The sequence below is a fragment of the Anopheles coluzzii genome, chromosome 2, assembly GCF_943734685.1.
Source record: "Anopheles coluzzii chromosome 2, AcolN3, whole genome shotgun sequence".
In the NCBI taxonomy this organism is placed as follows: Eukaryota; Metazoa; Arthropoda; class Insecta; order Diptera; family Culicidae; genus Anopheles; species Anopheles coluzzii.
In genome coordinates this window covers 31,421,565-31,565,743 of record NC_064670.1, presented here as the reverse complement: position 1 = coordinate 31,565,743, position 144,179 = coordinate 31,421,565, and the positions used below count along the sequence as shown (strand labels likewise).

General features: G+C 45.1%; 1 protein-coding gene across 1 annotated transcript; it reads right to left on the bottom strand.

Annotated features, from left to right (window-relative positions):
* Window positions 1–37,154: 37,154 nt before the first annotated feature.
* On the bottom strand, window positions 37,155–142,236 carry LOC120961555 (headcase protein-like). Its single transcript, XM_040385339.2, has 6 exons — window positions 138,373–142,236; window positions 116,549–116,645; window positions 38,850–39,038; window positions 38,037–38,125; window positions 37,416–37,515; window positions 37,155–37,330 (listed from the first exon to the last, which is right to left on the bottom strand). The coding sequence occupies exons 1-6, from the start codon at window positions 139,686–139,688 to the stop codon at window positions 37,157–37,159; spliced, it is 1,965 nt and encodes a 654-aa protein (XP_040241273.2). The 5' UTR covers window positions 139,689–142,236; the 3' UTR covers window positions 37,155–37,156.
* Between the last annotated feature and the right edge of the window lie 1,943 nt (window positions 142,237–144,179).

Here is a 144,179-nt window from a genome sequence, read left to right as displayed (position 1 = left end):
CCACTGTTGTCACGTAAATGTTAGTGCACAGGAACGCACAGGACAAGAACTGTTGGCATCAACGCACGTGTGCGCTATCGTGACGGACGTATTCCGTTCGGCTTTAGCATCAAGCTACGTTCTGTTTCGTGTGGTTGTATGTGTTTTCCCTCCCTTTCTCCCTTTCGACCTCTTACGCAACCAACTTCAGGATTTTAAGGGTTGGTTTTCATGAGATTCCTGTGGTTGTTTGTTCATTTGTGCCTTAGGCTGCTCGTCATTGCGGGAGTAAATTTTTGTCGAGTACACTGTTCATTGTTTAAGGTGTTACTGAGACGGTATTCAGATAAACATTAAAACAAAACCCCATAAACTAAAGGGCTTAACAGTTAGCTATGATAACACCGGGTTACGAGAGGCCGTCTTTAGATAGAAAACTAGAGCGGGATTAATGAGGTCCTGAACATTAATGTGAAGCAGACCTATAATAGCGAACATATTAAACCTCATCGGCCGGATTTGTGTATGAAGTCTCCTACTCTAAAACTTCTTACATCATTGTGAACTCATTAAACTGTTACCATTATCTTCGAAACATTAAGGTAGAAACCTCGTTGTAGTTGGTTCATCATTATTGTACTTGTGTATAACAAATGACATTTAATTTGTTTAAATGAGGTTTCAAATGTTTAAAGCTCTTGCAATTTCTAAAATTGTTTCAAATAAAAACGTGTTTCTAGTCCTTATCCTCATTCTCAACATTCCGAAAGACAAAATATGACAATGAAAACAAAACTGACATGAAGCATAAAGGAAAACCCCCGATGAACGAGATATTTTGTTTAATTCTTTTAGATGTCTACCGTACTGGTTATAAAGCGATTTTTTTTTTTCATCTTTAGGATTCAGCAAGTTTATACTTTTAATAACAATGGTTTGAATATTATTATTGGATTATATACATAATAAAAATTACAACCACGTTATAGCATGTACGCCAACTAACCGATTTCTTACTATCAAAATCCATCATTACTAATGGCAGACATTTATCATCGATCGATTCAGATCATCGATAGTGGACGCGTCATTTGTCACACAAACCAAAAAAAAAATCCCCTTTTTAACGTTCCCTACAAACGCCAGCCTCTTGTCAAAACATTTCGCACAATATAAGACCGTGCAGAATTATGACATCGTTGTCGTCTATAACAAAACTATAAAAAAAACATGGAACTTGTGATGGGAAGAAGAGCACAAAAAACGTCTTCAACCGAAATAAAACCGTAAACTGAACAGCAAATCGTAACCTCCCGAAAAGAAGAACAACAAAAAAGTGCCGGACACTTGTAATAAAACCGAAGACGAGCAGCAATGTGGACGTTGGGCAGTGATCCCAAACCAAAGGAACCAAGCGCGGGCGGTGGTGATGAAATATTCACCATAAACAATCAAGACAAATGAACAAGATCATCTCCGCTGCGAATGGACGCACTGACGAAAACTATTGCACATTTTCAATCACACTCAAAAGCAACTGACCCCCAACGAGGCGCACACATCGGATCATCGGACCGTCGGTGAGTGAAATGGCTCATTTCCTTGGATGGAAGAAAGGCGACACAACGGTACAGGCCAAACGGGGATTTGCGGAGACGGAGACCAAATCAGTGTCATCAATCAAATCAACCGAAAGGACATTCAACGAGAAAGGTTGCCGTTTGCCGGAACGAGCTGTGGCTGTGCTTTGGTATGAATTATTTATGACACTGGCTTACGAGCCGTTGGCAATGGTTTGGACCAAGCGCTGTTTTGGGCCAGCGACGAGTGTCACTCCCGTGCTGGTGTCTGCATGATGACTGCAAGCGTTCAAGTGTTGCAAGTGTCGCAGTTGTACGTATCAGACCTCAATTGAGCAATTCACTAGCCAAGTAAATTTTATTTACAACCCAAAGAGCCTCTCCTTTACAAATCCACATTTATAATAACCACGGATGGAGTTTCTAATTATTTGTCCAAAACATCCGCTTCGTTGCATTTAAAAGCGCATCAAACCGTCTTCCAAATTCTAAAATTACAACATTTTGATCAAAGACCCACACTTATGATTGTTAGGTTATCTTTCTATCACTATAACAGGTTAATTTATTTGTTTTACAGCTCCATCATTATCAAACTTTACATTTCTATATCACAGCCCCTCGCCGTACCCATACGTGATTGGGTAGGCATACGCGAGGCAGCCATAAATTAGCCCTAATCACCATCGTGTGTCCTAAGCAAACATGCCAAAAGCCAGACGACCCATGGCAACCATAAATAGCAGGATCACGTCAATTGACGCCATCCGCAAGCTGCCCGAAAGCCTAGATGCTCCATCACCGTGTACTCCTCGCGGAAGGCTCAAGGGATCTTGGCTCAAGGCATAATCGACAGAGCCTTGGCTGCAATTGCTCATTCGCGTTCGATACGCTACGCGTCAGAGCGAAAAATCTCCCCTTTTGGGCGTCATGTCATGTGCTACACACTGGAAAATACGCTTTTCCATTTGGTTCCGATTGTCGCCTTTCCTTCCAGATAAAAATTTGCTCCTCACGAGGGGAAAGAAGGGTCGCCACAACATCGCCTGAAGGCGTGTAACGGCTCCCTGGACGAGAGGAAAACACGCAAGGAACAAAAAAAAAAGACATCACCTTCTAATCGTTTATTCACGTTCGCCCAGGCTTGTTGTTCAAAGTGTTTCCATTTTTAACGATTTATGTTCGTTGGAGGCACTCCACCCACCTCCAACCCGTCAAAGAGCAAACATTTGTGCACGCCCGCCCGTAAACCATTTTTATGACGAAGCATCGAAATCGTTTCTCAGCATCCGCGTAACAACCGGAGGCGGCGTGCGGCGGCGGTGACGGCTGTTGAGAAGCAAGAGAGTTCTCCCTACCGGACAGGAGCCAAGGCGACGACATGTTTTTTACATAAAATCGAAATAAATTGATGATAATCGAATGCGCAACGCACTGGCCACATTTTACAAGCGCCAGAAACATGACGGAAAACCTACCACGATTTTTTAAGTTCTTTTGTGGTTCTTTTTATATTTTGGTTTTTTTTTGTTTTCTGACCCGAGGGAGGGTATTATTTGCCGAAACAATTTAAATTTTGTAGGTGCAGTCAACCCACTTTGGCAGTTTGGGTTTATGTGGTATCGGATAAGGGTTGATTTTGACGTTGTCGTATTTTTTAGAATAATAATTCTGTCACACACATTGCCATGTGTCTCGAAAATGGCAAACATACTAACCCAATTGTTGAATAATTTAGCATAATGTAAGCCTAAAATACAACCACAATGTTGTCTGTGAATATCCTACTGGTTAGCTTATTTAATCTATATGCATAAATTTAAGATTTTTTTAAAAAATTAAGCTAGGCTTATGTTAGTAGTAAAAAAATATTTTAAATAAGCTGCTAAGTAGCACTTTGCTATAAAACATAGCAACGAGAACATTTAAAATATTGTTAAATGTTTTAAAATACAACAGTAAAGGCAAAACGTTACATTGCAAATACGAGAACAGGCTACAACTACCGGACGCTTGTTTGCGTACGATGATTGGCTTCATATTTGGTCAGATTATTTGTCCACCTGCCAGGACAGGTCGATTAAAAACCGAACAAATTACTCCTCGATTAAACAACAAGGTCCTGCATGGAAAATGCTGGCATTCGGTTGACTAAAAATCAAGCCCCACTCATCTGTGTGCATATGTGTTTGCCCTACGTAAACCCTGTGCACAATTAGCTTTTCCTTTCGGTTCACGTGGCCACCTGTGTGTGTGTGTGTGTGTGTGTGTGTGTGTGTGTGTGAGTGTTGTGGCTGCGTCATCCTTCCTTTTGCTCAGGCTTACCCGCGCTGCGACAGCATTAATTTCTGTCCATGCTTTATCCGTCGCCGGCCCGGATCGGCAGCAAAATGATTGCAATTTATCCTTCCACCAGCCAAATACACCGCCCATCATGCCCTTCAAGTACCGCTACCGCTCCCCATTTGAGCCAGGAAAATTGGTAAGCGAACACACACACAGAGATATTGCCGCCGTGAGGGACAGTTTTAATAAACATAATCGAAAGTGAAACCGTATGCTTCGCTCCGCTATCCACCGGGCGTAGAGAGGGCCAGCGAAATGGAACTAACCGGAACCGTTACCTCTGACCGCAACAAATGGCTGTACCATGTTCGGCTGTTGGAGAGTCCGGGGCATGTGGAATGCATGTTCTAAAGGACGGCCGTGTTTCCAGCTAGGCAGCCGACCAGCAAGCGGCGATGTGCGAAATACCGGGAAATGAGGACGAGCGCCAATGAACGCAATTTTCTCTATTTCCATTTTTCTTCCCATACCGAGTACCGAGGAAGTACCTACAGGGAAAGAGAGTGTAAGTTGAGAGAGGGGGGTAGGGGGTAGCGAAAACCTGGCAAATGGCCTGTCCGCAGCGAAATTGGGAATATTTATCTGACTACCTTTCTGTGTTCGGCAGCGCTCACGGCCTTACTCCGGCACGGCACACAGTACGACACATTTATCCCGGTCCCGTGTGCTGTCACGGGGCAAGGGGTGGTGACAACCGGAGGCATGAGTTTCTGTCATACATTCCAGTGCGAAGGCAGCAACTATTATGCTCGGCACTATACAACCCGTGCTCCCCCGGAACAACTAATCGCCCGGCACAAGGTGATAGTGACAGCGCCCGTGCCCGTGCTGTGTATTGTAGATTAATAAAATCTTATGAAATAATAATAATTACAATTTTCTCGCTCGGTCGGTCGATTCCCTCACTAACTAGGAAACTAGCCCCTAGCTGACTTTGCCGTTCCCTCTTCTTCCCCGTGTAAAACCACGCTCATGCTCCAACACGTTAATGGCGCGCTGATACCCGTCCGTTTAGCGCAAACGACCTTCTCCTTAGTTTTGGGACGGATTTTTCCCTTCACGGAAAGTATCTAGCGGAGAGGGCACACCCACCCTCTCTACCAGCCAACGGTTACCTAGCACCACAAAGGAAGAGGAGTGTAAACGAAAAGGGGATGGTTATTTAAGCATACAAATACACGCACCTCGCATATGTGACCACCATCTCCCGCAGTCGTCTCCTCCATTCACACAATTAAAATCGAAAGGAACGCGAGCAACGCTGGAATGGCAAAATTGGAACCAACCAAAAAAGCAATTAAAATTATGCTAAATGAGCTCAGCCCCATCATACACCTTCCCACTGCGCCTGACGACTGCTACGAGCGTCCTTTGCTACGGGCGCACGTATGCGGAAGGTGAATTATGAGACTTGCTCGCCACGCCACGGGCATCTTAATTATCATAAAAGCACACACTTAAAAGGGATAAATTCCTTTGAAATATCGTCTGGCCGGGGTGTGCTCCAAGCAGCACACTTTACTGCTGCGTGCGTTTTCTAATATTATGCTCCATGTGTCGTTTCACAACGTGCTACCAAACGCCCGTTGTTTTGCATGCATTTTCATTATCTACCGTGTATCGATGGCTTCCATCGATATATGCAGGCGATCCTTGACACGTCTGTGAGCTTTGTCCTCGTGTCTGCGAGCTGCATGCATCGTTTAATGGTGGTCTCCTTCCAAGTACCAGTTTGCCCCATTTACCCATCGCAAAAATAAGCTCGTCCAGTGGGTGCCCCATCAGGTGAAAAGTCTTTGTTTGACGTTTCAAATTAGTGCTTTAATGAAGATGTTATCCCTGTTGGCGGGATTGGAGTGATGCACCTACGATTGTATCGAGTGCACATGAGTTCAGCATCGTATGTTTTCCTGTTTTAATACATGATTGCTTACAGAAGATAGTTCTCGGTGGCTAACAGACGATAATACACCTCATCATCGTTTGATAGAGTGGCTTATCAGTTACCTGTACTGTACTTTTGTACTGATTGGAAACAGCCACAAGCATTATTGCTGTTGCATTAACTATAACGGCATTTTATTGCAAAATACTTGTCTAGTTCCACCAATCCAATCAAACTAATCAAACCATTGATTAGTTACATAAACGAAACCATCAAACTTGAAGTCATTGGTTAGTGTTCATAAGCAGCAAAAAACCTTAGACCTTGCAGTTTTCATACATACTTACTTACTTACTTATCCGGCGCTACAACCGCTTTGCGGTCTTTGCCTGCCTCAGGAGTGCCCGAAACCGCTCACGGTCTCGCGCCTTCGTCTGCCAGTCCGTTATCCCGACCTTAATGGCGGACGCCTCCACGCCATCTTGCCACTTCAATTTGGGCCTACCACGCCTTTTCTGTCCTTGTGGACGGCCTAAAAAGACTTTACGGGCTGGGTTGTCCGTTTCCATGCGTACAACATGGCCAGCCCACCGGAGCCTGGCGAGCTTGATACGTTGTACGACAGTGAGATCTGATCTTTTCGTCAGATTTGGACAGTGTTCATGTCTCAGAGGCGTATGTGAGTACCGGTATAGGTACTATATAGTCCCAGCTTCGTCCGTCGCGACAGGTTCTTTGAGGTGAACTGCTTTTTCAGGCTGTAGAATGACCGGTTGGCAGCCAGCATCCTTGCGCGCAACTCAGCTTCCATACTGTTGTCGTTGCTGACCTTTGACCCCAGATAGGTGAATTGTGGGACGGCTTCAAAAGTGCGTTTACCTATCTGTACGTCACGTTTTCATACATAAAAAATAATGAAAGATCAGTACATGGGTTGGAATAAGTATGAAATCAAGCAATGAAAAGCAATCTAAACATAAAAAGACTCTAAAAAAGGCTAAAATTGTTAGACAAAACTAAGCTGTTAGATCCTTAGAAGTTATCTTATAGTAATAATTGAATGAAGTATCACCAGCATTATTCAGTGAGTAACTGTAAATCGACAACCAAGTTAAGAATAGTTGTCCGTTTGAATTTTAAACCATAGTCACCTCTCTTTGCTTACAACTCCGCACGACTTCGTATTTGTTTTCCTTTATAATTTTGACCAGTTGTGTGCAGTCAAGTGTAAATTGATTTCCCAGCTGCTTCCTAGCAAATAATGTCCCTTCCCCAATACACACACATACGCGCTCTAGTGTAGATTAAAACTTTAAACTCAACTCACCCACTGACGGGCGGATGAAAGTGGATTAAAAACGGGACAGTGCAAATCTCGTCACGCAAATACCATTTGACAGGCCCGCTGCCACCGAGTCACACTAGAAAGTTTGACATTTACACTTTCTGCCCATCGTCAAACTTCACTACCGTCAAACCCCTGACACAAGAGGGCAGGGGGAGCGGTTCAAAACTGTTTGCAAACCTCACATTCGCAGCACAATTACGCCTATGTGGCACACATGTGGCCGTGTTTCACGCCTCACCGAATCGGTCAACTCGGGTGAGGGCGCTTCTACACGCTCTCCTCCCAGCAGGGAATCTTCACGGTGATTTTCATTGTGACACCCCCCACGGTGGTGCAGAGTCGCTCGGGTCCTGCTGCCCCGTCGAAAAAGAATTCAACCTTGCATTAATAATTCACTTAAAACGAGCGAACCATTCCACTCCCATCCCATCCCGCCCTTCGCCTGAGGCCGAACAACACACGCAAGAAGCAGCGGCCAAATGTGTGATAACGGTTGAAGTTTTGCTTTGAAGTTGAAAGCCAGGGTCCAGGGGTTTTCGTGTGGTGGATTACTGTAGACGCTGCGTGCCAAACAGGTTCCGGTTCCGATTCTAATTGTTCGTTATAAATTTTTGATTGACCTGCAGCCTGCGTCCATCGGTCAGTCAGCAGGCCAGTGGGTTGGGGCGTGTGTTTGAAGTGGTCAAGCAATCAGCCCGATTAGCCGGGAGGGAGGATTGTAAAACTTCCGAGAGCCGTACCCGCCACACGCTCCTCTGTTTACGATACAAAAGGCTACGGTAATTTAAGTTTGACGATTATTACGATGCAAGGATTAGGCCGGATATTGCTGAGCAGAATATTAGGCAAGAGAGTGGTGCAGGACGAGAAGATGAGATGTTAATTACTTTATTCCAGAATGTTGAGGATTAGCAGCGTTTTGGCGTGGAACCTTTTTGAAGCACACGCTGAAGAAGGATACAACGGCAACCATTTCCAATCGTTGGTATCCCAATTGAATGCATCTCAAACATATACGCTGCTACTTAAAGTAACAAACAAACATTCGCTACATGATTTACGGCCAAACCATGCCAAGCACGGTACGGGGGTTTGTGTTTGTGAAATAAATTCAATTATAAATGACAGTTCTTTTCACATCATCCAGCTAACTGCCGGAACGTCCTACAATCCTACCTATCTGGCCCTTATACGGCCCCCGTCACCAAGCAACACACAACATCAACGCGAAAATGAAACACAATTGGGCGATGACATCAAACAAAGCCAACAAGGAGGACCAACCCGGAGATTAAGGAAGCACGCAGAAGGACACTGTTTACGGTAAACAACAATGTTCACCACCCCCTCCCGAGCGAGCGTATTGACCGGAAATGAAGCCACATGTGCACGTACAACACACAGAGCATCGAAATAGGGCACGAAGCGGGAGGAAAATTGGAAAACACTCTAAACAACGGACGGAATGGGGATGAGGTGGTGATGATGGTGGACAAATGCTTCATCACCTTTTTCTTCAGCTATTTTCACCCTGTTTGTTTCTTCGCACACACACACACACACACACTCACATTTAAGGGTTTTAAAGGCGTTGAAGCGAACAGAAGCCCTGCTAGGATGAACCCGGCCGCAAACCGAGCACAAAACGCAGAGCAAAGATCAAAGGACTGCGGGGAACGTGTCGGATTTTGAAAATATTTTCCAAACAACACCCAATTTGTGTCCGGCTGACCGCTACTCGTTTGTCGGGGTGGCGGCGACAAACGACGGAAGGTCGCAGGACAAGGATTGCCTTCGGTTACTGATACTTGACCTAATGAGGTGCGTGTCGACTCCGTCGGAAGCGTCTGTGTGACTGTCAACGTGTGTGAAGATACGCTTTTTTGTTTAATAAAAGTCTTTTTTTCATGGTTTAACTGTTTCCGAAAATTTCACAAAATCGATTAAATGTTTTTCTGCAGATCACAATACATCGCAATATTCGTTGGCCGATTATACATGAAATGTACCAGAAGAAGTATTAAAACTTCTATTAAACCAGCTCATATTACGCAATAACAGTGAAATTATGCAAACGGATCAGATTATCTGTGAATGTTTATGAAATGATCAAAGATACGAAAAAGACAATATCTCTATTGACCATTTTGTACACCAACAACAGCTAATAGTATAGATTTGATTATTCATCGTGCTTGTCTGTCATGAGGTGAATAAAGATGGAAACATTACCCGCACACAGCGATACACAGGACCTGAACCGAGTGCAATGTTTTCAATTAAACTCCCAAACAAAAGAACATTAGCACCAGAGCTCGACCTGCTCACCGTACATGTGCTGTTCATTTTTCTTGGATAGCTTTCCACGACCATTTGCGTTTACTGTTGGAAGAGGAAACAACAATTTTCCAAAGGAAAACCAACGAACAGAAAGGCAGCACACAGCATCGCAAAAATAGCGTACGTGTATGTGTGTATGTGAACGTGTGCTGCGAAAACATAAAACGGGCCGTTACCAGAGACATTCGTTACACAGCCATCCGAAACAAACTCATCCAGCATTTCTCACCCGCCGCGCCCTGTCGAGGAATCTTGCTGACCCCGTCCTGTGTCCAGTTGTTACTCTGGGCGACCACAAAGAAACCTCACAACAATCGAGACGACGACCGGTAAGGAGTTCTCGCATCCTCGTCCGTTTTGGGGTGTTCTGCACTGGCTTCCCTCAGTTTTGTCAGTTTGTCACAGGCAATAATCTGTCCGTTCGGGACTTCTGCAGAACTTGTACCTTGGCAAGACACAGTCACACCGTCACCTACACCACCAGACCAGTTGGTAAGGCTCTATGGGACGGGTGTATGTGAGCTGCCGGATTCTGATTATTTATTTATGCAGTCATTCACTCGCTAAATACTGGCCAGCCATTAAGAGGACAACCGAAATCGGGAGGCAACCGGGACAACCCGAGCAACGACAATACCGCTACCGGGGCTTCACTCTTGTGCAGCAGTGGTGGAAATTTTATTTACGACTTGTCACGCTTCACTTGCCTCTGGCTGCGGAGTACGGGGCAGGAAAGGAATCATTCGGCGAAAATGTCCAGCGTACTTACACACCACCCCATCTGGTTCGTTTCTTTCAAACTAATAAGTTAATTGTGTGCTCAGTGTATACACGGGACACGGCGAGCTATCCGGCTTGATCTTGCTTTGTTACTGCAAGACCATATCCTACTGCCCTTCCGACATTAATTTGTCTGGAACTGTGTAGAGCTCGAGTTCTTTCCGAAGCCGCGCCATACACACATCCTCCATTCTTCTACGCTGTTCCGGGGGTTGGGGATCATTGCAAACAAAGAGACCACACACGTGTGCAATTATTGCAGCAACTAACCCGCAACGAATGATTATTAAAAGATTCTTGCAGAAGTCTTCCAGCCGAACATTGCTGTTGGGGGAAGACGATAAAGTCCTCTGTACCTGAAAGCAGAGGTACGGTTAAATCAAAGAACGTTTGCCGTCACGTTGCTTTGGTGCAAAGCTTTGGGGGCGAAATTGGGAAGCTATAGTGCCAGCGGTTAGATATTAATTGTAACCCGGCGGGTGTTTATCATCTTGCATATGGATACGGAGCTGGACTGTCAAACAAAGGCTAGAAACTAAGCTGGACATAATTGTATTCGACCGAACATTGCATCCAGAAGCGTCTCGGCAGCCGGGAAAAATAATTTGATTTTGAAGCTCACCTCAAGTGGACGCGGGGAGAAGTGTGCTAGTATAAGTATATATACGGTCATTTTACTGTGGGGAAGAGAAGTTTAAGGAAAATAGATAGATTATTCCGAAAAAACGGGGAAAATTATGCTATCATAAGCAAGATAACGGGGAAAATTCCAATTGGAACATGAGATATGTATCGACATTGTTAAATTTATAGACAATACAAAATTAGGTACCTTATCAATACTCGACTTACAAACATTTCAACAAAAATATAAAAAAATGTCTCATTACCAACAAATTGTGTTTAACACACTCCAATAATTTGAGCATTACGGTGCTACCAGACATACAGAGACAATTTCACGCCAAGTACACATAATAGCCACAATAAATATGGCTAACACATTTCACGCCTGAATGGAAGAAATGGCAAAATTTTCACGCAACCCACACATGGCGTGAAAATATTCGCCGTGAGCCTGATTGTTTTTGTATGAACCTGTCATCGAATATCATCAAATGTCATCAAATTTGGCTTCACGCTTCACGGGGCACCTCGATTATCAATATTCAAACATCTCTAATCTTCTTTTACTTCGTATTCAAAGGCGGGAAGGATATAGATATTTTAATATTCTACTAAGCAAGCGAGAAGCACGACTGATCCTGTGGCTGACACTAATTGTGATAAATATGGAAGCTTTCATCGGTGGTCTCTTTCTCGCTATTGTACTTTGCTACTAATCAAATGGATGCTGTGACCGATAAAGTGTAGGTGACCTAGAAAACAATACATGTTTCGTTCCTCTCTTTCTATCGATTTTTCTAATCGATCCTGTTTATCCGTTTGTGACGCTGTCGCTAGTGTTAGAAGATTTTAGCTTTCTCTCTCTCACTCTCTCTCTCTCTCTCTCTCTTTCTCTCTCTCTTTCTCTCTTTCTCTGTCTCTCTTTCTCTCTCTCTATCTCTCTCTTATTGGGCGCTTAGCACATGCTCTTACAGGGTTTCCCACGATAGATTGGTTGGTTCCCACGATTTATTGGTGCGTTCCCACGATTTTTTGGTCATTTCCCATAATTTTTTGGTAGCAACCCACGATTTATTGGTCGGTTCCCAAATATTATTGGTCGGTTCCCAAATATTATTGGTCGTTTCCCAAATATTATTGGTCGGTTCCCAAATATAATATAATATAATACCGACCAATAATATTTGGGAAACGACCAATAATATTTGGGAACCGACCAATAATATTTGGGAACCGACCAATAAATCGTGGGTTGCTACCAAAAAATTATGGGAAATGACCAAAAAATCGTGGGAACGCACCAATAAATCGTGGGAACCAACCAATCTATCGTGGGAAACCCTGTATCATAAGAGCGAAAAGGTGACAAGGATAGTGAGTACCATTTCTCTCTCTCCTTCCGCTAGCTTGCAGGGATGCTGCGACCAATCGAAACGCTACCAGCGCGGACCCAAATACCAGGCATCGTAACAGGAGATCATCGAAACCAGGAGGTAGTTCTATCGATCCACACTCTCACCATGTCTCGCTCTCGCTAGTGTGATAAGATCTAATGCTCCTCTCTCTTATTGGGCGCTTATCACATGCTCTTATCATAGGAGCGGAAAGGTGGCGAGGATAGTGAGTATCCTTTCTCTCTCTCCTTCCGCTAGCTTGTAGGGATGCTGCGACCAATCGAAACGCTACCAGCGCGGACCCAAATACCAGGCATCGTAACACGAGATCATCCAAATCAGGAGGTAGTTCTATCGATCCACACTCTCACCATGTCTCGCTCTCGCTAGTGTGATAAGATCTAATGCTCCTCTCTCTTATTGGGCGCTTATCACATGCTCTTATCATAGGAGCGGAAAGGTGACGAGGATAGTGAGTATCCTTTCTCTCTCTCCTTCCGCTACCTTTGAGGGATGCTGCGACCAATCGAAACGCTACCAGCGCGGACCCAAATACCAGGCATCGTAACAGGAGATCATCGAAACCAGGAGGTAGTTCTATCGATCCACACTCTCACCATGTCTCGCTCTCGCTAGTGTGATAAGATCTAATGCTCCTCTCTCTTATTGGGCGCTTACCACATGCTCTTATGATAGGAGCGGAAAGGTGGCGAGGATAGTGAGTATCCTTTCTCTCTCTCCTTCCGCTAGCTTGCAGGGATGCTGCGACCAATCGAAACGCTACCAGCGCGGACCCAAATACCAGGCATCGTAACAGGAGATCATCGAAACCAGGAGGTAGTTCTATCGATCCACACTCTCACCATGTCTCGCTCTCGCTAGTGTGAGAAGATCGGAAGCTCCTCTCTCTTATTGGGCGCTTATCACATGCTCTTATCATAAGAGCGAAAAGGTGACAAGGATAGTGAGTACCATTTCTCTCTCTCCTTCCGCTAGCTTGCAGGGATGCTGCGACCAATCGAAACGCTACCAGCGCGGACCCAAATACCAGGCATCGTAACAGGAGATCATCGAAACCAGGAGGTAGTTCTATCGATCCACACTCTCACCATGTCTCGCTCTCGCTAGTGTGATAAGATCTAATGCTCCTCTCTCTTATTGGGCGCTTACCACATGCTCTTATGATAGGAGCGGAAAGGTGGCGAGGATAGTGAGTATCCTTTCTCTCTCTCCTTCCGCTAGCTTGCAGGGATGCTGCGACCAATCGAAACGCTACCAGCGCGGACCCAAATACCAGGCATCGTAACAGGAGATCATCGAAACCAGGAGGTAGTTCTATCGATCCACACTCTCACCATGTCTCGCTCTCGCTAGTGTGAGAAGATCGTAAGCTCCTCTCTCTTATTGGGCGCTTATCACATGCTCTTATCATAGGAGCGGAAAGGTGACGAGAATAGTGAGTATCCTTTCTCTCTCTCCTTCCGCTACCTTTGAGGGATGCTGCGAACAATCGAAACGCTACCCGCGCGGACCAAAATACCAGACAACGTAACAGGAGATCATCGAAACCAGGAGGTAGTTCTATCGATCCACACTCTCACCATGTCTCGCTCTCGCTAGTGTGAGAAGATCTAATGCTCCTCTCTCTTATTGGGCGCTTATCACATGCTCTTATCATAAGAGCGAAAAGGTGACAAGGATAGTGAGTACCATTTCTCTCTCTCCTTCCGCTAGCTTGCAGGGATGCTGCGACCAATCGAAACGCTACCAGCGCGGACCCAAATACCAGGCATCGTAACAGGAGATCATCGAAACCAGGAGGTAGTTCTATCGATCCACACTCTCACCATGTCTCGCTCTCGCTAGTGTGATAAGATCTAATGCTCCTCTCTCTTATTGGGCGCTTATCACATGCTCTTATCATAGGAGCGGAAAGGTGGCGAGGATAGTGAGTATCCTTTCTCTCTCTCCTTCCGCTAGCTTGTAGGGATGCTGCGACCAATCGAAACGCTACCAGCGCGGACCCAAATACCAGGCATCGTAACACGAGATCATCCAAATCAGGAGGTAGTTCTATCGATCCACACTCTCACCATGTCTCGCTCTCGCTAGTGTGATAAGATCTAATGCTCCTCTCTCTTATTGGGCGCTTATCACATGCTCTTATCATAGGAGCGGAAAGGTGACGAGGATAGTGAGTATCCTTTCTCTCTCTCCTTCCGCTACCTTTGAGGGATGCTGCGACCAATCGAAACGCTACCAGCGCGGACCCAAATACCAGGCATCGTAACAGGAGATCATCGAAACCAGGAGGTAGTTCTATCGATCCACACTCTCACCATGTCTCGCTCTCGCTAGTGTGATAAGATCTAATGCTCCTCTCTCTTATTGGGCGCTTACCACATGCTCTTATGATAGGAGCGGAAAGGTGGCGAGGATAGTGAGTATCCTTTCTCTCTCTCCTTCCGCTAGCTTGCAGGGATGCTGCGACCAATCGAAACGCTACCAGCGCGGACCAAAATACCAGGCATCGTAACAGGAGATCATCCAAATCAGGAGGTAGCTCTATCGATCCACACTCTCACCATGTCTCGCTCTCGCTAGTGTGAGAAGATCGTAAGCTCCTCTCTCTTATTGGGCGCTTATCACATGCTCTTATCATAGGAGCGGAAAGGTGACGAGAATAGTGAGTATCCTTTCTCTCTCTCCTTCCGCTACCTTTGAGGGATGCTGCGAACAATCGAAACGCTACCCGCGCGGACCAAAATACCAGACAACGTAACAGGAGATCATCGAAACCAGGAGGTAGTTCTATCGATCCACACTCTCACCATGTCTCGCTCTCGCTAGTGTGAGAAGATCTAATGCTCCTCTCTCTTATTGGGCGCTTATCACATGCTCTTATCATAGGAGCGGAAAGGTGGCGAGGATAGTGAGTACCATTTCTCTCTCTTCTTCCGCTAGCTTGCAGGGATGCTGCGACCAATCGAAACGCTACCAGCGCGGACCCAAATACCAGGCATCGTAACAGGAGATCATCCAAATCAGGAGGTAGCTCTATCGATCCACACTCTCACCATATCACTTGAGGAGTAAAATCAAAAATATCGTAAGGCGTCATCCATCACTTATGGAACGCAAAAAATTCAAATTTACGACCCGCATCCCCATTATTACAACAAACTGTAACGTTGGAAGAAACCGACGTTGGTATGAAACGGTGTTGGTTTGTAACATTGATATGGCCCGGCCGCCTAGCAATGATGTACTGTTCGGTGATGTGGTACATAAAAAGTAGCGAAATCCGTCGTAGGCTAGTTGTTGAGCGAAGATTGTTGAGTAAAGAAGAAACAAATGCGTATAAATATTAACCATTTGTTATTCGAATAAAAAACATCAAACAATTTATTTTGCGATACTTAACAAATGTTAAACTACCCCTCTCCATCAGGTAACAAATCGAAACGCTTGACGACACTCTCTTCACCACCCTATAAGCGTTACGTAATTGATTGATGACGCCTAAGCAATATTCTACTAAGCGAGCGAGGAGCGCGACTGATCCTGTAGCTGATACTGAACGGGAGGAATGTAGAGAAGCTTACGTCTGTGGTTTCTTTTACGCTGATGTTCTAAGCGATTAGAACAGATATCTCGGCGATACAGATATTCTCCGAGGAATTGCTTAAAGCACAATGCTACTAAAATCCATTTCATTTTTTATTTGTATGTTTGATATTTGAAGAAAGAAGCATCGTTTATACAATCGAATAAATTTACAATGGAACTTTTGTAAAGCAAAATGTGGTATTTAAAACCTTTTTTATATTTATATTTATTATAAAACAGAAGAGAAGAGAAGAAAACTTCGAGATGTTTTACTAATATTGTAATGATTAGGCAAATTCTCAATATTGTCGTTTACTTACCTCATCTTTCTGTGATTAGAATTTATTTGATTCAGTATAGTCACCAATCAATTAAAACAAAATCATTTTATTATTATTTTCCAGTGTTTTATTCATATAATCATCCTGCAAACCGAGAACTTGACATCGATAGGTAGCACACTGTGTGGCGCTTTTGTTAATTCTAACATTTTTTATTCTTCTTATTTATGTATTTTCTTGTTGTTCTTTTTATTCCGAGCCATGTGCTTTATATTTTCTTCTTCTTTAAGTTGGTGTGGGTGCGTTTCTTTTTGCTGTCATTGTGTGTCATTTTAATTTAGTTCGGACACCAGGTTTGCTGTGCTGTGCTGTTGCACTAGACTTGCATATTCACTAGGACCTTTCTTTAGTATGCTTAGTATGCTAGTGATTCTGTTCCGGGTATATTTTAAGCAGTTACACTGAGTCTTACTCGTATGACACCATAGAGAGCTCACACCTTTGCATTTGTCTGTTAGACACGTGCATTTCCAGTTGTTAATTGTTTTTTATTCGTACTCTGACTTTGACAGCATTTACCTGTGCAACTTTATTTCAAACCCACAGTGTGCAAAGATCTTCTTGCCATCACACCATCTTAACTAGTACACAAGTGGAAAATTGGATTTGCTTCAGAAGAAGTGTGGTTTTGCGCTTCTTACATGGCTGTTTTTTGTGGTTTTTTAAGTTTAATTTTAGCATTAATAAGATTTTGTGTTGTCGTATATATCGTATATATTTTGTAGAATTAACATTCATGTGTTCCTCACTCGCCCTTCCAGGACCATCTTCCCATTTTTGTCACACACACACACTCACACAAATACGTCTGTGTACTCTTGTTTTTGTTCCACATCACGCCCTTATACTCAATATAAAAAAGCCTTCTTTGTTTGGTTAGTTCTCAAAGGACAAATAACATCCTACACATTGTTTCATTTTCTGTGTTTTTTCGTGTGCCTCCATCCTCATGTATCTGTTCATCTTTCACCTTCGGCTTTCAGTCGGTTCCGATAGTTTGCTTGTATGCATACTTTAAAATAAGTAAAGTATTTGATAGTGGTAAAGAGGGGTATAAGAATTTATTATTTTCTTCGTTCGTTTTCCTGCCACACTTGCACTTTTTGTCTCTCCTTTTACCATTTTTACTTTCTGACTTGTTGCATGAGTTTGCTTCTTGTGAGGAAATAGATTTTGTATTTGTTTATGTTCTGTTATTGTGTTTGCTAATTATTTTACCTCACTACCGTTGCCGTATTATTATTATTATTTAAAAAAACAAACAAAGAAACATTTTTTCTATGTTGTACACTTGTGTTTGGTTTTTCACTTATTTCTTGTCGTGAGAGTTTTCTTTGTTTTTGAAGTTTGTTTTCTGTTCCATTCTCAGTTTTGTTTCATTAACACACTTGCATATGTACTTGCAATTTATTGGCAAACATATTCGGTTCAGTTACGTTGATCAATGTATGAAGGTGCGCATGGTGGTGCGCGTTAAACTATCGAATTTCACTCAGACTGGTACTTGCAACTAGCGAAACATTTAGAGGAAAGAAAATCGTAAGAAAAAAACGGAAAACGTTTCCTTGTTTCCCATAGCTAACTATTACCCACTGCTACGCCCTTGGCACGCATGTCTACAACACATACGTTACGCTCCAAGAAAATCCAATCCACGCGTGATTGGAAGTTCAGTTGAGATTGGGATGATAACTCGAACCGAGAAAGTGTCTTCAGTGTCGAAATGTTTATGATAGAAGGGTGGTGATGATTGATGAGTGATGAGTTTTTACCAATAGTGACCAATTGTGATTAGCTTTAAAAACAAAAAAACAGCACATAAATCAAACGCAATCAACAAAAACCAATGCAACCACTACACATACCAACACAGTGAGGAAAACAACTCGCTTCTTTCTTCCACTCTACCACCCACCCACCCACCCATCTTCTGCTCCCGCTGCTGGCCCTGCTTTATGTGTTCCCGCATTTGTTCACAATTTGTCAACAGTGAATAAACTTTGTCCTGTGCATTTCTCCCATTCCCTGCCGTCTTCCTTGCTTGCAAACGACCATCTACCCCCGCCACCCGTCCATATCTTCTCCCGCACCTAGTTGTACCGTTGGTTGAGTTTGTTTGTATTTCTGCTTCCATTTTTGGCCTGACTGCTACATCTCCTGACACTGTTCACTTAAAAAATCCACGTTTCACAACAAATTACACTGCACTCTAATATAGCATTCTTTAAACCTGCTTTCTCTCTCTCTCTCTCTCTGTACCGTCCACCAATACCGTAATACATAAACTGTTTCTCTCACTGTGAAACATAATGCTGCATAGGTTTTGTTTTGTGTAAGTGTGCGACATCTAATAAACCCTACCCACACACACTCACACACGCACAACGTCAAGATGTTTGATGCTGCATGCAGTTTTGTATCTTGCTTTCTTTTTGGTTTAAATATAATATATTGGTTTCCCACAGCGAAACTGTTTGTATGTTTGTGTGTATGTATGTGTGTGTGTGTGTGTGTGTGGGGAAAAGGAATGAGAAGCTCTCTATATTAGCAAGCAAAAACAGATTGGGAGAGAAAAACATCGATAAATCTACTTAAATTCTTTTTTCCATGGTCAATTATATGTATGTTTGTTTGTATTAAGTGTTGCGTTTGTTTGTTTGTTTGTTTGTATGTTTGTTTCATTTTCTTAAATTATTCGAGATTGTGGTGTACGTACCAACAACTTTCACTCAAAAACCATACCGTTTGCCTTAGCAAACTCATCCATCTCTCTCTCTCTCTATGTCCATCGTTCTCTCCTTTGATGCTAATAGTAGTAGTTGTGGTAGTATTAGTAGTAGTAGTAGTATAAGTAGTTGTGTAGTGTAGTAGTTTTAAAACTCGATCTGCGCCTTCAAACCGGCTCAACATGTGTCTATTCGTTTAGCAAAAAGGTACAAAGTATTCTCCTTTTATTACATTTTCCTCCTCTCATTTAGTTGGCTGAACATCAATTCAACAGAAAACAAAACAAAACAAAAATACCAAAAAACCATTCTTTCCTACTACACGGTGTGCCCCCTTTGGTTGTGCCAAAATGTGGTTAATGAAAATGCAAACACAAACACTCTTAACGGAACCGTGCTCTAAATAGCTTTACTCTTCTCCATAACTTTATGCTAGCGTGCGAGGAGCAGCCCCAGCAGCTAGGGTTTAACGAACAAAAATTGATAGTAGTAAATGAGCTATAATAAAAACGCTAAATGTTCATGCTTAACACACGGGCGATAATAGGGATGACGGTTAAGTAAAACTCTGCTGAGAGTTTATCACTTGTTTCCATCACTTGTTCCCTGCTCATCCCTACTCACTCATGTATAAGCGCGTGTTCGTTTTAAGTGTTAGCGCGCATACTAAGCGCGCTTTCCAAGGTACGTGACGTGTGTGCGTAGGGAGAACGCTCTACAGCGAAATGAAGAGACAAACAAGGAGATTAAATATAATTCACTAAAACGTTTACTATTGGGGGGGGTTTGCCTTCTGTTCACACGATACGACGACACAAACGACTGCCGTTTTTTTTTTACTAATATTACCAACTGCGGTCCTTCACCTGCCATTATGTGTAGTGTTCACCATGTATAGTAAAAGCATTCAGGTATGCTCGAATAAAGATTAATGTTTACTTACGTAGCTAGTGTAATACGCTCGCAAAGAGACAAGCGAAACGACAAACAAAAGTTTCTAGAAAACGTGAGCTACGGGAAAAAAATTAAAATTAAAAACAGTAACCGTTCTTGCTAAGCTGGTAAGGGGAAACGGCGAAGGTTGGAGGTTTTTCTTCTAAGGTTTATATATCTTCGCCTATGCAGCCACGTGCACAATAATTGTTCCCCGTCGCCCCGTTCGAGTGGGTAAGGAAATAAAGTGACGCATTAAAATTACACTTACAAACAAATCGTCAAATAACGCTTGAACCGTACACATAGACACACACACGGCTAGTTACATTTGCATCAAATAAACAACGTATGCAAAGAGATGCGCATGTTGATTGTGGTTTACAGAAAAAAAACGAATAGGAAACATAAGTTATGCTTATGCAAAGCTCTACATCCACAAACATACATGAAAAACATGCCGCAATCGCATCCTTCCCTTACACTCTCAAGTCCGCGTTTAACCTTCTCGGCCACACTGGGGCCTCCTAGCCTTAAATTGTATAGTGTAGTTTACTTTCGGTAGTTTAAAGATTCGATTATATCTCGGTAATTAATAATAATCAATAGAATTAATAATTTGCGATAATGATAATAATTAGAATAATTAGTAAAGTAATAAAAAAACAATTTGTACTTTCAATCAAAGAATGATACACATTCCTTCATCTTTCTTCGCTCGTCTCACGGGTTACCACCACCATCTCTTGCCCCCTCCTAAGCTGTCCTTTTTCTTCCGTTCCCATCTCCTCTTCGACACTTCTTGACTACTTCTACGCATCTACGCTCCCTCCGCCATGTATGTGACACGCTCGCCCATAGTATACACGTCTGAAATTCCGCGCGCTTCCATCGAATCAAACTGCAAACAGTGTGAATTCTTACTGAACTTTACACTCAATTTGGAACTGTACTTGTTAAACCCAAGGACACATTTGTGTAAGAAACATGGAATCGTCCCTGAAGCAACATAAAATTCCACTTAAACAAACATCCAACTAGAACAAGGAAAAGGAAAACAGTGCGCGTCACTACTAGCCAGCGACAAATAAAACAAAATGGGATTTTAAGTTGGTGATGGGATTGATGTGTGTGCTGCCAGGAATTTTGGGTGGGTGGTAGGGTAGAGTTATGTAATGGCAATGGCATGCATGAACGATGGTACAGTAAAACACAAAATAATCCTTTATGTATTCATTACGCACGTTCATGTTTGTCATAACAGGAACATATTAGAATCATTTGTTTCGGTAAAATTCTTCCCACCAACATAAAACATGACTACCCCCCTTTCCCTACTCACGTCGACAAACTGACACTATGAAACATGCAACAACATTTAATAAAATTTTGATAAATCAATGACAGAAATAGAGGACAAACGTATAGGGACGGTATGTGATTCTGTGTGACTTGCCAGGGTTGTGTAGTAATGCAACTCACATGCTCTCTGATATTTTGTTTTGTACAAATCGTAAAGGTTGTTGCGCTTTGTTCCTCACTGCCCTTGCTTGATTATTTGTATTGATCTGTCAGCAACTGCATTTGTTTTGAATTGTTTTTCTTTTTTTCTATACATAAATTAAACAATAAAACGATTAACAAAAATTTGCTAATGAGGTAATTCTGGTAGTTTCGTTTAATCGTTTTATTCTCCATCCGTTTGTGTACTCTGTGCATGCTATGTTTGTATGTTTAAAAAACCAAATCAAATTTTCGAAGAAAAATTAGATCAGCTTTACATGAACTGAAAATGGTATTGAAAATGGCAAAAGAAAATAAAAGAAATACAAAACTTTGGCATTACAATATAGTATCCGTTAGTGCAAATGTTACCAAAAATATTTCCTTGAAGATGTTCTTGTACTATCCACCTTCTCATTTTCCGTACTCTCCCGCTCCTTGCTTTCGAATAATAGTTTTTTTTATTGTGTTGTGCGTTGCTTTTATCGAGAGCAACTCCATTTCGGAAGGCCATCGTTGGATGTTTTGTATTGTATTTTTTTACGCACGAAAAGTTCTGATCATCTGCCATTTATGCAGCAAATGTCAAAATCACTTCCGCGCGAAGGGAAATCCATACTGAATGCAACCCGAAGGGGATCGACTCTCTTTGAGAGTGCGTAATCGCCCGCGCATTCGTATCCAGATTATTATTCACAGTGACGAGCATGAGAAGTATGTTTTTGTTATACAATTACAATCACCACAAAATTTTGATGTGTGTTGTTTTTTACGAATGATCATCTTAAATACTATGGGAGCAAAACGCACTACTAAAAAACCAACTACGAACACGAACAACCAACAGAAGAAACAAATCGTTTCTTAGTGCTTAATTTTTATCAAATAGGTACTGCTTTCTCTCATATATGTCTCACGTCTAGAACACTCACACAAACAAATATTAAAAAGAGTAATTATGTAGAACGTTCAAAAACGGACATGTGTAAGCCTAAACAAACTTATCTGCAAGTAGCAGAGGTTTGACAGTTTCACAAACGTTCATACTAACGTTTGGAATGGTTAATGTTAAATACTAGCCTAAAATGACACATTAATTATGAAGAAAACATTAAATCTAAATTTTGAATTTTGAAAGAATTTTGGATATCGGAATAATTTTAATTCTTAAGGATTCAAACTCTCACACAATTTTTTTTGTTGTAACCACTTAAACACGTTACAAAGATTTTTTTTCTTATAAGATAAAAGGATCAAAGTTGCCGAAAATTACACGCCAATTATTAAAAAGGAATAAAAAGAATCGAATTGCCCGCTGTTGGTTCGCGTTCGTCATTGGTAGGTCCGCAGAGGTTTGCATCGGATTCACAGAGTGCAAGAGTTCCAGATTGAAATGAACGCGTTAGAGCACAAACAGCCCTACGCCCATTGGATCACAAACTGGGAAAAGATCACAACGAGTTGAAGAGGAAAGGGAGAATTTGATTTTATTCGATGATTATTAGCTTTGCTTGATGCGCCATCGAAACGGTCACAGAATTTGCGCGGAAATGAAACTTCTCCTAGTGAAGCATATGCATTCCTTGATCACAATATGAATTACAGAGAAGTAATTGCTCACAGAGAAGTAGTTGCTCACAGAGAAGTAGTTGCTCACAGAGAAGTAGTTGCTCACAGAGAAGTAGTTGCTCACAGAGAAGTAGTTGCTCACAGGGAAGTAGTTGCAGGAGGTTTGATTTGAAAGATTGATCACAAGAGATGGAGTTCCGAAAAGGGTTTGTTTTAAAATCCCACCGTGGAAAAGGAAGGATCGATCACGCATTCTGTGTTATTATCACACTCTTACAATCACTGCTTCGGTTACGGGATCACTGGGGTGGATTTTCTTGGAAATGAATCACACAATACACGACGACGTGCGCGCTGTTGCTATGCACGAAATTTTGATTTTGTTTGCCGCTTCAGAAGCAAGCATATATCCTTTTAAGGAAGTGTTGTTTTGTTGGTTATTTTTTTGGTATTCCGAAACCCGATCACACACTGTTATGTCATCACATCGATTAATGCTTTGCTTCAAAGCTCTCCCCTGCACCAGGGGTAGAGATATTGAAATTGATCAATGCCTTTCAAAAGCGCTTACTGGAGTGGGCACCTCAGCAGCTTGAGCACAAGTGCAATCGGCACTATCTCTCTGCAAATCTGCAAGGCAACTAACGCAAGTAAAGCATTTGAAAGGATCATTGATCGATCATCACAACTGTGCTTTGCTTAGCTTTTTTGTTGTTGGTGGTGGTTTAAATTTACATCCAATTTTGGATAATCACAACGATTGATAGTGTGTGCTATCGGGGTGGTGGTGCTTGTTTAGATTCGCTCGGAAGATGGCGACATTGCGTCACAGTTGGTACATTTCTCACAACTCTACAGAAATTCGAAGCAAGTGCGAGGAGGTGGTGGTACGAGAATGCCACATTTGACATATTTTTGGTAACATTTGCCTTACACATACAGATGGTTTTTGCCCTTTATGATGCAGCTGTTTTGAAGGAGTAACACACGAACATAGTTAGGATAGTACAATAATCATTAGAAAATAAAACCAAATTGTAAATAAAAAGCTGTTCAAGGAGAGGTCCATTGAATTCATGTGCTGAAGGAAGGTTCGATGCAAGCGTTCTGCGAAACAATCTTTAGACATCTTTACGCTCATTCGTCCATTAGTGGTACAGGGTGTGTGTGTGTTGATTGTAGTAAAAATATGGATTATTTTTAGTATAAGTTTGCAATGATGGATACTCCGCCCGCCACTGGGCAAATGATTTTGTTCATTGCTTTGCGTTGCAATTATTAGTAGTATCAAGCTATCGCAAGCTATCGAAACGTATTGCTAGTTATACTCCACACTTTACATGTAAACGTAAACTTCCATACAAACACATAATGATTTGTTATAGTGGAAAGGTGGTAATTGAACATGTAAAAATGCGTTGCAATCGAGAGCAGGAGAACGGGTAAAAGTAGTTCGCTTCTGCTCTGCGTGCTGAATATTAAACGATGCAGTTTACCAACACATATATAACTTCTTTTTTTGGGTTTTTTTTTTCTTATTTTTTTTAATGACTTAAATATGTATAGCATGCGTGTGTATCGACGACGTGTCGTTTAGGTTTAGTGATAAGGTGCATTCGGACTAAGATCTACGAATAAAAAAATGGTACTACAATTGAATACATGTGCTAGTGTTTGTAGGAATATTTGTTCGTGCCTTTTTCAACCTTCCCAAAGAGGGGAACTTTCGCCCTCTTCGCCTATGCCTAACCGCTAACTTCTAGGTACGTGTGGTTGTGTGTATTTAAACATCTCGCTATCCTATTCTTAAACAAACGAAAATGGAGTAAAAACAAACGAAAACTAATCATGTACACATCTATAACATATCTTAAATCTAGAGAAAAACGTTTCTCCCAGAACGTCAGATGCTGTATAAATTATGGCATACAACAGTGGTGGTTATGGATAAATATTGTTGATTTAATTGAAGTAAGATTTTGTTTAGGAAACGGATCAGTCCCCCAACACGGAGGACACACAGTGCATACCAGAGGCTAACATAAGTGGCAACATGAAATGGTTTTACTCAAAAAAAAAAAAATGCCAACAGAAAACACCAATAAATAAATACCTTCAGGGCAAGTGATGACCAGTCGCAAACTTAAAAACATGTGTGAGTGCTGAACGTTCGTGTTTGTGTAACTTAGTAGTGAATATGTGGTTCATATGCGGTGATCATGATCTTAATGACGGATGAATAATGATAAAGAAAATTATCATCTACCAACGAGGGTGATGATGTGATCGTGATGATGATGAAGATTGTGATGATGATGATTATATGAACAGGATGTAATGTGATGATCTCTCTATTGATTTTTGTTGCGTGTTGTTGACAGGCGTGCCCACGCTCACTACCTATAATCTCACTCTCCAGTTGTGCTTTTGCTGTGTCACTTCTTCCGTACACAGTGTTGTGTATTAATGTTATTGTTACTACCCTTTGCCAAAAACTATCTCCATTTTATACATTCGTATCATGCAATGATGAAATTCAAAGATTCGAAAAACAAAGACTTATTAAATTCGTTCCTTTCATATTTCTTTTTTTTTTCGTTGCCGCATAAACAAACAAAAACGAAGGACTTCATATATTGCTTTCCAAAACACACTTATTACAAAACATTGCAACGCTTGGAACTGTCCAGTCTTTCGCTGATTACGTCTTTTGTTTCACAATTTTCATCTATTTTCCTGCTATTTCTCTGTGTGTTTTGAACTAATTACATCATTTATTGCATTTATGTTTGTCTGTTAGTTATTCAATAGTTACGCACTGCAACTTTGGAGCGTTGTGGTTCTATACTCATGCGCTGCGTGGTTTCACCCTGAAATATTCACCTGATTGGTATTGGTTTGATTGATTACTTGTTTTTATCATATACTACTCAAACCGTTCTGTGTTATTTAGCAATAGTACAAGATTCCTGATTTTTTTCTTCTATTTAATTATGTAGCTCCATATCCCGCCACACCTCCACAATGAGAATGTGAAGGCGGATGAGGGGTGTGCTTTGTTAGCTTGACCCAAACACGCCTATTCCTACATGCTATGGTATTTTGAATGTCACATAGATTTCTAATGGTACATACATTTGTCAGCAATTTGTGTCTATAGTATATGGTATTTATTATCAATAAATATTTTCAAATCACTTTCGTCTGCGCTTCCCTCGCTCTCAGCAGAAATGCATACCACAACACATACGCCCCGTTTGTACGCTCTCTTCGCTGTACCTATTTTGATGATTACCTTTTATCATATTTTGTTGTCACATTGGTTGAAGTCCTTTCGTTACTTCTAATACCTAGCAGTATTTGTTTCAAGTCTCTTTGCATCAGTTCTTTGCCATACCGATTAGATTTAGGGGGGGATAAGTAAATGCTCCACTTAGTGTGTTAATTTTGTAGGTAGTATTGGTATTTGTGTGTATGTGTGTTTGTATATTTGACGTTTCGCAACTTTTAACATTGTTGAGTGTTTTTGCATTCCCTTATAATTTGATCGGTTTTGAAATGTGTGTATTTGAAGTAGATCTTCCATTCTGCCAATATAAAGTGTACTCAACGACATGAGCTTGGTTCTGATTACTGTTTGAACAGTGAACAGATCGTGTATTTAGTGTGTATTTCTGTCTAATTTGTCGGTATGTGTCATGGGGTATTAGTGAAAGACGAAAACTCTACTGACATTTATCAAATTCAATGTATATATTTTAGTTAAACTACTATCAGCAGCTGGTTGGATTTTGGAGTGAAGAAAATAGAGAATGTCACTCGAAAGTGTTGATCACATCATCACACTAATAAGACGATCGCCCCTCAATGTTTCGCACTCGTGATCAGTGGGGCGGTGTGAATCAAAATAGTGTTGCTATTCTTTTAATCAATATCTCTTTCACGTGCCACTATTTAAAAACGACAAGCTTAGAACATGTGATTAGTCTGCAAAGTATATATCACCTTTTCGCTTGCTTAATGTCGGGATTGGGGGAGTTTTTTTCATCACACGTGAAAATCTGTCTTAATTTGGATTCTCATCTTTTCCTACTGAAAAGATTTATTCTAACGGATCTCATAATATTAAGTCTTTTTGACGAACACTTCATCGATTAGCAAGTAAAATGAAAATGATTAGTGTTCGATGCATTTTTGCTCTGGGTTGCCATACTAGTGGAATACATTTACATCATTAGTCCACATTCATGGGTGAGGTGAGGGGGTGAAAAAGGATCCAGTCTTCTGTATTTCCGTTGTTGTTCCTAAATATTTTTTTTTGTTCAATGCTATACCGAATTTCGTGTTGTAGTACGCGTGTCTGTCTAAATTTCTCGATTGATTTACCTTTGCAATGATTCATCCATATCTATTACTGCATTTTAAGTATTTTTTACGATTTGAATTTTTCGTTACGTTTTTTTTTTCTTCTCTTCTATATCGCGCGTTTGCTTTAATCAATTGCATCTTCACTATTGGGTGCTGAGAAAAGTTTCGCATCCAAAACGAACCGCGTCGTGTCCGCTTCTCCGGACGTTTTGCATTGGAATCCCTTTCTAAATTGTATATTTCATTTAATTACACACCTCCTTACAATAGAAAAGCATTCGCACACAAAAGTTCCTTACACAAGCATATATGGATGTGAACTTCCGATCGAGGGAGTACAATTAGTAGAGGGGGATCGAACAGGGCAGGATAATCAAAATGCACTTAAACAGTACAACAATGTGAGACGGACCAGGAGACAAACAAAGAGGTACATAATATTTATACTTAGTTTTAGGTATGCGTTTTGTTTGGAAGCATTCATGTTCCAAGGAGGGCATTTCTCTGCTGGTATGCTCCAACAGCATTGGAAAGTGTAATTTGAGAGATTGATGCGCATTATTGTAGGAAGTAGAAGCAGATTTTCACTCAATTTGGTCCGCTTACCAGCTCTATGTTTCGCACACACACACACGCTTCACCTTCGTCATTCAATCTTGCGCCATATTACTTTTTCATGTTGCTTGCTTGTCGACAGTATCAGTCGTTCATCAATGCACTTTACTCAACCATTGGACCATAGGTAATCGTGTTTTACCTTCAATTTTTTTTAAATGCAAAACGGTACATAGAAGAGAGGTTTGTTGATTGAGAGTTCAGTAAGTAAAGTAATTATTATTACAAGCATTTTTGGATAGGAATGAAGGAATGAAACAGATGCATCAATTTAGTTTCTGTGTAATAGGGGCGTAATTTTGCTCATCTGCGTAATTTTGCTTCTCCTAATTTGAAACACATTTCGACAAAAGTTTCGCACCTTAATCAAAGAGCGAAGGAGTGTTTTTGTTAGCGTTGAAAACGGGATTATTGCAAAACTTTGTTGCATGTGATGTTTTCGTATCTCTAAAATTGAATATCAATTATTCTAGCGATAATATTTATTATACCTGTTCGTTTCTCATCATCATCACACCACGTCATATCGTCACGTCAAAAAATGGCAGTAGTTTAAGATTTTGCTTTGACTTTTTGCGCGTTTGGGTTGGTATTGCGTTCTATTCGACCGTCCGGAAATATCCTTCAGTGTATCTCTATCACACCCATCATCAAAACAAGATCATGATCGCTTATAGCTACACACCAACGAACGTTCGAACATAATCAGCACACATTTCAGCACACTGTGTAGCAGCGTACTGGTTTTTCGAACTCTGGTATACCACCACCACACGTGCGAGTCCTTTTGTTTTGCAGAAGAACCTTAAGTATCACAATTTAAATAATAACGCACATCACACGCCTCACAGAATTGATTCCATAAAGTAGTTTTAGGAAGGTCGTGAGATTTACTTTTTTTGTATTCACCTCCCCCACCACTACTACGATGAAGTTAAGTCCTTATGTCTGATTTTAGAAGCTTTATGAACCCTTAATGGCTTGGGCAGGGAGGTTTGCTTCACCAATTTTACGCATTTATTTTCCCCCTTTACATTTCTCTCCGAATAAAAATGCCGATTAGAACATTGAATCATTGCCGTTGTTGAACAAAGGAGTGTGTTTTGTTGAAATAGATATTTTTTAATTACCTCCGGTTAATTTTAACGGTGCGCGGCGTATGTTTCTGAAGCGATTAGTTTTCAATATATCTCTCCTCCAGTCGACATAAACTAGTGATCAATAACCAATCTCCTCGCAGGAAATGTATACCTTGAACTGCTGCTTGAGGTAATGGATACATCCCCATTTAAAAAACAAAATGTCACACACATCATTCCTCATTACTCTAGTGGTAAAACTGATTGTGCGAAATAATTTTACATAGCAGAAAAACAAATGGCATCTGTACCAAAACCGAAAAATAGTTTAAACGGGGAGTGCATATTCCCCTTCTTCTATTAACGAGAGCAAAAAACAAAAGCACAATGGACTAAGAACAAATAGTGCTAGTTTATATTTGATTTAATTTGTACTTCAAGCATGTATGTGTGTGTCTGTCTTATTAGTTTCACTTGCATTTTGTTTCTCTCTATCAGGCAAAAACTGATTTCCTTCTACTCGGCTTACTCTTCTTCCGTGGCAGAGAGGAGCAAGTACAGGGCAAAATACAAAACAATAGCAACATACATGCAACTATGCGCAAAGATGCTTTTTGCTTCATACCCCCCTACAAAAAACCAGCTAACTTCCAAAACATTGACCCGTTAGCTCCAAACACGCACGGTGGTGTGCGCGTTGTTCTGGTCTTTCATTTTCGGTGTTGTTACCGTCCGTGGAGAGTAAACGGAAATGCCAAAAAACGCCCTTGGATAACGGAAAACATATTTCTTCTAGCAAAAAGCTGAGTGACTCAACTCTTTCCGACCGCTCCTCCCCTACTACGCATGTTTGTACACATATTACTCTATCGAAAGCAAATTTATCGAAAAAAAATGCACAAACAATCGTAAGAATACACGATATTTTGTCCGGTATACTGCTAAAAACAAAATCCTTTCGTAAACGACGCGCTCGTCGTTCCGCATAGCAGATCTCATATATAGGGAGAGGTTCTCACAATTTACTAATATTACCTGAGCTATGTTTGTATTTTCCTTCCTGTTCAACAACTATTGCCCTAGCGGGTTTTGTAAATGGTGTTGAATTATTTTTTTTTATTTTTGTTGCCGAAGCATATAATGGCGCAGCAGATAGATTTTGTTGTCATAGAAAAGAAATCTTTCCGCAAAATACCACACAGAAACACACGCAACTCGAGTTCAAGTGTTGAGAGCGTGTGTAGCGCGTGCACTGTCCATTTGCTTTCGGAGTGAGTGTATTATGATTTCAGTTGCAAAAGAATGTATAACATTTTTTCTTATCAGTTTGTTGAGTGGGGTGTTCTTTTATCCTTTAAACAACTCCCTATGGTCTGCACTTCGTCGAACTATTTACTCGTGTAGATTTGCTTCGTCTTGAGGTATATTGGTGGCATGTTTGTTTGTTTTTATTTTGTTTTGTTTCGTTTTTGTTTGTAAATTGGTTGTTGTTTTCTTCATGCAAGCAAAACTTCCTACAAGCAGGCTAGAGGTTTTAATCGGCTTCATATGTTGCAATGTATGCGCTAGAACCAGGAGTAAAGGGTTCTGTGTGTTTTTTTGTTTTGTTTTTACTTCGTTTGTTTTAGTTCGGCTGTATTGCTACAATCACCCACTTTTAGTTTGTACAAAATTTGAGGTTCAATGTGTTTTCCATGTTCAGTTTGTTGATTTACTCTTCCCCTTCTCTGACGGTATTCAGCGGTTATTGGTAAGTTGGGGCTTCGTACGTTACATATAACTACTACTTTAAATTTTTCTAAACGGCTTACACTTCAGAAAGAAAACGAGTCAATTCTGGGGTTGAATGTTTGACTAGTGTATGATCATTCGATTCGAAGCATGATGGAAGTATATCCAATGCTACATTGCTTCTTTTCGAATCAAATGTACAAACCGCGCATCGCAAACAACACACGAGACACGCGCGCCCCGCGTGCCAATATTCGTGATTAAGCCTTTCATAGTCCCTCCGCTGCGCTTCCACTGCCATTGTTATGCAGCGAAGGGGGGAAGGGGAAACAAAGTTACAAAACCTATGACTGTGACTCAATCAAATCTCGTCTTCCAATATATGGTTAGCACTAAACAAAACACTGAAGTAGTAACGAAAACTATATTAAACTAAAACGACCCACACACAGATCGTGCCACCGGCGTGTCGCATATCTATCTATGGTTTACTAATTAATTGAAAATATGAGATGAAAAATAACAGAAACAGCATTCGTAAAAAGACAGTATGCAACATCACACACCGTAAACTGGGATTTGATTCTACACTTTAGGATAGATTTTCTAGTAAATGTATTAAGTGTGTATTAGTATGCTCTGCGCTTATGTTGTATTTACCGGAACTAGCATCTACATGCAGAGAATTGGTGCGAACGTTTCATTCAGACACACGCCCGCCCAATGATTATATGCACTTCCGATCAATACTGCGAGGATACGACAAGAAAGCGAAACTTAAGGTTCGAGACAAACTAGTCAAACAGTTATGAAGTATGTAATCATTCCATCTTTTTTTATATAGATAACGTGTCTTAATTGTATCTGCTTCTTACTAGAAGCAAAAACACCCTCCCTATTGTGCCCATTCGCCTTCAGTGGGTCGGTCGAGCAGCCGTATTTGTACGTGTTGCCATCAGATGATCTGAGTTGTAGTAAGAAAAGCGATCCCTCTAGTAGTAATATGTTCACCACATTTTACACACGAATTTCGTGCGATTTGCGTGTGAAGCGAGGGAAATTCGCTTTGTTTTTTGTTTATATTCATTATTTAAAACATTTTAAAACATAAAATTAACACATTTGATATTAATTTATGCATTCTAGCTGCGTGCAGCCCGACCCACTGAATACGCGGCACATATGGGTGTGATTCTTACGGTGGCAATGAGTGAACGGCTGACACTACCTCTTCATAGCGCCTCCTCGAACACAATTTGCCACTGCACGACGAGAGAGCATGATTTAGAGCTAATTTAACTACATATACCACACACCGTTCCGTCGGACGAGCGGTGGTAGGTAAGATGAATGGTTGTTGGGGCTGTGTGTTTTGTTCCTGTGATTTCATTTAAGTTTAATTAGACACGATGCAAAAAGGAATTATTTCTCTTACTTTAGTTAATCCTGGTACTTTTGTTTTAATTTTTTTCTTGCATTAAGAAACTATGCTTTTAACGTACTTAACAAGGATATGTTCCAACAAATCGCTTTCGACCGAATCAATAGAATAGTGCACGCGCGTTTGGCAGAAAAGCTTCACTAGGGTGAAACTTGCGCTGAAATCGCCTATTCTATTCCACTTACATTCTAGGTCCTTGTTAAACAACCAAGACTTGTGTGTCTGCTTAGAATCAATTCGCCTCAGCAATTCTAAACGTTATTTACAGGCAAATTTGAAACAGAACCAAAACAGGAAACTATGTGGAAGAACTTAACTCTCCGTTATTGTTATAGCCGTTTAACAAAAGCCCAGGCAAAAAAAAAATACTGATCGCATGAACCTTCTTTATAGCTGTTTGTTAGACTTACGCATTCACCCATACCTTTACACACTTTGGTACTATGTAACATCCAAATTTTGTTTTCGCTTCGTGGAGGGGGGGTCAATTGAAACTGAATTTTGAAACATCCAATTAGTGCTCGGAAAAATGTTAAGGGACTGATGACAGTTTTCGTGTTTCCAGTCGGCATTTTTTATTCGTTCGAGAAATTTAAAGTTAGATCGTCTAATCTAAAGCGTGGGGTTTCACACTATCGTACATTCAAAACAAACAGAAAGTGTCATACAATGACAAACTATCGTGACGCATCTGAAATTTATATTTGTTGTAGAGCATGATGTAAGTAAGTGAGGTGAAGGTGATAGTACTCTTATGCTTAGGTAAATTACGAGTCTAAAACTGATCGCTTTATCACTATAAATTCCGATTCTTTTCGAAAGTTGTACAAAACAATGTTATGTATGATTGTTGCCAAATAGATCTCAATGTAATGTTAACTGCCTTCTTGGCTGATGATGATAGAGCAACTACAAGCCAATCTATTTTGAAGAGAGAGAGAGATTGTAAACGGGATATTATTACACGGGGATCAATCAGTCCTTTCGATTCGCTGCGTATTTCATTGGGCTTTTATATTTCTTTTATTTTTGGCATTTTTTCCGAGCATTTTCCGAGTTGGCCACAAATAGGGCCTAATTTTGATTTTACGATCTAATCCAATTTTTTATTCCGCATCCGCCTTCTAATAATCATTATTGACGACACACAGTACCACAATGTATGTTATTTTTCTTGTATATATTCCCATCCCAAAATATCTCAAAAACGCAAGTAAACCAGGTTCGTCCATTCATCTCCAACTATTCCCACTCATCCCCAACCCATCTACACACGTCTGGTTTGCCGTCAAAAAAGAACAACACAAAAAAATACCAAGTTTTAAAAACTCGCCTCTAAAATGCATCGAAAAAGGAACATCGTCCAAACGTAATCACCGCTAAAAGGTCATAGCATTCGATCACTGGTGGGACACACCGGCCCGAGATTCCGGGCGAGATTGTCTGAATCCACCATCGTCATATCGGTTTTCCTTACTATCAAAAATGTACACCAGTGTAGTGTGCTCACACCACACCACACACCGTCCCTGTCCTCTGATTATTTGTTTTCCCTTGATCACAAGATGCTTATTTTTTGTCATTTGATGCCGTAAGTTCGTCCAAACCCATCCCCAAATTTTCGCTTTGATTTTTGTTTTTAATTCTATGGCGTTTCAGTTCGATCTCTCGCACACATACACAATTACACATAGCCGATGTGTCTTACTATCAAAGGAAGAGATGAAAATGGTTCCACGTACAACACAAAACGGTAAGTAAGCAATGCAAAATGCAAAACCCACACAAACATTCTCACACACATATTAAATTGCCACAACTACTGGCGACTCCATTCACACCCTAGCCGTTCGGGGAGCTACACCTCTCAGCAGTAGCTCTCTCGTGGCTCGCGAATCATACGAACAAGGGAAATTTCTCTTGCGAGGAAACTTTCCGAGCGCTTTCATACATATTGCTTTCTAATCGTGCACTGAATTCGTACGCTATTTACAAGTAAAAATGTACTCCAATCGATAAGAATGTTATATTACGCCTGGTTCACCACTACGGTACACTCTCTCTTTAAGGGCGAGAATAATACTCCTAAACGTTACCTTATCTGCTACACCTTACACGCTAAAGCATTTCGCTTCAGCACACGGAGGACACGTTACTACGCACTCAAGACAAGGAGTGGTTTTGGTGTGTTGTGCTGAAGCGTAATGTTAACCTGACATTTTAGTTTCGTTTTTAAACTTATTGCTAAACCGTTCATTGCTTTTCATCGTCCATTTGTTTCCCTCTTTAACAAACACTACGGCATGCAGTGCTCTTCCTGGCGGCGCCAGGGCGGAGGTACAATATGTACAAGCGCCTTGAGAGGAGAAACAACCGCTCCCGAGGTACGCTATACACATTCACACAGTTTGACGGTATATGGTATTATTAGTAATTACACGTAGCTCTTCTCTCACCGTCTTCCTTCGCCGCAATGAGTTACCACCCTTCAATGATTGTGTGCATTTGTCGAAACGCAATTCCTAACCTCGTCGTGTAGACCAACAGAAAAAAGTCCGACACACTTCTGGTAGGTGCGCTTGTGTGGTGCGTGGCTTACTAAGAAAGCTTGCCGTTTTCCCTCGCACCACCGCAACACCGTAGCCGAGAAGCCTGTCGGACGAGATATATAGTCCCTGAGGTTACGAAGTACAATAAAACTAAAAACAATAAAAAACGTTGTTTTGGTTTTCCCTTATTTTTCACGATTGTATTGCTAACATGTTGCGAGCGAGAACAAGCAATACAATTTTAATCCTAAAACCTTTTTTTGTTTGTTTGCTTACGCTAAATGTATATTGTGTGTGTGCAGCGGTGGTAGATGTCGCTTAAAAGTACTGTTACAAGACACATAAACATTTAGATTTGCTTATGCATTTTTTTACGGAACCTAACTGTTAGCCACTGTTTGTTCGGTTTACTTATCCAAAACCGGAGGAGTTACAGAGATGATTTACACCTTTTACATCTTACGACTAAAAACGATCAATTTGCGAGATAGTTGTTGAGATGATAAATGCTTACAAACTAAAGGAAGAAACGATATTGTGGGAAACAATATTACTTAAACTTTTCGTTTGCTTTTCTCTCTTAACCATCTACTATAATAGGATAACTATGTAATATATGGTATATAAACATGGTGAACGACGGCTTTCGTTTGAGATAAGTTGTACTAAGTAAACAAAAAAAGTGTAAATAGTTTTTTTTTTTCAACAACAGAATTACACGTCTCCAAAAAGAACTATCGAAAAAATAATTAAAAAAATAAACAAACAAAAAATTAAACAATCTAACGAACAACTCTAGGCGATTCTTTACTATATTGAAGAATGGAAAGAAGATACTTTGAAACAAAAACCATAAAATAGAACTAAATAACAAAAATTGCTCTATGAATGAATTTCACCTACGCATTCGCAAAAATTCAAGCAAAAAACTGGACAGACAGCAAACAATAAAAAGGAGACCAGTCAAAAGAAACAAAAAACAAATTGTCTAATTAAATATACTGAGATAGTTCATGACATCTTCCGAACCCGCGGGCAGGAAAGAATTGGTGGACACTTCAGTGTTTTCTCCCGGTCGCGCGTTCGATTCCAAACCCTTGACGACGATGTTGCCGGCCTCGCTGCTGCTGCTCGGGACGTTGGTGGTGGAGCAAGCGGACCCGCCCATACGTAGCGATCGTAGGACACTTATATTGCTACCACTGTTCGCTGCACTATCGACAGCGTTCGACCATGGTCCCGGTGTCCAGAGAGAACTAAGCTTTGGTGTAGTGTCAATCGCATCACCCGTACCACCGGGCAGTCTACCAGCAATTTTCGATTCGTCTGCTCGCAAGAATTGAGATCCAATCGCATACGGATCTCGGGCAGCGGACGGAACATCGGATCGCCAAGCATTTGGACCACCATTTGGTACGGCATCACCACCCCGCTGCTGCTGCTGCTCGCAGCCTGTCAAGCCACCGATCATGCTGGCGGCTGCTGCTGCCGCTGACGAAGGTTCCGGTGCCGACCAGATAGACTCTAATGGCTCCAGACTTTGCTGAGGGCCACTGACCAGCCCGAGCTTACTTTCCCAAATATTCGTACTAAGATTGCCGGTCGAAAAGATGGAGGAGGAGGATGAGGGGGAGGTAGTTTTGGGAAGGAGTGCGTGATCATTATTCTGCTTGGGTGTGATGGAGGGTGGCAGTAGTGATGGCTGCATTTGTGACGGCACCATCGTTGATGGTGTCACACTGGCAGTGGATGTTGTCCAGGGCGTGTACAATTCTTTACTTAAGCTAGCATACAACGCGTTCGAGGTAGGGTTTGTTGTAACTGCACTAGAAAGAACCGATTGCGGTTTTATAGATGCTGCTGCTGCTCCTGCTACTACTGCTGGCAGTGTCACTAACGCAGATGGTACCGTTGCTACCGACGGTGAAGGAGGCGGTGCCGGACCCCACAGTGATTTGTTGCCCCAGATGATGCTGGACATTGCCGAATTATTGGCGCAATCAAGTTTCGGTAACGTACCTGTCGGTTTGCAGTTTGGCTGTGGTTGGTGCGAATTCATCGCACTGCTGCTTGGCTGTATCTGCATGTTGCTGTTGTTGTTGCTGAGGTTGGTGGCAGCGGCCCGGCCACTGCCGACGTTGGAATCGCCACAGTAAGAAGTCGAAACGCCCGAATCGTTGCTCGTGCAGCTGATGTTGCTGATGGTGCTGCTGTTGCTGAGATGGCGCAGCTCCTGGATGAACGAGCTCATCGCGGCAGAGTCCGCGGATGCCTTGTCAGCAAGGGCGCTCGTCGACGCAGAGCACGAGGCGGACGATCCGCTGAACGGTGACTGTTGCTCCTGGCGCCCGGTCGCGTCCGCCAGCGAGCCACTGTTCACACTCGACTTCGGCGATTCCAACGTGGCCTCATGTTATGGCCACTGCTGGAAGTACTGCATGGGCTGCTTGGTGTAGCAGTAGGACAGCGGCTTCACGAAGTGGTTGTCCTGCGCCGAACAGTACGGACACGACACACTGTGGCTGTAGTCGCTGTAGAAGTTCAGCCGCTGGTGCGGCGACAGCATCAGTTTGAAGCAGTTGTTGCACTGTTGGGAAAGGGAGAGAGAGACACGCAAATGCAAATTGTCAATCGTCATGTCAATTTTGACTCGCAGAACACGCTTCACCTACCTTCAATCGTTCCGTGCAGCATGGCATCGCGGCAAAGATATCGTAGGAATACATGGTGCCCAAAACAAGCGACGAACCGTCCCATTTGTTTACGCAAAATCTGTTTTTTTTTTTTTAAATAGCGGAGAAAATCAAATTAAATATAATTCCAATTCCAACAGCATGCAGAGTGCGCACGAGGAGAAAACTGACGAGATGTGTAATTAAAAATTAGTTTCGCCATTCTATTTGCCACCAGCATGCGCTGCTCACAGCGAACGAAACTACCAATTGGAAAAGCCATCAATCATCCAGCATCGGCGAAACAACCAAGCAACGAGTTAACAACGCTGCTACACAGAAAAAGCGGAGACTAACGGCAATGGCTCATGAATATTCGGGTTAATTGACCGTTCAGAACAAGAATTTCCATGAAATTAATTCGCTGATAATCCATCGCCTGCCGAGTGCGACGTTCGTTCGTTGGCATGATGCAATTTGATCGTTTTTCGTTTATTTTATCCACCCTATCCCCCCCTACTGCTCACAGCCAGCGCGTCATCTTCTCGATTAATTCACATCTCATCAGAGCCCTCGAGCCATCCAGTGAACGACGCTAAAACGGAAAAGTTTTATATTTACCTGCACCGTACGATACGGTTTGGCTCGACGCCTTCCAGGCACGCCATGCAGACGGATGTCAGATATTGGACACGATTCTCGTACTTCACCTGTGTGCAGACAAGAAAGAAAACCAATACAGTCAAAACATGTCCTCCTGCTGCTGCTGGTGTGTTATGTAAAACGATCTAATAAAGAGAAGGTTCAGAGTGTGGTACGAGCGTTTCGTACCGTTTGGCGTAAAGCATTTGCATAACTTTCAGGGGCAACACTTCCTTGCCGGCAGGTGGCCTTGCTGGCGGGTGGGACGGACCGTTACGTTTAATCGTTTATTAATTCATCGTATGGCAACATACATACATACATACATACTACTGGCCAACCCCACCCTCCAGCAGTCGCAGGTCAATCGTCTGGTCTTTGTCTCCTTCTTTGTTCATGTTTCAGCTACACCTGTCTTCCGCCCCCGAGGAGACGGGGCGGAAGCATTAGTAAATCATATACTGCCATCATAATCAGCTCATGGCTCACCTCATACCTTACAATTTTCTCAAACTACGATGGTAACGACGCGATATAGCTCTATTTGGTCATTATTTGGTGGCGTTATGTACGTTTCAATGGAGGATTGTCAAATTTGGGTCACCGGTGACAATGACATTTTCGTCTAGGACTATTAGAAGTCAATCGTCTGCCTCCTCGTAAGTCATCGTGTTACTTTTGCTGGTAGAAGGAATGTTAGCCTTTTCGTTAGCTCATGCTTACGACGACACCGCCAGCCAATCTCGATTGATCTAGGAGTAGTCATTCTCGGTGTTGAAATGGGGCACTTACCTCAATGCATCCTTTATTGTGCTGCTTCGGGCTGAGGAAGAACGTTCCATCGACCAGAGGGTAGCGGTCAAAGACTAGCATCGGTTCCTCGCAAAGTACACAGGCGACGCGACTCTTGTGCTGGGCAGCTAGCGACGACAGAATGAACAGACGCGTTTCATCGTTTCCGTGATTGCCTTCATCTTCAATCTGGAGTAGAGATAAAGAGAATAAAATGTAAAGCAAACATTAATAAGAAATAATCACTTATAAAGCGTTGGTTATGTGGTTTAAGAACACGTAGCTATTTTTTTGTTGCGAGTTGTTGTGACATAAAAACCAATAATGGAATTATTACTTTAAAAACCATCTTTAAGGCAAAGTCTACAAAACGTTACGACATAATCCTACCGTATCACGTGTTGTTACCGTTCTACTCTAGCAGGAGAAATGTCAACACAGCAGAATGGCAAAACCATCCTACGAATTTACCATTTCTGGATGCATTTTTGCTGGAACCAAGCGATGGGTCCGTCTGGCCTGTCAAGTGCGAGGCAAAGGGCAAGGAACGATTTGGCCGATGGAAAATCTGTTTCCGCTTGCGAAACAAACACGACTAGTCCAGAAGAAATGGCAACTAGACAAAGTTTTTCTACCGTTAACAAACTCGGAGCAGTCAATTTTCATTAACAACTTCTCTCTCTTTCTCTCTTTTAAGTGCCGTTCCGTTCCACATTGAACTCCTTTCTGCATTTCAACGACCGGATATGGACCGGCGACAAGAAAAAAGATACACGACTGCTCCCACAACATTTCATAAAAGAAGGAAAAACACTTTCAAGTATTTTCCATTACTTTTAATGCTTTCCTCCTCCCCCGCACCAGTTTTCCTTCCTTGTGTCCGTTACTTGTGTTGACGCCGGCGGTCGATTCCTTCCGGCAAGGAAACTTGCTGCATTGAAGGGAACACTATTCGAAAGGAAATTGAAATATCTCATTAAAATGCGTTTCCGTACAGAAGCGTTAAGCTGCTTTTCGAGCAATGGCACCGGGCATTAAACGTTCGGAACGGTTCATTGGCACACCGACAGGTGCCTCCTCTCGTAGCGTTCAAGATGTCTTGGTTGATGAACGGGACATGAAACTCTGCCTTCTGGAATGGCGAGGCTGCCCCGTCTGCACAGAACAAAGGCGCGCGCCACTAGGCGCTAAAAGTCGAGACAGTCAGATTAAAATAAACTGCTTCAGAACAAACGCCAGCTCGATGGAAGGGACGAGCGTTTAGGGACTTTCGCAATGCGCGGAATGTTAACCCAGAAAAGAAAAAGACGCGAAATCGAATCGTGCAAACTTCCTATGACTTCAAATCAGTTTGACTGTTCGAATGTGGAGCTTTTCCTCTCGCAGCTGCATTGTCACGCCATACCGTCATTAAGGTTAAGAGATACCCTGTGTAAGACATGGAGGCAACGCTATCTTGCTGCCCTTTCTTTGTTACTTTTAGCGAAGGTTCGTTTGCGATACTTCGATCAAGAATGTGGTTATTATTAAAATAATAAATATCGGAATATTTCTCCGTAGCACTCCTTATGGCTTATGACAAAGAATAGATGGATTATTAATTACGTCGAATGTCCTGAAAAACGACAACCAAATACAGACGTTTATGTTACGCATAACGAACTATGTCTTGTTTGTGACTTTAACTCGGAGGAGATGTCGCAACATCAAAAGCGAGATGTAACCACTATTTAAACATAGGAAGACGATTAAATTCTGCTTTAATGTTCTATCAATGAAAATGTTTGATGTTCTTTATGCTATTACATTTCCTTCAACACGCTCTTGATTGGGACAAAACATCGATGGCACTAACCCTGCAAAGCGGGCAGGAAACTACCCAATAGCAAATTGGATCTGGAAAACTGTCACCTTCAGCGGAATGCACACCACCAGTGTCTTTTTTATGTGTCTGGAACGCTTCATCCCTTTCGATCACAAGTCGCTTCCCACACGCGCGCGCACACAGCAACACAAACACCTTTATGCTTCACAAAAATGCAACAGACAGAAATAAAACTCTATCGGAAGAGCAGCAGCAAAGCATAGCACAACTGCACAAAGGTTTTTTAAGGAAGAAGAGCCAAACGACAGATGTACACCAGACGCAGAGAGCACAACATACTGACTTCCGTTACTGTTCGCAGGTCGATCGGTACGTACACACACTCGAAACGAAGAGCATCGTTCGCTTTCATTTTCTTTATAAGTTAGTTTATGCTGCTTCTATTGCAATCCATTCGCCGCTCTCAAAAACCGATCCGGAAAATGACTCAGCCAAAATAATGGACGCAATTCCTTGAGTGTGTGCTGCTTGAAGGAGGGAATGGAACTCTGAAGTAATACCATTGGCACAACACAACAAACACACGATAGCATCCTTTTTCCCCCATCAGGCAGCTTTCGTGTGAAGATGCGCCAGAGAAAATGCTTACGTGTATAAATAAGAGCTAACAAAGGATGCAATTTCAATTTATTTCTGCAGAATCAACTGCAAAAGATAATATGTGTGCAATGTGTAAAGAAAATATATTCTGCAGCATCGCATTTTAAACGAAATAGAGACATTGAGCAGCAAAGAAAATCCATTTTTGTCTAATTCTATCAAGGGCATTGCTGTTTAATCCCACCGAACTCTTACCAGCGACAAGCAACAGTGCTGTGCCCCTGAAGCATAATCGTCACAAAGCACAACACAAGAAAATCATTACAGACAACGTAGTAGTAGTAGCAGTTCGATACAACCGAAAGCAAAACAAACGACAAACTACAAGTGTGTACACTTAAGCTCGTACAAAGCGAATGGCCAAACGAGGCGAACGGCACAACCAGCACAGCAAAACGGTGGGTTAATTTTTCGCTAAGCTCAAAATTAAACGATTTCGAAATCTGATTACGGTTGCACCGTTACGGTAGGATAAAAAGGACATTCGAGCTGAGGGGAGTGTGGGTTGGCCCGTAAATAAATGGTGCTTGGGGCGCATCTTATTTTGTTCATTTCACTACAAGCACGCCCTGCAGGTAAATGAGTGTACAACCAACCACCACAACACCACCATTCGCTGCTTCCCAGTGCAAAATGGCAGCAAAAGCTTTCCCTGTATCTTTGCAGCAATGATTTTTCCTCTTTTTATGCATTCCTTCTTTCCCAAAAACCGAAAGCGCTTTCGTCCGTCCGCAGTAGGTACACAACACACAGGTTTTGTGAACCCTACTTGAGAAGTTGTTTGCTCGTCCAGCGCACACCTTCATTTTCCCACCAACAAAGAAAGGAATGGCACCACGAAGCTGCAGAACAGTATTCTTGTGCAGTTCGCCAAAACCACCCCGGCACAAACGGAAATGGAAATCAAGCAAAGAAAGGACTTGGTGGTATGGATACTCTGTGCTGCTGCTCCAGCGAAGAAAACAAGCGGAAAGGAATGGATAAATATTATTTTAAATTCTCGTCGAGCGCATTAAGCACCTGATCTTTTGCTTTTGTCACTCAGGCACCATCACGCCATCCCCCCAAGCCAACCAACCAACCAGCTACCTAGCTTCCGGCTGCTGCAACTCAAGTCAACAACGGAGAAGCGTCGCACCGCTTTCAACTCCGCCAAACCATCTTTACCGAAGGATGGAAAAGGATGTTGGCTGTACGGTGTTTTTCCTTTTTGCGATGCAAACCAGACAATATTATTTTTCTGTTCTTCTTCCTTTGCGACAGAGTCCGAAGAAATGGGAGAAAATCGTAAAGAAAATCTCATTCCACCTGGCATTTTAGGTGCATTTTGCAAGCAAGCGGAGTGGGGGTGGGAGGAGGGTCTGAGTGTGACCTGAAATGGAAACCCGAAAGCAATCGGCAGAAGGTGTAAATGCTGTAGCAGCTATTTAAATATTTTAAACTCATGCTATGCATTTTTAACGAGGTCTTTTAAAACACCCGCTCACTTTTCCTAACTTCCACACCATTTCTTCATCCTTTCCACGAGGCTGGTAGTAAACTCATACCATCGGTTTTTATGTTCGCCTAAGCATTGAGAATACGAGACCCGCTTGGTCGTTGTCTTCCGTCCGAAACGAACCATCAAATGGCAGAGGGAAATGCACCAAAACCCAACCAAACCAAGAGTCCCGGCTTTACTGTGTGTGGTGGTGGTGACTGCTGTAGTAATTCTGGTGCGGTTATCGGATTTTTCGGGGAGCAACGAAACCGATAAAATCGTTTACCCCGTTTGCAGGTTTTAGTTTCTTTTTGGTAGTATAAACCAAGCTTCCACAATCGAAAGGAGCTACTTTGCCGCGCATTGCATCGACACACACACACTGAGAAACAGCAACCAAACAAACCAGGCACCACAACCATCCTTCCCCAACACACAGTTTAGCCACCGACAGCAATGTGTTCGACGAAAATGGGAAATTAAGTATCGTATCATTCTTTATTCGAATGCTGGCGCTTATTTTCTGCTTTTCAATAAGGGTGGAATAGCAAATGAAAACTTTTATGTTGGGCTTTAAAGCTTCCCACACATACGATTCAATATAGAACGGAATGAAGGTATTTCAACCAATTAAACCCCAGAGAACCAACCAGACCTAGGGATCAGCACAGAAAGTGTCCGATTTTTTCATCATAATTTTCCCACCGGAAGAAAAACTGAACAATTCATCAACTACGATTCCACCACGCGTAACTGGGTTAGAGCACTGTTGAGAGAGAAAAGCATGAAAATGAATATGTTATGTGCCATAAAAATCATCATCAATGTCGTTTTGGAAAAAAGGAATCCTGTTGCTTCCAGAACGTGTGAAGAACTTACCACTGCACTTGCACTGGGGATAGACAAGATGTTCCCGCAATCTTCAAACTCTACCAGCGCACACTTCTCTTAGAAGGCATCGCACACCGCGAGAGACTCGATGCTACCGAAGGCACACAGACACACTGTAGGAGACACATTTTTCACTCTCCAACCAGAATACAATCTCCGTCTCCTGCCCTTATCATCATGCTTCTCTTAAGGTTCTTCTTCAAAAAGTTAACACTCTGCCCAACCATGTTGCGTGAGGTGCGCACACACACACTTACACACCAAAGCACCATATTGTCACAATGGCAGCTTTCGAGAGCCGATTTTCTTTTATGAAATGTGAGCTCCAACTTCTGTGTGCCAACCATTGTGACGACACGTGGAGCCAAACCCCGTATGATTGGCAACGAGAGTACAGAGCACGCCGCCAAGACGAGAATAGCAGAGAGCGAGAGCAAAAAAGAAGCTGCAACAGCAAACTAACACGAAAATGATAGTCATCATCGTGAGTTTTAGTGCCATCTTTCACTCCCCGTTATGGTGCGGCGCGCCAAAGGGAACTAGACAAGACAGCGGGTGGTGTTGAGAAGTGCACAGGAAGCCGCAGAAGAACGTAACCGAAAACTAACCACAGTGTAAAATAGCGATTCCGCGCGCTGAGCGCGTGCATTTCACTTGTGGCTGCTGGGGAAAGTTTTATCTCACAGAGAGGGGGGCGACGAAGAACACAGCAGACGCAACGAATCTATGCGGACTAGGACTTGTTGCAGAAGGATGTGCCCCGGGACACACAGTTAGAACGAACTACTGGGTTCGTTTGCCGTTCGTCAATGGTAACACGCCCCCCGTTACGCTTTTCCAAGCAAGCTGCTTTCATTCTGCAGCTTCTTCACATTGGAGCAACTTCTTATTTTTTGTGCTCTCTGCTCACAAAACGATTCTAATGCAGTAAAGAAACTCTCGAGATTTCTCTATACCTCACGATGATCCTATGATCGACCATTTCTCGTTCAATCTCATCATTTTCACTCCTCGTTGATTTCGATTAGAATAAAGCTGAGTGAAAGGAGTGTTACCCCTCCCCGGACATCAGTCGCAACAGACGGCAAGACGTGCTGCGAAACGGGAAGATGCTGACTGTAAAACCAGCTTGGGATTTGTGGCGTGAGAGTGTTGGAGCAAACTGGAGCAGAAGGCGAACCATTTTCACACGATAAAACCAGTCAGAGGGAAAGTGTAACGTGTTGCCTTCGATGGGATGCTACGACGCCACACAGTGGCATCAGATTTTCTGTGCCTTGGAGCAAGGAGAGTGTCCCTGTGGATGGTTCAGAATGAAGCGGAACTCTTCCAGGAATAGAGAATGCCATACACACACATATGCTCGACTACACATTATATAAGATAACCACGCTTGAGAAAGTAGTTGATTAATAAAATCAGTTCAATGCACACAAAGAAACAAACCAGGAAGAGACGACTTCCAGGAAGTAAACATTTTAGTTCGTCGACACCATTTCGTCTTCTCCCAATTCTAGATACGGCAAAACGAAAGTTCGCCAACACTACTGCTGCACACGTTTCCACAACAACAGGAAACGGTAGAAGTCATTGAATAAGCTTAAAATGCAATCAAGAGTAGTGTGTTATTGTTTGAGCGACGCCCGTCCAGATTATCGTCTGACGATGTTAACGGACGATAGCTTTGAATGGCAGCTATCGGAATAAACATCCTTAACCGTTCATTCGTTGCAGGCACTACAACAAAATTCTGTTCTGCCATCCAAGCGATCTTTCCTAGCATTTACTCGCTTCAATTGGTGTGTGTTCAGTTGATCCGGAGTGCAGAAACTGCCTGAGCAGGAAAAAGTTTTATAGTTGAAAATCACTTCCAACGGACTTCGCCTGTTACCGGTATGGCTAGATTTGATAACGAAAGATGCACACAAATCGAAAGCGACTGCACGTCACGAAACGAAGAGAGCGTATCCCCTGTTCAGCATGATTGAAATAAGATTACTAAGCTTTTTCTATGTACCGATTTGTGCTGTGCTCAAGCAGGCTTGTGTTAGTTTTTATCCTGGTACTCTTGCAGGAAGCAACTGAACACGCGTATTGGGTGTCGAGACACACAGTGACTCTTCACGACAGACAAGAAGCGTCTGACAGACAGATGTGTATTGAAGTGCAGGAGAGTTGGCATTTGCTGCTACTGCTACTACTGCAGTTTCCTGTGTCAACGACGTGAGTCATGACAATTCGACGAGCGAACGAGTTTCAAAAACATGATGCATTTGCAAACATCACACATTCTTCAATAAACAACGAGGCAAAACACAAAAAAAAACCCATCACAGCCAGAAAGATGTCTGCGTGTTCAAAAAGTGCCTCTTTTAGAGTTGGAAAGCACACGTTACTTGTTGTCGCTTGTTGAATTCGATGACAACAGATCACAAGCTATTGTTGATATTCAGAGCTTCAAGTTTGTGCAGACAGTAAAAACGCCTCGAAACGAGGGAGTTAAGTATATGGGGTTTCAAGCGTTGCGTGATCGTTTAAGGATAAAACAGTTAAAACCCCTAGTACACAGCGCACGCAGACAACACCAGAGCACAAATCATTCACGCAAATCCACTTGAAACAAGTTTCTCATGAAACCAACCGTTCGTCCGTCCACCCGGGTGTGCGGAGAGGCGACGACATGCGAAGTCTTCACATCAACTGTAAGCCGCCGCCACCACCCAGAAGATAGTAACAGAAAAAAATGTAAACGAGTTATAACAAAACCACACAAAAAAAACGAGAACTTGGTCCTGTGCCTGTCGTATTCCTCCTTTTGCATCCTCCTCCTCTGCCCATGTTTGCGTGAAAGCGCGTGAGCAAAATTTTTAAAACATAAACCATCACACACAAAATGCGACACAAACAGACGACCCTCTGTGTTTGCTGGGATATGAGGTCGTCGTAAAAGGACAGCGAGGTGCAACGTCAGTGTGACATGCGGCAGGGTTGGGCTGTGTGTGTTGGGTTTAGTTTTCGTGGGTCTGTCTCGCGGAAAAAAATGCCGACCACCGAAAAGAATCGCTGCAAAGGATGAGGAAAGCATAACTTCATAAATATATTAAACTTTGTCTTGGGTGCCGGGTCGACGCAGCGACTGCCGACAAAGCCTCACTATAAACCACGTCGTCGCTGACAAACCAGAAATATCAACTTTCGAGTCCCCAACGCTTCGCCGCCCGCTGACGAAACCGGGCGCGCTAAAGACGTATGACACACGATGATCGTGTTCTTTTCGGTTTCAACGAGCCTGTTTCAACGAGTTTTTGAGTAGGAGGGGAAAAATATAATCTTGACAGAAAGGAGTAACCCCCCTGGCTTCGGTACGGTTTGTTGATGGAAGAAGCGTCGGCAGGGCAGGACCAAGGAGGTGACAGTACAGGGACAGTTTAAAAAGTGGCTTTGCATCTTTTTTACTGTTTGTATTACTCTGCCTTTGCTGCAGCACTGCAACAGATACTTCGGTAACGAAGGGCGTTGTTCTGTTGCAACAGGGTAGAGAGCAGAATAATCAACCATGAACGCATAAGCGGTGAAGTGCATGTAATGAGGTTTTGTAACTTTGTGGTATTGTATGGATGTGTTAAACACAACATAATATGATTCGTTCCGGACAAAATTATGTTACGTTAAATGGTAATCGATTCGACAGCTTTTTTCTCCCCTTTTCTATGTTGAACCACAACTAAAAATCACTATAAAGTAAAATGATTCTTCGTATCTCGCTTTTCATGTGGATAATCTGTGCTTTTGCCCACTATCAACACGAACACTGGAACTACACGGGAAGCAAAACAAAGCACTGCGCAGCGCAGCAGGCGAATGTAAATGGTTTCATTTTAATGTGCATTTAATTTGATGGCACCGTCACAAAACGTGGTCGTGTACCGAGACACGATCGTGCACTTCACGGATGGATGTGTGTTCACCACCATCGCCGTCAAAATCGTTTGTCCGTTTGCGGTTTATCCGATGGGGACAAAAATGCTCGTAGAGAGTACACATTTCCCGTTTGATTTCCCCGTCCCCCAAACGACGACGCATCATCGGCATGTAACTTTCTCCCACCACACGCGCAATATCGCCTTTATCTCTCTCGGTCGTGTCTCCGGGTGGGGATCCTGGTGTGCATTTAAACGAGCAACATTATCCCTTCCACCGGTATACTACCGCAACACCCCCCATCAGATCGGTGGTATTAGTGGCTGCAGAGCTATACCACTATCTTTACAGGACGACATTTTCATACCACAATTGTGAGCTCTTTAACCTCGGTAAGCGGAGGAAAACAGCATCCATCCTCTTTTCCTATCTCTCTACCCCTCTCTCTCTCTCTTTTCTCCTTGGGAATAGGAAAAAAAACAAGGCAAAGATTAAAAAAGGTTTACATTTTTCTGCATCGATGGAGACTGGAACCAGCAGCCCGGCGAGAAGTGACGAAAAGCAAGGCAAAAAGGAGACGCCCGGTGATTCAGTTGATGAATTCAAATGGCACTGTTTAAGGGGAGCACGTTTGCTGCACACTCACACGCAAACACTCACACCCACCCAGCTCGTTCCGCGGCGACATCATACAGCAAAAACTATTGCCGGGTAAACGTAATTTGTTCCACCTTCACTCTCTTGGTGCCTCTGCCCCGGCTGCCTGCTGGGTTGCATTAACTTCGCCCCGCAGCTTCTCTCCGCCCAGCGATAGGAGGCGGACTCTCTGGCACGAACGCGCACGAGATGAGGTGACGATTGAATAATATTTAAATCAAAATGCAAATGGGCAGTGCGCGCCACACCGCACAACTACACACCCCATCATCAGGCTCATGCTGCCACAGATATGAACAGCGCGCGCGCGCCAGTGCGGTTTTGCAAAACTGAAGAAGCGCATTCATTATCATACACACAAAACTGAAACGACGTTGCACCGGGGAATGGAGGAAGCGAGAATGAAAATATTACCGCGCCAAAGAGCAAGTGCATTCACTCTTTTACTGTAATTTCACCCCTCAATGTGAGTTTTTCTCCACCGTGTCTTGTGCATATAATTGAATGGAAGAGAGAAATTGTTCACTATCCTAACGTAATCATCAATTATGACAGAAAGTTCATTGTAGCCGTTCCCATGCGCTTTCTCTATTTATAGTACGTACACTAAAGCACAAGGAAGATGGCCCCCAGGGAAGGGCCGCGGCGAATGAAATTGAATCAGGGAAGGAAACTTCACACTATGCTGGCGTTTCTGTCAATATTGACACCGCTGCTGGCTGGCTGGCTCTACCAGCAGCAGGTTCTTTGGCGAGGGAAGCGAATGTCCCTTTCTGACGGCACTCTCTCTTCCACCCAATCCACACCCTGGAGTTCTATAATCGATCAAAGAGCTTCGACTTTCCATTGTTTCGCTTTGTCAATCGCCCCAATCGATGGCATAGGGGAGAAGCCGTTACCGATTAAAAGTAAACATACTTCACCCGAGGAGTAGCTTTAATTATTTTCCCGCCGGCCCTATTTACGTCGTATTTCAGCTACCAATCTATCCTCTACACACTCCTCCTCCCCGCTTGGTGTCAAATTCTTCGATCCCATTCCCATTCGATACCCGTTACAATCTCGGGACGGTTTGTTTAGTTACTTCTTCCCCTGCGCGGTATTTGAGAGTACAGACCCGGGGTCCGATAATGGTGTCGATAATTTATTACAAACCGCTCTCTCTCTCTCTGTTAAAGACAATATATCACTATTGCCGGGCTTCGTATGTTTTCCAAACCTCCCAGCAGCTCCGTATACTCCCGCGGCGCGACCAGGCATTTTCTTCGCCTTTCCCCCACAACAAGCTGTCCTTGAGAAGCGCGCCTGAGATGACGACCGGGTGGAAAGGGAGCCACAGTAAATTAAATCTCGACTGGCACCATCAAAGTATCGCCACGTTTGCTCCCTCTTTTCCAATTGATCTCGGGCTCAGGGAACGTGCTGGACCGATGGTTCCGTGCTAAAGCTATAACACGCTTGCCCCGGGATCGTGGAAAGGCAGAAGAAAATTGAACACGAACAGCACACAACAACTTCCTTTCATTGAAACAAATTGTGTACAACTACCAGAGCACCACCACCACCCACAGCATCGAGTGAGTCTTTCTGACGCAGCGCGCAGAAAAGGGAAGATGAGTTGATTTTGCCGTATTATCTTTATTACTTTCGCCTCACTCCACCACTTCTCCCCCGACACACTGATCACACCACCCACCGGAGTTTCTACTGGCGGCACAAACGACTTCGGTAAACATACCTGACAGTCGTGGCGCGCGGTGGTAGAAGACAGGATGACGTCTTCTCTCCTTCGCTCTCTGGAGCTCTGACACCTGAACACACCGGGCAATCCTTAGCTTTAAGCGAATTTCGGTAGCTTCGTTTCAATGGATAGGTAAACAAACGTGGCTCCTACCGCCGCCGACGCCCAACCACAAAAACCACACAATATCCCCATGGCTCTGGTCGGTGTCTTGGTGGGGTGTATTCTAATCAGGGGGGCAAAGACCCATTCCATTCCAGAGGGGGAGCGAAAACACACTCCCCCTTCACCACGGTTCGAATACGGTATAAGGGCGAACGCTGATGAGCGCAAAATCAACAATCTAAATCCCAATCCGGCTCCTCTCCCCCTTCGCTATATTCCATCAACCTCGTCCCCCCGCAGTGACGACACAATCGATCGGAAACGAGGAAAATTTCAGCCACGTCCACATTCCAATCGAATACGTGTCTCTTCTGCTGTAGCTTCAATATCAACCCGAGAGGGGAGGGATGGACTAGTAGAAGGAAACATGAAATACAAATGCAAATACGCCCGGCCACAGGACAATGTTCTTATTAGCATGATTATTTTCCGCGTGGCGTTTCACAATATCGTTGACTTTCTTTTCAAATAGCAGGGCGGAGAAAAGGTGTGCCAGCAGCAAGACACGACTCCCACTTGCCGGTCGCATAATGTACATTATTCAAGTGCATTCGATCGTGTACCGATAACGAGTGGATGATGATGGTGATACGCGCAAACGTAGTGTTTGATTAGCATGATGAGAGGGGAAAAGGAATTTTGATTATTGTACGTGCACAGCAGAGAGAAGTGGAATGTTTCTTACGTTTTTTTTTTTTGCAACAGGTACAACAATTTGGTGTTGGATCGGCAAACAACGAAAAATGGCATCTAAAAATAACGAAAGTTATTTTTATCCTCAAAACAATCGAAATCAACTAACAGTGTCAACAACTAAATGAAAATTGAAACCTTAATTCAACATCATTTACTATAAACGACAAGTTCATCCGCCCGCGTTAATATGTTGTTCATTATTAGCGCCCGTTGGAAATGCTCTATCCTCCCAACAGGCGCTAAATTCTTTAAAAATATTCATCACATCCACAACATGCCCAAAACACATGTGGCGCACAGCAGAATGCAAAGTACCATCATCCTATCAACACCAATGGCGAGAAGGTAACAACAGTTCTTTTTCCAATCGTGTTCCAAACGCACTTGCTACGCTTCCGTAATATACAAAATCTCAGTCAACAGCCGAAACACCGCGGTCGTGCGGACCGAAACTCTTGCTTAAATATTCATAACCGCATGGGCGAGTGAAAAATCCACACAACGTTGTCAAGAATCGGGTTAGTCGCTTTTGCTTTGGCAACCGTACACGCTTCATCACACATACACACCACACACACACGGAGCGCTCTCCGCATAAAGCTCTTTTTTGGCACGAGTTTTCCATGCCCAGCATCGAAGAACCGCACAGAACCACCACCACCACCAGAGCCACAGGTTCCCGGGGAAGAAGACCGCGCGGGAAAACGTAAAAGGTATAAATTTATTTTATTTGCGTACGACGCTCAATAACTCAAAAAATGCATGATTCAAAAACGTGAAACTTCTCCTCGTCCCAACCACGTGGACAAGGGAAAGCAGAGGCTCGAGAGAGAGAGACAAAAAGGATATCTACGGTCAAGCCCCGTCGGGTCTTCGTCTGCTGGTAAATGAGAATGTCATAAAACTCGGGGTGCGCTTTCGATAAGCAGCAGCGGGACAAGCACTTTTACACAACTCCGAGGAGGGCGCGCGCTGTCTCTCCCTTTTCCTGTCAAAAGATCATTTCCACAGGTATCATAAACTAAACCTCGCCTCGCTGGCTCGCTGCAGGATTTGTGGTGCAATCATTTGCACTTCATTGAAATTCGCGACGCAGACACACACTCGGAGAAGCCCGACCGGAATGCAACGTGACACACACCCCGCCACAGAGCCAGGTTGTAAAATTTACAACCGCACGGAATTGGGCACCGACTCAGGGGATGATTGGGGAATGTGATTTGTACGACATATCGATTGAGACTTTTTTGTGTGCTCTCCATTATAATTCTTACCAGCTTAAAACGTGCCAGAAGAAAGAAGAAAAATGTTTAAAATGCGTTCAAAAATTAAAAATTCTAAACCAAACCTGGTTGAAAACTTTTCAAATAGACGCTTAACCTTTTACGCCACGGGACGTTCAACACACTATATACCGCACATATCACATTAAGGCGATGGTCCCACCCATGAATACATTAATAAATGAAAACTGGCGTTCGTTCCTACGGCGCTGTGGGGTTCAAACTAAATCGATTCTACAAAATTTTACCACCCAACACGTCACGTGGCTCACTGCTGAAGCGTAAAACATTTAATAATACATTCACCCCCTATCGTATCACGTGATAATATCGTAGTGTGCTAATTAAATTTGATTTTCCACTAACGAGGCACCACACATAGCAGCCGAGCCGCCATCATCCAAGCCGCTATTTCTAGTGGTAGTTGAAACAGCACACGCTCAATGACGAGAGATGCACCTTCATTAGCTACAACTTTCCACACAGCAATTGCATACCTTGCAGGCGCATACCACCATTACGGATCGTGAACGAACGCGCGCGCCCACATTCACCTTTGCATTTCACAGATACATTAGGACAGAGTGCAACTGCAACAGCAGCAGTTTGGGGCGAAATTTATCGCACCCGAGCGGATCTCACATCCCACACACATTTCAGCCGCCTCTCACTCCAAAGCGAAACAGAGCGCGCACAGGAAAGACAAGTTCAGGAACTCTCCTTAAAAAGATTAAATTTATCTATCTTGCATCATATCTAGCACAGCCAGCACCACGAGGCAAAATGCAACGCTATAAAAAAGAGAGAGGAAGTAGTCAAGCATCCAGAAGAGAAGATCCTACACTTAATGTCTTACAATATTTCGACGTTTATGAGCGGTTGTCATGCCATTGCGCTTGGTGCTGGTGGTTGTTCCACTCTTGTTCCTGGGTGTTGGACGACTACTATACTTCAGAGGGTACTCGCCTCAACAAGGAGGGACGAGACCAGATGAACGAAGACAGCAGCGTGCTGGGTGGGTAGAGATGAATTGTTGGTTGACGTTATTAAAATGTGATAACAAACTACTTTTACCCTCGACGTGGTACTCCACACACCGTTGAATGTTTTAACCAAGCGCAGCGTTGCTCCTTTGTCTTTGGAAAGCTTAAAGGATCCGCCGGGCCGCACACGCGCTCATCCTCCTTTTTCCCGTTGTACGGCATTTTATATAGCCCACGATAACAAGTCCAAACTTCAACTGTGAGTGAAGCCAGTGCGCACTGGGGATAGAAGAAATCGGTGTTGATGCTTTCTCCCCCCTTCAGTCGATGCTGCTGCTGGTGTACACAAAACAGTGCTACAAACGCCTCACTCAGTTTGGTAAGAGGTGAGTGAAGTGTTTCTCTGCCGGTCCTAGAGCACACCCATGGAGCAAATATCTCACCAGCATAATGCACCCCCTTTCTGCCTTCCTTCCCATTTGCTCCACACCTCCATTCTTGCCAGCACGGCGGTGAAGCACACTCGAGAAGTTAGCATCCTTTTGGGAGTGTTTTACCGCTTCACTTTCCAGTTCATTTTCATTATCACAACGCAAAGGCATGCCGCCGCTGCGCTACCGCACGTCCTCGTTGCACGCGCAGCAAGAACAGCCTCACACAGCCGGCACCGGTGTCCCTGTGCGGAGTACAAAGCGCGTCGTTGTCCTCTTACCTCCAATTTTCTGTGCGGTGTTGGTGTTTTTTTGATGGTGTCCCTACCGCTCTCTAACGCTGAGTTTTGCAACAAGCGTAATTCGTGTGAGCAAAGAAGAAAAAAAAGCACACAAAACCTGAATTTGCAAACGAGGAGTGCCGGGTACGGTTCATTTAAAGGAAAGGCCACTACACGATAACCGCAAAAAAGCTCACACAGGATACAAGGGGCAGGGCACGCATTTCCCCCATCTTCTGGAATACTCCCTCTCCTCAAGCTGCAGCAGAAGACGGAAGGTAAAGTGTGATGTGGTATTATTTATGAGACTTTTCGCCGGCGTGCTGTTGAAAAAAGGGTTGGAGAAGTTGCGGCCGTTACACCCGCGCGCGACTCACCGGCGGGGAAAAGTTTATCCTTCTCTGCCAGCTTCCGCGTCCTCCTGTGCATCGGGTCGGCTCTCGCTTTTTGCCATTCTGGCCGACGGGCGCAAGTTCGAAGGGTAATGGCACTTCTCTGTTTCTCTCTCTATCGCCGTAGCAGTTGGTTGTGGTAAGAGTACCGAAACATTCCAAAATACCACACAACACTGCTCTTGAACGCTCCCAGACAAACACGCACACACGTTTCTGCCATTCATTCTAAATACCTGCCCCCTTGACACTTGGCTTTCCATTGGCGGCTTGGCTTCTGTCCGCGCGGTTCATTTCATGGCGCTCACAATGCTTTGGGCAAGAGTGCGTTGTTTAATGGGAAAAATATGAAGGAAAAGGTAAACCGTGGAATCGAATCTAGAAAAACCGAGTAAAGAGTGGGCAAATACCATTTAAGTTAAGCACAAAGTGCATTTTCTCATATAAATGCCTTTTCCCATGCCGTGAATAAGCGAGTGATCCTTCCAAACCAGTCCAAATGGAAAGTTTTGGAATTTTTCATCGATAGTTGGGTACCCTTCCTTCTTCGTGTTTCTTTTTCTTTTTCGTAACGGCGTATCCTGTCATATAGGACCGCGTAATCTATCACCTTCGGGTTTCGAAGTCGCTAATAGAACACTGAAGTACTCCGCTAAGAGCGCCGTCGTTTAATCCTTTTTAGCTCCTACGTTCGAAAGTCTTCGTTGCACGTGAACAAGATTTTAAAATCATTTATCGTTTGATGTACCATACCAATGATATAAGTAGCTTCCTTCTACTTTCGCTTTATTATCAACTAGCTTCTTGAGAAACATATGAAGATGGATATATAAGAACACACATTCCGAAGTGATGTGATAACTACGTCTTTCTTTCAAACGTGCAGATGTTCCTCCGAAACGCCACACATGTACCATCATAATTTCCGCTACCAATCATCTAACCAAGCGCAATATTCCTTCTGTCGATGTACGCATAAAAATAGCGTAACAAACAAACACATACCAAAAGAGAGAAAAATGCCAATAATATCCTAGGAGACAAACATCACTTTCCATAACAAATAGATATGATACGAGACGACGATGGTGTTACGTCGCCCCAGACGAAACGACGAGAGATCGAAACACGTACATCCTCTCCGACAACTCACAGCCAGCCAGCCTCTGCCCGAGACGCATGTTCCAAGAATTGAGTGCGATCAGGCACCATAAAGGATCAACAGTCCGATAACGACACACGGTAGTAGCGTGGATATGGCAGGACAGGTGTAACAGTGCTCACCACACAGCACACACACACGACGCGTACCGAGGAGTTTAATAGTAATAACAAAGATGGAAGGATATAACACCTCCCGGTACGAGGAAGGTACTTCCTTCTTGGCGTACATCGGAAGCCAAAAACCTGGTCTTGACGTCGTCGATGGGGAATTTATCGCCACGCGTGCCCGTCGGACAAAGAGCGGCAGAGGGCAGGTATAGCAAGAGGGATTTTGTTGAATGATTTTCGCATGGCACTATACCAATGATCAAGGATTTCCTTTCTCTTTTTGGGACCAAATATCCCAAACCTAAAAGGACGTGTCGATCCAACACTGTCGCACACACCAACCACGAACCAACGAACGACATCCGGTGAAGACAATAACGATTATTGAGTACGGTGTGTGTGGGGAGTGTGCTGATGACGATGTTATTGAAAGTAAAGTTTCCTATACCGTGTCTTCGCTATTACACCGATCACCATCATGGCAGGTGTGAGATGGTTGTCGTTCATACTGCGGACACAGGGAGCTTCCTATATAAAACGAACACAGGCGGACATTCGCTTTGTTTGCGCACAGGTTTCCTTTGACATGAGGGGAGGAGATCCTTGTAAGGTGCATGAAAGGGGGCTAGACTTAGTAAGAGAGTCTTCGCAATGCATGCCAAGTTTAGGTTGTATCATAAATATTTGGCTAGATGATTGTACGAATTTTGTTGAACCCGATAGATGAAGTAATAAGAGCATTAAGTATTAAGAAGGGAACTCGACATCTAAATAATTTCACTCTGTTCAAAATTACATACAATCTCCTCTAGCATGAGACAGACGAAAACATAGTCTAGTCTATGATCACTGCAAGAAAGTGGTACTGTTTTCAATACTAATGACTGGCATATTTCAATTTCATGCTATTGCTTTTTGCATGACAGATCAGATTTGTTATTTCACGGCAAAGCATTGACCTGCTAGGACCTAACAGCAGCTAACCAAATATGCTCCAGCTGCACGTCCTCTGTCCCCCACAGGCTTCCTCTCTCCTGTCCATCGCATACGGCGACATATATGACACTGAAACAATCTAATAAACTAAATTCTTATGAGGCACCGTAATTACAAATGGCATCTGACAGCTAGTAGCGCGCGACGTCCTTGTTCGCTCCCGAGGCGACTTTGGGGTAGTTCCTGGTGCGGTGGTGATGGTGCACACCATCTCCCGCATTACACCTTCTAAAATTCCCAGCGCCAATGCAAAAGCTTCTGTTTTCCCTTTTTTGTCGGTTCCATTTATTACCCCTCAAACCACCGGAACGCTGGAAGAGAGGAAAAGCGTCACAACCAGCTGTGGCCCACAAAGGACTTTGCCCAGCGTCTGGGACGCTTGCAGAGAGCAGAGAGTTTGCCTCCATTGCGCTCCCACCCCGCCTTCGTGAGACCCGCGTCTTTGTCGCTTCGCCTCGGCACTCTGCAATGATGAATGACAGAACGGCAGCGAACACCTACAGCTTTCGGAAAAACCAACCAGACACCGCTCAGACGAACCCGTCTCGTGTCCCTTCCCGTCTCCTTGCCCGCGCCGCCTCAACCGGAAGCGGAAGAGTGAAACCATTCCGCACACCGAAGAAGAGAAAGAGTTCCGGGTTTTTGTTCCCCGCGTACGATTTTCCCAAGCGGTACTGGCCGAGTGAGAGAAGAGCGCTCTCACCAAATGGCGCTCCACTCTCTCTCTCTCTGGCTGAGAGCGCTGAAGGATCCCGCTCCCGCTGCCTGCACAAGGAACAAATGTGAAACGAGGTCAAAAACCTTCCTATAACGTTATTAGGAACGGAGCGCGCACAAACGAGTCTTCTTCGTTCCTTGTTCCGGGGTCGGTAAATAGTGTGTGGCTGCGGATAGAGTGAACCTTCTTCTTCCGGCTACGAGACGTTTGCGTCCCCCCATCGGTATCGTGTGAGTGTGCGTCCGTGGTGTATGTCGTTGCCCGCGTGGGGCTGCCCAACGCAGGTCTAGAACGAGAAAGAGAGCGCAACACACCGAAGCGATTTCCATCCCCTTCAAGCGTACAGATCAGACTGTCTCTCGTGTGGGAGGATTGCAGAAAAATCGCATTTAGTGGAAAACTCTCGTGGGGAAGGCAGGAAGAAAGCTTGCTACACTTTTCCAAGCGTGGTACTGTGGCCCTGTGTGTTAGTGTGTGTCTTTGTGCTTCGTCATCGTCTACCGAAAGCCAACGAGCCGTATTTTTTCCTACTCCGTATGGCATGTACACACGGGGGAGAACTATTGCTGCTTGTTTTGTATGCTATTGCTTTATCCATGTCCAAAATGAAGCTTTTTCACGTGTGCATTTTTTCCCATCCCTTTCCTGTTCCGGTTGTAGTCTTGATCAAGCTAAACGCCACGAAGAATCTACCCGTATCTCTGATTGAGGTACCCATGCAGAGGGAATGGGAAAATCTTTGCAAAACCTCTAGAATTGGTCCTCATCCGACATATCCCCTATTGAATGACAATTACGAAATGGATAATCCATCGCAATAGAGGGCTTTACACAAAAAGTAGAAGTGCATATCAAGATAGTGGATATTAAACACTAAGTCAAACGAATGACTTCTTTATCTAATGCATTTCATCGATGAGTTTGCCTGCTTGTTTTAGTTTCGAACTACTTCATCCAAGGTATTGCAGTATTGAAATTATTTATATTTATTTATAGAACATGTATTAATCCTATCAGTCGTTCTGTGCTACACCGTCTGGTGTGCTCAGTAAGAATTCATCGAAAAAGCAGGAGGACCTGATGACCAATGGGACAAGTAATTCCATTAACTCACTTATCGGAATTGCGAAAGGGAATTGGAAATAAATCCAGGATCTTGCGCAGGACCGAATCGAAACAGGAAAAAAATCCAACAGCACGTGTATCATGGTACTGTGCTTTCCTTCCAATGCATTAACGATCTCAACATTCGCTCACTTGAAGTACGAGTGAAGAGAGTCGATATCAATTATTATCTTACCCTTAGTACCAGTTGAAAATGTTACCAGTTAGGCGAATCAGAAACCAGTCGTACCTGTAAAGAGAGAAAAAGAAGCCAACGCGTCTATTAGTTACGGTGTGCTATACGATTCTATTAGTTAAGGTTCTTCATGCTTTAAAACAATAATTACAATTCAGCACAGATATAATTTTTCCACTTCATACACAATAGCGCCGCGACGGCACTGCAGAAATCATTCCCATTCTTTGCCACGCACGAACAAACCCATCTGCCTCGAGTGTACCGGGCTCATTCTGGGTTCTTGTTCCTCGCATTTGCAATTTAAATTAACCAAAACCCAGAAACTCTACACCCCAGAAAGGAAAAGGAGAAGGAAGGCGCTATTCTGCCAACGTTTGCAAAGTCTGGAAAAGAAACTTTATCGTCCTTTTTTCCCGTCTTGCCTGTCGAGACACACACACAGACACAGGCACGCGAAAACAAAAGCTAACCGAATAAGAAAAACGGAAATCCATTAAAGTTGTGATTGATTAAATTCATTACGAAGGTCGCGTCCTTTACAGCTCCCGGCCCGAGGAGAGTCCGTCTCCGCACGTCTTCGTACAAGAACCTTCAGACAAATGAAAACCTTACTCTGCCCGTGTCTGTCGCTTCCCTCTCTCCCGTTGGAAGATAGAGAAAACATTGCGCGCTAAACGTAATTAAACAAAACGTCAACCCGAAAGAACACCTCCAACCCATAGAGCCTCACCACCACCTACGCACACTGTGTACAACGGGGAGAGGCAACAACAAGCACAAGAAAATTGAGTTGTAACGGCGGCTTCTGGTTGTCGTTAGAACAGACGGGAAGCTTTCCCCCCTTCCGTTCTGCAAAGCTCCGAAAAGAGGAACGGAGCGTTCTGGGCAGAAGCGAGGCCGTGTTATCGCTTAATCCGCACCGCAAGACGCGAATGAAAAGCTTCTCATCTCATCGCGGTCAATTCGAGAGGTTGGCCACAATACACCAAACCGACAAAAACGGCACCGGAGGGAAGAGATACCAATAAAACTCTCGCTGGGCGCTGCTCTGACATTGACATTGCCACCTTTCGTAACTTGATAGGCCGCCTCCAACACTGTTCACACCGACAGCACCACCACCACCACCACCCACACTCTTTGCTGGCAGGCGCGAGGTGGCTTTCTGTGGGTGGCTCTGGTGGTGGCTTATCGCGAACCTTCATCCATCCAACACCGCAAAAATGAGGTTGTGGCTGACTGTTGTGACTGGCTGATGGTTGGAAAGTGCCAAATCTAGCATGAGAGAGCCCTCTGCTGGGGGGTGGGTGTTGATGTGGCATGCTGCCCGTGGCGACGCAAAGGACAGACGAAAGAAAAACAGCTGTTTTGTTTACTTTTCATTAAAACCGATTTACGCGGTCGAAGCGCATTTCAATCATGACAGGGGAAGTGGTAAAGGAAATGATGGGGAGATTGTAGAATGGAGCACAACAAACACCCACGTAGACACCGGTGCAGAGACGTGGCGTCGTGTCAGAGAAAGAGCTGCGCGGTGTGTGTGCAGCATGACGGTTCTACATCCAACTTGGAGTGAGAAGAAATTAGTTTCCACTCGAGCGAAAAAGCGCGTCCAGAGCTGGAAGCAGGAAAGACCAACTTTTTTGCTTTGTTTACTAAGCCTGTGCTGCGCTGTCGGTCGTCTGACAGAACGGCATTAAAATAAGGAAAGCTCAATTCGTAGAACATTGTTCAACAGAGTTCAACAATCAATTAGAAAGCACTCGAAAAACATCGAATTATTTTAGCAATACGTTTCGAGCAATGAGAGCAAATCTTCAACTCTTTACAATAAAATCATGGCCATTGTGAGAGGGCAGTAATAGTAACAAGACAAAAAAGTTACATCCAAAACCACCCATCTTTCTGTATGTCGAGTGAAACGCTATACAATCCGTTGGGTGCTCAAACACTCCACACACAATCGGTGATTCTAAAATTACACCGCGCAAACGATGCCGGATTCAATTAAAAGTTATAAATTTTTATTGTGTTCAACAACTTTTACGACATCGTCAGGGCTCCAAGCTTCTGGTTGAGGGGTTACTACTATGGCGGGATGAAGTCGGAAGGGAAAGACGACAGATTTGTTTAATGAACTTCGAACTATGGCCAATTTGCAATTCCCTCAGGTTAAGGGCTATTGATCGACCCGTAGAATCGGTCGCCGTCGCTGTAAGGACAGAGAGAGCATCAGCTTTTGGGTGCTTTCTTTTCAATGCTTTCGTTTTTTACTTGCGACACAACCAAAAAAAGAAAAGGACAACCACCACACCGTTGCTCAAATTAACCAATCTAGAAAGGGCACACGATCAGCTGATGGCGAAGTGTAGGGGAAAAAAGGAAGACGCTAACAGTACGCCTGAAGTTGAAGAAGCGGTGAGCTTCTCGCTTTTCTTTCCCTGCGTTATCTTCTCTGCCGGGGAAAAGTTTTTCCTGTGCCCTGAGCGAAGTGTTCCGTTCATGGCGGTGGTGGTGCTGGTGCCAAACGCTAAACGGATTTGCTTAATCAAGTATTAATGAGCTGTAAAATATGCTGCTGATAAATGCACTGCGCTGAGAACGCTCAGGGAGAAGAGGTTGAGGGTGTGCAGCATCCGCCACGAAATATAACGAGCGCTGGCGGCCATTGATAAAAAGTCGGGAAAAAGAGATTAAACTAAAACCAAAATCTATAATGTGGGAGAGCAAATAAAAACAACTTCAACAAAGTCTTATTGATGAGCTGCTATTTATGTTAATGCTACCGGTAATATTCACCCCACTGCATTGCCGGAAGCAGTCATTGCAACTAAAAACATTAAAATCAATGTTGGCAAAAATGCTTAATAAAGCTAACAAATCTCAAATACGAGTATTATTTTAATCATTTTGAGCTTCGTAGATCAGATATATATAGTAAATTGTAAGGAGTGTATAACAAAACTGCAACATTTCAAATCGATTCCATCAAATTAATCACTACCAGTTGCAACAAACCATTTACTGCTCTCGCGTTTGAGACAATTTATCGTTCGCTTGTTTCGTCTTATTTTCGCTAACTACACACAATTAGCCATTTTCATGGTCTGCTCTCCTCGTCGATACTGTTACGATCTTTTTCGCGCGCTCTCTCTCTCTCTCCCCTGCACTAATGATGATATAATTTCTAAAACATTAACCTTCCCGAACCGTTTTCCAACACGCTATCGATGTAGACGACTCGGAAAGCGCCGCTAGCATTAAGGGAAACACGCGGAAAAAGGAAGAAAGCCATTGGGAGGGGGTCTTCTTTTTTTCCTCTTTCAAACGTGATAAAGGTGTCTGGCAAACGACCCCATCATTTCCATCTGCCGGCAAGCAAACCAGAAGTCTCTACACACCCCCACTCACACATACACGCACAGCAAACTTTTGGATTGCTTTTTTGGAAGAAGAGGTCCTTGACGCGCTTCCTTCTCGCTATGGCGCAAAACTCTCCCGCAATGAAAATAGCACACCCAACGCATTTCTCCCCTTTCTTTGTGCAACACAGCAACACAGCTTTATGTTGATCCGGGACGGCCAGTTTCCACACATTTAGAAGGAAGCACACCATCGTTTTCATCACTCGACCTCACCCATAAATATGAAACTCTAAACCCCCGCGCGCCGGTTTCTGTTTATAGGAAGAAGGAGCTCATATGCGGACAAAAGGCAAAATAAAAAGGTGAAGCACAAATGGCCGCTGGTTTGCAAGCATCTAAAACCGTACACGTTGAAGGGGTTTAAACACTCATCCCAGCATCAGTCTCTATGGTTGCTTAGGGGACGATTGTACACACTCACCACCGTCGCCACCGTCACAACAACACACACCTTTTTGGGGCGAATGATGCGCCGCTGCTTGTCATTAATAAATCCTTTATCATATTTTCCTTCGGGTGGTGGTGGTGGTGATTGTGCCTCACCGAGCGCCCGGGAGGAACAACTCTTTCAAACTTTCATCGCTGTCGAACCGATGCCGTGTGCTCAAGTTGGAAGGATTATGTTGCCCCACAGCAGCACACGAGAAACAGACACACCACCACTCCATTTCAACCCATAGTTCGTTTCGCCTGCCCCATATCCGATCGTTAAAAGGTGGAACACAAGATGGTGAGCGCCTCCTGCTGCTGCTACTACTGCTCCATCTTTCTAGCGAGAGACGATCTCATTTAGACTGTAATCACGAAAGTATAAATCACCGATTCGAGCCATACCCTGGATACCCGGCCGCCAGCACAACCCCGTTTCATTCCACACCCTGTACTGTGTTCGTCCACTCGATCTCAGGGAAGAGAGCTTTTTGTGTGGGGCTTCGTTTTTCCGGAAGAGAAGCAAAAAATATCCAGTCCGGAAAAAGGTGTCTGGCCGGGGAAGGAAGGGAGAAGGCACCGTCGAGGAACATCTGAAACTGAAACCGAAATTTGCCATTGCCACAGCTGTGCCACACGGCGCGCGCACGTCCTGACGATGCCGGGGCAATAAATTTTCAACACCCCATTAATCCATCGGAATGGTGCACCAGAAGCAGCGCCCGTAAGAGGTAGCAAATCTAGGGGCGGTACCCGGCAGTATCCCTCACCCAACACACGACTATGTCCCGAGGGTCTATGTGTGTAAGTGTGTTTCTTATTCAGACGTAAAAATCTACCAAATTCCATGGTCAGCGATGGAGGCGGACAACACACCAAGCGGCAAAGAAGGCACACAGCAGCCCAGACTTCTTCCCCCGATTGAACCCGGCGCACTGGAAAAATGGATGGAAAATTCAGCCAAAACGATCATTAACCGACCCTGGCAACACTCATGGACGGCTGCCCCCCTCGGACAGTTCACCATCATAAAGCTTTCACACATCTGCCTGCTTCAAGCCGCTTGCTGGCCGCGTTTCCCTTAACGCGTGTCCTCTCTCTTCCCAAGTGTTGGGAAAACATTGGGACCGACCCATGCTGGAGCGCAGGCGGCAATGACATGATATGGCATTTTCTTTTTTCCGGGTGTGGCGCTTCCATCGCAAAGGCAAATGACCTCCACACTAGTCGTTGTATCGCTGCAATTAAACCGATAAAGGAATGCGTTTGTGTGTGTGCGCGGGCATTTCAATAACACACAAACGCCGCAGTTATCGTTTAGGCAAGAAATGGGAAGAAAACAATTGAAATGCATTAAATGCAGACGACGATTTGGAGGGGAATGAACATTGTGTCACCTGCTGCTCAACCTCATTCTCACATCACTGCCCTCTCTTGCTACCCTCCCCTATTAAAGACTTCTCATTTCTTTGGCATGCAACCGCCATCAGGCTGTCCTGGCACAATCAAATAAGGAAATCAATTAGCTATGAATAAATTGTACCCAGCCGGGGAGCGAGAGGTGGTGGTAATATTCAAAAAGTCAAATCAAACGAATCTTGAACTTGCATAACGTCAGCCCCACACACTACACCTTAAGAACACAACCCGCCCACCAACGACCAGCGGAAATGTAAACCTCGTCACCTCGATGAAGAAAACAAACACAACCGCCCCACTACTACGTGTATCTCACCTTTAGAAGAGGGGCGCAATGTTGGAGAATTAGCGTCCATTAACAGCTTCTCTCCCCCCAACGGTAATGGCGCACACGGTCGTAACAATTGACTTGATGTAATTGTCATCCATTTCGTCATGGGCAGTAAAAACAATTTGGGAATGCTTTTAGCCACCCAAATGACACATATTAGAGCGGAGCCGACCGATTTAATTATCCATCCCACTACGACCAGCTGCAGTAGGGGAGGAGAGTGGGTCCCGAAGCTTTTGTGCTACGATGGTTTGCACTAACTGCACACAGTGATATCCTGCATGCACGCCAAAGAGCTTAGGTTCTACAAACACTACCAAAAGCAGACAAATTTGAACCATTTTCACGAGTTTTACGACCGTCAGACAGGGAGCAGCAGGTGGGGTAACGATTACCCAGGTTGCGACAGGCGGATAACCCTGGCCAGGTTGGGAGAAAATTAAAATCGTTATTTTTACTGCATCCTGCTGACAACCACCACATCTGCGCTGAACCAAGCACGGACGCTCTCTACCTCACAAGCTGCTAATCTTTATCCCGAGAATTCTTCAGCCCCGAACTCTCCGGATCATTTTAGTCAATTGCATTCGAGAAAAGTGAGGCTGTGGTGTTAATCTGCCTCTCTCTCACTCTCGTTTCACGTAGAATGCACGAATTCTAAGCATAATTGAATTTATTCACCCGGAACTAACGATATCCAATCCAACGCGGAGGGATGGAGGATCGATTTGGCACCAGCAAACCACACACAAAACGCTCAGGAAGTTAATGCTTGCGTGTGGAAAATGGAAAAAGATTTTCGGGCGCAAAATGGCAGTTGCTGAAAAACTACCCGTGGATAATTCCCATTTTTACAATTACAATTATCACTGGAATGAAACCATCAGTTTTGAGTTTTGGAATGTGTGCTTAAGCACTTCCCCCTGCTCCTTTCCGGAAGACCGATCGAAGGTAGACGCGTTAGAAATAACACAGTGCACAGTACAGTACAAAACAAAAACAAGGCTCTAAAACACACCGACCGACCTTTTCGAAACAGAAAGTGCGCTCATGAAAATGCGATATGCACACGGAAAAACCCATCAAGAAATACATTTTCCAACATCGGGTCGCGGGTGAGGACCATCCAGGGAAGCAAGGTTGTTAGCAGTTACCTCAACACACACAAAAAAACCTCTCCTCTCTCAAGGTCCTCCCATCCTCTTAGAATGGGTTTGAATATTAAATTTCACAATATGACGCCCGTTAACGTTCTCGTCTGCACCTTCGCAGTACGGGTGAGATTACCGGTAGTGTCGGGGGGGTCAGATGAAGAGGCTGGGTGACGCACAACATTATTGCCATTATTATTGGCTAGAAGAGATGATGCCAACAAAACAACACACAAAAAAAATGGGAAGCGACGACCCGAACCGCATAAAAGCCCGTAGAGTATATGGCTGCCGGCGCCACACCAAGAACAGATTATCCTGTCCAGACACCGGTACGCGGCGGGGTACATAACACCTCCTCTTCTTCCTCGGAGCAGCATTTGGGGGAGAGGGGGTAGTAGCGCCGCGGCTGGATGGTGTCATCAAGTTTAATTCCTCCCGCAGGCCAGAGAAAAGGGTCCAACAATATGGCTGTGCGCACTCGTCTCTCGTCCCAACTGGTGCGGTGGTGGAGCGCATTCTCACAGTACAATGCCATTCATCAAGGAAGGAAATCAATATCACGGATGGAAAAGGAAAACTGGCGCTTGCCAGCAACGCGCTTACAACAACATCAACAACAACTGCTTTTTAAAACGATGATAGTGAATGCCTTTAATGCAGGATATTTTTCAATCAAGAGATTCTTTTAGAATGTGAAAGGATATTTTAATTCATTCAACCTTTCCTGCACTGTTAAATGCAGTATTTAGGGGTGTAAAAACCTCATTGCAGTACATTAATATAAGCACACAAGAAAAATCGTACCAACTGTTGATTTCCACAGCGAAGATTGACCTCAGACAACTGAAAACGAATGCCAATCTTGGATCCTCCTTGGCCAATCGGATAACTTCATTCCGATGCCATCAGCCCGAGGATGGAAAAGCTATGGTTGCACCACCCCCTTCATCATATCAAAGGACAATCGCCCAATCGATTTCGCACAGTCACATATACCAATTTAACTCGCACGACGCGCACCACGCCAACCGTTTCCTAACAAACTGAAGAAGGATTTTCTTTGTGGCCAGTCACGCGTGAACGGACCTCCCAAACGCATTACACTAAGCAGTCAAAAAAAAAACTGAGAAAGCATATTCACCCTGTGTTCCTAAGGGTAAGCAAAAAAAAAGCAAAACAAAAGCTTCGATGAGTATAAATAAATAACCAGCAGTGACCGATGGCTAACAGTATGTTTGTTTGCGGAGAAAATGAAGTCTTCGGCTAGAGCTAGCCGGTCCTCCTCTCCGCGTATTTGACGGTTGGAAAATTCACTTTCACACATGGAAAAAGGGGACACGCTAGCCGATTGTACCATCCGTGCGTGTGTGAAAGAGCTTTTGGATTCGTCTTTAGAATAACAAACAAGCTCTCTCTGCTTAGGCAACCCGAATCAACAGAATTCAACCAACCGAGCAGAACGAACGCATCCTTTGCTACGAGGACTTCCAGTTGGATGGTTGGAAATCGTTGACCACATATCTCATACAAAACAAGCACCTCCTTTTCTTCGGGAAGCGCGCTGTTCCGTTTTTTTTTGGATTGTATTGCTAAGGAAACCTTTTTATTTAATATCCAGAAAACCCCTGACCCTGATATAGATTATCTTTACGTTCCCCAGCGATGCCATATAACGCCGTAACGCGCACAACACATTCATATTAATTTATTTTCATCTCTTATTGACTTGCTTGTTGATTCTATTGCTAAAGGAAGAGGACTTCTCCACATTCGTTTTAATAGTAAATGTATAAAAATCAACAACACAAAATGTATTCAACGAGATCGAACCGGCAGCCGTATCCATCGGCGAGATTTAATTAATTGATATGAAAATTGATTTCCATCATCGCACGACCATTGATACTTCCTCCTCCCATCCACCACACGTGTAAATATTATTCCGCTTCCGTACAAAACGTTTCCTCTGTCAATCGGCTTTAACGCTGAAGGAAATTTAGGCCGAAACGCTCTTCCGCAGCACCGGGGATTAAGGCAGGATAAAAATCAGTAACCTTTTGACGTGTAATCGACCCTCTCTGCCTCTCATCGTTTCGAGTCCACATGCGTCCAGCTCACAGACTGATCATGCCACAAAACGGAAACCACACTAAACACACAATAGCTGCAAAAGACTCACCGGAAAAGAAGCGAATCTAATGTGCCCCTATTGCCGCTTTTTGCACACAACGCACGCCCATTAGCTTTTCTGTTTGTAGCAGTTTTGCGGAGCTTCGGTAGAAAAGGGAGCAACATAAGCAGGATTACACGCCCAACTCGGCACGAGACACACGACAGTACCACTGCTCCTGATGACAAATCCGATCGTCCGGAAGCACAAAAGGCATGGGAATGTATGATTGACAGTTAGCTACTTCCGCTACGACGTTCGATTATCGATGCGCTTGTCATTCAATCATCATCAAGCATTGGTTCAGCTGTGTATTTTTTGTTTCCTCTTTCTGTTGGTGCATATTTTTGTCAAGCGAAAATCTTTTTGCTGACAAAAATTGCAAAAATTTTTATCAAAAATTGTTTTTGTCTAAATCTTTATTGTTTTCGATATATGCTGAGATTAAAAAAAAAACAAATTGAGCCGAAGAAAATGAGTTCAAAATGAAGGAAATTTATGAAGATCTCTTATATTTCTTTTTTTTAAATATCTCAATCCAATATATCTCAATCCCTCTACCTCAACGGCAGCAATCTCCATTCCACGACATCAAAACGCCACACGCCACACGATAGAATGCCACGAATTGTCCCCCCAAGTCCTGAGCCTCGTCAGGAGTGCAATGAATCGAAACCGAATCAACAACTCAGCGCGCTGACACGATTATGACGGACGGCAAAGAGATCGAATGTTCGCGCGCTGCCCTCGCAGACATCACCATTTGTGTCCTGTCAATTCGTCACCTGAAGGCGAATCCAACTCCGGCAGACGACGACAACAGCAGCAGCAGCGCGACGGAGACCATCATCAATAAAAATCAAGCCCTTTACTTTACAGGCAAAAGGATACATTGTAGCATACCACCATCGGCATATCTCTCCGATCTGAAAACATAAAACAAGTGAACGTGGAGAGTAGAGGACACACATAGTCAGGACCTTACACACACACCACCAGGTTGCTGTGCTGCGGCAGCAGTTGAGCATTGGCATGGAGGGGATGAGAACACATGGAGGGGATGAGGAACACTTACAACACGGCGCAGTGGTGCGCGCTTGACAAATTGGAAGCGACCACATGGCAAAAAATATCGACACAGCGAAGAATCAATATCCGCGTCATGCGGCGAAAAACCTGACAATCCGAGAGGACTTTGGCCCCGACAAAAGTTGGCGGCGTCGTCGGGGTCGGACTCGAGATGCCCGGTCCCGTCGGAGGTGTGGTGTATGTGTGTGTGTATGTTAGGCAACAAGAGCATAACCGAATGATCTTTGCGTTTTCCTCTTCCACTGGGAGTCGGGGAGCATCGGAATGACTGAAAACCAAATTGGATTCGATTAGACGAGTTTTTTGTTCGTTTTTATTTCACTCGTACCATATCACTCAAACTCTTAACTTTTGCCTCCGGAAAACAAGCGAGCAAAACGCAGCAGCAGCAGCCCCGCGTCCGCAACGACAGGAAACATGGTCACAAAAGGTCGTAAAATTCAATATCGATTTACGAATGGGACTCCCCCATCGTAGGGTCAGAAAAAACAAATGGTGGCGCAATAGTAGGCAAGCAGCAAGTTTCTCCATTATGTTTGAAAGAGCGTGCATTTTCTTGTCCAAAAACCAGACAGCCAAAAACAACCGATCCAGCCTTTTCAAATACTTCGACGAAAAACCGAAAAAGGATTTATGTTGTTGCGAGATTAAAAAGGTATACAACAACTCACACACAAAAGCCCTTTTTAAGTGCTCTCTGCTCCCTCTGTATTGGTCGTTTTTCGAAGGAGGGCAATTATCGCCAACTGCTGGGAATATATATCCCCAAGACCTTGATCTCTAATCTTATGCCACTTAGCAGCAGCTTTCATGCAGGATCACCACCATCAAGCAAAAGAGAGCTTCAGTATGTTTTGCTCCAAAACTGACATTTACCATTGACAGAATCACACACAAAGACCCTCTCCCCCGAGGGGAGAAAAATAGTTCTTGTCACCAATGAAAGCTAAGTGCTCGGAAACGAACGAGGATCTCCTATTTATCCTTCAATGGCTATTGTGTAGCAGTTCGGTTTGGAAATGAGATCCGAAGCAGCATACCACACTGTGCTCGGATGATGCTGGCAACACTACCAGCCAAGGAACCAAGAAGCAAGCAAAGCTCTGCGGCTGTTGGCAATCAATTTTGCTAACGACCACAATAATCTAGCCTCAACGCTGAGACTCTATCGGTGTGTGACTCTGTGTGCAGCTGAGGGTGGTCGTTTTTTCCGTTCTTCACATTTCATCACATCGCGCGTGTAAGGGTGTTTTGTGTAAGAAAATTGTCGAATTGCGCATACCAACACACAGAACACCACACTGCTAGACGCCGGTCGGACACACATGAATTAGCCCCCAAAACCCACGCGACACACAGGACCCACACCCTTCTTTTCCCTACAGAAACGAGCCAAAGTAATGGCAGCATCTCCACAACATTAACATGTTATCAGCTGAAAAGATAATCGTTCTTCATCCTCCGCTTCTCTGGCACACATACAGCTCATACCGCAAAGCGACGTGCGAATGCGCATAGAGCATGTAACCACGCAAGGAACCAAAACCACGACGAATTCCACCACGCGTGCTTGCCGATAAATTCTTGCTCCATAATGCACCAACAAGGGCAAAGAGGACGAAAAGGGGGAAGGATTTATCTTCTTGAGCTAACGGTCTAAAAACAACAACAAACAAACTCAACAACACCGTGCCACACCGACCACGCCAAAAGCGATTTTTGGTACGCCGCTCGAGAAAAAAATTACTTTTTTTCGTGCACAATATAAAGCATAAAGCTCATATTTACGGGAGCACATGCTCAAACAGGCACAAAAATGCACACACCTAAAAAATCCGTGTACGATAATTTACATTCTTCGCATTTTCCATTCCATCCACGAAAAAGTGATAGCAACGCACAAAAACACTAAGCTCCCGGCGGCACAGTTCGCGTTCGCGTTACAACGACTAAAAGTTTGTCCGTTGGCGTTGAAAATACAAACACGAAGGTGACGACGAACAACCCTTACCGGCCGCACTTGCCAACACAGCTCGGAAAAACCAAACCCGGGGAAAACCGAAGTAGAAAAGCCTTGGCATAGGCCTACAAATATCCACCATGCCGGAGAAAACGAGAGAGAGAGAGCCTACCGCCGGCATTGCGCTCAACACACATGCCAGCGTCTGGCAGAAGCGTACACACACACCGTCGCACGGGTGTTGTTTTCCGGCTTTTCCTTTCGCTTGGCCTTGAATGAGAAAACGGCAGGCCTACACTGTCTCCGGCCTGTCCAGACAAAGTCGTCTGGCTGGGCTGTTGTTGTTGTTTGTACATCGAGAGAGCAGCGAGAGACGAACGAACCCGAAACCTGGTCGGAAAAGCGCCCGCTTTTTCCTCTCAGATTCAAGCCAATGTTCACTCAAACGCTCCCCGGTCGTGTTGCTGCTGTTTGGTTGGGGGCTTTTGGGTCACGCCAACAACACTAAAAGAGGCCTCTACCGAGCAAAGTGATGACTCGCGTATGTGCGCTGTGGCGTGTGCTGAAACGTTCGACCACCACCCCAGACACAAACGGTGTGACATGTTTAACGCGATTTTTACGATCGATAATATTAAAGCGGAAGTACTGCAAGCGGATGTAAGGCGTATGAATAAGGATTAGCGCGCAGAGTAGTTAGAAGCATAACCAGAGCTAATGAATCCATTAATCTGTGTAATTCAACATTTCAAAGGCCGTGTGGTTTAAAAGGCACAAATTAGGCGCATGTTGAAAGTGTCATAATATTAAACTCTTTAACGCGCGCCGATGGTGAGAACAACACCTAAGAAGGTGTTCTGAGCTCTGCTCCTGATGTTATGGAAATAAATTATCCCAACTCATTTCACGCCGGCCGCTTATGGAGTTTGTTTAACTTAATATCATAAGCGTATGAATATTCTCCCATTTAACCACCCACCGCCTTTTAAAGCTCTCTCTCTCCTCGCTTTGCGACACGAGGCAGAATTGTAGAACGAACTTTTTACACCTGGCCGCTACCAATCCTTTCCCTTTCGAGCCCCTTCAAACATGTGGAATGCAATGAATAATTAATAAATTCCCCGATTTCATGCTTTAGCGTTGAACCTCGCACGGCACTGGCAGTACACTACTGTGCGAGGTTCTTGCTCGCTCGCGGCAATTTAAAACGACTCCTTGCGAGGCGCTGTTCGATTTAAAGGTAATAATATGTACAATTTACAGACCTAAACCAACATAAACGATGGTTCTACCGGTATCCAATGGTATAGGTAGGAATTGTCGTTGGAGTGTTGTGAAGCTGCCATTTTAAGCATTGCGTTAAACCTTCATGTGTTTAAAGCATTCAAGGCATAGCACCGCAACACAAGAAGATTGTGATGCAAACTCCCATGCTAAATAATTCAAGCTTTCACAAGTCCCAGTCGCGCTACCGCCACCACAATGAAACAACCTGTTGCAAAGAAAGTATTACTTCCAACTTCGGATATTTTCAAGTTCAGATAACTTGAAGCCTTGGTTTAGGGAACATGTACTCGTAAGTAATTTAAACTCCAACAAGAGCTATTTTTGGCCGTTCGTCAACCCACCTTCGCATAGGATTAACGTACTCGACTCGGGAGGCGATTGCTCCCGGAATCAACTTCCTACACCGTACATCACTCTAATGGATTTGCATATTTTATCATCGATCCCTCTCGTCCTGGCCCCTAACCCCCCCACAGCCGTACCATCATTTCCGGCGAATAAAACGAAACGACACAATGTGTGTGCGCACACAATATTATTTCGTATTCCGGGATCACTCATCCTTTCTCAAAGCCGCTCTCTCTCTCCTCCAAGGTAGGACACCAACCGCAGAGGACACAGAGACTTGACGTGTGTACGGGGACGTCCACAGCACTTTGTTTTGCACAGCCTGGGTTTCTTTTTTTTATTTCTCCGAATTCCCACGGTCTCTAATCCTCTTGGTCGGATGTTGTCTACACACAGCGTCTACCAAACGTCTCCACATACCTGCCCCCCCCCCCACCCTCTGTGCCGAAGCTGTCCGCAGCATTCGATGCGAATGGCATTTAGAGGCTAAACGCATAAGCAAATGGACATTTAAATTCTTGGCATTGCCTTGACTTCTCGGGAAGGAAGAGGAAGAGGTCAAACACATCTAATGTCAGTGACACTTTGGAGCTTACCAAAAAAACCGCTCAGAAATTAAAACCCAGCCGAGCAGAGGACTGTTGTCGCTTTCCACCACCTTCGCTTTCATTTAAAGGGTCTCTTCTTCGCCGCCGGGGCTAGTGGAGGGTATATGGTGAATAATTCAACTTCACATTATTCCGCTATCGGTGCCGTTGACCGAAAACGGAAAGCCCATGCCTTCAAGGGATATCAACATTAGTCCGGGGGTTTGGGTTTCTCTCTTGGCGGCTGGGAATAGAATTGCATATCTTTCGTACCACCGTCGTGCAGGGGAGGGGGGCTCATACTTACTTTTCAGACGGTATGCAAACATTCCCTAAGCAGAAAACTTCCGCTTCATAGTTGACGAAGGTTAACTTTCTTTAAAGTGTGTGTGTGTTGGTTAGAATTCTTCAATTTCCGAGACGTAAATCGAGGTTCTTACATCCAACATATTTTTTTTAAATCAATGCACAGGAATGTATTCAAAGCTCAACAAAAATGCGTCAGGAGAGGAGCGATTCAAACTACGCCGCAGACACATCGCATCCTGACGCGCGCTTGACGAATTCTAAGTTCACTTTACATGTTGCGCCCCTTTAAAAGATCCACATCTCCTCACCATCTCCCATCACTACTCGCATATCGCGCCCCAGCCGAAGAGGTGTTTATGCAATTCAAATGGATGTGCTGAACGCTGGAATTCGCTGATGGACGTACGCCGCGCGCGGCCGATAGCGTAAGCGTAATATGCTGGGGCCGAGATTGCGGCCGACGAATTGAAATTCGCTCACCTTGGCCGCCGGAGACAGTGGAATGACCGCAGTCGCGTTTGCAAGAGGACGTTAATGTACGCGAATGCGCGTCTACTACGAAAGGCCCCGACGACGTCGCCGCCGTCTTCGTCGTCACTGAGCAAATTATGCACCGCCAACAATGAAATGCAATGCGCGCCCTAAAGTATGTCATCTCCGTTGAAACGAATGACCAGAGTTGTTGTTGTGCAACAATCGTCCTGCCAACTTTTATCTCTCACCCGGTCACTTACGGGCGCGGGGACAAGCTCTGTCAAAACTCACAAAAAAGGGCGTGTGACGGATGCTTCTCTTCATTCGGTGATGCAATAACGGAGGGGGGGAACAAGGAGGGACCTTTTGTGAGTCATAAAAGCAACTCCGCACATCGTCACAAACAGACGATTATTTAACAACTCTCCCTCTCTCCTCCATAAAACTTCCACTCTCGGTTTCTTATCAAGCACAATTGCATGATGTTCTTGTGTCTTCGTCTTCTTCCTTCCTTGCACCGCGTGTAACCCACTAAAGATTCGCATGCGTTTCACGCAGGCATACAACATATGAGGGCGCGCGCGTTTGCATCTATGTAAGGCTACCCCCTTTCGTAACCGCTGCTGCGCCTTGCGTCGGGGTTCAGCTGAGAGGTTATCGCTAGCGAACGAGTGATGCCTACGCCCAACCATGCGCGATTATGCACCAGCGACGACAGCCATCATCATCATGCTTCTCTCAACAATCGCTGCCAAAATGCCAAACTTTTGTGCAAACCGGCCCTACTCTGAACAACACACGCTTGACACACAGCGAAGGTTTGATAAGAAAAAGACGGACACAAATCAAAATGTGCTCGTTGCCAAACTGGAGCAACAGCAGTTTGATGGGAAAGCTGCACAACAAGCACCGCAGCAAACCAAAAGGATCAACAAGTTCAACACCTTGATTAGATTAAAGGTTCGAAATATTGTTTGTGTTGCTGTATCGATGATCTGGAAACAGTCACGGGTTGCAGTCACGCTCTTGGAGAGCTGTCACAGAGTGAGAAACGTTGTTCTGATTCTGTCTGATTAATTATATCCCTCCCGAACTCCCCCCTCTGTCTCCATACCGCGCGCTACTGCATAATTTCAATCTCCCTGAAGGTACCTGAGAGAAGCATACAGCTCAACCTCGCATCTACGTACCTCTTATTCTCACCTGTCTCGCCTTATGGCCTGAAGTTGTGGGTTACTACACTCGCCCATTGGCTTCGAGAGCTCCAAGAGACAAATCGTGCTCACACACAGATTGCATATCGAATGAGATAATATTTTAATCCGGCTCCCGTTCACAACCCGCCACTCCAGGGGAATGGTGGCTCACAGGACGACTTACTTGGAGGAGAGGTCCGGATCTGTAATTCTTCAGTTTTGCAGCGCCAATGCATTATATGCACACGAGAGTCGGGGCAAACAAATGTACCTTGCTGCTACATCAACAAGGGCACCCCCGTTGCCTCACACCAGCCCATCCCGCCAATTCCCACTTTCTTGTCCACGGGATACGGGGTACACAGAAAGGGTGGACACAAACTCTACGCGAAAAGAGTTGCATACCTTGACTTTTCGATCGATTTGGAGCATTCGGCTGGACGCGGATAAACAAACAGCAGCAATAACTTTTGCAATGCGAGCAAACACACTGATACGTATCTTAGCACAGTCACACACATATACATTCACGTCAAAGCTGTCGCTGTCAAAAAGGTACAGAAAACTCAATAAATCGTGAGATCGTTCCCATTGCTTGTCGTGTGGCACTGACAACAGTTTTCACGAGTGGAATGGGGGAGGTGAGCTGCTGTGGCAAGGGAAAATATTCTAATGTGTACATTTAAATACGTATGATTAAGCTAACCAGGCTGAAGGGTGTGTTCTAATGCATGTGAGAGATTGACCTAGAAAAGCGTCTTGTTTTGTTTTGTCGCCGTGCATTCGCGGTTAATAACCAGCCCGCTGTCTCGCTCTCTCTCTCTCCCTTGACTTCAAACTTCAACTGCTGTAAAGTACATACCCCATCATCGTTACAGCAGCCTCTCCACACAACTTCCACACACCGCACGGTCAAGTGATTAGCCTCCTCTCCTCGTGTGATTGCGTTCTTCGCACAAATATCAAGAGAGCCTCACCCAGGACTGGTGGTGGCGGTTGTTACATGTCATCTGGTGCACGATTTATGTAATACAGCGCACAGAACTCTCCTCCTACGGATACATCACCACCACCGCGGCGCTGCTATACTCACGGGCAGTTCACGGACGTACATCGTACATCACACGTATTGAGGTCGGTTTCGGATTTCTAAGACCTTCTGCACCTCCTCCTCCACGCCCCTTCTGCGTTTTGTCTAATAGAAACGGTTCAGAGTATGCCCAGCCGGGGGCAGCCCAGCAGCAGCAGCGGCATCGGGCAGGAGAAGCTTAGGCCTTTTACCTTGAGCGCGGCCAATGCCCTCCCTGGGGGGTTTATGCCGCGCGTATAGGCCCGGCTGCTGCACCAAAGTGCAGAGGACCTGTGCAACTCACCCCCCATTGCAGCAGCAAAACAAGGGGTGGTGGTGACCGAGAATAGTTTGCAAACGACACACAACGACACACAACAACAACAACTAGCCATACTGGCGCTTGACCGACTACTAATGGTAGCCGGCGGAATGACGCTTTTGCGCATAGCAGTGCCGGTTCAAGTGCTTGGTTGGAAAAGGAGTGTGTGTGCGGGGGAAAGGGAAGTCGACCTACTGAACATTTTACTAATAAATTTCAATAGTAATATCATTTTTACGATCAGTTAAGCTTTCCGAGCGGGACTACGACGACTTCAGGCCACTCATATGGCCCGACAGTTCTCTCAATGGTGACTGTGTGGGCAGATCGGGAGAAATCTATAAGGAACTGAACACCTTTTTGTCTAGCGGTGTTTGCCGTCTATCTGGAATGTGTGCCTCATGCTTGACGTGCAGTGCACAATCGGTAGTTGTTTCGCTAATTAATCGTCCATTAAGGATAATTCTTTATTGCCAGCTAATTGCAGTTGAACGGTATGAATAAAAAAAAAGTCACCAACCCCCACCCAAAAACATAAGCGCATGGAAATGCACTATGCATAGAGAATATAATGGTGACACTGACTTTCAGGGTGCAAGTCACACACATAAATTTACCTGCGCCGGATAAAATGTTACTCGCGCAAAGCTAACGCACCAACAAAGTTCACGCAGGTCTATACTCCATACATTACATATTACACCCCCCCCCCCCCTCCTCCTCGAATGGGACGAAAAACTCCTGCAGGCCAATGCACTCTCATCACATAGGGTCGTGACTTTTCCTTTTCCCCCTCCTTGCATGCGCTTCTCGCTACTTTACGCAACGCAGTGATGACACACATACAACACACGGTACACACCGGCACTGTCAATATCTTTTTCGCACACCGTTTGGCGTTAGACGTTTGATGATGATGATGGGGACACGGAGGATGACAGGGCGGGCAAACAAGAAAACAAATTGCATCGATACAAATAGCACCATTTCGGGGTGAGCGCGGGAGACGCATCAAAACGGAAGTGCGCGGTCGGTGGAAGCTATTTGTCTTAGCCCACTTTGCAACGGCCCATCCTATGGAAAGGTGAAGAAGAGCGACACAACGCGGCAACATAGCCGGGGTATATACTTGTACAACCGTCGCATCGACAGCTGACAGCTTCACCGCCGCCCCACGGATGTTCCCCGATTGGCAATGATGATGTCATCATTAGCGTGGCGACGACACCCCGGTTTTAGCCGCACTGCTCCCCCGATATGCAGTTTTATTTTCATTACACTGTCTCGCTGGCGTGAGTGAATGGTAAATATTGAATTATACCATCACACACCAGGAACAGAAGTGGTTGCAAATATTGGGGAGGTTTAAAAGATCAATTTGAAGGAAAAGGCACTTTTTTGTGAAAGACGAGCTGCAGTCGACGAACACACGCTTTAAGTCACAACATCACCTCATTAATGAAATGATGTTTTTTTTTTATCACGCACAATTCCTTTGCTGCATACAAGAAACAGGAGAAAAAAAACACACTGAAACCATAAGTACCATGTCATGCGAAATTGAACAACGCTTCAATTAAAAATAAAACCCATCTGCTGCATCCAACAAGCACGAATTGCCCCCACAACAGCAGCCGCATCTCCAAAATTGCCTATTTTTAACGCTGTCAGTCAGTTTTAATGATCACTCTATTCGCGCAACCGGATCTTAACGTTTAACATGCGCTTAACCCCCTCCAAACACGGCAAACCAGACACTTGAACGCGAAAACAATAAACAAACAGACGACAGGCAGCAGCAAACAAACAAAAAAAAACAGCACTCCCAAATACAAGAATCGCTCATCAATCGAAGGGTGACAAGCGAGCGAAATCTTCTGCAGGAAGATTAGACAGAAGTAAAAAAATGTAAAATAAAACTCTCCTGTTCAATTGGGAGTGTATTGTAAATGGGCAAAAAACAAATGCAATCACGACACTCGTTTTTTGCTACATTCTTCGTCCACAACCACACACGGAATACCCAGTACCCCCTCCTCCCCGCTGTACTCTTCTTTTGACTCCGACGAGAGATACATTGTAATCAGCTGTGTTTGTGTGTGCGGCATCGATCGCGTCTTAGAATTGGATTCCAAATTAGCGTCGTCCATGTGTGCTCTCTTTCTACGCGGAATTTCGCGCCGTCAAACACTGCAGAGTAGAGGCTAATGGCCTCCTGCCGGTGTGCAAAAATAAAAACAACAAATCCAGAAGCCGCTAGCAGTTCGATTTAGAGTGTGTGTCAAAAATCTAGCAAAAAGAAAGCAAGTCATTAACCAAACCGACTCCTAGATGACTCCTGGTGGCTGCTCTGCAAATCTTTCTGCAATTCTTTCTCGTTACATGCCCCCTCCCAGCCCGATGTTGTAACGATGTTTCGCCGGAATGATGCCACTGCTGCCGGCGCTTCATCCAAAGATCACGGGGAGAGATGATATCGTTAACCTGAAGTAGTACGGTGTGTATGAGTGGGGAAGGTTTGATTGCGTCTGGCACCGATCATCAATCATTTGCGAAACGATACAGCACCCGGCCACACAAAAATATAAAATAATAAAGCTTACCATGACCTGGGTGGGGTCATAGGGACTTACGCCTCTTGTTCAGGGAAGTGGTGACTTGAATGTTTCGTTACTAATCGGTACCAACCGTCCTAACCAACGACATTTTTCCCACGAAGACTGTGGGGTAAGCAGTAAATGTAATCGATAATGTTTATTGAGCAGCAGTGATTATCCTCACACACGCCCCAGCAAAGTGGATTTGGGAGAGAGAAAGAGCTGGTTGGAAGGTCCTGCTATGGAGGTCAGTGATTCTTCCTACCGACCAGCAATGCTCACTCGACACTTAGAGAGAAATGGAATAAAATTACTTCATCAGCGCTAATTAAGAAAGCGCAGAACAGTACCCAACACGCTTGCCATGCCTTTGGGAAGCGTACCTCGGCCGAGTCCTACCGCGCTAGTGTGTTGCATTCAATTACTGCCGGCACCACACACCCTGCTCGTTGACATACGCACTCCATCCTGAACCGAAGTATGTTGTGCAAATTGGGAAACGGAAAAAAAGGAAACATCAAATTCTGCAGCTGCACTTTTGGGGCCAGTCACGTACTTGGGTGGTGGTGCACACATTTAAGCCACACATCCATCGGCGAACGTTTTCAGCTCTCTCTCTCTGTTCTTCCTCCCTTGCCCGTCTGTCCTGTTTCTTCTTGTACACAGGCACGATGTCAATTTTGCAAATATTTAAAAACGAAAAATGACACAACTCAAAAATGTGGCCGCCGGCAAAGACGCGCCGCAGCAGCAAGCGCACACACTTCAATGTCTGCCTGAATCGTTTATTCATCTCACTCGCGTACCGCTTGTCTTAACAAAGGGGGTTACACGGGCAGGGAATGGGTAAGAGATGATGAAACACTGGCGCGGTTACACAAACACACTCCACACACAGCCTTTCTTTACCCACAAATCCTTCGACAAACACAAAAGTACCACAGCAAAAAAAAAAAAGACAACAAAAAAACTTGTATCCTCGCAATTCCTTTGCATATGTGCGCGACCAACTCTGGGGACGAGAGCAAAAGGGGGGAGTGTTTATTTTACAAACAAATGAACCACCCAAATGCATCATTTTAATAACAATGCACATATACTACACCCCATGTCCCCCTCGGCTCCCGTCCCGTTTGACAAGCTCCTCTCCTCTTCTTCCCTCTTCTATGGTACACACCTGCTCCTTACAACACTCTCTATGTGCGAGTGTCCTTCCCTTTCCAGCCCGAATCGTGCGCGTCTCGTTGAATTTCAATGCATATGCAATATCCCACCAACAGTGCGCGCACTGCACGCACAGTAAAAGCAGCAGTCTTTGGGTAACCGTAGGCTGGGTGGGAGGCAACCACATCACCAAACAGCGTTGACAAGCCGAAATGGAACATAGCGGACCATATTTTTATGCTTTTTTTTTCTTGAATATAAAAATACGAAACCACACGCATAAACCACAAAAAGGGGGGGAGCAGCAGTGACAGTACGTTGCTACGACACTAGGTGAAAAGAATCAAGAAAGCACCGGATGATATGAGACCGCGTACCAGCAGACTCCTGTCCTCCTCCTTCTTCACCGTTGAATGTTTTTGACAATGATTTTGAGTCGTTTGCGCTGTCTCGTTATTACATCTGTTATTACCGTGCTCGACTAGAATTGTCATTACTTTACGTTAACCAAAAAAAAAACTGTGGACAATGAAATAGGGGAAGGTGGGTGTTGATGCATTGTGGAGTATACATACTACCTTGTATGGTTCACGCTGGGGGAGCTCGTATTCCATATTCCAATAAAATGTTGATGACATGTACAGGGGGAGGAGAAGAAACCACAGCTTGCAATTCGCACACACACACACATACAAATGTACAGCTATGAGTCGGGTTGTCCAGAGCTAGTCCTTTCCGCCCTCCAATGGATCCAAGTAACAAAAAAAGCCCCCACTCATCTGCATGTCCTATAATCTCGTTGTTCATATTTGTGCCCCGGCCGTGTGAGTGCACTTCAAGAAGGGTTTTGCGGATGCACTTTTGCAAACCATGCAACGCTTTTAATTGTTTTCCTGCTTCTTTTTTTGTTTGGTCCCCGTTTGGCTTACTTACAATTGTACAAAGTGCCTGTCAGTGGCAACGTACGAGAGAGCAACCATTGCAGCCCAAAACTCCAAAAACCGAAGAGGTTTTTGACGTCGAAAGGAGGTTAAATAAATAGCGCACGGAGGAGAGTAGGGGGTGGGGGATATAAACGGGAGGGCGCGGCAACAATTGCTGTCCGAAAAGAAAACCGCAAAACCGTTAATAGAACACTTCAACCAATTTTTTTTTTATTTTAAGATTCCCGATAACAAAAAAAACATATCTACAATGGATATACAATGTAAGCGCTGCACTCGAAACACACATGCAAGACCAACCGGGATCTCGGGGTTAAAAGCAATCAGCAGTGAAGGCTTACAAATGAATCGCATATAAATCATCCTTTCGATACGGGTCAATAAAGTGCGGGTTCGCCGCCTCTTCAGCGTTCAATATTATTTACACACGATTTTCGTCTTGAAGGGTAAAAAATGTAGCCATTTTTTTTTTCAGCCCTACAAAAATCGTCGATGGAACGACACCGCATATAGCACACCACACCTCCACTCCACAAGTTCGATGCGCAGACGACGAACCCTTGAAAAGAATAAGAATGCGAAAGCGGATAAGGATCCCCCCAACAGAAACTCGGTCACACAGAGTAATGCATTCACAGTGTAGATGCACTTTTCATTTTCTTAAACCACCTCCCCCGCTCCCTACGCATGCACATTGTAATTTATGTTAAACAAAAAAATAAAAGACATTTCGATGATTCGTTCCCCCTCCACGGTGTGTTGGCCGGCGCACTAAACTAACCGACTCTGACTGGCTGAGTGAGTGAGTGACTGACTGACTGGCTGACAAATGGGTATGCGTCAAAATGGGGTGGCGAAACAGAGCACACCCACTCCCCACCTCATTCACCCCTCTCCAAGGTGCCAAGTGGTAGCCAGCTCCACATGGCACAGTGCAGGTTTTGTGCACTTACAAAACAAAAAACAAAACGATCACACGTCCATCCTTAACTAACCGAAAATGTGCTGCTGGCTTTACCACACCGCACGACCGTGGGGCACAAACATTGATGAATGAAACGCAATCATCATCAGTCATATTTCGGTGTTCGGTGTGCCGTACTGTGCCCCAGCTGCAGCAGTATTCTTCAGCGTCGTTACGTACACATCGTGCGCGCGCGGATCTGCATTTTTTATGGGCCATCTCTGCATGGTTGACAGTCGCATTGAAAATTTGCATTTCCCACACCCCTTGGGGTCGCGGCGAGCTGTGTGCGTACGTACAGTGTCCCCACACACGCACCATGAATGCGCACACAGTACCCACACGCACAGGAGATGATCTCTGGGCTTTTTTTTATTTTTTTAAACACAAACAATTGCAATGTTGCAAAAGAGATGTATGACGACAACGACGAGTTTTCGGTTTTATTTTGCGTTTTCCTTTTTTTCTTTCTTATTTTTCGTGAGCCATATAACACATCGAAAGAGCCAACCTCAATTTGTGCAATGTGGTAAAGGAAAAGGCATACGCATACACGTACGTATACCACACAACGAGGCAACATTTTGCAACTGTCCCTACGAAGGCTGTCGTCTGCACAAATGCCTGCTGCCAGCCAGCGGGGTTCATTTGCGTTCAAAGGAGAGAAAGCCAAAAACCCGAAACCCACTTTTTGGGAACCTGCAGCATATGTGCAACAACGGAAATGCATCACTCGCCTCCCCCTACTACCTCATCCGTCCTCAACCATTCCTATGTGAAGATGAGTTTTTTTTCCATTGCTCTTCTCATCTCCAAAAAAAAAGTTCAAAAAGATGTCAACCGCACATCGGCTGCGCCGAGGAGGATCACATTGCCGGGAGTTGGATGTCTTGCGGCTACAAACGGAGTTGTATTTTTAGCATCCAACCCAGATACGCGCGGTGGGAAACTGCATATTGCCTGGGTTCGTCCCACCGAAACACACAAACAAGTTAGAGTCCGCTAGATATGAGACCATGCCGCCGCCCAGTCGTTTTGCGAGATAACACAACGCTTTCTTTACCGTTCATCCCAAGCTCGAAAGCAAGGCAAACACAACCAGACAGTCACAGCTAGAAGCAGGACGAGAGGTCGTAAAATCAATCACAAGTGCGCTCGCGAGGAAAGTTTTGACTTGCATATGCTGCATCCCTTTATGTTCCCCTCCCTCGTCCTCCTGGATGTGAATCTTGCGTTCCCACACATCGGGCGTGTATCATTTCACTAAAAGCTTCCTATGCATGATCGTATCGTAAATGTTCATTGCTTTGCTCCAAACAACCGTAGAACATATTGGCCAACCAACACAAGAACGCATCTCTCGCGGCCCCAGAAGGAGAAGACATTTGAATATTCCCATGATGCGCTGGGAACTACACTACTACCCAAGAACACAACACAACTGGTAACTATTTCCATTTTGCATAAAGCGCATAGAGTGTGATCATTGGGACGGTAAAACTATCGTCAACGATAAACATCGTTATTCCGAGTTCTTCCGCTGTGGACAGGGCAAGAGGAGGCTGGCTAGTACATACGGGAAGAGTAAATCGGTCTGTCAAACAATTTCAACTGCCGTTAGTGAAAACGGCTCCTGGGGGTAGAAGAGCGAGCGAGGGAGAGAGCGTTTTGTCAAGTTTGTTCACAACACACACCCGTTTTGACCCTTCCCTTAGGATACTCGAGCTCGAAGTGGTAAGCTTTTTCTAGAACTGAAGCTGGATGTCAAAGCCAATGATGTCGAACGAGAGATAGAGAGAGAGAGAGAGCTTTACTTCTAGCACCATCATTTGCATGCAGATGATTTTTTCACACGCCTCTTTTCGTCATTCGACATGTGGAAAAACGGAAAAGTGATGCCGGCAAGAAAAAAAACCCCCAAAGGATAACGACGCCTCACATGAAGTGAAAAGATATCGTTCGCCCCAACCCTTTCTGTAGGTTGAAGCATATGAAGCTAGCAGCCCGGGAGAATATCCTACGGAACCCAAAGAGAAATGAAGCCAAAGGCACACACACACGCACACATTTCTGGCTTATGCTTTCGTTCCATCCGGAAGGACCGTAACTCTTTACTTCGCAGAGATAGCAACGGCAAGAGAAAGGCGCAACACGACTTAGCAACTGTCATTCTTGCGAAAATATTTCCCATACCCACTGGGGCCGCCAAGCACTGCGCCATCCCCAGAGTTCATATCTACAAAGCCCATAAAAAGTTATAGTATGTTTAAAAGTTCATTCATGTGATAGATCTCGCACACACACACTGTTTCATGGCGAGGAAAAAGACGACACATAACGAAAACAACAAGTTTTCTAATACTGGAGCGAAGAAGACAGTTTGTTCCTTCCAACTTCTCTCCAGCCCAACAAACTGTGCCGAGGCGCCGCGCCGCCGGAAAGGAAAAGCTGGATCACGCAAACGACATTATTTAGAACCCTTTCACTAATGCCCATTTCTGGATGATCATATGTGTGTGTGCTATTCCTGATGCGCTCCCCTTCTCCATCTCCAAAGTTTCGCTTTCAATGCAGGCCATCTCTTCCTACCAAAGCAAAATGGTATCTTCGTGGTATTTTCTCTCCCAATGTACACATTTTGTTTCGTTCCTTTGAAACCTCCCAAATATAGCTGCTGCAAAGCACCTACCTCAATAGAGGATGGTGTGGTGCAGCAGGGTGTTACGGTGGTAGCATCGGTGAAGTAACAGATTGAAATTGATCCTTCCCGAAATCGTTTATTTATTCAAAATGGCTTTTTAAAAACACACACAATCTCTCTCTCTCGTCTGTTGCCCTCCTAGAACAGAATATCTCTCTCGTTCGCTAGCAATGAAGATGCTGATTCGTTTTCAGCATAAGAATTTATTTTTACGATCACTTTTTCCACCACTTAGCTTAAGGAGCAGAGCAGCGTCGCGTAAAAGAAATCGCCAGGGCGGAGTGGAGGATGGCAGCAAAACCATCCCAAAAACCGTTGCCCATTTACGTGCTTCATTCAATTTTGCGCTAGACTGCGGAAATTGTACCACTGTGTGTTTCGAATGGTGGCTGGGGAGCTAGTAGTAGTGCGAGAAAATGGCCAGTCCTTCGAGGGGTCGCGTCAGGAATTTTCTGCACACGTAACAGAGGTTTGATTGCAAGCCCCGGATACGACTCAATAGAAATTGTAAAGATAAACAATTCATGAATGAAACGAACCACAGAGAACGGTGACTAACTTCAAGCTATTTTGATGAGATTGCAAAACATCAATGCTTGCAGAAGGGAGAAATAAGCGACGGTTTAATATTTTTGACATCATCGCAGCAGAATACAACATGTCTTTTACTTACAAGAGCGTATGGTTTTCGCGTATTTGACAATCAAATCATACCTGAAACGAAAAACAAAGAGAATTTAGCAAATGGCTTACTAATCTGGTTCATCTTTAAAGAGATAGTGAATGATTTATTGCTCCAGGGATAATACAAAAAACATTTCATTTGATCAATAGCTGGACGACGACAGTTGGGAAGAAATATAGAACACATCCTTGACCACACAACACACTTTGCCCAAAACACGTGCCTTAAATCGGTCCCCGTGTAAGAGTTAGCCGAAGATCCTGTGTATCATCATTACAAACGCGCGGTTGTTTCCCCCGCGTGTGCCCGTGCAGCCCCGACAATAAATCACAATTCACACACCGCCAACTTACAACATATATCGTTCGCTTGTATCCCTTGTTTTTCGCTCACCCTAAAGGTGTGAGCGGCACCACACTGCACACCCCAATAAAGCAAAATTTCGGGAAACTCAATCTCAAACGATAACCCAATAATTGATTCTCTATTGAAAAAATTAACCCCACTATCATCGCAAGAGACAACTGCACACCCCAGCAGCCACTCTTACCGGACGACGACGACGGAGCAACAATTTATGTGCTTATGCTTCTCACAAACCACACCACAAGCAAAGGAGACAATTGTGCTGGGAATTGTGGTCACGTAACAACACACTAAAATCACACATTCCGTCTACAACCGGAACAGCGCGCGAGTCTGGTGCCGGTGGACAATCTTTGCCTTGGGAAAATATGGAAGGGGGTAAAAAGGCAGCCGCGTTCAGGCAACCCATTCGCGTCGGTACAACACACGATTATCCTTCTTTCTGCGCTTTCGAAAGCGACACTACTCTATTGACCACCACGTTACACCACTTCCGGACAGCGAAAGGATGCACACAGACACATCTCCCCTTCGGCTGAGTGTGAAACATTTACTCGATATTGTGGCCTTCGCGTTTTTTTTCTCACCCACCCTCTCTCGTACTCTCACTACACACCACACCAAGGACGAAAAGCTGCAGCACACCACCGGTGTTGGGTGGTGGGTCATTGTTGTAGCTTATCGGTGGACGATGGTGCTAAAGTGCCACACGCGTGGAATGATTTACTGACATTGACCGCTGCGCGTCGTGTGTTGGCCCCATCGCACCGGATATTGTTGTGTATGTAATCTGTGTGTGTGTGTCCTCTGTTGATCGCGATCGTAAATCACGTTCGCTCAGCAGTGGTGTGTGTCTTGCTGGTGGTGGTGCTGGTCCTTCATCACCACAAGGATTTCTTTAATTTGGTGAAGGGAAGTAGTGGGGGCAAGGAATCGGCGAAGAAAAGAAGCAAAATACCATAGTCATTGGCATTTCTTTTCACTTTGCGTTGCGTTAATCGTGAAACACAGCCAGAGCTCCAACGGTGAAAAAGGATGTTTTTTTATATGTTGTCATTACAACAACTGAAACGCTTTTATGTGGCAATTATTCCGAGCTCGTAAATCTTTTTTCCCCCCTCTACCCGCTTTGTGCCTTTTTTCGTGCTCATGTTTTCTCTCTCTTTCCCTCTGATTTCCAATCTGCTAAACGTTCGAATTGATTGGTTCATTAGCAATCGATTTTTGGCTTTCGATAGAATATAACTCCACACACACAAACGCACACACAAAACACCGCCTGTCATATAAGTAATACTGAGCTGGCAGAATAAAACAGATAAAAGCAAAAATCTAATATCCGATCGGTTTCAATTGAACACACAAAAACAAATTTAAGATCCCAAGCAAACACAACCGGCTCTCTCCCGCCGCTTACTACTTTTCCCAAGCTCAACCATATCGAACCTTTTAACTTCGTGGCCATTTTTTGTTCCATTTCTATTTGTGCAAGCAAAACGAAAGAAAAACCGAAAAATCCACCAAACCGAACAAATCTATACACGATATATCCATAACAGTGACGGGTAGGGTAGAATAGATTTTCCAGTAGTAGCCAGTTTTTCCCGATCACCTGAACATGCTGGCTTGTGCGTGTGTGTGTCCTGTGTGAATACGATTGGAAGAAAACTTTCACCTCAAAACAAACACACACGCGCGCGTCCCGACCGACAAACACAACAGAGGCTTGGTTCATTCGGTTTCTTTATTAGAGCTTTTTTTCTTTTTAAAATAGGTGATTCCTCCATTGCAAGCCTTATCCGTATCCTATTCGGAAGGGATAATCCTCAATTATGGCTGTTTTCTTATGACTTCTATCGTTTGCTTCGTCGTTCGATATTTCTCTAGCACCGATGCTGCGGCACACACACATGGAACCCCTTCGAACTTCGAACTCGGAGAGTTTTGCTTTATTTGGTCCTTTTCTATTGATTCCTTCTTTATATTTTTCTGCTCCCTCACACGATTTACCCGGCTTGAAACCGTCTCGAAAATGGCACATTTGTCCGATAGGAAACTTTTGACACAGCGCCATAACCTGTGTCTTCGTTCTGCTTTCCTTCTGCCTTCCAGTTTCGCTGATGGCTGTAGGCAAGGGTCTAATAATGGTTGATCCTGATGGGGAAAAGTTGGCAAAACAAACACGCTCTTCTCTCTCCCTGGCAGACGCCCACCGTATAGACTTGCCTCCCTACATCCCATCCAACTGATTTCTTGCTCAATTCAGCTTCGAATATGAAAAGAAATCGTCAGCCACAGACAACGCCAATAATCGTTGCCCACCCATTGTACGGCGCGCGCGTTGTAGTAACCAAAAATCAATCCGGTTTATTAATTTCCGATAATAACTGACGCAATTACACGACTCAAGCAGCTTAGAGACGGGTTCTAGCAGATCAACTTTTGCTCAACCACCGTTCGCGGCTTCGAAAACTTCCACTTCTGTGGAAGCTACTAATCGGCAATGTATGATGTTAGTAGAAGTACGGAATACTATCGTAGATGCGTGCACACACACAGCAGATGCATACACACCTCAACTCCACATTTGAAGACAAGTATTGCGAGGTTGCTAAATTGAAAATATTGTCTGCGCTTATCGCTCATCCAAGACAATTTCAGCTTCACTCAACTTTAAGATCGAGCCATCAGCCATCTTGACCGTTTGTGTTTACCCAAACGAGCTCCTATTGCTTGACAAACTCAATGGGAGTCAATTTTTTGGCAAGCAGATGTTTTCTCATCTCGACGTCCCCGCCGCAAGACGACCACAAGTCGTTAACCTCTTTGGCGCTGTTCCAAGAGACAACACACACAATGCACACACAGCTCGCAGCGCTTCTGGGAGGATGCTGCCTCGTCAGAAGTACTACTCTCAAGCAAAAAAATGAGTCAAGGAAGGAAACCCATTCCATACCGAAATAAATGCATTTTCATTAATTTTATCATCAGCAGTTTTCCGTCCGTCTCGGGCCGCACACACGCACGCCTGCAATAAGCCACCTATAGCAACAACAACGAGCACCAAAAATGCAAAACCTCGTCGCCCATCAATCGCCTGTGGCAAATGGTTGGGTGTGCTGCATTTCGCAAACCCTGCAAAAGGGTGTGGTGATGGTGGTGGCGCACTGCTATGGTGTATGCATTATGCGCATCGGTTGAAGAAGCCAATAAAACTAACGAGGGGGAGACACACAGCCAAAGCGACTTGTTAATAATTAAGCTTTACGACACGACGAAGATACAACTTTCCAGCCATCCAGACAGTGCCCCGCACTCGCAGTGGTACACACATAGCAGAACGAAGAACGTACACAGTCCTCCGTCCGTCTGTGTTTCGAGCCGCGTTTTACTTACCGAAAATCACCCGGGACTCATAAACTAGCTCGCGGAAACACCCAACTCTCCTTCAAATAGTCGGTGGCGAGACTTTACTTTAATGGTTACATTTTCCCGTCCTGTTGCTCTGCCCAGCCAGCAACCACAACACACGCTACAACACACCCAACTACGCGCGGCCGCTTAACGTTCGCTGCAATGTGACCCCACTCGTTCTTCTCACCCAAACGACCATCGTCATTGAGCGGTATAATTGAGTGCGTACAAACGATTTTGCATTCCATGCCGCTAGCGGGCAACGTGAGACATTTCTCTTGTGGACCAAAATTTCACTTTCCGCCAGTGTCCTGATGGTTATGGGCGATGATGATGTGGCTAATTAACACCACCGTGGACAAGGAATCATCGAACTCAAATATCGAGTCGTGAAGCAAATGGAGGACCATCATACAGTTTACAGAATATTAATGTTTTTTGTAACTGAAGCAACGTGTAAAGGCGAGCTAAAATTGTCAGAAAACAACCGGAAACAAGCTGCTCAAAAAAAGAAAAACATTGGTATTTACAATATGCAGTAACAATGAATAAAAATATCTATTTGAAGTTTGAAACACGAATGTTGTCTTTTGTTTCAATTTATTCTTTTTGTGACAAAATTAAAGTTTATAACCAAATTCTGCACAACAAAGACGTCTGCCACAAAAGTATGTACCCGTTTTCTTGCACACCTTAACGCTTGACAACGATTTTGATGACACTCCCCAAGTATCGGTGCTTTGGCCAGCACATTTTGGACGTTCTTGCAGTTCATTTACGAGTTCCTTCACCGGAAAACGGAAATTGTCATCCTTTTTTTGTCACATTTTTCCCACCGCCAACAACTTCATTATCCTGCGGTGTGCTTTTCTGAACCACAACGTCTTGGAACATCCAAAGAAAAAACACACACGGAACAACTGAAGACGAGTCGGCAAGACATTCGCGTGAGGAAATAAGAATAATGTTCCGAAACATTAAATTTATGATCCTATGGCGTGACAACGACAGTGGCGATCACGATGACGACGCGAATGACTCGGCATTCACACAAACACACACACCAAAACCACTGTGCCAACGCACACTGTTTGCGAGATACGAGACAAGGACTGCAAGGACCAAACGAACAGCAGCCAAGTTACCTTACACCAACTTACGGAGCTACGCCACCACCCAGGGACACTTCAGACATCCCGGGAGTTTGGCTAAAAGAGCATACACACCACTGAAGCACCACATTCGCCCCCGGTTCACCACACGTTTATGATGTCAGGCGTCTTTGGTCGCGAGGAGCAATGCGAGTAGAAAGCGGATCATAAAATTACACTTACTATGAATCGAAATTAAAGGTTCTCCTTTCTGGTTTATGAAAAGTTCTGGCGAAAGACATTCGCAGTTGTTACAGTTTGTTTACATTCAAGTACGAAACTATATCACACCCAGTTAGTATCAACTGAAACACAACTATTGTCTTCAACTAGTCATCAATTCTTGCAACAGAAATCTCCTAGAAACATCGTGTTTATTGCTTGGTTGCGTTTCTTCACAATCACTAACGCATCCCCCAATGGAAAACAGAAACGTCTTCCATCTTCAAAAGCTTAAAGTATAATTCATTGCCCTTCGGTGCTGTTTCCTACGGAATATTATTCAGCTACTTTTAAAATCTTCAACTGAGGCAGATCCTCTTCATACAACCGATTCCTACTACACACAAACTCCCATCATCCAGCGTAAAACGAGAAAAGGAGGAAATGCCTGAACTGCCAGACGACAAAGGCAACACGTTCTGTCACTTCAAAGCGCTCTTCTTCCAAAGCCATCGTCAATAAACAAACTCTAGCGGCAAGTCCCCGGTGTTGCGGTATGTTTCGGAGATATGTCGAACCAAAAACGACGTACACACAGAGAACACTCTGAAGTCATTTGCACGTACGAATAATTAAATAGGAAAAAAAACTATCCACCCCAAACGAGTGTTGGAAGAACCGGTTGTGCTGTAGTTTGGTTGCTCTTCTCCAAAAAGAATATCACATAATCAACTACAAAAATGGCCCTCTCCTTCCTAACATACCCCCCCTCTCACAGCGTGTGTACACTCTGAACGGGTAGAAATTAAGCGTCAAACGGCTCCGGATAAGGACGAAGTCCGCACACGGACGAACTATCGGAGGGATCAAAGCGAGAAGCGACCTCTGGGTTGGCAGATAAGACCTAAAAACCACACCGAGAAGCACAATGGCATGTCCAAGCAATTATGGCATGTTTATACCGAGCTAGATTGTGTGATAGTTGAGGACTTCAAATTGTCAACCACTTTATAGGAGAGGTTAGGAGAAAACAAAGCGCAAAAGCTCGTTAAAGCTGGGCTGTGTCAGTATTGTGTTGCAAGGTCCCGTCACACTCACACTTCTCCTCCTCCCGGCTGGTGTGCATTTTTTATCGGGGAGTCTGGGGGAATTCTATGAGCGTCGGGAAATAACACATTCCACATTTTGGATTCAGTTCATGAGGACGGAGTAGTTAGATAACGTCTAATGGGAAGCGTCATTGGAATTGTTAAATTATTGAATTATGTTGTACATGTCAGTGCTTGTGCCTGTAATCCTTGAAATTTCCAGCGGAACAATAAAAGCACAAAACAAAAATTCGCATTTTCTCATTCCACACGGAAAAGGAAGTTCTGTAATGTAAGCCATACGTTAAATCGAGCATCTAACCACTCGATATCGACCAGATAAATCGTTGCCCGAGCGTGAAGAACTTTGGCCATTATGACACACCCGCGCGGTCAACAGACGACGATCCTGACCGGGGGGGAGGTAGTGAGACGAAGCATGTGGAGAGTGTGGAATCGATGCAGAAGGGCACACAAAGCAATCAATCGCTTTTCCGATGCCACCCACACCAGGCAATCCTCTGACAACCAAACCTTGGGACTTCGCTCTGGTTGCTGCAACCATAAGGATAACAAATTGTATCGCAAATCTGATTAATGAACGCACCAGACATACACACACACATGCCACAATCCACAATAGTAACAACAGCGAGTCAGCGATACGCGCTCAACCGATACCCACCCACACGCTGGCAAAAGGAGGTGTCTAGCCGCCAGCCGACGGGAAAATTACTCAACCATAAACTAGCATCATCGTTCATTTTCCCACAGTTTCCTCTTGCACCATATAAACGCACGTACATACGCACAGCAACCACACATCGGCGGTCAGTGATCGCAGACCCGGAAAATCCTCGACCGTGTGGATTTCATTTTTTTATCGGTTAATCCAACTGCTTCTCCTCTCCGCTGTATCCCCCTCTTTTTTTCCTCCTTGGACTAGGACCAGAGCAAGAAGAAATGACTTCATTGACGCTTTTCCGCCGAACCTGTTTTGCTTCCACCAAAGCATTGCGGGGAAATAGAAATCCTTGCGCCCGAAAAGCAAGCAACCAACTCTAGCAGCAATGTGCTCTACACACACCTTTACCTTTGAAGGCACACCCATCGGTTCCTTGGGCATTCGACACGTTCCTTCCTTCCTTTTTCTGTGGCGGTTAGAGAGACGTGAACAAGTTACGTGTAAAACATTTTAATGAAATACACTTTCTCACTGCGGAAATTGGCCACACACGTATATGACAAGAGCACGAAAACAAAACCAAAAAAAAGTGGTCGGTGAAACCCGTGGGCGATCGTTCCCTTGCCCGGAATAACAACACACTGGAACCGCGCTGGTGGGATTCCCTAAATCACCAAACGACCACCTTTTTCTCTTCGGCAATCCAATCGGATGCTTGAAACATTCAAGATATACACGAACCGCGTTGGCGCGCGTCTTCTGGTGCCGGGGATAGGAGGAGAAAAGGTAGTTGAAACCTAAATTACATTTTATCAGTTCGTTAGTCCCGATGTACGCGCGCGCGTTTAGACTTCGCTTCCTCTCGGAAGCATGCGGGAGAGAAGTACATATGTGGGAGGCGCAGGATATATTCTGAGAACAGTTCGATGACTTGGCCGCAAGGACTTTTCCTGGGAATGGAATAAACGGAGACAACCGTCTGCGTCTCTCTTGCGCAAAGATGATATGGCTAGTTATGCCGATATTGAGCCGGTCGGTGAGTTGGGTGCTTTGTTGTAACAGCTGAAGTTAATTAATTCAAATATTCAAGCAAGAGTGAGTCTCTACGCATAAAGCAGCCACAGAATACACACTCTGGAGAAGTAATATTGTAGAAAAAATCATAGAACTTCTCTGCGGTTTTGCTCCGATCGCATTTCGAAAATGGTTTTCGCAACTGTAATTGCCCCATTAAACCTCTGATAAATGACACTTGACAACAGACGCTGATAATGAACAGCGAGTTGTTACGATTATGGTTGGGACTATCGAGACTATGCTCCATATCTCGCCAATTCAAAGTAGGTGAACGAATTATTGAAACTCAAGGAAGTCATTTCAATTCGGCAAGTAATAAAATTTTATCCCTAGCGGCACAAGAGCTACTTGTGAGAATAATTAAACATAAACAGGTTGTTGGCTGTTGATTAATGGTTATTTTTGTCATCATATTGATAAAATTGAATAAAATTGAAAAAACAATTGCAAACGCGTAGTTTCTGTTTTAGATCTGCAAATAAGCATGCTTAGTTATCTCTGCTCCAATAAAAACACTCTTCTGCAGATCTGAAGTACAATTTTGGGGGAAATGAAGTAATACTTCAATCACATTTTCCAAACAAATGCACCCTATTTACTGTCGTAAAACTCTATAGCCATTCATTTAAAGCTAAATTCTGCACAGCAAAGCAGATACTCCTACCCTGACTCAATGTATTCTTCGTTCATCGCACTTCCACATCCCGTCGCACCGCTAAATTCGACGCTAAAAAGGTATTGCGAAAAACAAAGTGAAGTCATTTAAGCTTAATTCATTCTTTTTGGTATAGCCCTTAATGAGCTTCGCCTGTTGGCTCCTTTAGATCGGTTGGCTCCCCCCTTTGCTACTTCGAATACTGCAAAACAGTGCCCAAAACATCCGCGAAAGGACACCTACAAAATGTCTGTGTTTCGGAACTACCGGCAGAGATGGTACTCGAATGGCTCGTGCCCAGACGAAGGACAACACGAGGACAACAGACCGTGAGAATACGATCACAAATAATCGTCAGACTTCATTCAGCGACAGTACAACCCTTCTACCATCTTCCATCACCCACAGTGGAAGATTACTTGGATAGGGACCTCACTTTAACGTTACCGGGAGACAGAGTCGAAATGTTTGAGCGCCTTTATAATGGAAAATGAATGCTGCAAGACAAACCAACAAAAACCGGCCACCACTCTCGCGTGTATTGCAACTGTGAAAATCAAATCGCACCCAAAAATGTATGCCCCAGAAGTCCCATCAGAACAGATGACTGAGCGCGCTCTTACTCCTCCGGATACTGGCAACTGACTGGGCAGAAAGGATAATTTAGGAAGTTTTTCCAAGAGCTTCCAACCATCCCATCCTGTTTGACACATCGGAAAAATGTCGCATCCCCAGACCCGAGAGACAACGGGGAGAAGGAAGTGCGCTCCTGTTGTTGTTTTACTTTCTATTTAATAATCACAATTTAGTTGAAGATGCTCGCGCACTTAACTACCGTAGACACATACAGCGCCGTATCCGGCAACGAACGACTGTTCCGTCCATTCCCAAAACAGTTCCTTGTTCAGGGGTTCCGTTTTTCTTACGATGCTTGTGATTACATAAAGCAACGCCAAAAAACGAACTGCAGGGAAGTTTTGCGTCCTTTCGTTGAATGGAAGGAGCGAAGTATGATGTTCGCCATTATAACCGTTGGCGCGCTGCTAAAAAAAAAGTCTCTACACCACTACGAGCGCAATGAGGATGGGTTGTTGAGAAATGGTTAAAAGAGCGTCTTTTTTTCTCCTCGCAGCAGAGCTTCCCCAAATGAACATGCCATTTTTCTGTCCCTTTCTCCGCGAGCGAGTGACTTAAATGACGCTTGAGTGAAATTTAATTTAAGTATTTTACTCCCACCGTTTACGTGCTGCTGCTGGTTCAAGCGTATTGCTGTGATTGTATATTCGTTGCAAGGAAAGGTTCTCTGCGCAGGACGAAAACAAAAAAAAACACGCAATACCCGAAACGACATCATTCATCAGCTTTAAACAATTTATAATCTTGCTCATTTATTAAATGTACTGAGAGGTGCACACTGATAAATGAACAACCCTTCTCTACCTTTTGGCGAGCACAACGCGCTAGTAGTACGCGGCCCAGCTAACGAACCATCATCCCCTCCTCTTTGCTGTCGATAAATACCGCAAAATGGGGGAGAGACCGACGACCATTCTCGCGGTCGGTGCATCATTAACCTCGCTTTGGGGTGGATTAAATAGTGAAACCATCGCTGCAGCACAAAGCATGTATAAGCAAAGTACACAGGCCACACGAGAGCGCGCATATTATCCCTGTCGATGATGGTGGCCGACGGCAGCAACGATGTTCATTATCATTAATATATGCATCTCGTTCGATATGTGCACACGGTGCAAGAAGCGCCCTTTTACTCGCACCAAAACACACATTTCGAAAGATTTTGTCGAAATAACAACATTCCGGTAACCGTTGATTGTCAAAAGCAAGGACAGGAGAGATAGCTTGTGGGGATACACACAAGCATACACAACACAGAGAGGTTATTTCCCCATATGAAGCATCGTTAGCACACGCCACAATCCAGAGAATAGCTTCCTCTTCTGCTTCCATCGCCAAAAACCAACCAACAATTCGATTGATGACTTCACTGCACCAAAACATATACCCCCCTTGGGCGAAGTTGGTAGCGAATTATTCTATTCTTGGCTCGATATTTCGCTGACGCTATGTGCCTGCTGCTGCTGCTGCGGATGCACTTCCAGACTGTGTGCGACAGAGGTCCATATTATACCCAAGCGCGAAGATATTGGGAGGTCGAAATTGCGCGCACGCTCATAATAACGTTGATGATGATGCTTTGGCGCCCCAAATGTTTGCGTTCCGCTGCTTCCTTACTTGCTGCTTTTCCTTTTACCCACCCAAATTATCCAAAATACACACACCCAAAACGCAGCCAAAGCATATGGTTCTCCAACAGCAAAAAGAAATGCTCGATATGGATTTTCTTTGGGGCGAATATTTTCGGCGCGTCAAACCGATCATTCAACAAACAATAAAGAGAGGAAAAAAAACAGGAAGGAAGAAAAATGCCAAACAGCTGTTTTTGCGTCATTAATCCTGACCCTTCGCATGCGTCCTCTTGCTTCTCCTCCTCCTGGCCACGGTGCGCTTTCACTTTATGGTTCAACCCATCCATGACCCGTCGGCGGCGGCTTAACCAAAGGGGTCAATGAAACCATATAAACGTGACCCGCCCCGTCATTGTGTATTGCTTTTTGAGGAAAGTAACACACACACATACCAATGACGGCGAAGGGGGAGGGGGAGAAGGTTGTAAGCTGTAGCCCGCCTCGTCCTCAAACGGCCTCCACGCCAAAATGAGCTGCGGGTCGCGCCAGATCGATTATCCGATTATTTACCCATTAAATCCAACTCCCCTGCCCCCGGCAGCTGGGGTGTGTGACTTGGGTTTATGTGTATGATACTTACACCTCTTTCGCTTTGGAGCTCGTTACACGATTCGCACATGCAACGATACACACCAATCCGCCGGCGAACAACACAGCAGCATCCTTTTGCGGGGTGTTCGGGGGGTAAGTTTCATCCCACCAGTAACTCTCCTCCGGTGAAATTGCCGCCTTCACAGGATCTTTTATGTAGACGCGAAATTGCGTAACTTGCCAGCCATTAAGGCGGCGCTGTTCAAAACGCACGCACTGATCATAAATTGCGCCTGTCCTCCTCGGAATATGACATTAACTCTTTTTTGAATCCTTTTTTTACCAGCACTCACGATGAACAATCCGTAGGACATGATACGGACACAGATGTGCAATTTAGACGGCATTGAAAGTCGAGACCAATGTTGATCAAGTATTAAAAGAACAACTTTTCAGCCAATGCGCTACCTCCAATTTAGAAGTCCATAAATACCGAGATTCTCCAAACAGTCTGCCAAATTAGTGAGCTTATTATCGTACAGTTAAACACTTCCGACGGGTAACAGGCACCTCTCTTCTCCTCCTACCTATACACACGCTTTGCTTGCTACTCAGATCACATCTTCTACCAGAGAAGCGCAGAAGATTTGCAAACATTCCCTTCAGCTCCTAAACGAACACCTCTGGGATGATGCGATAATTGAATTTCATCTGTCGAATCCCGACAGCGTCGAGAATGAGGGAGAGAGTGCCCTGCCCTGATAGTGAAAGTTCACTCACTCACCTGCAAAGCAGATCTCCTCGCATTTGCAGTGGAGGAGTAAGTACACGTCACTCAAGTAATCCCTTAACTAAGTAACCCCCACAACTTACTTTCACCGGGCGAACTACCTCTGTCTGTTTACTATCTGGTACTCTTCTATGCGCTTTGGAAAGAGGCTTATAATAGGAAAAACGGAAAAGCTTCGATTGTTGTGGGTTCTTCATCCGACAGCGCTCTGCTTCCCGTCCCGTGCGCCCGAGACGACGCACACCCCCCAGCAGAGGTTAAGAATTCATTAAAATCTCACACGAGACTGCTCTTTTGAATCGTCTGCGCGAACGGGAGCTTGCCTAATCCCTGCAATCGTTTAGCAAAACTGCTCCCCATACGCCATGTGTGTGCATGTGTGTCGTCTTTACGATCTTGTGATGGCCCGGAACGTCATCCCAATTCCTTCCATCCTGTGACACACCAGTAGCAGTTCTCAACACTGGAGAACATAAACTCTTAGGACATGCACCACTATCATGTACGAGAACAAGCAGCTGCTGCTAGTGTTGCTACCGTTCCCTTGGTTGTTAGATGGCGTCTTGTACCACGGATACACACAACACGCCGTTGTAGTGCCAGGTGTGTAGTGTGCGCGCATCGTAAATTAGATTGTAAGAAATTTAATTAAACATACCTAATTATTGTTCTCCACATCGTGCACAAGAACGAGATGCCAAGCAACGTCGGTGCGGAATATCTCGCGGTTCTCCTGCTGTGTGAGGGATGAGATTCTCGTCAGGTATCAGAGACCAGCAGGGTGGCGGCAGAGCTCTCTCTCTAAGCCTGTGCGCTATACATTGCTACAGCTGGCTCACATGGCGGAGTGGGGAGGCATGGATTGTCGCAAAATTCCCTTTCAGCCAACCAGATTCAAGTTCCCCCAAGCGCGAGGCACACCACGGAGCGAGTTGAATGTAATAAAACTATTTCCATCCCATAACGTAAAGCGCATCGTGTGGGTTTGAAAGACACGATGGTACCACACACGCTTTCCACAGCAGTTGCGGCTATAGGATAGTAAACGACGAGACCACGAGCCCCTAACGATACGCAGTCCTCCTAGTCGCTGATGTCGTTATCCTGAGATTTTAATACCCAGGCTATACTTTAAAACGATTAGTTGTTTCGCGATTACCACCGTGTGCTTGGTGTGGTAGTTTGAAATGATTCATTCACCACCGTTTGGGGATATTGAAAGATTTGTAGGTCTACAGACATATTTTATTAGGTTTTATCAATCTGCAGTGCATTTTTTCCAAGCACAGCTCTACGTGTTCTAAACCATGGTATACTGATCATATTTTTATTAATATGTACATTATGGCAATTTATTGATTAATGCTCTTTGGAATCTGAGCACAATTATCACTTATAAATACTAAAAAAGAAGAGCTTTATTATTTATCTGCACCATTAGCAAGTGATTTCCAAAGCAAACATCGACGCTTCGGTCTGCTTTAAACGGCAGCAACAGCAATAAGAAACAACCACCACCAACCAACCAAAAACTCATAACAACATTCCACGTCTCAAGTCAGCTGTTTTCTAACGACTTCCTCCCACCGATGAAACATTTATGTAGCGTCATCCATTCCCAAAAGCTCATCGTAAAACCGCCTACGCAACTTGGAAAACCGCACCGCCAAAAGGCAAAAAATAACTTTTCCGACATCCTGTCGCCCTTCCCTTCCTACTCCGACCACGCTCAACGCGCGCCTAACGTTAACATCACCTCTCATCGTTTGACCTTGTCCTTGAGACGTAGTCGTAGAGCAAGGCCTATACGAACCCCGCCGACCCCACACACTGTGTCGGAGGAGGAGCAGGAGAAGGATGTGAAAAATGTCCAAATTTCGGCACGACCCAGACGAAAATTCAAACCCTCCGGTTTCGCCCCGAATGAATAATATAATCAACAAGATGCGAAGAGTCACGCACCTTCTCCCTCACGCTCCCCTATGGAGTTTCTCTTCAGAAACCGAACACCATTACTCCTCGGCACAGTCTTGGCTCGACCTGACCCCGCCGAACAATTCGCCATGACGTTGAACACGCGTATACGTATGCGTCCACCCGCTGCAAGGGAGAGAAATTCGAGGAGGCAGGATCGTGTATTTTAGCGGAAAACTGTCCAAAAAAAGGTGCGTGAGATTGCGTGAGAGCGTATTTCGGTGTAGACAGAATAACAAAAAAATACCTTCGCAAACAGAAAGAGACAGCTGATGCCGCCAGACAGGCCAGGGGAGACGAGCCGCTGAATGCCTCCACCAAACTTGAGGTAGGCTTTTCCGAGCCTCAAAAACCTTGCTCTCCTACGGCCTTTCCACCGAAAACGATAATCAACCGAAGCTTTCCTCGTGCACGCTCGGAAAAGCCTGTCTGGGCACGAAGTGTTGCCGAAGTGCGTATATTGAACCCGGCAAGAGGCCTAATGCTTTCCTCGAGCCTACGGCGAAAAGGCTTTTCTCGTTTCTGAATGTCTAGCCTACCACAAAGTTCTCTCGGCAGAGTTGGTCCGCCAGATGTAAAGGACCACCAGCCAGACACACAAAGAACCATAGGATGTGCCTCCCAGGAGGAGGTGGTAGTGGTTTGGGCTGAAAATGCGTGTCTCTCGTTATCGGGCGCGTGTACGGAGAAGAGAGTGAGCTTTTTGCGAAGGCTCTCCCCAGACACAAGCTAACCAGCGCACGAACGTTTTGAGTGCCCCAGTCGGTTCGGGTCCAGGAGGGGAAAATGACTCTGTTCACCCCAAGAATGCATGCATCTTTGCAACACGTGGGAACGCGGAACACGCATAGCAGACCGATGAAACTCACGCAATAACGAGAACTCCTCTGTTGGAGATGTTAGAGCAGAGCGTGACTCAATGATGTGAAAAGGAGCATGGAAATTCGGCAAACAAGACCAACTCTGAGAGGCAGACGCCAAGCGAGACAATGTCTGAAAGAGCAAAAAAAAAAGAACGACCCAAACGAAGCCTAATCGGATAATCACCCTTAGGATTTTACCTTTGGGACCGAAGGGACTACACACTGCCAGAGCTTTAGATGACACAGCACCAGACACATTAGACGATGCAGACGCAACAGCAATAACAACAAAAAAGGTACGGAAACCTCCCAACCGAAGATTGATACCTCGGGCCACCAACGTGTACAACGGTGTTAGAAGACGTATAAATAAAGGCTACAGAACCCCCTCGCACAATTAATCATTCGCTGTAAATGAGTCGCAGTCATGGTGAATGCCCTCCCGCCAGACAGAGAGAGCTTGACACTTTCAATTGAAAACTCTTTAAAATAAATCGGACACAACCTCACAGAACACATTAAAGCCCTCAATAATGTACAGTAAAAAAAACACTTTTTGTTCGACATTGGTGCACCATCACACACAATGAATAAAAGAGCCATCAAAATCTGCCATCGCACACCCCCCACGCGCCTTTCTTGGGTGCCCTGGCTATGTCTGCTCACTGAGCTGACATTCTGCAGATTTTCTTTCAAAATTGGCCACTTGTGAATCTGAATGCCGCGACAGATGCTCCAATGCCCATAAATAACCATTCCCCGTGACAGTGGAATGTACTCACGCAAGGAGAGAGTGAGTGAGGAAGATCTTTTCAAGATCGTTCCATTTCGCCTAGCATTTGCTTTCAGGAGGTGGAGCTGCCGCTACTGTTCGACACACCAGAGGGCTACACCAAATAGTGGTAGTAGTAGAGTATAGCAGAGTACTAGGAGTAACAATTCCGGGAATTGCGTAATAAATTACCCAAAAGCGTCGAGGTTTTCCACCCGAAAAACCTCTGACGAAAGTATGGCGGACAAATGAAGAAATGTTTGATGACGGCGGTTCACGAAAATATGCAAGCTGCTATTGCTGCCTCCCATACTCCCGTCTAATGCTGCTGCTGCTTCGTTAAAAAATTCGTTTTTGGATTAACAAGTATGGGAGAGCCAACGGTGTGCATTGCGCTTCCTTCTTCTCCGAGGAGAAGGAAGGAAAACTCATTTTTAATCTGCAGATGGCGAGCTTTGAAAATTTATTTCCTAACCACCACCAGCAGCACTCTAGCTGTCTAGTAGTAACGGTGTACTGGTGAGTACACTACTTAAGCGTATAGCCGTCCATTCGGCGTACAATTTCGCTGAATCTTTCGAACCGTTGCAGCAGAGTCCTCTCCTCCACTTCTTCTGCTGAAGGTCGTCGCGCAGTCAACGGACGAACAGCAGGAACCATTCTACAGCAGCAAAAAAAAAAAGGTTCTATTCCAGGCGCTCGGGCACGTATATCCTGATCAGGAAGGTCCCCTGGATCATTCTCCCCACTTCCACGGACCGTGTTTTTTTGGGGGTTCTCATTTTCCCATGCAATTCTGTCGAGTGAGCACAAAAAAAAACACTACGAAAACGGACGGCAACACAGAGCGTCGTCGTCCCATGCTCAGTCATGCGTAAGTTTGAACGATTGCCTGTGATGAGTGTGTACTTGGTTTGAAAAAGCATAACTTGGACGACCTCAACAGAGCTAGGCTAGGAAGAAAAGCATTCAGAGCGCAAACAGGAAAAAGAACGATCGAGACATAGGCAAGCCCCAGACGGAAAGCGGGAAAACATTGGCGAAACCCACCATCCATCTCGTCGACAGTGGAAAGGGTCTCCTCCTCTCGCTCTTCACGGCACGCCACAGAACGAACACGGAAAAGTCAGTGAACTTCCTAGTCTCTGCACACAAACACACACACACCAGGGCCAGTCGTGCGTACCACCCACCCGGTGATCCTCCGTTTGTATTCCGGGATGCACGCCTCGGGATTTGCCTTCTTGTCAAGGACCATATTTTTGCCCGGCCAAGCTTGGCGGTGGGGTGGTGGGGGTGGGCTAAAGAAGTATAACAAAAAAAAGGCCACACAGATCCTTCACTCTCAGGGGTCGCGCATTCGGTGCTCTCTTTTTCTATATTTACCCAATTTATCTATGTTTGTCTAACGCAACGACTCCGCCCCGCTTCCCTCAGACTTTCCCAGTCTACACCATCCGTAATGCGCATACACACACACACATACACACACAAATCGAACTCGGAAACGATTTTGGGGAGGGCGGCATAAGAAATTCCACCGACGTGAGCTAAAGTGAGCTTTCAAAAAGCTATAAACATTCCTATTCATGCCAAAATCGGAGGAGCCAACTCCAAACGAAAGAAAAACGTCGGCGTTACGGGCGGCAGGTCGTCGGTGCCGTGCGAATGGAGCCGGAAAAGCAGCATTTCAAAAGAGAGTGAAAACACAGATGAATGCGCGAGGATACACACACTCAACCGTTGTGTTGCTTTCCACCGCTGAACGGCGGGTTTGCTTTCGCATTTGGAGGTTTGTCGACGAGGTTCGTCGTCTCATCACAGACGCAGGAAGACGGACGGTGGGGACAAGAATGCATAAATTGGTGAGTGCTCTTCTCGCTCGCCTTGCTCATACCGGGGCCACGTGCAAAGCGCGTCTGCGTGTACGTTGGGAGGCAGGAAGTATTATTCAAAATCATATACAAACACATTCACATTCTTATGAAAGAGCACAAAGAATGACAAAAAAAACGCACCTTCCAATACAACAAACGTTGCACCACACTTTTTCCTTCTCAAAATCCCCACAAGCCAGACATCACGACGCGCGCCTGAATAGGTGGGGTAAGGGTTGCTTGCTGCTGCTGTCACTGTACGAACACCGTAGGAAAAAGCAAAACCGATCCCGATGCATGACAGCTGTCATCGTTCAAAAACTTTTTCTCCCCAAAAACCCTTTTCAGCTGCCCCCTGGTGGTGCGTCTTCGTCATCGCCGTCGTTGGATGCCCGCCCTGTTTTTTGCACTTCAGATACCCAATGGGACTTTTCTAGCGCCGCGCCGAAAATCTAGGGAGGACCAGAGCAGAAAAAGCGCGATTCCGGAAGTTGCATTCAGTGGAAAAATTCAATTTCCTCCCGTGAGTAGCAGGCAACATATGCGCTGCCGCCTGTCGCTACCCGGTGATCATTTATTAAGGCATATATAGGTGTGAACATTATACATCAAAATACATAAACCCCACACACACACATCATTTGACTGAGAGGAGTCCTTTGAAAATGCCAAAGCTAGTGCAATTACACACACATAGATCGCCGTTGAAATGATTGATGGCGAGAAATGTGCACAAAAGAAAGGCGGATATGACGAAATGTGCACCAACAACTTGCGCTGATTGAAACGAATGCATTTCTGTCGAACCATTCCGAATGATCTATGTGAAACGGACCACCACACACAGCGAAATAAAATTTCACGTTTATTGCATATTCGAATTCTTCTTTCGTTCTGTTAAAAAAATATTCCCAGTCGAAATTCGGTATATTTTTGAAACCAGATCCGGAAAAAATTAAGTTATGAGATATTGAGATCCCAGAATATACTCGCGTTTTGGGGTGCGATATAATGCAATTGCACTTTGTTGGTGTATCTTTTTCAATGAATTTATCTTAAACCTCGGGTTCAATAAAACTTTGCATCATCGTGAAAATCACCGCAAGGCACCATCATTTCCTTCTACACCCAAACGCATTCACAACCCACCATCCATTTCGAACGAGCGGATTGGTTTATCCGTGTGTTATTTCGCACGTTATTCAGCCCACACCAACCAAAAGGACGTGGCAACGATGAGGTGGTGTTTTTGCCCGATCGGGTGCCGTTGGGGGTGGTTGGGAAAGACCGGCACACAACACACGATTCAATTTTCAATTCCATTCGAATTTATGGCCGCGTTTGCGAACTTTTACGACCATCAACGGTACTCTCTACTGCTGCGCGCTCCGAGACAAACCGCCCGACACCCAAAAAGCTATACCACCCCCGCCGCTAGCCAGCAACTCGCGCGGGTAATCCGTTCGCTTTGAATTCAATAAATATCATCGTTTCTTTCTGGTTAGCGAGAAAATTATTCAACCTTAAGACACCCTTCGCCGTTGGCGGAGGAGAAGAACGCCACCAGAAGTATACACGCCCGGAAAATAAACAAGAATTCGATCATGGTGCTGCTGCGAAGCACCACCACTCGTGTTCCCTTTTCTGGGTGTGAAAAACTTCACAGCATTTCCACTTTTTGCACAGCAGACTAACGGATGGACGGCGAAGCCAAAAAAAAAATGACTGTATCGGACACCATTGACTTTATATATTTTACAGAAAACAGTCATCACAGTCTGGCAAATTCAAACTAACGGCGCTCACAGGCACACAGCCGGAACACCGGAACGATAGCCAGCAAAGGCAACAACACCCACGGCTGCATATCTCGGACTACGACGAGAGTGTGTGTGTGTGTGTGTGTCGGAAAATCGAAGAGGATTTAATTTTCTTTTAATAAAATCACGTACGAAGGATTTCCTCGGGCAGCTGTGGGGAGGGCGAAAAACAGCGCTTCACCACTCTTTGAGGCGGAAGGCAGGGGGTAGACGACATGAGACGACAGCAAAAGAGTAAAGCTAACAAAAAGCCCTCAGAGAAAATAAAAAAAGCACACAAAATACGAAGATGCCCGGGTGTATCGATGAAGATGAACAACACCCCCGGTTCGTGGTCTCTCTCTCTGTCTTTCCCGCACTTTTCGTATTTCCTGTCATTCTTTGCATTCGGAAAGCTCGGAATGTGGCGAAGAAGATCCACAAAAAAGCTTCTTGATATAAATTTTTAAAAACATCATTTTCCCGACGTGCGAAACCGGCCAACCGGTGTGTACGCGCGGCGTCCCTTCAACAGGAACCAGGAGGAGGAGGGCAAAAGCAGCGAGAAACCTTTATCGATATTAATATTCAATGAATATCAATGTCAAACCGTGTTTCCTTTTCCCGACATATCCCGAAAGGATCTGTGTGAGGTGGGGAGACGTGTACCTGGCGAGGTTGATGTAACGGAGACGCGCATCCGTTTGTCAGTCACGCGACGAGCTCCGACCGAAACCTTTCTTGGGGTGTCGGTGGTGCGCCCGGCGTGTCGGGGAGCGCGCGTGAATGATCCTTCTCCTTGCCCGGCACACTGCCCCACACACTTCACCCCTTTCTCACAGCGCGCCAAATGCACTTCCTTCATTGAGAGGGCAGAGGCTAACGACCTTTCCGTTAACACGAATCCGGAGCTAGAAGAACTGCCTAACCATATCCACCAGCTTCCTTGCGCAGTGCGCTTGTGAAGCTTCTCGATTGGCGAGTTTTCTCTTGCACAGGCATATAAAGCCTCCCCCCAAGCCCAATCGAGACAGAAGAAAACCGAGAATACAGGTGAGGTCGCGTCGGGACCTGTCTCACCCGCAAGCAAATCCAGCGCGCGCGTTAAGCGGAAGGAAGCGCTAAACCCCGGACACGCAGGACACTACCGAGACCAGCAGCAGGCGGCAACAACAGCACACAAAACCGAGAATTAAATTGATTGCTTTCGTTTTGCTCCTACCAACGGGAGGAGGGGGGAGGCTGCTAGACGACGAATGAAAAAGATACCAAGGTGTGCATACACAAAAAAAAGCACGCTTTTACTTGTACTTCTTTTCTCGCAGTAAGACCCCGGGGTAGCTCAGACGACGGGGATGAACGACTCCAACGCTGGCCGGTGTGCGCCGACGACCGTCATTATCATTATTCATTTTGGCGCTTTACTTTCCGGTGCGCTCTTATGGCGGCGGCGACACACAGACATGGAGTGCAGAAGGGGATCGAAGTGAGCTGGTTTCACCGCCAAAGAATTCCTCCCCGAATCCATCTCCCCGTCTGTCACGGAAATCAAAACATAACTTTCCTTCTTGTTCAACACAAACGGCGCGAGATGGTGTCGGGAAACGGTTGAAACATTTCCACACCCACACACACACACACACAAAAGGTGTGCACTGGCGTGTGGGCGCTCACAGAGACGAAGAAGCACGTACCATTTTCGGAGAAAACTCCAGCAATCCTCCCTAACGACAAGTGATGAGACCGCAAATGTTATCATAACAGTTGTGTGTCTCGTGTCCCGGGCCGGCAGTGTCCTCTCTCTCTGATTGGATCCGTGTGCCGATCTCGGATCCGGCCCGGCTTCATCATCAGACTCCACACACCACCGCGCGCTGGACCAACAGACAACCGTAGTAGAGTGGGAGAGCAGCCAAAATCCTTTTCCGTAGCCGATCCGGATACGGATCCTAGTACCCTCGCGCACAAACCGAGCGGTAACAAAAATAAACTAAATCCCAGAGCATGAAAGGGACACGATTTCTTGACTCAACAGTAGAAAAGGCAAATTTCCACGATTTTGAATAACGATTTGTATCAAACGCTTTAACCTTACGCAGCTCTCGAAAGAAGCTTTAAAACGGTGCGCAATGCCGAGCGACTTGGAAGATGACATTAATTCTTGCACCGTCCCCCTCCGCCGCACTAGGCCTCGAGAGCCGTTTATCGAACGATTATGATTTTATGGAATTTGCTATAAAACTTTGATGACTTCATCAGCGCACACTCCTCGTTTCTTGGACAGTGAGCTTGTCACCGCCCAAACTGATTCGGCGTGCGGTGGTGGTTGGGGGCTAGCAGAGGTACGACTTCAAACCGTTTGTGAAATTTCTTTCGCAAACTGTGTACAACGTGTTGACACCTTTCTCGGGGAGCCATTTTCCGCCAGACGCAACCACATACGACGCCCCATGCAGACGCTGGGATCTCCCCCAATGTAACGCCAGCGTGTAACGTCTCTCTCCCCATACACACCCGGGGCGTTTTTCAAGCAGGTGATTCTAGCGACAGTAAAATATTACACCTAATTAACATCGCATTTGCAACGAGCGAGTGAACGGTACATCATCGTGACACACGACTCCGGCGGTGATGTTGCTGCCGCGACGGAGCAGCGCTTCTGGATGAAGATTTTGGACAAATGTAACCAGCACACGCTGGATGTTTTTTAGTAAACGTCTTTATTTAAAGACAAGATAAATCAGTCGCGTCGTTACCCGTTGCCGAGAGCGTTGACAAATAGTGAACCTGTTAATCACATCCCAAGATACTGCCCCCAACATTAGTTGCCAGTACTGTTATACATAGAAACTTAAAATAAAACTGATCAACTGAAGCTTCTTTTTTCTGTTGGTTAATAGGATTGATCAACAGCATCAAACATTGGCCTAAGTATGTACTGTAAGTACAATGACCTAACCATATTCTGGTACAGGTAGTGGTTCTCACTTCAGTGCACAACAAAATACGGCAGCAGGTGTGAAAGTGTATACATTTATTATCTCAAACCTTTGTCACACTACTGCTACCTACTTTATACACCCTCCTCTCTCTGTCTCTCGTTCTTGCTGCCTAATACACATGGTAAAACCTTTCGAAGTCACACTACCGGACACATCAAACGAATCCTTTCGGTTAGCACCCGTATTATTAAAGCTGCTGCAGTGTTGTATGCTACCAATACACATCAACCGTACCCAATCGAACGGGATCCGACTAGGAGACTGTGTTCCGCACACCACATAAACCCCCCCTCAACAGGAATAAAAAAAAACATCCCGCATGTCTATGTAATTTCTTTTCCTTTATTATCACCACTCGAAGCTGAACTGCTCGCTTTTTGTGGATTAAATTGTGCTGAACGTACACCAGGACATCCAACCGAAAAATGAACAACACAATAACACAACGAAAGCTTCGTAGCGTCATACGAAAGAAAAAAAATGTAGTGCAGAAGGTAACACACCGAGACTTACGAGGTACTGCACCATTTCTGCTGCTGCTGTGTACGAGCAGGGAGCTTTGGGATTAGGATACGCCTGAGAGGCGTAGACCGCCGACTCTGGCAAAGCACACATCCCAAGGTACGGGGATACACATATTCCCAGAAGGGACGAAATATATCGAACTTCTCTACTGAACCCCGGAACGACTACATCAGGTGGCGATGGCAGTCAGAATCTATCGAGACCAACGCGCCGTCGACGAGATATCAACGATTGAGAGTGCCGGATCAAGATGAAGCACTCTTGAGCAAGCTTCACCCCCGGGAGGAGAAGGAGGAGGGTTCACCAACCCAGCGGCGCGATAGACCGTGAAAAGTGTTCTCGTACGTTCGAGCATAACAAATGTTTGCATAGCCAGAAGAGTATGCGCTACTCCCGGACCCGACACACATACTATGCGCTCTTCCTGTTGGGTTGACTTCGTCGTGCACAAATTTTTTTACGGGAGGTAGGTAGGGAGAGAGAGAATGTGTGATTGTATACAAAGCATCGTATATGTCGTTATCTACGGCTAACGATTAAACGTAATACCACTACAGCCTCAGCAATAGCTCTCGCACATTGTGTGTTTAACGGAAACATCCTGAGAATCGTCCTCCCTGCCGCAACCATTCTCGCTTACACCAGCAATCGACTAAACGGTACGGAGTGGCGGATGGGCACGCGAAAAACTTTGCAAAAGAACCCCTTGCCCCCCACAAGCTTCGCCTCCTCTGATAAAGCTATGCAAATCGCCTCCCAATTGCTTGCCAAGATTTGTGCATCACCCACATACACACCGGAGTCATGCCACTGTGATCAACTGTTTAAAATCGACTGTTCCAAAGCGACAGGCCAAAGTGTGTTCGATTTACCAAACAAAAAACGTCGACCTTAAACAGCATTTGTCTCACTCAATGTCTGTGTATCTGCTCTTTGTCCTTCCCCAAGTGTAAGCTCTGGTGCCTCGCGATAGCAGCAAAGCCACCGGGAAAGGCACGAGATAACAAAAAAGCACCCCGAAATGACAGACAAATTCCTGCGCAGCAACTTTTTTCTCATTAAACTTCCTCGTTTAATTTATTGTCGTTCCGGGATTGTATGTTCACGGGAGCAGGATGATCTCCGGCTGTCATGCTTCTGGAATGAGAAAAGGGAATGTACATGTTGCGAGAAATTTCGCGCGAGTGGAATGACACCAGCGAGTAAAAGGTTTTGATAAAATGGCATTCTTGCACACTCACGAGATGGAGTTTGGGTTTCGTTTAAGGATTCACCACTAATGTGAAGTTGTATCGCTTGTTTCTTGAAGTTTGTTTTGAAATTAGGACCTTACCTTGGTTTCCAAAATATCTATATCTTATCTAAATTTGTTCAAATATGCTGTAGTTATGAGAATTACAAAGGCGCTAATCAGGAATTAATTTTAAAGTACTTTATTCTTTATTATTAATATATTATTATTATTTATTATAGGGTTTATTATTATTTATTTAAAGCAGCCGGAGAGATGTTCAACCAACCTTTTTGATCACATCGCAACAACTACCGGACCTGAAGTGATTGTATTACACCTAATGGTTAAACAAGCAACTCCTCTAGAGATTGAACATAACAGGACCAAAGTACCGTTCAATCAGAGACGGTTTTAATTTCTTCTCCGAAACAAGATGCACAACGTTTTTGGAAGCCAAAACATGTTCCGCGGAGTTGGCTGCTGCACGTAAATCATACCAACATAAAACTCGCTCTGTTCGTATAGTATACCCTGGCACAGGACGAACCAACTTCGCGTCGTTTAACGCTTCTCAGAATCGACACACGAAACTTCAGAACGTAAAACTCTCAGGTCCTGCCATGCACCGTAAGGTCGTTACGTAAGGAAGTTTTTGGGCCCTTTGGCAATTCAAGGTGCTTTCCAATGCCCGTTACTATCGTCACACAGAGCGCGCGCTCGAGATATTTTTATGGGGTTTTCCCAAGATAAAACACATCCATCTCGGGGATCCATCTTTAGGGCATGGCTGTGCAATGGTGCAAAAAAGTAGCTCTCACGTTTCGGTTAGGGATACATCAGGCCAAGGAGAGCAGGACGAGACACACACGTTATGCTGTATTTCCGACCGTGAAGTCATCAAAATTAACTTCTCTCTTGCCTCACATAGAGTTCAGTTTCCGAAAATCTGCATCGGAAAGCAATATGAACTTTGAGAACCCCCGCTACACCCTTCTTCAAGCTAACGTAGGGTCTCTCTCTTAGTTTATCCGTGAACTTAGCGCCTCATTTAAGCGCTCGGGCGATTGGATGCGCCGCGGCATGCTAAAAGGTTTCTTTCAAAGGCAAAACACATGAAACAAAAAAAACTTATGCAAGATGTTATGCACAACTGGAATTCCTCCTCCTACTCTCTGCTTCTGAGTAGTTGCCCGCTTGCAATGACACATAAACTCACCTCTTCCTCGCAGATAAAACCCAGTCAGTCCCCGACTAAGAGTGTACACGGTCAAAACTCCGACACTAGATTATGTCGTAAAAACTAACGAAGCAGATGGAGACGAGAGCATTATATGCGAACCCGACTCCTGAGTGACGACGACTACGACGACGACGATGAAGTTTGCCTTTTTTATGTGTGTACATTAAATTATGTGTACACCCCCACCCGCTTTGGACACACAGAGGACCCAAGGGGTACGCTCTTTAGGTACGCTACTCCCGACTTCCACGCTGTCCATCTACAGACACAGCCGTGAAATGAAGCTCCAAAAGCAATACAAACTCTATGCATAGTACGGATAGCACACAAAAAGCAGTGCACCATCATTTCTCAGCCCATTGTTTACTGCCCGCGCCGTCGTCGTCGTGCATCCGTCCAGTAGACGACCATCAAGCTGTCCGGAGACTTTTAACTCGACAAATCAATCTTGTGCTTGGGTGTCCGAAATGTTCAACCAACTTGGCCACCAACCCCAGTATTTGGGTGATGAATGATTTTATGCTCCGCTACGCGCCACACAACGGGCAGTAGGGAGACACACAAAGAGATTAAACCAAGATGTGAAAGCCGAGCCGAGCCGAGGGAACACAAGAAGGCGATACACAAATTATTCCGGTAGCTATTGAAAATAACATTTCGGCGGTAGCAATTAGCATAGAGCGGAAGAACGTTCGTACCAAGCAACCAACGACAGCAGCTGCGTCTGCATTGTGCCGACTCTATCAGAGAAGGGGAAATACCTCCTAACCAGCTCACACACAGTCTAATTCGGATAGTGTGCTAGCGCGCGCTCTTGATTGCAATCGTTTTCTGAAGATAAGCTGGACGGCAAGATTGATGAAATAATGCGAGACACATCAAGTTTAATCTTTCGGGACACTCGGCCCCCGAGCTCGCTGGACTGTAAAACTTTCGGCGCGAACGTCGTCCATTAACAACGGACTTTAAAAAGGGCGCTCACAAAAAGAGACAACAGCAGCTCGGTCGAAAAGTAAGTAATAAGACACACGATGTCTCTAATCCTCTCCGCTGCCCACACGCCCGCAAATTAAATGGATGGACAAATGATAAAAAAGGGTTCTCGTTCCTCAGAATCTACACGTTGCTACTACTTCTCTCTCCCAAAATGAACTCCCTCAAGCTAACCCGAGACTAATGAACCCCGAATTTTCCCAGGCGTACCGTCCCCCCACTGGTAGTTTGAGAAGTAAAGTGTCCGGTTTTAACTGCAAAACTGCTCTGACGTCGCACAGTTTTGCATACGCGTACACCATTACCTTTGGCCCCGGCCCCATCATCAAGAACAGACGCGCGGACCCTAACATTGCAGAAAAATCGCAACGAGCTAAATTTTTCATCCTTAATTAGCTTTAATTACTTTCATTATCATTTTTATGGCGAGAGGCGCTAAGACACACACAGACACAGTACCGCAGTTACTGGGTTCTCTATCCCCAGTTTAGGTTGGTCACAAGGCGATCCCTACCAACCGTTTATCAGTAGCAACAGGCTATCTCCAAAATTGCAAAGAATACTTTTGTTCCATTTTTCTAATTTTTTAGGACATAAATGTTTTTTTTTTCTGTTGCTACCTGAAATTCCCACGAAAATGACACCAGAAATAGAAGGCAAGTTTGAGGAACACCTTCAGCAAGTATATCGTTATTTTTTCACAGCCGTGTATAGCAGAGAAAACAGGTTCGGAAAAAGGACAGATTGGACGTTGTAACGGCAACAAAACAACCCTTTTCTTGTCATATTGTCGCCACACAGTACAACACACACACACACCAACCATTTGTTGCGTCCATTTAAACTGATTCCCCTACACGTTCGTTCGCCCCCGCGCTCCACGCATTGTGTGTCTGAAGAGGCCGCGTGTTTGATGAGGTGATGAATTATTTATCCTCCGTTAAACGAAAACTGGACTCCTGGTCCACTAGCTTTGGCTGGAAGATCGACTAACTTTTGGCTGGGCAGCGAGAGTGTGATAAACTCTTCTACTACTCGTCGTGATCATCTCCTCTTCAGGTCCATGAAGATAGCCACAAGCTACCAGATATTTATTATGATAAACAGGATCGATAAATGGAAGGTTTTTCCTTTTCCCCTGTCACTGAATCCACAAACACACGCACACACACGAGAGCGTAACACACCCGAGGAGTGCGACATACCGAAAAGGGGAAAGGGATAATATCCTTAATTCCAGCTCGGCTAGCAAAGGTTGACCTTCGGATGATGCACACTAATACACACATACATGTGTATACCAAAAAGGAGAGCTTTATGAGGCGTTTCGAAGCTTTACGAGAATGTAATTGAATTTTTATGATTTAATTGGACCGAGACACATCATAAAGAGGGTTTTTGATGGAATCTTGCCACCAACAGTGGGAAGGGACAAGTGAGTGTTTGTATGTGGGTGTGATAATGAAATCGTCCAAACACGCCGACGATAAGCGTTGAACAAAAACGAGTATATCAACATGGAACACGACATCTGAAAATAGTGTAATACAACAAAAGCCGTTTCTTAAAAGAATCCATTTCACTCTCCAAAAATCAAAAATTCCTCTCTCCAAAGCAGAACCAGACGACAGAGTGAGATAAGTAGAAAATTAAACTTTAATTACACTTGCCACGTTCGAAATAGTGACAGTTAACTAACGATCCCTCTGCCGACAGCCCTCCCTCCAGTCATTTTGCCAATTTCGCTTTGTTGGCCGATTTCTCCTTTTGTGCTGGTGTTCCCTAATGCGCTAGCAGATCCGCCACAACATCCCCACAGCTCCCCGCGATAAGGACGACAAGCGTGCGACAAGCCACAAAACATTACGCAAAGGACATCTCTCTGTCGAACGACGACGAATGAGCAGACGAAAAAGGAAGGAAAATTGTCGAGAATTGATTGCTTATCGATTGTCGTTCTCGGCAGCGAACGATTGGGTTTTCCTTCCATAATTCTTTTTGCACACTCTCCTGTTGCTTGCTCACCATCTCCTGCTTCCCTCTTTCCTGTGTACGGGGTGGTTTCCAGCTGGAAAATGGAAAACTTTTACACTTTTCTTTTCCTTCCCGGCTCTCTCCATCCACAGCTAATGCTGTGTTATGGCTGGTGCTACAACAAACAGCCCTGCCATCCGTTCCCCAACCACTGTGTTTCGTGTTTGTTATCAGAGAGAGAGAGAGAGAGTTAACGAAACTTGAAGCCTCTTCCCCCGTCGTGCACAGTGCAAAAAAAAGTGCACACACAGAAAGGTCAAGCACTATGGGAGGGAAGTAGCTTTTTTTCTCTTGGCAAGCAAGCAACCCCACGATAACACCAGTCTACCACGATGAAGGGAGCCGCTCCCGATGCTGAAGGGAGAAAGGATGCAGAGAAGTCCATCCTACACCCACTGTGTGTGCTCTTTGTGAGTGTAGAAAAAAAGCTCCAGGCAAACGTTCGAACTTCACAACCGGGCGCGCCAAAACTCGTATCAAACACTAATAAATCACTAAGGTTTTTACTTCAAGCGGTGGCAGCTTTTTTTTGTCAGTGCCACTTTTGGCCACTTTTTCCTGTCCACTAGAATTTTGGGAAATTGACCTAAGCGTTTTTCTTGCTTAGTAAGTGGGGCTCGAAACGCTGCAAGAGGTAAAATGATTTTTTTTTATGAATGATTGAGCACTTATACAAAGGCAAAGAAAAGCTTTTTCGTCATTGTATTGCTGCATCCTTTGTTGGTTACCCTCTTATCTAACATTTCAACGTGCATTCGACGCACACAAATTCATCCCGAGCGTACTTAAATTTTATTTAAAACATAAACACTCAATTGCACCCATCGATAATTATCCCAGCAATACAATATTTGCACGGACAAACACCACATTGACCTCTCAGTAGAGTCGTAAATTACATGCAAAACAACCCTTGTTCCACAACACCACCACACCCTGCCCAGTCGGAGGAACAGAAACCATCATTCCCCTGGCAAAGGTCAGTAAGTGCCGATGAAGGGATTAATTAAGTGCGCGTTGTTAAACTCCTACGAACGGCATGTGTGTGGTGTCATTGCATTATTTCCATAATAAATCGATTACTTAACGAATCTCACCAGAGGACGGGGATGCCGCGGTACACACGAAAAGCGGATCCCAAGTAGATGCATACCTCTGTACCCTTGCAACATTCCCACACGGTCCCCAACAAAACAAGAAGTGCGCCCTCAAAGCGGTGGTCATCGCATGACGCGCAATCGTTACTCACACACTCCTCACGACGTGTCAGCTCCGGGGGTAACCGGCCGGAACACACCTTTTACGGGACCAACCACTGGAGACGAGTTCCATGACCAAATCGCTTAAAAAAGGTCGCTTAAAAACAAATTCAACAACTCTCGTTTATTACAACGCTCTTAACGGGAGAGCCACTGCCGATGCGAAGCAAAATTCACATTTCAGCAGCCCTGTACGCGTTGGAGATCGCTTAATATTGGCATTATATATTCGCCCGATAAATTTGCACATGAATCACCGAAAACACCAGCGCTGTCCACCTCTTCTCCGGCCCTGATATACCCCTGATAGTGTGTGCGCATGAAACGAGAGAAGATTTCATTAAACGAGTTTTTAACACGCCCGATGGGACACATTTTTATGCAATTCGTCGGTGGTGGAGGCACGCCAAACAAGTTTCCGGAGATTTCGCAAAGGCAAACGCGGAACCTGAAAAACAGGGCAAACCGACGCAATCACAACAATGTCACACACTCCGCGCGCGTTGTGGTTTTAAGAACCTTACCCTTTCACCACCGTTCTTCCAGACCCAGGCGTGCAAAAACGTGACTGTCATTCATTAGCCAAATGCGGCCCGGCAAACGCCGTCGTCGACGTCATCTCGGACACAGCAACTGTGCACACACACACATTCCTGCAGGCACGGCGAGGAGGAAATGCAACAGTTGGCAGGGCGGCTCGATGTAGCGTACAAACAATGCGGAAACTACACTCACCTCCAGGAGAACATTAATGCTTTCCAACCCCCTCTGGTGGCATACAGCCGAACCTCCGAGATTTTGTACGAAAAACCTAACCTACACACTATTGCTCGCTATCCACACGCATACGCTTGTGCTCAAAAGATATCTAAGCTGTCAAAATAAGCATCATTTTCAGAGCGGCATTGTAATGGGTCAGTTTTAGGTCCATATTCCCAAGCACGCGAGAATTACTCTACACACCACTCCCAAGAATTTACTGCAGTGGAAGGAAGCGAGAAGCGGGAGGAAGGAATTTGTTTTCCTCCTGACACCACACACAACTTGACAAACTGCCAATGGAGCCGTTTATTTGCCAAGACACGTTTCCGTTGCTCGAGCGCGCGTTGCATGCGACTGAAAACGTGCAAACGAAGGTGATCACACCATCTATCCTCCCCCTCTAGAGTCTTGTAGTGTATATGGTGGTTTTATTGCACATGCGGTTTTTCCAGGAAGTCAAATCAAACCGATGCCGATGGGAAGAGAAGAGTGGCTATTACTGTTTTGACGCTAACGTTGCCGAATGATGCTAATTGTACTGCGCTAGCTTCACTGACACCGCGACTTAGAACGCGTGTGCGTAAATGTATACCTTTAACCACATGTGTCACACCCACGTATGGGAAAACCGCAACCACGACACACGGCAACGAACCAAGCCCATCGACTTAATATTTGTCAGTGCTGTTATTTGATACCCGCGTACCCAAAACCTTTCCAACGATGTTTTCTATAATCAATCGATTAGCATTAACGCGTACATTTTTAAGCTTGAATTATCAACCATCCCCTCGTCGTCCATCACCATCCTCACCCCTGACGGGTTTCTTCCTTCAGAATGCACACGATCACACACTTACCTTTATGGAGTAGGAGTTTATTCGCTGTCGCGGCAATACGTTGAACGACGAGAAGTCCAAGCGGCGCGAGAAGATCCCGTTGGCACCAGATGTAGCTCTGCAAGAGAAAAAATGAAGGAAGGAACGATGAGAGGATGAAAATTGCATCAACATACACACAACAGGACCATCAACCGGGTGTATGACCCAAAAATCGTGAGATGAAAATTAAAATAAACATTGATAAGCCCAAGTAGCCACAACCAGCTAAAAAAACATCACCGCGTCGTGGTCGAAAATAGATTTTACGAGAATGCAAAAATTTAGAGTGATTTTTTGTGTATCTGCTCCACATACGCCAACGATAATCCCATTTGTAATTTAAATTTAAAAAAATGTCAAAAATCGAAAACATTCGAGTGATGCATCGCATCGATAACTCCCGGCAGGGGATGAACGGAGTTTCTCGTACTCTACCATTGTCATTGCGCCATTGGCATTGGACAGTCAGAGTAAACACACCCAAACACTGCGTAACAGATAAGACCAGTGATACGTCAAAAACAGGCAAAAGGGTTACCCCAACCCTAAATACTGCCCCCTCACATTCTCTTGCACGTGTATGATGTGCTACGAAAAATGCATAAAATTCCAGGAAAAAGCGCATTGTTTACGTGGAAAACGGAGACCACACGACCGAAAGGCACAGCAAAGCATAAACCACAGTTAGTTTCGTACTGATGCCATGTTCTTATCGCGCTATATCGATGCGCACGTTTTAAGAACAAGTACAAAAAGACCGCTTTGATATATATATATAGAATAACAATGCTTCACCCGTTCGGATTTCGAACCGAGCTCCTGTGTGAAGGCGTGCAATTTTGCAGTGACAACTCCAAGAACTTCCACAAAACCGCCATATAACGCGATTGGAACGAAATACGACGCTTAATGAGTTTATAACCGTACCGTTCCTAACGATACACAGAAGAGTTTGGGACTTGCTGGGGAGTATAGCCGTTTTATCTTTCGTAAGAATGCAATTTAAGATTACAAACGGTGAAAGCTTACTTTTTATTCATTCGTTCAGTTCAATTAGCGGAATTTTCCGTTCCGTATATACTTTACTTCTTCCCACAATTTATCATTAAAACAGCTTTTTTTAAGGCAGTCTAACATCAGATTTCCTTTTAGGATTTAGATCTTCTTCTTCTTTTTTAGGGATCTAGATAACCATGTTAATATCAAAAGGTGGTTATCACTACTGGAAAGCAAAAGAGTTGTCAAGATTCAAAGAGGATGGGTGTGAGGATGTTACCCAACAGTTTGAACAGATAGATTATAGTTGCGAAAACACTGCTATATTGCATAACAAGAAATTTGCTGATCATCTTGAAGATGTCCCAGGGTACGTAAAACTTTCGCTGATGATTCAACGATGATCTTTTGCAGTGGTTTCGTACATCTCACTCTCTTCTAACACTATTTACCGGACCGATTAGAGTTGACGACGTGAGAAAAATTCTTTGAAAAGCGAAACGCAAAACTCGCACCACTAAGAAAGAGACAGAGCAAAAGGTGTGGACGTTTGTCCAGCTAAAACTTCAGCAAGAACTACCACCAATCCGGCCAGCTACAGTGTCCTCTAAACTAGTGTGGGCATAGTTTTGTTCTGTTTAGTTCTGACTAGAGAGAACGATAGAAGAAGATAGATTGATTTCGAACATTTTGGTGTGAAGATAGTATGACGCCAAGTATGCAACAACAAAAAACAGTTGAACATCTCAAGGTTCTGCATGTGTATCTTCCAGGTCAACCATTGGCACATACAGAAAGGGAAACACTTCTACAACTCTCAAAATACGATCATATAATCCCGCAGATACACCACTCAGACCGATTTATCACACACACTGCATCCTAACATCTTCCCATTCATGATACGTGAACAACAGTGCCTAGAGTACGTACCTCAAAAAGAGGCTCAAATAAAAGCTAGGTGGATGCTTTTATTGCCAGATTTTTTTAAGCATTGCCATCCAACAAATAGCTAGCAAAAGATCTCCCTGTAGAACACCTAAAGCACACACAAAAAATTAAATGCTTCGTTTCAATCAAGATGCGGATACTGGAAATGGGCAGATACTCGCCCTCACTAACTTCACCACCTTCGATCTCCGCATACACGCGCTACATGGACTTGGTGGTGGTGTGGACCTCTCTTTTTAGGCAATCGGTCTTTCCGCGCATTCCCCCCACACAGACACGCAACACAGCCACACTCCATGGAACAAATCGTGATTTCCTCTTTCCTAATAAACGCCCAAGATCGCTCCCGATGCTACTACGGTTACCCGGTTTTTTGTTGGTACGTGACTTGAATCCATTTGCAGTGCCGCATTTTATGTTGCACGAATGGGGGTGGGGGTGCGCATATATTGCTGGTTAGCTGACCCGCCAAACGAAAAGGGAAGGGGCAGTAGAAGGGCCCAAAATCTTGAATAATTTCGTGCGGAATATTCACATTGGGCAACAAAAAACCAACGTAATTCAAAGAATGCAGGAAGAACTTCGCAGACATCGTCGTGACGATGTGTGGGTAAAGCGAGAACAGTCACAACACACGTACACATACACAAACACAAATCGCGCATATTATCTAATCTGCTGTTTCGTCAGACTCTTTGCTTTTTTGTTGTTGATGGTTTGCTGTGTGCATTGATTTAAAAGAAGAAGGAACCAAAGCAAAACCGAGAGACTTCGAAACATATATGTGTTACTTAATGCACGAACACACATACACACACACACGTGGGCCACGGAATTCGACGGGGCATTGTGGCCACTCCGTTCTTTGACGGCGAATTCTCCCTTTGAAGATGCGTAAGAGGGAAACGGAATGTGTGAAAATGTGCCTCCACTGGCAAAAACTCTCACTACACACACGGTTAGGAGGAGGCCCATTCATGGGTACACATCTTTAATCCACATAATACCACCATTGCGACCATCTCCGAGGCTGCTCCCTTTGGGATTGGATTGGAAGGAGTGAATGTAAGAGGAAGAAAATGCTCTCGCGTCGCATTTGACTTCGACGCCAGTTGCTTGATTTGAAAAAGCAACTCAACCAAACCATGCCACAAAACCAAATCCTCCAAGCCGACCCATACCTAAAGTTGTTTGATTCTTGCCAGCAAATCCGTATCATCCAAAACGAGCTGCAAAATCAACAGGCCCATATCAAGTGAACAAGAGCGCTAGCCGCACCAAGCGTCTCAAGTCTTACGCCAAACACCAACAAAAAAGCACGCGCTGGCCAAGCAAACGACGGCGGTCGGCAGTATCTGCAAGAAAACGAAACGCCACCGGAACGAATTGCGCGAATGGCATACAAACACACACACACACATATATATATTTATACATGCAGTTGCCCCATCATAACACGCAGTCAAACGCCGCTAGCAGCGGAATACACACACGCATGCACAACTTTGCTCAGCACACTTTTTAACCTTGACATTGAGCGTCGTCCATCCACAACACAGCAAGACGCGACCAAATGAGGAGTGAGGCAATACCCTACACACCAATATGAAATCGGTGGGGTTGAGGCGAAGTGGAGCACCGCATTCGCGTCTCTCTGACTCTATTCACGTTCACCGCATTTACTCTTTGGTGTTTGATTCCAAAATAAACGAACCAACAGCACACATCACCAACACCACCCAAACAAGAGAGACCACGACGACCACACCACCTTCGCATCAACGCCGTTGGCATACATTTATACGTCGCCGTTAGACGTTCGCTTTTCAGCGTGCAGAGGGTGGTGGGTGGGAGCAGCAAATCTTCTCAGCATAACACACAGGCCTCTCCCCGTGAATAACAACAGAAAAGAAACGCGTAATCATCCATCGCCACAACACCGCCAAACCAGCAGAGGTGCCCGCTCCGAAAAGGGAGAGGAAGCGGAGATATAGAAAACAGGTCTTGGTCTTATCCCCACATATTATCAAATCCTCATTCTTACCAGCCCCGATCACCCGACACATTCTTGGACGTTAGACTCGATTGATTGCACCGACTCCAACAAATGTCACAATGTATTAGCGATTGGTTGGAGGAAAAGCGGATTTAGGACCACCGGAATCAAATGTTACGAAATACGATGTATTTTATTTTTAAGAAAACATACGTAAGTATCAAACCTTTCTGAAATACGAGGAAGTTGTCGGATTTCCAATCTGATCTGTCGAACACCTTCAACAACATTACAGGCTTTAGCTGCCTCTGGACCACTAAAAAGATCGAAGTAATCACCGCATCGGAAAACATCAAAACTGAAACAAATGTTGTTTGTAACTCACACCAACAACAGAGGTCCCCCCCTGCGCAAACACGGCACAAACGTGACATTTGGACCGTTCTTTAAGCCGGCTTCAATGACACAAGCTAGTTTTTTATCGCTGGCTCTCCTCCTCTAGCAGTGGTGCATGATCGTTTCACTTCAAATTATTGTAGAATTCTTCGCGGAGAAAAATATTCATTTAAAATCAGTGTAGCTCGTGCAGTTGCCTACAAGATTACCTACATCTTATTAAATCCGGAATGGACCACTATTGATACACAACGAAAAACGCATACACTCAAACCCTCGACATCAACGTCCAAACGGTTTCCCACTGGGCATGGAGCAAGCCGGGACAGCGCGCGCATGTTTCTTCCTTTAGTTCCACCAGCTGTGACCTTGGAAATAATCACCATCGGACCCGGTGGATAATTTGACGATATAAATCACAAGCGTTACGGGCGTGCTGGACCCAATATCCGACACACCATCATCAGATATATCCCCCGGAGGCCAAGAAGAGAAAGAGTTCGCTCATACACACATTCGATTGGGATACAACTTTCAAACTTCGAAAAAAAACAACTGAACGCCGACGGACAGGCAGTCGAAATTATGGGAAGTCTTCGGAAAGTACCTAGGTAAGAGAAAGAGGAAAAAGGTTTCTTCCCAAACAGAGGGGAACAACCCACACACACACAGCATCTTCCAACTCGATTCGCTTATGCTCCGAGCAATAATATATGGGACACCTCTCTCGCGAGACGACGTACCGGAGGAGCCAAGTTTATACTGCACAAATGGGTGAGGAATAACCTTCTTCCGTGCAATTCATCCTGCGTAAAAATAGACACAAAATCACGCACTCAGTTGAAAATAAAAACGCATTCATTTCGCACCCTAATCCGACGCTAATTATATATCGTTTAACGTAGCCGCTCCCCTTGAAAATGGATGTTGGAATCCTCAATATTAATAAAAAACACAAGAAGCAAAGGAAGAAGTTGTGTGCCATTTTATTGCATTATCGATTGCGTTTAGTAGCAATTGCTGGAAGCACTCGGCAGAAGCAGTGGGTGGGAAATAAAGGTGGATGCTCTATCACCTTTTGTCCTGCCAGTAGTGGTGACTGACCGAAACGCGAAAAGGTAATTAATCATTCGCCCTAAACGCAGCATCATCATCTTCAGCATTCGTGTGGTGGTTGCGTTTGAACAGAAAGAAATGAAAGAGGAAGATACTCCATACTCCATCCACAGTGTGGAGAGTGGTTTATACAACAGTTTGCTCCTTTCTTTTCCCTCGAAGCACCGTACGCACGAGAAAGATCGCATACCGTCCGTCCGCCGGCTCGTGTTTGCCAATCGTTCTTGGCTCGAGTGCCATTCTTCGAATCGATTGCTACCACCACCACCGGGAGCAGCGGCCCATGATGCGGTAGCGCAAGAGTGACGGAACCACTAATACAAGCAATGACTGTCTAGCGGGCCTGTCTGGGTCGTGTGGTTAGATAATCAATCATCCGCTATACATTGTTGCACCAGCCCGTGGGGTGCAGGCGGCACAGTATTGGGTGTAAATAATCTTACCCCTTTCTCTTCCTACTCCCACGATGAGAGGTTGAGACACCTGCCCAGAACCTGCCCCAAAAGCCCCTGAGAGAGAGAGAGGCATAGACACGTCGCGTTCAGAGTGCAGTGTGGCCAAGAATGGCAGTAGCACAATAGAATGGTAAACTACCAGCACCCCACAGCTCCATTTTTGTCACGGGTGTCACAACACTGGCGCAACGCTGCCGGGAATGGAGGACTCAAAATACACACCAGAGACACCCCCCCCCCCTGCCAATGTGCTCACCACACAGAACCAAAAGGTTTAATGGCTCACGTGCAACAAACGCGCGCGCGCGCCTCGTTTCGCAGTTCTGTCGCTCAAGTGCGTGAGTAGGACGCCAATGATGTCGCCCTTCAAGGGAGCTGGTGGGTAAGACACAAGGTCCGGAAAGCACCACCATAAAATCATACACCATCATATCCGACGAGTCTCGTAGACTACGTTTCTCACCTACACCTGCGTTCTACTTGCGGCGCATTTTCCTCGAGGGGCCAATTGTGAGCGCAGGCGAGGATACAAATGAACGTCGTGACGACGGTGTCTAGCCACCTCCGCCAGCAGAGCTTGCCAATTCCCCCGAGAAGGTGTGTGCAGGAAATGATTGGTTCACTGTGTCTGGTGTTACAAATCTCATAACTAGGTTAACATACGAATCTTCGTTCATATCCGGCAGGTATATTGAAACATTTATTGTGATCTAGTTTCGTGTACGTTGTAAAGTGGGCAATGATATTCTAGCTGGAGGCGGATTCTACGACATACATTCAACGACACAGCAACCACTTGTTCGTGGGTATTAATTAGACCGCACAAGTAAATGAGCAGTAACTTCAGCTTAAACCCAATCAATCATAGATGCAACCTATTTTGGCTATCTTTTATATCGACCATCACTGGATACCACTCAACAACAGTTCCCAAGATCGTAAAACCCGCATGTCTCCGCCACTAACAGCGCGTCTGGTGTGGACCAACCAAGGCCAAGAGGTGACTTCTCTTCAAGAAAAAAAAAGCCGCCCGCGTTCGCGAATAAAACACACACGCACGCTCATTGTTGGCCTATGATTTTGGGATACACAAAAAAAACGGCCCAAAATGAAAATTAACCCAAATCACCATTAATGGCGGATAGCTTCAGTCCCCAACAGCCCCCAGCGGTGAGCAGTGATGCTTGCTGTGAAGAGCCGCATGATGGACACGGTGCGGTGCCTTAGCAGAAACTTCGCACGAAATCACACAAAAAAGATCCTTTTTCTATTAACCAGTCGCTTCTAGGCAACGACCACGACTCTCATCATTACGGATCGTATCTATTCGATACGGATCTCGCCACATTAACTCTACAAACAACATATTTATTGCCACCGTGGCGAACGAGTTCGGGCATCGGGGCAAAACGCGTTCTTCGTGGGGCCGTGAATGACGCACGCGCAACCTTTATGCATGTCAGAAACAACGCACCAGCGGCATTGGCCTCGGGATTTAACACTATATAAGCGTCAACGGGCTTGACGACCTAACTCCGCAGAGACGACACACCACTGTGTGTGTGCTCTGATTTCGAAGACTGCACACGCACGTGGAACCCAAAAAACAAGATTATGCAACATGCCGCTAAATTAATGTCTCCAACACACGAGGACCGGAGAAGAGATTCATCTGCATTTGATCAAGGAAATGCTGTCACTAAACATCAAAATTTACAGACCTAGTCCGTATGTGTTTCCTCACTGATTGAACAGTGGAACGAATCCTTTAACAAAGGCATCCCAAGTCGTGTCGTCTCTTAGGTACCATAAAAATATAGATATAAAGTTTACAACACATCGCGACTAGACTCTATCGAGAGCGCAGGGGTTGAGAATCAATAGCAATCTTTCCAGGGGCCCCAAGTCCTTACTTTACGGCTACAAACCGGTGGGATTATAGCTTTCATTCCAAAATGTAATTAAAACTGCTTCCTCGTCTAGTCTAGTCCGAACACCAATATCCTAATCCCACTTCTCCTTGCAGCCCAAACTCGCAAACCAACAGTCTTTTATTTGTCCCAAAATCTACCTGAATCCATTGGTTACGCTTCACATTATTTAGATGTCGGAGATCTTCGAACATTTGCTTCTTTCCGTAAAGATTTATGATGCCGTACAAACCCGAAACTCTCAGGCAAATCCACATAACAATCGCAACCCCAGAGCCGATTGCGGAAGTTGCTGAAGCGAACACCCCTGAAAATCCAGCGTGCCTTGGAGCCCCCCTCAGCATTCGATAAAACCACTCATTTCGTAAGGTTTATCTGACCGCATAGCAGCCAGCAGCTGGGTCCACAACCACAGATCATACGTACACGATCTCTATAGCGCGCATGTGTCCCTGAACCTCCATCAATAAGTTGCGTTCCGCCTCCTTCTGAGAAGCCGATGATGACTGTTGTAGGAATTTAACGCAAACCAATTTTTCTCCTCCTGGCTCCTAACGCGGCAAAGCATGGTTTTATTAATCGCGGAAAGCGCGCTTGTACGATGATCGGGGCGGCACTCTTCTGCGAATGAAACGAGGCAACTTAATTATTATGCATAACATATGGAGAGAGGCCCTCATTCAATCGGCGGCACACCACTTCTTGAAATGGATGATGAGCTCTCCATATTAAATCGCTCATCGGAACAACCGAAAATATTGTAGCCGTCAGAAAGAGCACATTGGCAAGTGGTGACATGTTTTTAAAAACCACACACCGGAGAGCATCGAAAACAATCGAAAAACACCCCACACCAGTCAACGGCTCCTCTTTCACCAGTGGGCGAACAATTGACGTACTTGCGCCACCCGTCCCCGGGCGACACCGAAAAGTAAGAGACATCGATCGTTGGAAGAAACTTACGGTATTATTTATGTGACGTCGCGATCGGGGGCGATGGGCGACAGTAGTTACAAACAAACAACTAAAACGGTCTTCCACAGCGTGATTGCACGATAATGCACCCAAGAAAGCCACGGGTAGTGTAGGTTACTTGTGGCCTCCTTTTTTTTTTTGTTGCTATTGTTTGGTTTTACCCCTCCGATGTCCAGTCCATCGGGGGACATAATCAACTTGTAAAACCGAGGAACAATAAACAGACAAATGTCACAGCGGAATACCTCCAAAAGCGGGTCCGAAGGCGATGATCATCACCATGTGGCGGCATCTTGTCCGTAGAGGAGAGTGCATAATCGAAGCGGCGTGTGGCTCTCGTCCATTAACGCCGAAAAACGTTTAAGTCGCAATTCTTGGCTGAAAACATTCCTTCTCTTAGTAGAAAAAAAAGGTTTTTTTACGGAAACAAGATAACCGGAACGCCTAATACAACCAACAACACAAATAAAACAACCCATGAAACGAATCTCCCTCTCAGTAGGCACCTTTTCGTCGATCAATATTTGATCAACCAGTGTGTATTGTCACCGCAGCCCCAGCCAAAGTGTTAAAAGTCGCAAGAGACGCGCAAGGGTATGTGCACACACTGCCCTCCTGTTAAACAAGGAATTAACCAATCTATGCGTCGATGAACCACTCCTCTCGCACCGAAAAGGAGCTCTGCCCAAGATAAGACCGTTCCCGACACGTGACAGCACACTTCGATGAGCTGCACCACGCGGCAAAATACATCACCAGAGCTCCTAGTACCGTCTCCCCAGTGGCGACAATGAGCTACATTCATAAGCTAACCCAAGGGTGGAGGGGGAACAGAGAGCAGCGCAATAAACACTCCAACATCTTTCAAGACGAGAAAAGACTCCTTTCCCTACCTTTTCGCTACTATCAATCATGCTGCGCATATATGCTGCGACGTCCATGCTGGATTTCCAGTGCAGCTGCATACACAAAATAACCTTTTTTTTCTTCTTCCCATTCTTGACGCAGCGAACATTATAGGCACAAAACTGGGTAAAGAGAGCTTCTGCAGGGGGAGGGCATTTGAAATAGAATCCGCGCACTGAACACATTCTTCACCACAAACACACACATACACAAATGGAACCACCGCAGGCGGCATCGATTTTACAGCCTCGATCAGCGATTTTTTGTTGCTCGTGTTTGTTTATTTACAATACTTTAAAGGGCTCGCCCGCGGGCAAGCCGGCTATCACATTCCCCGGTACAGCGAAACTTTGGGTACACACGCCTATCTTCCAAGTGCGCAGAGACTCAGTCACACAAACACACAAAGACATATCTTTGGTAAGGAAACGCGCTAGAATTAGGTGAATTCAGACACTGCGCACCCTCTTTTTTCAAATGATTCAGATATGTTTAAATGGTCAAAATTCGTTTCTTGAATGCTGCGCACGATCGCGCAACGTACGTGACACACAGTGGGAGAAGAGTGTGAACACGTTACACATCTCCAATGGGAAACAATATCGCCTCTCAAAGTTGCTGGTTCAAGCGTGTGTGTTGTTTACTGTTCACGTAATTACACCAAACGCCAAAAAATCGTGACCAGTCCTTCCCTCTTTCCACACCGATATGCTGACGTTTGCGGAAATGGCAATCAAGGTTTAAATGCACTCGCGGGAAAGCACACACAGAGATGCACAGGGCTAGGGTGCATTCGAAGATTAGAAAAGTGTTCCAAAGGCACGTCGTCGTCTCTTGGCGTCTCGTATTCTCCAGAGCTTAGAAGTAAACATTTCCGATTTCTTACGATAACATAACACAGACGACGACGACGACAAAGGGATATGAATGTTGCAAAATCAATGAAAGAATTCTTCAAACATTACAAAAATAAGAGAATAAACCAAACACAACAAAACTGGATGGGTTAGACATTTTAAAAATGTCCGTAAAACCATAAACCGCTGTACAACAATAGCGGTACGAGATTCTGTTAATTTTTGGAAAAAGCAGCGTTAGCGAACAGTCGCTGCCCAATATAAAATGGTTTCAATTTACAACACACAGTTGTTATCAGCGCTTAACCCTCTCCCTCCGCTCCCCACCCAACATCTATATCTCAGATGCCAAATCTTAATTAAATGCAACCGTGACACCGTGACAAAACGCGCGACCGCACATATATAGCAGAAAAAGGTTGCCTGCTGCCGCCCGCCATCCGACGGTGTGTGTGTGTGTGTGTGACGCCGCTGCTGGCGGAGAGGAAGTTGCGTCAACTTTCTTTCCACCCCATTTCCGGGGGGCCCACACAGACTCTTCTAGGGGTCGCGCGGACCTCACAAAGAGTCACACTGCAGCACACCGGAACACAATGAGCACGGTTGTGTATGCGCCCCATCAGCAGCACCACCCAGCTGGTCACACACACACACCGGAAAGCGTTCATAAATCCATCCGATCCTCGCGCGATCGTGTCGGGTATTATTGGGCCGCAACAGCAACAAAAACCTGCCGCACACACACACACATGACTGATTTCGGCTCCTTACAAGACGCGATCAGCGCGCGGGTGGTGGTGTGGATGTTGGTTTGTCCTCCACTCTCACCCGGGCAACCACACCACACGGTAGTTGGTCCACCCCCCTGACAAGCGCTCCTTTGGATAAGGCAATTGAGCAGCAGCAGCACACGAAGCAGAAAGTAATTGGGTGTTATATTTAATTTAAATTGGATCAACACGATGGAGAGAGACAAGTGCGATAAAAACAGGACCGTCCCAGCCCTCAACAAGAACAACCCGGCGCGCACACCCCACCGGCGACGACCGGACATTAAACACACCGTCTCGCTTTCCATTTCGTGGGGACGCGCGCGGACTACGCGAGCCGACAGAAAGCAAACGATCGTAAATTATGCAAATTGTATTTTCGGGGCCGTTGTTTTCACAGTAGCCGCTCGCGCAAGCCGCCCAAAAACTGGGATCGTTTTTACGGTTGCAATTTATATTGCACCGTGCAACGAAACGGTATTCTTGTATAGGGATCGGGGACTTTCAGGAAGCACAGGGAACGGCGTAGTGTACTTCCATTTCCGCTAGTAGCAGAGCACACAAAGGCACCTAATACTTTCCACCAGCAAAAGAAAATGCATTTGCCTACTGAGAAAGGAAAACAAAGGACCACACCACACTACTTCTTATCGGGGCGGGCGGCGGTTGGGAATTTATTCACGCTCTAATTAACAATTCCCATCTTTTTCGCAGGAGGAGAGGGAGATCCCCAGGCAGAGGGCATTAAAACAGAAAGGCTGATCTAGGCTGTAGTCTTGTAAAAACTACCCTTCTTTCCTTTCGCATTGAAAAGGCCACTGAACTCCACAAGGACACTGCAATGCACACATGAGAGGAGTCAAAAGCACGATCATGCTTTTTAAATGCCAAACGAGTGCAAGTGTGCGAGGGAGCAACCCTGCCGTTGGTAATGGCCTGAAGTGTGTATGTCCTTCTCAAAAAGAGCAACTGAACCAACACGTGCAGAAGAGAGGAAGAAAAGGGTAAACTACGAATTATACACCGATAAGGGTAGGAAGGGTTGGAATATGGTTGGAAAATTGGGTCATCATCATCGCGAAGGGAAACAGGTTGTAAATCAGGCGGTGCCGGATGGTGGGTGGGTGGGTGGGTGTGTGCAATCTGCGTCATATTTTTACTGACCAAAGAGTAGGTACACGCCGCCCTCCCGCGTGTAGTTGTTATATGATTCACGAAATAGCCAAACGAACCGTTGGGTACTATAAATACCCGTGCGGGGACACCTCCCAAGACCTCAGGCGGGAGAGAGAACGTGTTGTGTTTGGTGGTGTTGTCGTCTCACCTTTCAGTTTAAGAATTTATAGACGAACCAACTTTTACAAAAATCCACCAAAAACACAATGTTCCTCTCCCCACAGGAAGACGCCATCGCGGGAAGTAACCCAAAACTATCGCGAAAACAACTAACCTTTTAGGGTCCCCCCCATTACCAACCAACGGAACCGGTTTGTTGTTGCTGGAGACAGGAGATCGCGCGCATTAACGTCGTGTCCCTGTATCGACCAGGCATATCAAACGAAGAATGCACGCGCGCATCTACTACTTTTAAATCCTCTCCTTAACGTCAGCGCACTCGTTCGGTCATTACTGTGCCAGCGAGGGGTGAGAGGTTCTTGTTCGTTCACACCAGCTGTCCACCCCTTCTTCATCAACTTCAACTGCAATCAGCTCCAAACTCTTAGCGAGCGGTGTTGTTATTGCCGCAGAGCAACGAATCCATATGTTCATGTGCATAAAACATGCACAAACACGAACACACACATCTAGCTGATTACAACAGTTTTCTCTAGCATTAAGGATTTCCTCTAGCGCTTGCAGCCTGCAAGCTGATTACATTTTGCTGATCGGTGGGGGCAAAAACTTTCCTCGTAGCAGCATCTTCCTAACATTTGCGCCAAAGTTTGTGCAATATTGCGCTCTTATACACCATCGTCCAACGATGACACATTTGCATACGCATTTCAAACAATCAACTCACCCAGGGACACAGTAGTACTGTGTCGTATCTTGCAGCCAAGCCAGTGCACGCTGCAATGCTAAGGAATTGAGCAGAAGACGCGCAGTAGTAGAGCAAAGCTAAATGTTTTTTTTTCTTGACTACTCTTCGAGTTACGACAAACAGAGGGCAAGGATGTTGAGGCACGCGGTACATGCAGAAGGAAAGTTTTTTGATCAACAGAGGGACTAAAAAACTATGTTCAAACTGTCGTTGCAGTCAATTGACCGGGTGGGAGCCGAGAAGGGTCGTCTAATGGAATTAGTTTGTCGTTATCTGTTGGTGTGTACAAAAGAAGCATTTCTATGATCAGCTGCAATTTATTTGGATAAAAAAGCAGAAGCTGTTTATGTCCATGTAATACAACATGAAGATTATTCCGTTAAAACGACATCGCTTTTTTGTAAGTAAGACATTTTACTAATAATTATGGATTTAACATAAATTGAAAACCATGTGAAAATGACGGTACCTTAGTATATAAACAAAGAATCCTGTGTAACATCCATATACAAATACTACAATTAATCCACAACAGAACGACCAGTTCCGCTGTGTTCAAAAGCAACAGGATCGCCACCAGAGCGCTCCGCATGAGTGCCGGCAGACGATGTCCCGGACCTACAGTTTTCCAAAACCCATCGAGCAATTACCTTGTTTGAGGGGTGAAGTACAAATCGTTAATGAAATCCACTATCGATACGGGGACGCTCCATACATAACTGAGCCGAGATACACGGACCTACGCAGTAGCAGCGGGTTCGATCCACAGTCCAGGCAAGGCGAATTCAATCAATATGCAAATGAGATTAATTTTTCCTCGGCAGGAGACGCGGCAAGAACCTAACAACCGTTGCATATAACAAAGCAGTAACACACCAAAGGACTTGGGTGCCGTACGGCAATAAAAAAAAACGAGGCAGGAAAGAACAAAACACAATTATAATACCATGCAACTCACCCTCTACCGATCTGCAATCAACTTGTTTCCCTCGCACAAAGGAAAGGTAATAGTAGAAGGTGGAAAATTCGTAATGAAAGCCGAACAAAAAATCACAAAATTCAATTGTCAACCTAATCGAACCGACCACACCAAATCCTGAGGGGAGAGGACCCGCTTTTTGTGCGCTACCAGAGACAGTTTTGCATAAATCATCATTTACCCGCCCGAAAGAGCTCTCATCATCATTATTATGCAATCGCTCACAAGTGGGTGTGTGGGTGACGACGGAAACAACAACAAAAAAAACAATTACTATCGTTCGATTAAGAAAGGAAATCATCTTTATCATCGCCGAAACAGTCGCCGCCTTCCGTGTAAAGGAAGGAAGCATAAAGAGGAGGGAGAGATTGAAAGAGCCTTAGAGATATAGCCAGGAAAAAAAGCATTAACACTAAATAAACAAGCGAAACGGAATGAGCATGGAATGAAATGTCCTTCTTATCCCATTTAGCATTTAGCATGCTACACCTGCTGGTTTCTCGCAAAGGGAAGGCCGCTCCCCCGACCAATGCGCACACACAAGAAAATATGGATGAGGAGAGCATATTCGCGCTTTAATCGACCGTTTCTATGCTTGCAATTCCAACAAAGCAGAAGGCAGAAACCAGGCAGCAAGGGGGATATGATTATTATAAGAAAAAATCCCTTCGGAATAAAGAACCCATCCCATATATCAGAGAAGCGTAACCCGGCGCGGGGATGACCTCATAAACCTTCCGATCACACACACACGCACACGGGTACAACCGTCTTATGATTTATTGGTATCTCGCGCAAGGAGCGATCCCGTTGTTGTTCGCTTGCCTTGTGTATTGTTCCTGTTCCCTTCCGTTGCCGCTATTGTTTTCCTTTCGGCTATCTATATTGCACCGATCGCCCGAAGAGCCCTGAACAAGAAATATCCTTCTCAGTTTTCGCTTTTGTCTTGCTTTAAGTTTTAAGAGGGATTTTATCCCCAAAAAAAAAATGCCAAGACTTCAACCGGAACTGGTATCGTCGCTTCAAAACCCCGTCGAAGGGATGACCTTTCCACGCAACAGGAAGATTATGTGGAATACTCTGCACAAATAAAACTCTCCAAAAGAAGCGACGAACCTTGTCGGTCCCAACGTGAGAGAGAGCGATAGTCGGCCCCCCGCCGTGGTGCGAACGAATTTATTTGTAAAATGAAAAATAAATCTCTCAGGTAGCATCCTATCCGTACATTGCATCGAAGTGTTCTTCCTTTTCTTTGAAAGATCTGAAGCAAACTAGGTCATCTATAGAATGAAGAATAGATCAGTACACTGCATATGAAAACGGTTTCATGAACCATCCCAAAACCCAATTTCCAGCTGCCAAACAAGCGATTTAAAACCACCCCCATCCAACCTGCAAAGATATTAAAGGGGCAAAACAAAAGATCGCATTAACAGGATATTATAACGCAAGGACGTATGTTCATATGAATTAATAATACATCGTTATAGCACTGAGCAATCGAAATTAATTTCTACGAACCCATCGAGCGGTTCCGCAGGTCTTCGCAGGCATTTCTTGGCCATACACAGCGACTCAATTTGAGCACAAAAGCAACTCGTTTCGACGTCTTAATTACCAGCAAAAACCTTCATTTCCGGACGCTCAGCGCACCCGAGTGAATCATTCCAAGATGAAACAATCCAATACGGGCACAAACACGATGATGGTTCGGGTGGTGTGCGCCCAATAAAACATGAGGGCTATTACGCACGAGACATGTCGCATTACAGCGGACACAATTTTTCACTAATTGCTCGCGCCGAAAGTTTGTGAGCCACACACGCACGCACAGAAGCACCACACACCCGTCCTCCTCTGCTAAGCAGGTGATAAATTTGATTACTCTAAAATACAAGCCCTCATACCATATCAAACTTTCCAGTCGTTGCGTTTTTTCTAATCATTTGCTCCGGGGAATTTCTATTTCATTTTTATTGTTGTCCTCTCTATTGCTGCTAGAGAAGAATTTTACCTTCCTATAAACACCCTCCCTTCTCTTTGTGATAGGTGGACTAACACAAACCGCCCCCTCGCCCCGTTGCCATGCCTCTCTCGAGCGAGGTCAAGCCGTTTTACAGTCCAAAACCGCACTCGACCCCCGAGGGAGACATACTAAACGAACGGGTGGCCACTGAGTTTACGGAAATCGTTACAACCACACAGCTGAGGGGTGAAACACAGTTAAGTCATCGGAATGTGCGTACACCTCCTCCTCCTCTCAGTGTGTGTTAGCGTGCCAGCCCAGGCGTGTTAAAGGTGCGCAACGATAGTAAAGCAGGCGCGCGCGCGCTGAATGTGTGGCGCTCATTTTGGGCGGTTTTTTTTGGTCACATGCAAAATAGAATCCGGTTTCGAGGTCAGTGGGTATGGTAAAATTCATGAGACACAACACGGCTCATTTCCCCGATTTTTTTGCTGTTGTCTTCCGTTTATACTTTATTTGATTCCCAAGCGACACACAGGTCTTAGAGCGCGATTTAATGCACACACGACTTCTCTTTGTCCTTGACTTGGCCCGTGCAATCGATTAGAATATGCATTTGGGCAATCCGGTTTAATTTATTACCGTCTGCTCCCTTGAATACGCGTTTGTGCCATTTTTGTTATGCTGGTCAAACTTAACAGCACTACTGATTTGGTTTATCACAAGATATAGTTCTCGATGAAGAACCTAGATAGTTGGTATCGTCAACAGGAGCAGATGGTAAAATGGTTCAATGCCATATGCTCGGGACTGGTATAGCAAATGTCGTGAGATCAAATCCAACATAGACTAGTAGACACTATTGGGCCTCCAAACTTTTCAGTTCGCGGGCCACAGTTGAGGGCCATTTTGGTATGTTATCTAGCTATTTAGAACGTTTAAACCTTGTTTTAATAAGAGAATGCTTATATCATCTATCGAATTTTGATTGTTGAAGCTTGATTTACTAAAAGAAATATGAACTCAAAATAACAAAATATATTTTTTTAAATCAAAATTTATTCAGCAAAATAAAACGTCTAATGTTCAAAACTAGCTGTCCGGAAAACCATTTAGGAGTCAGTAAATTAAAACTACACCTCCCCCGGAGACACGGTGCTCCAGATCTTCAAGGTTATCGTTTGCCTGCACATCCAAACCCCCAACAGCAACAACAAAAAGAAGAAAAAAGAATCAACTTTTTCCACCAAGCTAATTATACATTTTGCCCAAAACCGGGCACACACACACCAACGGGCTCATTATCATATCCTCTCCTAAACCTTTGGTCATACCCTTGCAACCCCTGCAGCAGCAGTTCAACACTAGCACTGGGGAATTCTCCTTCCAGCATTGGGAACGAGCGTTTGGCTCCAAAGTCAGCGTGTCGTCCGTGCACCTTCACAGCGCAAAGAAAGAGGGAGCACACGACGCTTCAATAATATTGCACACGCTCTTGGCAAGCAATAAAACAGATTCACCATATAACACACAGCAGTTGATAGATTGGGTAACATTACAAAAAATAAAATAAAAAACATTAATGAAACTCTGAGAAGGTTTCGGGGCGCCCTTCGTCTGGGTTGTGTGCAGGGGGTGGTGGCACATATTGTTTTAAAAATTTACCCCCACCCCTAATTCGAATCGAATGACAAAACGAACCAACAAAAGCACATACACACAAACGGCACCATACACCCCCTCTCCGTTGGCGTCAAAAGCGCGCGAACGATTCTTTTGACAAACTTAAAATTCAAGGTTAGCACATCATATGGTTGAAGGTTGCAGCAACAGCAGAAGAACGCGCTACCACCACCACCACCCACCACTCACACAGGCCGTCCGCCAGCCGGTGCTACAAAAACGTACAACACACACCGAATGTAGCAGCGCGCGCGAGTCGACGATGAAATGCTAGTGTTGGTTGGTTGGTGTTTGATGTAAGCTAAGGGAAGGCAGTTGGTGGGGGGGTCAGTGTGTTGGTGCCCGGACGAGTTTAGTCGAATATTTAAAACTTCGTTCTCGCGCACAAAAAAAATGCGAGTAGATGCGTTAATAATTGCGTGTAAAATGGCGCTTTCCGCTGGATGAGGTGTGTGTTGCCAAACACGGCCAGACCACCACATCCGTTTCTCTGCTGTTGGCCAGAGATCCAATTACACATAATACACACAGTTTTGGGTAGAGGAAAAAAAAGGCAACTAAAAGTGCAATAACGTTCCCGAAATTATTACCCAACAACCCGCAGAACAGTGACGGCGATGTACAGTTGAACATGTATCGTGTGTAAAGCTGCCGAAAAGCTAACAGCAGGTGCAGTGTAGTGCAGTTCTGGCGTTGGAACAGATCATTAGCAGCAGCAGCAGCAACAACAACACACAGCTGGAAATAGCCAGCACGAGCCGGCAAGACACGCGCATGCAATTAAACGGTTTCACCATCGATGGAAAGCGATCATCTGCCCTTTTTTCGGGAATTTATTGAAGACAACTCGCGCGCTGAATTTAATGCTGCTTCAGCAGTATACTTGCCACCGTGTAGAATTTTGACAAACTCCAAAACTTCATCTATAAACAGTAAAAAATAAACACTAAAAAGCAAACAGAAACGGCCGGTTTAATACAAATTGACAAATTCGTTTGCATCATATCTCATCCACTCCGAATGCGGAACCAGATCCACTACTAACAGCGAGCCGGTCGTTCTACGGACTTGACTTGCATAGCTGGGCACCTATATTTTCACACGGCTACACTTCGTTCCGTCCCTACTGTATTTCCCCCCCTCCTCTCTAACTCCGGGTTTAGCTGCCGTCCAGTCCAAAAAGGCTTGTTTGCGGTTGGTTCCTGGGTAGGAAGAAACCGGTTTCGGTAATTTCTAGGTCATTACCATAACCGCCCAACCCACGGGGCCCCCGCGTGATCCCCGCGTCAGCGTATCATCCCGTCCCGTGATAGATGATGATTTGTCCCACCGGCATCCCTCCTCCACTATTTAGTAGGGGGAGAGAAAGGGGGTGTTGTTTGAAGTAAACAAAAAGCAAACACACCACTTACACAATATTATTATACCGGTTTCTTTTGTTTCGTTTTACGCTTGCGTTTCGTGTGCTTTTTTGTTGGTTGTTTTGTTTTGCTTGCGTTATATACACGCGCACTGCAGGGGAATGGAATTTGCATTAGAAAAAAGAAGAGGAATAAAACTCATTTCCATGGGAGAGCTGGTACCTGTGGCTAAATGAAAACAAAACCAAAGAGGATTTTTATTTTGAACAATTAAGTAAAACATCAGTAGTGCGCTCGCGCAAAATTAACGCAAACGTACACAAAAACAGGCATTTTCTTGATTTTCTTTAAAATTAAATCGGAAAATCCTTCATCACCAAATAAGACTAATCATCCCGCGAAAGGAGCGATCGCCCGAAAGCTGCCAGAAAAACAAACTCATCCGTAAGTAAATATGTTCCTCATTTCTTCACTGTTGATTAACGCAAAAAGGACCACAAACAGTAACAAAAACGAGCCGGAAACAAAATTCCTTCTCTTTACGAACATTACAGGGTTTTCCAGGATTTCTAATAGCTGTGCGACACTTTATTGACTCCTTCTTACGCGAAATGAACTTATTGTAATGGGAATTGGACTCTCTAGCACCCCTTGTTGGACAAATCCAGTAGGAATTTTCAATGAGCCTGTCCAAAAAGGATGCCATAGAGTCGAATTTCCAACAAATGACGTTCACTTCCAATAGGAAAGAGTCTAGAAAGTGTCCCACAACTATGAGAACCCATGGAAAACCCTGTATATGCCAAAAAGGGAAACAAAGTTTATGTGTTTGTTTTGGTCCAAAATGCTCTAGAGCTTGTCCGCATTCAATCATTGCGGGGAATTGTGAATTCATCGGAAAATGAGGACCTGGCAGAGAGGAAGCAACAGCAGTGTTCTAGAGCAGAGCGGGCCACATCGTAAGAAAATTCCAAATTAAAAACGATCTTTCTCGGTTTTATTTTACCCTCAGAGGAGAAAAATTTGCACAACCAACAGAGCCTGCAAAAGGTCGATGAGTTGTTCATCACTTCAACGACTGTTGTGGCCAACTATGGCACACACGATTGGCCAACCTTCTATTTCGGCCCAGTGCGATAAATGGTGTGCTCATAGTGTAAGAAATGTGATTTTTTGTTTGTTTGCATTACTCTAGACCGAGTTTCATTGACTTCAAACGTTAGCTTTAAGCTTTTAGCACACTCGAAAAATATATCTATTGCTCAGAATCTGCGCGCTCTAGTCCACAACTTCCTTCAGCTCTTCAAGGCGTTATCGTACCCCAATTTTATTAGCAAAAATACGCAACACAGCACCACAAAAGCGAATGAAAAATCCAACTCCTTCCTTTTCTTATCAAATCGCTTAAGCCTTGGGACAAAAGCAACACACAGTAGAGAATGCCAAGGATCATTCCGTGACGTTTAATATTCAACATTTACTACACTCTATATCTTGCCGACCGGCACAAGTAAAAACGGAAATAGACTTTCGCGTCGGGCATGAAAAAACGTCGCGCCTGCTCCAAGGTCAATCAAACCCACTTGTGGAAAAAGTGGTCGAATTTGTGTGTGTGCGATTTGTGGCTCCCCCTCGCGCGCGTTCGATACAAACCACCCAAAAGCACACAAAGAAAACAGTGTGCCACACCGAGGAAAGGAAACACGAAGGCGCCCACCTCTTCTTCTAAGGAAGGCAGGGAAAAAGGCCTATTTTGGAGCAAAACATGGCCCCCGCTCACGCAATGGATATGAAAAACGACACTTTTCTCCTTGACCTGCCTTTTTTTGTCTTTTACCTTCTCTAATGCAGCCTCTGCCACCCGCGCGCTACCGGGAAAGTCCACCACCACCCCGCCCGACGACTGCGGGAAATCTCTCCGAAGAAAAGCGCCCGCGAGAGCGAGAATGTGGAAGTAAAAGCAACAGAGAGTGGGTGAGCTGTGTGTGTGTTACTCTACACGGCTGCCGGAGAAAATAGAACCACCCACCACCACCTTGTGTATACAAAAAAGGGGGAGATGTTGATAAAGACGGGGAAATTTTTACACCATCGCATTACACCGCCGAGAAATGAACACTCAAAACCACACGGCTGATGGTGAGTTACTTCTTACAGCTGCGTGCGCGCCGCGAGAGAGTGAGTTCAGTTCGGTTGAAAGAGGGCCACAGATACACCAGCCAACAAAAAAAAGGAAAAACATAATCTATCAGCTGTTATCCAAGGTTAGAGAAGACGTTACCAAAAATTGCAGGGTTTCCCTTCCCATTGCATAAAAAACTTGCGTAATCCTTAAAATAAAAAAAAATGAATCACAAATGCCTCCTCTTTCACTGCTACTTGTTGTTGCTAGCTTGTTGTGCTCCTCCTCCTCGCCGAACTTACCTGACACGCTCCGAGTACAGCTCGACCTTCGACTTGGGCGTCAGCGGCAGCTTGGCAATGCTGGCCGGGCTCGGCGGCTGATTGTGGATCGGCGAGACGGACTGTTCCGAGCCGCCGCCGATCGACGAGGCCGGTGGCGTGCACGACCCGTTGCTGATCGACGACGACAGGCTGTTGGCACGCATGCGGGCCGAGGCAACGACCGCGTTCGTCAGCATGCCGGGCGACATGATGGATGCACCGCCACCGTTGCTGTGCAGATGCTGCTGGCGCTGCATTCCCATCATGGGCAGGACATTCAGGTTGGTGAGATCGACGCGCCGCCCCGGTGTAGCCGCCGTCGTGTTCAATGCCGCCGACACGCGGATCTTGCTCAGAATCGATAGCAAGTCATCCGCCGCCTGCTGTTGCTGCTGCTGCTGCTGATGGTCCTGCTGCTGCAGCAGCAGATGCTGTTGTTGGGCCAGCTGCTGCTGGTGTAGCTGTTGCAGCTGATGCTGTTGATGCTGTTGATGCTGGTGCTGCTGCTGCTGCTGGCTGTTGGGGCTGCTGGTGGCGCTGCTGTTGGCGCTGCTGCTAGCACTCATCGAGATCGCCAGCTTCTGGTTGTGGCGGTTTTTCTTTTTCTTCTGCTTCTTCATCGTCTCATCGTCACCGATCGGTCCCAGCATTGCTCCACCGCCTGTTCCAATCTGGACATCTCCAACTCCACCACCACCACCACCACCAGTACCGACCAGTGCTCTGCCGAACATGGTGGCGGTGGTGGGCGCATTCCAGTCGAGATCCTTCTTCAGGCTGCCCCGGCCACACTTGCAGCCGCACACCTTCTGCACCAGATCGTAGCCCTTCTTCGTCCAGAGGTACTGCTGGCGCTGCTTGTCCGACCACGAGCGGGCCCGCCCGGTCGACTTCAGGCAGGCGAGTGCCTCATCCTCCCACCGGTCGAAGCACTCCCGGTGCATGTACTGCCCGGCCGTGCACGACTCGTTGCTGCACTGGACGCGCACGCACTCCCGCAAATCCTCCAGGTTGATCATGGCGCCCAGCTCGGAGAATGGGTTGTTTCCGCCCGCACCCTTCGGCTTCAGACATTCGCCGAGCGGCAGGCAGCACCGGACCATGCCGGCGCCCTCCGAGCCGGATCCGTCGCCCGAGTGGGACGACTCGAAGCCGTGGTCCGAGTCGCCGGCGCTCGAGCTCCAGTAGTACTGCGGTTCGTACATGCCACCGATGGTGGTGCTGCTGGAGGACGTGATCGTTGTCACTGGTCCCTCGCTGCCCGGGACGGCCCTACCGGAGCGTAGCGGTGCCATAGCGGATCGCGACGACGACCACCCGCCGAACAGAACTTGGGTATCAATTTTCGGTGCCTTGCTGGAGTCTCCACACAATTCCCAACACTGGGTTCCCCGTCCGCCAGCAGGAGATGATGCTTGGGCTGCGGTTTTGGACACAAACTCGGGGACAGGAGACACACTAGAAGACACTCAGCACACAAGACACCAGGAAAACACGTTTACTGAATGTCACTTGTTACTGCAAAGATCTCAACACACATATTCCCTCTTTTGGGGGAAAAGTTTGTTCTGGAATTATTAGCTTTCCGGTGCTCTTCAGCTTTCCAGGAAGCGCCCGGACATTTGGAGGCCTGTAAAAAGGGCCAAGATAGATTTGCCGGAAATCTATTTTATTGTATTGAGACAGCAAGCAACCAACAATCACACGGCACTCGCAAACATCGAAATAGCACACACTTGCACACAGTTTCGTTCGCTTACACGCGCCGCCTTTGTGTACTTCGATTTTTTTTCGGGAATTGTCTTCACCGGCAGCACAATTCAGTCTTCCCGGAACCAAACAAACGTCTTCACTCGCGTCTTTCGCTACTTCTTGTTCGCACACACGCGCACACACACATAGGAGAGCACAAACAAAAGAACTCCAAAAAAACGGAGCGACGGGCAGAAATTCGGGGGGGCGTTTTAGCTTCAAGTTCTCTAGCTGATTCCCTTACGTTTCAAGGAAAAACACACAGTAGCGGAACACAACACAAATCGTCGCCTGCTGGGGTACACGTTGCGGCTTTTGTTCGTTGGCTACGAGGAGGTTTTCTGTCTTCTTTTCCTGGAGCTTTTCCTCCAAAAATGTAGTGGATATTTGCTGCAAAATTCCACTTGGACAGGCAGTCGCCGCGTGTGAGTTTTACTGTTGTCGTTTCTTGCTTCGTTCTTCGTGGAAAATCATCACGTTTCGGTGGTGTTCATTCGCAACACGATTCTCGGCCGTCTTTCTCGGGACGCTCTGTGGCGCTCCTCCTTTAGCCCATGTAGTTTTTTCTAACGACACCGACAATTTCTTCTCTAATTCATCCACTTGAACCGAAGGAATTTTTTCACCCTGAAGGTAACTCCTCTCGCGAGCTTCGTCCAAATGCCGTGTCACGCACTCTTTTCTCCCGGCTGCTCTCACAGCAGAGCCGAACCGATAACGCACAGGGGGCAAGCGCGAGGCCGGTAGTATAAGGAGGAACGTACACCAGAAGGCTGGGAAAATGCTGTAACATCGATTTTTGCTTTCACTCACACCCGAACGCTGACACGCCGAAAGTTCAATCGCGCGGGAAACAGAGTCGTTGAACGGAGGCCGCATAACACCGTGGCGAAAACCGAGAAAAACTGGGACAGAACCGGGGGGAGAGTTTTTTGTTTAGGAAAAAAGAAGCATTCCGTATGATAGGATGGATAGGACGATGTTCCCGATGACAACTAGAACACACTACACCACATCACACACATGCACGCACACACACACTGCACACAACACCTTTTGACCGTGACGTGCTAGAGAAGGGTTTGTTGTTCGCTGTGAACCGTGTTTTCTTCCACCGAAAACCGAGAAGCCTTCTCTCTACTTCTGATTTAGTTTTTGCAGCTCTTCTTGCTTTTCTTCTGTTGTAAAAAAAAACAAACTGGTTCGAGGTAGATTTTTGGCATTGATTCCTGGAGATGAAGCGCGCCGCTCACGGTGCTGCTGCTGCCGATTGCAGCGGAGGTTGTTTACCGCACAGACGACGACCCCGGCCTACTACTTTTCGGCTGGCTCTGCCGATTGTTGCTTCTCCGCCACCGTTCAGGCTCGCTGCCAGTAATAAGATGCTGCACGCTGTCGACTTCTGCTGCGGTGGCGAATATTTCAACTCCATTAAAATGGTTTGTAATTAGTCTTTTGAGCACCGCACACAGGAAACCGGCGACCGGATTTTGCAGGAAAACAACGAGCACGCACGTAACACACTACAAAACACCCAGTGTGTGTGTGCCACACAGGACGACAGAGGCGCTACCACAGAACGCAGCAAACTGTTGACGGAAAGACCAACCTCGACGACGGCGACGAAAGTGAACGCTCGCTCGCTTTGGTCATTCCTCCGTGTCACCAACAATTGTCTAACACCGATAAAAAAAAACACACACCACACACTCAAACTCTTTGCCGTTCACTCCGGCTGCTGCTGCTTCTTCGCACGGCGGCGGTGTCTTGCTCTGTCGCACACTCTCACACCACGCACTCACACTCGGGCTGCTGCTGCTGCTCCAGCGCTTCCTTTTTGCTGCCGACTTGCTCCGATGAAAGCGAAAACGCAACTAACGCAACCGCCGGCCAGCACGCGCGATCGATGCCGGGACCGACTGGACCGCGGTGACGGCAGAGTCGACATTCGGCACACGCACACCACTCTAACCGGGAAGGGGGCGAGCGCTCGCGCGTGCACGACAGGGTCGGCAGATCGTTTCGCTCACACCGGTTGTCTCGCTCGTGCCCGCCCGTGCAGCACAACAAACCGAAGAAGAGAATTTTTGGATGCGATAGAATTCGCGTTCACTGCGCGCGCGTGTGTATGTGCTTGCATACATGCAACACCGCTGTCGAACAGAGCACGGTGCCGGTTTTTTGCCGGTATCGTACACGGGCGGTGCATGTGTGTACGCTCGCTCGAGTGAGCTTGTATGGGTGGATGAGCAGGTTTCTTGTTGTTTTTTTTTGTATGTTTTTGGGGGAAGTGCAGCAATTCATCGAGCAGTTCGCAGTTCGCGCACGGAAGCGTCCGTGTTCGTGGAAATTCGTGGAAAAGCTGCACGAATTGGTGAGTATGCTTGCTTTCAGTGGCAAGTGTTTTGCGTTTTGGCTCAAATTCCTTTGTACACGATGGGTGGAATAGATGCAGGTGAAATGTTATATTTTCGGAAAACATATTACGATATTATGTTGGTATCAAAATGGTTAAGGAATTAGCTATTAAAACAATTCGCCATTTTCGACATGAAAATAGCTAATTAGTATAACATTTATTAAAAAGTGTTTATAAGATAACTAAACTTAAATAAACTTCAATTGACTATTGACGTACAGTTGATATATTATGCCTTTAATCTGTTGATTAAAGTAAACTTATATTATAAAGCAGAGTTTGTGCTAAAATTTACATTCTTAAAAATAAATTTAATACATTTTGTACATAAAAACAGAAACAGAACGGTACTATTGGCTTGAAAGCAATTCAATCGTTTGATTTCCTCCAAACATTTTAGCATTGAAAACATCCTACATCTAACACTTTTAAAAAGCAATATCTAAAACCCAAAACGAATGATACTAAAACCATGAAAACCCCCATTCCTTATGCACCACGGAAGAACAATTAACTTTTAATGAAATTATTTATCTACGCTTAATGCACTCCACAACACATCGCTTGAGCTGCTGTGCAAGCAGAAAAGCCCACCCATTTCGCAGCCCAACCCAAGGCCCCGGCCAAGTTGGGAAAATTCTAGCCCCCCCCCCCCCCCCCCCCCCCCAAGCCTCGGCCCGCAGCCCCAGTGGTAACCTCCGACCAAGCGATGCCCATTAAGCAGCAATTCAACGTTTACGTGTTCTTCGATTGGATGAAAACGAAAGCAACAGCGACCAGGGATGACACCCGCATGCCAACCCTCCTCTCCCGAGGAACCGTTCGGCGTATCCTTGTGTGGCCTTCTCGCTGTAGCACATCTCTCTCCCGCTTACTCACACGCGATTCCACCACCACCACCAAGTTTCAGGGAAAACGCCCTTTCCCCCGTCCGAACGTACAGTCCGTTTTCGCTTTCACTCTGGTGAGGGGTTTTTCCCAATCCCCCCACACGGTGAAAGGAGCGGGACAACAGCAGGACACACTTTCACGCCAGCCGTCGTCCTTGTTCGTTTGCTTGTGCGTTTAGGAGCAAACCGCGGAAGAAAGTGAACCTCCTCCTTCTCCTCATACGCCCTCGTGATACCGTTGCCACCAGGAACGCATCCAGTCCTTTCGAACGGGGGGGATATTTTTCCGGGACCTTTTCCCGGATTTCGATCCTTGCTGAGTTGTTGGACGGGCGAGGAAAGGACGGGAATCAGAAGCGCTGATTCGAGCTGTTTGTGTTAGTAAGGACGATTCCATTGTTTGGAGCAGCGGACCAAAAACAAAAAAAAAGAGAATAAATGTGGCAAATGCTTCGTAAATGTTCGTGGTAGTGGAAAAAGGAGGGCAAGTATTTTCCACCCGTGGTCCCATGAAACAGACGAACGTTGTCGGGGGGAGCATTGAAGGCGGTACTTTCGTGCTCTGTGAGTCATTTTAAAATGGTTGTAGGTAGAAAATTAAACTCTCACTCACCTCCCTTGACAGCCTTCCACCGCACTTTTCACGGGTGTGGAAAAGTGCCATAACTAAAACTAACAAACCTCGCCCCTCCTTGGAAGGTGCTGTGTGTGTGTGTGTGGAAAAC

Bases quoted from the DNA above. Each gene is read 5' to 3' on its own strand.
- LOC120961555 (XM_040385339.2), bottom strand. From the start codon at position 139,688: ATGGCACCGCTACGCTCCGGTAGGGCCGTCCCGGGCAGCGAGGGACCA. The intron at 39,039-116,548 runs GTAAGTGTGTGA...TCTCTACTCCAG, and splicing joins TAAACTCCTACTCCATAAAG to ATTGAAGATGAAGGCAATCA. The intron at 37,516-38,036 runs GTAAATATAAAA...AAAAAAAAACAG, and splicing joins AACCGTATCGTACGGTGCAG to ATTTTGCGTAAACAAATGGG.